The 131864-nt window shown below is 37.7% G+C and overlaps 10 protein-coding genes across 15 annotated transcripts; 5 read left to right on the top strand and 5 right to left on the bottom strand.

Annotated features, from left to right (window-relative positions):
• The first annotated feature begins 7659 nt into the window (after nt 1–7659).
• Nucleotides 7660–13936, top strand: LOC116260410 (probable protein phosphatase 2C 44). The gene is made up of 5 exons (XM_031638737.2): nt 7660–8036; nt 9210–9461; nt 9986–10262; nt 10410–10564; nt 13449–13936. Exons 1-5 carry the CDS (start codon nt 7977–7979, stop codon nt 13587–13589), a joined length of 885 nt encoding a protein of 294 aa, XP_031494597.1. The 5' UTR covers nt 7660–7976; the 3' UTR covers nt 13590–13936.
• A 6880-nt stretch (nt 13937–20816) lies between these two features.
• LOC116260061 (uncharacterized) lies at nt 20817–22760 on the bottom strand. Its single transcript, XM_031638138.2, has one exon. It carries the CDS (start codon nt 22357–22359, stop codon nt 20887–20889), a length of 1473 nt encoding a protein of 490 aa, XP_031493998.1. The 5' UTR covers nt 22360–22760; the 3' UTR covers nt 20817–20886.
• An 8834-nt stretch (nt 22761–31594) lies between these two features.
• On the bottom strand, nt 31595–37902 carry LOC116260463 (potassium channel AKT1-like). Of its 3 annotated transcripts, none has more exons than XM_031638829.2 (11): nt 37600–37902; nt 36554–36919; nt 35309–35366; nt 34894–35211; nt 34539–34784; nt 34352–34450; nt 34225–34257; nt 33764–33949; nt 33278–33472; nt 33066–33141; nt 31595–32868 (listed from the first exon to the last, which is right to left on the bottom strand). In XM_031638829.2, the coding sequence occupies exons 1-11, from the start codon at nt 37752–37754 to the stop codon at nt 31991–31993; spliced, it is 2610 nt and encodes an 869-aa protein (XP_031494689.1). In that variant the 5' UTR covers nt 37755–37902; the 3' UTR covers nt 31595–31990. The 3 variants fall into 3 exon arrangements, with proteins under 3 accessions (XP_031494689.1, XP_049935646.1, XP_049935647.1); XM_050079689.1 differs by lacking the exon at nt 37600–37902 and adding an exon at nt 37050–37156; XM_050079690.1 differs by lacking the exon at nt 37600–37902 and having other exon boundaries at nt 36574–36746.
• Nucleotides 37903–41546: 3644 nt separating this feature from the next.
• LOC126410387 (uncharacterized) lies at nt 41547–43750 on the bottom strand. Of its 3 annotated transcripts, none has more exons than XM_050079666.1 (2): nt 43286–43750; nt 41547–42324 (listed from the first exon to the last, which is right to left on the bottom strand). In XM_050079666.1, the coding sequence occupies exons 1-2, from the start codon at nt 43644–43646 to the stop codon at nt 41885–41887; spliced, it is 801 nt and encodes a 266-aa protein (XP_049935623.1). In that variant the 5' UTR covers nt 43647–43750; the 3' UTR covers nt 41547–41884. The 3 variants fall into 3 exon arrangements, with proteins under 3 accessions (XP_049935623.1, XP_049935622.1, XP_049935624.1); XM_050079665.1 differs by having other exon boundaries at nt 41547–42330; nt 43286–43747; XM_050079667.1 differs by lacking the exon at nt 43286–43750 and adding an exon at nt 42578–43273 and having other exon boundaries at nt 41547–42452.
• A 7349-nt stretch (nt 43751–51099) lies between these two features.
• Nucleotides 51100–70944, top strand: LOC116260075 (E3 ubiquitin-protein ligase KEG). 2 transcript variants are annotated; one of them, XM_031638159.2, is made up of 16 exons: nt 51100–52493; nt 58346–58714; nt 58791–59021; nt 60548–60673; nt 60823–61159; nt 61253–61410; nt 61905–62062; nt 62291–62412; nt 62574–62708; nt 65763–65887; nt 67079–67183; nt 67292–67525; nt 68162–68495; nt 68588–68776; nt 68912–69217; nt 69298–70944. In XM_031638159.2, exons 1-16 carry the CDS (start codon nt 51787–51789, stop codon nt 70537–70539), a joined length of 4878 nt encoding a protein of 1625 aa, XP_031494019.1. In that variant the 5' UTR covers nt 51100–51786; the 3' UTR covers nt 70540–70944. The 2 variants fall into 2 exon arrangements, with proteins under 2 accessions (XP_031494019.1, XP_031494017.1); XM_031638157.2 differs by having other exon boundaries at nt 62291–62424.
• Nucleotides 70945–71784: 840 nt separating this feature from the next.
• On the bottom strand, nt 71785–73229 carry LOC116260077 (ethylene-responsive transcription factor WIN1-like). Its single transcript, XM_031638161.2, has 2 exons — nt 73060–73229; nt 71785–72775 (listed from the first exon to the last, which is right to left on the bottom strand). The coding sequence occupies exons 1-2, from the start codon at nt 73137–73139 to the stop codon at nt 72091–72093; spliced, it is 765 nt and encodes a 254-aa protein (XP_031494021.1). The 5' UTR covers nt 73140–73229; the 3' UTR covers nt 71785–72090.
• A 4447-nt stretch (nt 73230–77676) lies between these two features.
• LOC116260078 (nuclear cap-binding protein subunit 2) lies at nt 77677–91853 on the bottom strand. Its single transcript, XM_031638162.2, has 9 exons — nt 91640–91853; nt 91060–91131; nt 90152–90375; nt 81345–81483; nt 81230–81263; nt 80400–80510; nt 79657–79710; nt 78442–78524; nt 77677–78044 (listed from the first exon to the last, which is right to left on the bottom strand). Exons 2-9 carry the CDS (start codon nt 91075–91077, stop codon nt 77976–77978), a joined length of 732 nt encoding a protein of 243 aa, XP_031494022.1. The 5' UTR covers nt 91078–91131; nt 91640–91853; the 3' UTR covers nt 77677–77975.
• Nucleotides 91854–95981: 4128 nt separating this feature from the next.
• LOC116260076 (protein RETICULATA-RELATED 4, chloroplastic-like) lies at nt 95982–101348 on the top strand. The gene is made up of 8 exons (XM_031638160.2): nt 95982–96730; nt 98423–98491; nt 98641–98772; nt 98894–98947; nt 99034–99078; nt 100343–100482; nt 100787–100912; nt 101002–101348. Exons 1-8 carry the CDS (start codon nt 96206–96208, stop codon nt 101048–101050), a joined length of 1140 nt encoding a protein of 379 aa, XP_031494020.1. The 5' UTR covers nt 95982–96205; the 3' UTR covers nt 101051–101348.
• Nucleotides 101349–102785: 1437 nt separating this feature from the next.
• On the top strand, nt 102786–111725 carry LOC116260144 (uncharacterized). The gene is made up of 10 exons (XM_050079410.1): nt 102786–102937; nt 104081–104211; nt 104568–104784; nt 105084–105161; nt 105409–105506; nt 106436–106607; nt 106804–106917; nt 108512–108871; nt 110856–110911; nt 111056–111725. Coding segments are annotated over exons 1-10 (1341 nt in total). The 5' UTR covers nt 102786–102936; the 3' UTR covers nt 111170–111725.
• A 4258-nt stretch (nt 111726–115983) lies between these two features.
• On the top strand, nt 115984–122851 carry LOC116261122 (uncharacterized). Its single transcript, XM_031639744.2, has 3 exons — nt 115984–116272; nt 120387–121366; nt 122164–122851. The coding sequence occupies exons 2-3, from the start codon at nt 120399–120401 to the stop codon at nt 122639–122641; spliced, it is 1446 nt and encodes a 481-aa protein (XP_031495604.1). The 5' UTR covers nt 115984–116272; nt 120387–120398; the 3' UTR covers nt 122642–122851.
• The last annotated feature ends 9013 nt before the right edge of the window (nt 122852–131864 follow it).

Here is a 131864-nt window from a genome sequence, read left to right as displayed (position 1 = left end):
TGTTTAAGTTGGAGAGGGACAATGGATGAAACATTTGTTTCTGTTCTTTTGTCTTCAAACGTTTGCACATTAGTGTGTGAATCCGGGCCTTCCCGTACATGTGAAAGAGGTGGAGTGGCTGAGTTGAATAATTGAGAGGCGTAAGCGTGTGGTGAAGTATTGCCATTGACTTTGACCAGGCCCCACCCTTTCCTCTTCCATTTATTCAATAAAATGATTGACGCTCTCTTCGAATTTTCTGGCTTTGAGTTGACAGACACAGAGCTCCTACCTACTAATGTTGACATCTGCTTCATTATTTCCAATAACAAAGATGGAAATTATACGTGGCTATTGGAAAGAGTGAGTTTTCCTTGTCTTCTTGTGGTTGACGGCCAGTCCGTGCCGTTTTCTCTTTCTCGGCAAATTCATTCATGGCACTTTACATACGTCTAGACTTAGCAAGTAAGTTTTCGTGATGTAGCTTGTTCATTCCTTTCTTGTTGTTTGGTTGATAGGAAATGCAATTCTCGTTGGCAGATTTGATCTCACTTTACCCTTTACTTAAGGTTGTGTTTGTCAGGCTCGAGAGCGATTCGAGATCAACCATAGATAAAAATCTGTACTTTTAACACTGTAGATCTCAATATTGAACCCCCAGCGTGGATCTCAAATCCAAACCATGTTGTAAAGGGCGTGGATTTGATGTCCGACCAAAACTGTGGACCGGGTCGGACCTCAAAACTGCGGACCTGACTCAGGTTCACATTAATCAGGTGCAAAAAAAAAAAAAAGGTTGGTTTAGAGCAATATAAAATGAATTTGACAATTTGACATCTAATTTAGGGGTGCAAAATAAGAAGAACTGCATTTCAAGCTTAAAGTGTTCATTTAGAAAAAGAAGGCATCATTATCTTGGTCAAAGCATAATAATCTACCTAAAATTCATGTGTTTTAAGTGCATCAAGCAAATACTTACGATAAAATGCTTCAAGTTCTTTATGTTTAAATGTTCTTGGCATTATGATTAGATAAAGAAAAACGAAGACACGAAAATGTCAAGGGTAGGGTCGTTTTTGGTTTAAAAATACGTAAATTATTATTGCACTGATTGATGTCACAGCGATTTCATAAATGCGGCACAACGAAATGTAATATAATCACACATACGAACAATGTACTTACGTTGCCACCAAAAGTGATCATTCTTTCATCACACATCATCTGCTAATCGCAAATTTTCTTGTAAAGCAAATTGTTCTCACACTTCATAAATCTCATTAAACTTTGGAGTACTAACTTTATATAAGTTTGGCTTTATTGCTTCTTTAGTTTGGTTTCTGGTCAGTAAGCAGCAAAAATAAATCGAAAGGAAAATAATTGTTTCATATGTTATTGACAAAAAAAAAAAAAACTGCTTATGACCTTGTATCATTAATAATAGAATCCTAAGAAGAGAGCTGGCATTTAGAGGAATGTGGCACAGCTGGTCCGATTAGTTAGCTGGTGAAAGTCTGATCCTTAACTGGATTTCTATGTGCACTACTTTTTTAAATTGCAAACAGTAGATACACAACATTCTAGTTGATGAATATATCACTCCCTATCAAACTTTCGAAGCAGCCGTAACCTTCAAGAAAAACAAGGAGAAAGAGAAATGAAGTTTGGCATCTTAGAGGTATATCTCTTCCTAAAAAGAGAGCTGGCAAAGTATTATTTCAAATGCTAATTTATTAGTACTAACTGGGGGTTGTAAGAATCAGGGGGCGATTGCTGAGCTGAGATTTAAAAATCTAAAGAGAAAAAAAAGAGGAAGAGGTTTCAAAAATTGTTTCAGATTGTTGGTTGTTGAATCGTGAAAGAGATTTCAGATTGAAATCTTGTAGATTTCAAGCAATTTGAAAAAAAAGGATGATGATGGTCAAAGATTGCTTTGCTTCCGTTTGGTCGACGAGTTGTTTTTGGTGCCTAAGGGAGATGACTGTCGTAAGCAGCAGCCGGTTACTTCTTCTTGTAAGCATTCTTGTTGTAAGCATCTGGCTTGTCCATTTGGGAGTTCTAACTGAGCTGGTTAGGTTTGAACGCCGCTTTCTGGATCCAACCAGTTACCCATGGGTCCGACGGGCCGGCCCGGTCAGATCTGAGTCGGGCTCGGTCGACCGCACCAGTTTAGGACTGACCATCAAGGGCGAAACTAGAAATTTTTCATGATGAGCGTCGAGTTAAAGTTTTTAAATTTTGATAAGATTGAAATATCATTTTATAAAAATTTTATTAAAAGTGAAAATTTCTAAAATTTACATGTATTTTTTTTTTTTTAAAAAAATGAGGTGCAGCCAGGGCCTATGTGGAGCCAGGACCCCTTGCTAACCACCAAAGCCAAAGCCTCAGGCCGGTTTGATTAATAAAGAATATAGTATGTAATACATACTAATTATAATAATAACATGGACATAAATAGAATAAATAAAGTTGTATACGTACAAGATCATGCCTAATACTGCCTAAAGTGCAAAATCCATTTTACGAGATTTGACCCATTTGCCCACATAATAGATCTGACCCGCCGCCCTACATTGTTCGACTTCTCATGATTTTCCATGAGTTTTTTCTTTTTCTGGAGCATGTATTTTGAAAAAAAAATATTTTCTATCAAATTTCATTCTTACTCTTTTTCTTTCTTATTTATAATACGCCACCTAGAGGGGTACAAATGTGATTAAATGATAAAAACTAATATTGAAGAAAATGGACTGCCTAATAAAAGCAGGAACAAGTACAATAAATACAAAATTTGATAGCTTTGCACTTCTCCAACTGATAAGTTTTAACACATTTAAACAAGAAGCAGTTTCTCTCACTAAGAAACTACCTTAGGTTTGCCTTGTGCAAACTCAAACTTCAATCTTGGAACAAGGCGACCATCAAATCTGGAAATCACTTTCAACGATTTCTAAACTCAGGTTCAAAGGTGAGATTAACTCTTAAGCCATTTGGTTTTAAGGTGAGTGGATCTTTTTTCCACCGCCCCAAAAAGAGGCCAATTCCCGTCGCCCCTCCCGCCCACCTTCAGGTACACAAAGCTTGCTTCAAGATCCTTTTGAATAACACGAAAAGACATAAATTCAAATTTAGAATGACATAAAACCACAAGCCAAGACCTTATTAAGCCATGGGAGGGGTTTGACAATATGAGTAAAAGTTATATGAATCTGTCGTAAAGATTGAGACATACTCAAAAATTGTTTTGTAGTTGAAACATCATGTCAACATCCTAAGAATTTGTCTCAAATATCAGAGTAAGTTTATGGAACACTAGAACTAGTCTTTCTTATTGAACATGCACCCAATTATTGGGGCAGATTCATAATACACTCACAGAGTGTTTCAATTGTCAAATAACGTCTTGTGAAATGATAAAAAAATGTTTTGTAAATCTACCTAAATCTTTGGACAGAGTGATGGAAAATAGTGTTTCATAAATATTGGGCCCTCAATCTTTGGGACAGATCATGAAACAATATGCTAGTACGTTAGGTAAGTTATGAATAAGGTTGGCCATCCAACCGGGCCGGGCTGGGCCAGCCCGAGCCTGACAAAAAAGGAAAAAACCGGGTTGGCCAACCCTTCCTGGTAGCCTGGGCCCAACTTGCTCGAGTCATTGGGTCGGGCTGACCCAATGTAGCCCAAAACAAGAAAAAAGGATTGGCCCTTGTAATAATTCTCAAGTCTTTATGACAAACGGTTATTGTCGGCCATTTGTGCCCCCCCTCCCCCAAAAAAAAAAAAGAAAAAAAAAAAGAAAAGAAAATTCTGGTTGCGCCCTTGAATTCATGCATTTAATATGATTGGCAACACAACAACGCTATCTAGCACAAGTATTGTTTCCCTTGGACCTTAGATGTTGATATTCTCTAGGGTTTTATTTTGTTTGGACGAACTTGTGTTCTAATGGCCATCTTTGATGAATAGGAGCATGTGTTGACTTAGTGTTTTGCTTTTTGGTTTTGATGTGCCCTTCAGTGGGTTCGTCAATGGACTTTTAATTACTAGATGTGTGTGAGAGAGAGAGACTGGGGGAAGAGAGAGGGATAAGACCGAGTTCACTTTAACTGGCACGTACAATTTCAAGGTCAACATTCTTCAATACCATCAAAATAACATTCTCTAATATTGAAATTGAGGACGTAACTATAACACGCCATCCAACCCAACTGATTGCGCTACCCAACCCAGAATCATATTGTTTCACCCTAATTGCCGCATCAACAAGTAGCTCAAGTTTGCTTTGGCCGCGTTGAACAAATTCTCAAAGGGTGTATGGCAATAAAAAAAGGAACATCGTATGTCCTGCACACGTTTTAAAACATTTGCCTTTTGTTCGGAAGCCAACACTATGATGCAACTATGGTGTCTTGTATTTAATAATCAATCAGTAGGTTGTGTTTAATAGAATATGATCTAAGAACATACTAAGTACATAATGTTTTTTATCATATGCTTTCTTAGGGGTCATTTGGTAACAGTAATAGTGTACCGAAGGACCCCTTAATGACATTATTTCTTTTGACAGAGAACAAACCTTAGTTACACATTCCCCCACCCGCCTGAGAGACGGCTTTCAGGCCTTTTCTTCTTTGAACTGATTCCTTTTCTTCTTTGAACTGACTAACAAAGAGGACTTGGAAGCTCTCATTTTTTTTATTGGCCGTATAAGGCATCGATGCCTTCTTTTCTAACCAGCTGGAGAGGGTTTCAAAGCCCTTATAATTTGCCAAAATCAGAAGGCCTCATTACCGTCCAATTTCTACAAAAAAAAAAAAAGATGGGTTTCAAAACTCCTTTCCTGATGCCCTTCCTTTAACCAAAAGAGAGAGAGAGAGGAAAATAATATTAACATAAGTCCAACAAAAAGTTAAACATGAAAAAAAGATTACATTAAAAAATCAGCTCTTAATTCTTATAAGAAGTTGAAGGTACCATCATTTCCCCATAGGTTACAGAAAATTAATTAGACATCATACAAAATGGAGGATGTCATGCGCTGAATTGAGACAACCTCATTCATATAAATAATATCGTTTCTGAAGTTCCAAATGGCACACCAAAATGTGAACAATCAAATTCTCCAAATGGTACTCCATTTCTTTTTGTTTCTCACTCTAAGTGGTTCATGGTTCCAAATTGTAGATATGTTTGTGACTTCAATGAGAGGCATAGACCAGGAAAAGAGATAGAAAGAGAGAGAGATGCTAGGAAAAGGAAGCATGTCTTTAGCATATGAAGAGGGACATCTCTATTTTGATTATCATGGGCACTATATTTCTAAGTTTTAAAGAATGAAACGTTACCTACATAGCTCAGGACCCAAAAGAAGGGGTAGACCCAAAAGAAGGGGTAATGGTATGGCCTTTTGGACTCTTTTCAGAGCAGTGGATTGTAATGCTCTTGCTCACTAGATTCATCTACGTTCAAGAGCCTTCCATGGACCCAAATGCAAAGATAGGAGAAATTTTAGATCCCCTCATATATTGGGTATCAAACCTTACATGAAGATTTTAAGCCAAACTTCTGAATCAAATTGACGGAACTAATAATTCCTATACAAACCCAAGCCACATAAAATATGGGCAAATAGCCATCTCTTAAGGCAAGGTTACGTTTCATCTATTGATGCTTAATTTGTTTTTATACATTAAGTCTAAGAAGGAAGTTGAATACATCTTACAACACATGTTTCAAGCTCTTGGTGTAATTATGTTCAATATTTGAATGTTGAATTTAAAATTAATATTTATGACCGCTTTATATTTTTTTTAAAAATAATGTTTTAGATTATGTATGTTAGCTCCATTCTAGTTGAAGCGGCCAGTGCAGGAACATTGGTAGCTCTCCTTTGATTCATACTATCAATTTCACCAGCATTTGATTGCATTGAAGAATACAATCACCTAAAAAACTAGTGTAAGAGAAATTTGGTGGATATTTAAGAATGGGTTGAGTGTGGAGGTGCATGTTCTTGGTTAGGGAGATGCTTGAATAGGGGAGAAAATTTCTACTAGGTAAATTTCAACTAACTTCTAGAGGGGTTTTCTCTGTTGAGTGCAGTAAAAAATAGGTGGAACTTTCATTTTTTGTTAGGAAAATTTTCACGTCATTCGTGAAAATCTGGTCATGTGTTCGATTTTTATGAATAGTACTATTTCTCTAAACTGCAAATGATCAATGCAGAATATTCTAGTTGACAGTTATCCTACTCTCCACCCAGGTTCCGAAGCAACTCTAGGCCTCGAAGGCAAAGAAAAAGTTGGAGGGTCTTCTCTCCCCCTCTTGTTGATTGCAGTACAAGTTGGTGAAACTTTCACCTTAAAGATGTGTTTCTTGTCTCCACTATTATCCAAATAGAGAATTGCTTCAAAAATAAAGACTAATTAATTTTCTCCCCAAAACAAAAGCAAATTGCTTGTGTTCTAGGGTTAAGTTGTTGTGTGAGATTTACCCAAGAAAAGAGAGTGGAGATCAACCAGTTAATTGGTCTACCAAAAGTAATCATTCTTCACATCAACTTCACTTCACTGCACACTCTCAAAATGCAGTGTTCATGGAAGATCACTATGAAGCAGTAGTCAAAGTCACACAAGTAGCCCAGTAAATGGAGAAGGAAAAAGCTTCTAACTGTCGAAACGAAGACAACCATGAAGGGTGATTTTGTTACAGAAGATTAGGTAAACAAATTTAGCTGTCACGATACAGTGTTAATAGAAGATCACAGTGAAGCGGCAGTCGCAGTCACAGAAATTACCCCGTAAATGGAGAAGATAAAGCTTGTGAACTGCAGAATCGCAGACAACCACGAAGGTTGATCTTGTAACAGGGGAAAATGTGAACGGATTTTAGCTGGCCCAAGTTCGACCCATTAGAATTCAGACACTTATTTTTGCCAACATATTTTACAGAAAATTTATTTTCAAAAAGCTTGCTTCCATGGTTCTGTTCCACCTAATTATTGACCGGCAACTTTGGCTAAAGCGTGACGAAATTTTGACGTGCTGGTGAGAAACTCAATATGTCATATTTTCGTGCCTTGCTTTCTGATTTCTTTCTAAAGTTAACATTATGCTCCCAACTACGAAAGGGGTGTTTGCTTTTTCTCAAGGGGAAGACAGATCTCTTCGAATGGTAACTAGATGTTCGTTATTTCAATGAATGGAAGGGTGGATTCTTTGAATCAGTTGACTGACCAGAACTATGTTCGCCCCAAAAGTCGAATATTTTGCAGAACGCAACGTTCCTTATGTGATTCAAAGATATGATAGTGTCTCAAAGAAACATTGGCAACAATGAGCTTCGAGGGGGGAGTCTGCATCTTCTTGCGGCAGAAGGAACTTTAATTTTTCATTTGGCAGTTATCTTTTCTGTGCTAACAGTCAAACGGAGCTTATTATTAAAATTGTTATACGCGTCGTGTCCTGAAAGAAAGCATTTTTTGGACTTGTGGAATCACTTATTAAGTCTTCTAATTGGAGTCAGCCATGTCTAGGAGCTTCTGCTGTGGAAAAATGGACGGAGAGAGATTATGATGATGGTACGTAAACCGAGAGCGACTTGGGTCCCACAAAGTCTTTTGTTATCAGAGTCAATACCGTGTCTAGCAGTTGTTCAGTAGAAGATGGGAAGTTAGAGAGAGAGAGAGAGAGAGAGAGGTGTGGACACCGCACGCACTAAGGAGGAGGAAGCTTCGTGGAAGCTGAGCAGGGCAGGAGAGAGAGGGAGGGAGGGAGACCCACACGGCCTTTGTGCCTTACTGACTCATCCAACAACAGCGCACGTACTGCCTTTCTTTCATTCTTCCCACTCGCAGTTCCCTCTGTGATTGAAGACACGGTATCTCCTTCGTTCCATAAGAAGAACTGAATTGTGCCTCATAAATCTGAGGGAATTTCGGCTTATCCGAGGGAATTCAGGATTTCTTGTTTGTTGTTCTTGGCGCTGCTACTATGGGGAGGCGATCTGGCGCTTCCCACTCGGAAGGAACACAAGTTTTGAAGACTATCAAGGTGAGGACCGAAGACAAGGAAATTGTTGTCCTTCGGTTGATCCACATATTCCTTGTGGGTGCTAGTCTTTCTAGCAGTATGTGATGACATGGGTTGTGGGTAGTCCCTCAAAGGTCCTTCTGTTCCTCTTTCTGGTGATTTTTTCTGTTTCCTGTAATTGATGTTCGGGTTATGTTGATGATCGTAAAACGGCGAGCCGATGGGTGCTTGACGTCTTTGGGGTGGTGTTGTTTCTTGGTTTTCTCTGGTGTGTTTTAGAGTCGGTTGGGAAATATCTTCCTGTTAAATTTTATTAGGTCCTCTGTTATGTTGGCTGTTGGTACTCTTGATGCTCGTAATTGGTGTGGGTCTACATAATGGAGTTCCTTGGTGTTGAGCTTCTCGCTGCTACCTTTTCCCCTTGTCCTATTACTCGTGCTTTGTAACTACAAGGTCCTGTCCCCTCTCCACTTTTTCTTTTTTGAACATGGTTTTGAATCCTTAACTAACTTTGTTATCATGTTATTTGAAGTCTTCGTCGGTTTCTGTCCAGAAAAACTTTAAACTGCTCTCTTAAGGTTCTGATTATTAGAGAACTTTTAATGATTCGAGTTAACCTTTCTTCCACCAAAATCTTTTAGTACAAACTCTTTTGCGAAATCGAATTATGAGATGTTTTGAGAAATACCTTATATTGGTGTTAAAATGGTTATGGAGTCTTAATTAAAAATGGTTATGGAGTCTTAATTACTATTTGGCTTTCTCAATTTCTCAATAAAAGCATATGATTTTTCTTTCAGGACTTCCACCTTTTAATGGAGTCAGGGTAATACATAATTTATTCTGATGCCATCATGGATTTGTTAATTTCTCTATAATCCCATATCATGTTTCATTATATCATATGAATTGGGACAGTTTGAGTTAATCTGTTCTTAAAATGTTTTCTTAATGAATGGCGTACGTTTGAATTAGTCTTGCTGGAAGAAAATAAGTGGAGTCGTGCGTCTTTAGTTGGTGGAGTTTTCATATGAATCATGAAAAGACGAGTTATATATAGTTAGTCTTAAATATTTTGTCAGGACAAATGTCCTGTTTATTGTTTGACTTTGATCACGCATGTATGGAGTTCTTTGATATTGCTCTAGACGCTGATGTATTTCCTTGTTTCATTTGCTTTCTGACCTTCTGAAGGCCCTAGCATGTTTTGGCTCGTCTTCATCTGATACTGGAAAAGGGCGAAGCAAGCGTTCAGTTAACAGAGTGACCCATGGCTTCCACCTGGTTGAAGGAAAAGCAGGACATGATATGGAGGATTATCATGTTGCGGAATACAGGATGCTAAACAGTCATGAGCTTGGGTTGTTTGCAATTTTTGATGGACATCTCGGAGATAGTGTTCCCAGCTATCTTCAGGCTCATTTGTTCAACAACATATTAAAAGAGGTACAAAGATTCTTCTTGCCACAGCATTAATAGCTTGAAATGTAGTATTCTTTTGTTCTTAGTTGTCTGAGTGGCAATTGATAGTGGTGACATCTAAGGCGTCTATCTTGTCTTTTCTCCCAACTTTCATCACTTTGCATTTGACAGTGGGATTTATTCTTTGTATGTCATTCCAAATTAACTCTAGTAAAATAAGAAAAAATAAAAAAAAAGAAGAAGAAGAAATGGAATGATCTTATCCTTTGCTTTTCTCCAGCATTCTTTGATGCATTTGCTGCAATATATAGAAATTGAGGATTGCTGTGGTTGTATTTCACTACTTTTTGCTGCTTTTGACAAGAATTAACATTATGACTTTTTAGGAATTCCATGTGTTGATGAATCTTTGTTCTTTGTTGATTTAACTGGGATCATAGTCATATTACCCTTGAATCTTATTTTTCTTTTTGTGAGTTTGTCAGCTAAGGGAATGTACTTTACTGGATTTTCTTGTTCTCAGTAGATCTTTTCTTCATATAATGCAGCCTAATTTCTGGAATGATCCTCTAGCATCTATCAAAAATGCTTATCATCAAACAAACAAGTACATCCTTGAAAATCCATCACATTTAGGTCCTGGTGGATCTACTGCAGTTACTGCAATTGTAATTGATGGAAAAGTGCTCATCGTGGCAAATATTGGTGATTCCAGAGCTGTTTTGTGTGATAAAGGCTCTGCTGTTCAGCTCTCAGTTGACCATGAGCCACATGTTGAGAGGAAAAGGATAGAAAATCAAGGTGGTTTTGTGACTGTTTTTCCAGGTATCCTTCTCTTTTGCTTCACTTGAATTTTTTTCAAACTTTGTGATTTTTCTAGGCACTGTTAATTTTCTAACATTTCTTTTTATGTTTTTTAGTTGGACGTTATATTTTTTCTCATGCTCCTCTGTTGTGGTTAAAAAAATTCAGGAGATGTTCCAAGGGTCAATGGCCAGCTTGCTGTTGCACGTGCTTTTGGTGATCAAAACCTTAAAGCACATCTAAGTTCAGAGCCTGATGTCAGACTAGTGCAAGTGAATTCGGGTATCGAGTTTGTTATATTAGCTAGTGATGGTTTGTGGAAGGTAAGCTCTTTATAAATCTGGAATGTTTGATTAGATTTTTTTGCTATGTAACTTAAATGTAATATCTATCTGCAAATCTCCATCTTTTCATTTTGGTATCTCTGCATGCATGAGAAATGGGTTCTTTAGGCACAGGAAGCACTGTCGTGCTTATCTTAATTCCTCATATGATTGTTACCTTTTTTGTCTAGCACTCAGTGGTGGAGCCTGAATTCTGAATTAGGGTGGCAGAGATACATAATAACATGAAAAAAAATGGCAGGATTGCAAACTGTTGAAGTCCAAGAGGAAGTAAAAACTTTTTCACTTGTTAATATATTTTTAAATGCTTTATTGGAAAATAAAAAAAATTGAGATGGTTTGCCTTGTTAAACTAAACTTTCTTTAAATGAGCTTTTAGAAAAACAAATTATGTTTTTCCTCTTTTTGATCTAAAAATTCTTGTAACTTTAATAAACGAATAATAAGATTGTTTAATTTTTCTTTTCAGGTCAACCATGCTTAGATCTATGTCACACAGACACAGCAAAAAGGCCCAGGTGTCCGTGTCGACACTCGGACACGCGGGTGCGGCTAGGACACGGCAGGGAAAAAAAATATTAATTTTAATGTTTTTTTTCATTTTATCAATTTTTTGTGATACATCCAATTATTTCCATCAACAATGCTTTCAAATACTGTGATAAATCAAACTTTTTGTAAGATTGAACTATTAATTTAATGTTTTTTTTATTTTTTTATTTTTTAAAATATAAAATTTGCCGTGTCCACGTATCCAAAAAAAATGAAAATTGCCGTGTCCGCACCCGTATCCCCGTACCCGTATCACACCCGCACCTGTGTGACATAGGCTTAGATCCATTTCAACTTGGTCTTCATGGCAAGGAAGAAAAATAATTCGCAAGCATACATTTAAGTCTTTGTCTCTTACTAAAGAAAAGCCATCTTATCAGGCAATTTAGGAAAGTGAAACCTAACACAAATTTTCAGTAAAAAATACGAGTACTTCGTGGAGAAATTATCTTGAGAAAAGGGAACATCTAATAATCTCCTTTCCAATTGAAAATCAAATGATGTCTTGCATGAATTGATGCTGATGTGGTCCCTTTCTTTCTCTTTTCAAGGACAAATAAAAGAGAAAGACGATTATGCAATAATTCATTTCATGCTTGTTTGAGTAATAACAGCGAGGCTGCATATTTTCCAGAATAGGGTTCATGTCGTTTTATGAAATTTGAAAGAAGTATTGGAAATTTGAGTAGTTGAAGCTTATACAGTGCCAAAAGAGGAGAGCCAGAGTTGAAAGGAGAGTTTCTCACTTACATCATTCGATGCTGTGCATTAGATTTCATCTTGTACCGCTCCTAAGTAATCAAAGAAAGAACTCATTTTTTTTTCCATTGCCTTTCTCATGTATTTTTAAGTGAGACTTTCATCCTGTATGGCTTCTAACTTCTAAGTGATAAAATAAAAAAAAACTTCTTTTTTTTTTTTTCTGTCACATATCACCTTGCATCTATAGGAAGAACTTTTTTTTTCTTGATTACTTTTCTTGTTTATTTTTTAGACCGAAGACTTTCATCTTGTATGGCTCCCAAGTGATAAAAGAAAGAAAAAAACTTCTCTTCTTTTTTCGATTACCTTTCATTGTGCATTTATAAGACAATGCCAGCTCAATTTCTGAAAAAGTATTGTCCTTAATTTTTTGAGGAATCTTTCATCAGTGGTTGTGAATGACTTGTGATGTTTTTGGACTTAGTTTTATAGGAACTAGTCAGAAATACAGAAACACGAAATGGGAAAAAATAAGGTGCCCACTGGAAAACTTAATTGGGCAGATCTCACTCCTAATAGCTTTTATGTTCTAGAATTTTAATTGAGTGTCAGCGGTTGCCTAGCTCGAGCTGAACATGGCTTTTCTGCTGTTATCTTGTCTGCAGTTTAATCCCCCTTCAGTTTTGATGTACCCTCTAATTCCCGTGTGACCTTTTCTGTATTTCTCATTTTAGTTCAGGCATTTGAGATTATTGATTTTGCTGTCCTGCATATTGGCAAGCAGTAGAAATATCTCCCCGCAGATCTCATATATTGCTGGAACTTCCAGTCTCAGAATTGGGTTTCATTATGCATAAAAAAATCGCAAGTTACCTGTTCAAAAGTAAAAATATTGCCTTTTATGTGTCTCTGTGCATCATTAATATGAAATTATTTGAGATAGGTCAAATGGGTTTGGTAGTCCCATCTCCTCCTCCGCCCCCAAGCACCCCCCCCCCCCCTCCCCCCTTCTCTTTGTTAATTACTAGCTTCATATCATCATTAGGACCAAAATTTAACTATCAATTTACAGTGTCTATTTTTTAATGCATGACTATTCTAAGCCCAGGCGTATATGCGTTTGGTTAAAAATTTTGATTGAGAGTCCACGGACTTAGCTGTCTGTAACTAGTTCCCTTTAATCTTTAGTTGGTTCTTGGAAAGTTGCTGCATTTGGCCGCTCTATCCTGTGCATTGTATGTGCTGCTTTGCCTTTCGAAACTTTCATGGCTGGTCCTTTTTGTGTGTTTTGGATTGAGAGAGGGGGGGGGGGAGAGAGAGAGAGAGAGAGAGAGAGAGCATTAGTTTTGATTCTTTGAATCTTTTGTTCAGTGGTAAAAGTAAAATTCGTAGAAGGCATGAGAAATATATTATGCTATACCCAAGCATGGGATAATTTGTGGAATTTCTATTTTTACTTCATTCTAAAGTATTTTTCTTGTTTTAATTGATGCATTGATGTCATAATTAATGCTTTGTAGGAAGTTTTCATGCCCATGTTTTAAATAGTTATATATCTACTACTACACAATAAACGTCTTTAGTTAAAGAGTTCCTTGTTTTAATTCAGGTTCTCCAGAACCAGGAAGCTGTTGATTTGGTCAGGCACATTAAAAATCCACAGACTGCAGCAAAGCGCTTGACTACTGAAGCTCTGAATAAAGCAAGCAATGATGACATCTCCTGCATCGTCATCCGTTTCGGACACTAAAATGCACCAGCTTTCAGTGTCCTACAGAATCGTTCTGAACGGAAGTCACCTCCTCCCTTCACTGGTCCACACGCTACACTTAATGGCAGTTGCAGTGGATTTTGTCGCATCAAAGTGTGCTGGCTTCCGATACTATGATCAGTAAATTGATCGGTGGTGCTGCAGTGGCACTCTGATTTTGTGCCGTGGATTGTGTAAAAGTATATATCTAAAGTTGTGACGTGTACATGATATGTATGATATTGCATTCTTTTTTCCTTTTAGATAGTATGGATGTTCATGTCTATTATTTCATGATTTGTTGAGAATCTTGGTTGCATCGGCTAGTAAACTATGACTTTTGTGTACCAGAGTTGCTCTCTTAGTTTACTGTACCTTTCAGAAAATACTTGCATTTTAGGACTTCTGCAAGAAAATGGCATCACCTTTGATGAGTTTCTGCTTCATCCAGCAGTGGCAAAACCAAAACATCTCTGAGCTCCCCATCAAAATTGCTTTCATTTGGAAAATAAAAATGATGGAGTGAGCGGAGGTAGGTTTATATATTGACTTGAGCCAGTCATATTCTCACAAAAACAGGCCTTTGTCAAGTAATCAATTGATTCATTTCTTCCACTTTCTGCAAAGCTCAGGACATATTGTCAAGGGACTAATAATGATTGCACTGAGGTCTAATGTTGGTAACTGTTCTTCAGAAAATGGTGCTTGCCATCTAATGGTTGTGGGACAACTGTTTATGAAAAGCTTGTTCACGTTTTTAGGCGAGCGTCATTTGCATTCTTGTCCTTCTTGGAACATGGGAACGAAGAGCCGTTTGGCTTTGGCTTAATGCTCGTAGTCTTGTTTTATACAACCGAGTCACAACAATCAGAATATATGAAACTTTTGACTTTTCTTTTAATCATCACTTGGGAGATGGTCTACTTGCTATAAATAAAAACTTGAGCTGATGAAAATTCTGACTACTGACAGCTGAACTGTTGCAAATGCAGAGTTCATAATTGAGAACCATCAGTAAATTAGTATTCCATTTTTTTAGGTAATATTACTGACTCTGACTTGATCAATCATGGATGTCAAGTTAAGAAAGATGAAGCACTGACCATCGAACGGACAAAGATCATGAGACTACCAAAACATATTATTCTATTAGATGTCCCTACACTATTTAAATGAAGACTCCCTTGACAGGAAGTCTCTGACTATGTCTTATGAAAAAGGTCGATCACCACTGTTAACTAAAACAGTCGAACTTTCACTTCGTTTGACCCCATAACATCATGCCAAGTTATGGACATAACTTATATATTCATTATTAATGTTGGAGAATTAATCATATACTTCACAGAAGTATCAGGATTTCAGGAGAAATGGATACCAACAATGAGCGTGTTATAATGAAGCTACATAGTCAATTCAAACAAACTAAAGAATGAGATGTTCAATGTGAAAAGAAACCCCTCTTTGAGGCATGGAAGGAAAGCATGTCTTGAGAATGTCATGACAAACGGAGCATGCCAGATAGAACATTTCTGTTGATTTTATTACTTAGTAATCTTTAGATACGTTCAGAATATAAGGAAGACTAAGTCTATCAGGTGTACCAAAACAAGTGCCTACAGCAAAACTTCACCGAATGTGCGGTTTTGCCAAAGGCATAATGAGTGTGTGTCAGCACAACTTGTGAACCAGGATTAATTTTTTATTTTTTTATAATTTTCAGGATTTATTAAATGTTTAAGTTTTTTTAATTTGCCAAGATTTTTCTGAAATTTACAACTTTGTCGTATTATACCCGATAAATTTCTTCCTGTATAATGCCCATACACGATACATGTGCCAATGCGTTGTCACAAAAAACACGTTTTATTTGAAAAAAAATGCGTATGAAATGTGAAAAAAAGTGTTTTTTTTAATGCAAAAAAACAAAAAATGCATATAAAACGCATATAATACCCGTATAATACGTTTTTTTCCTATTTCTTTATCTTTTTTTCGTTTTTTATTAATTTTTTTATAATTTTTAAGATTTATTAGATGTTTTAAATTTTTCCATTTACTGATTCGACCATCCCATAGAGAATTAGGTGTATGTCGGCACAGACCAAACAATTTTAAAGAAATGCATTGATGACAGCACTCAAGTGGGGGCATCGGGTCAGCTACCCAACAGCCTTTCCGATACCTGGCCTGGGTCAGTGGGCTTGGGCCACCAAGTAAGGGCTCGAGCTGGTCCAGCCCCAACTTTAGTCGGGCCACTTGAGTCCCTCCGACTCAATAATATATTATATAATCATATTTAACACACTTTTATATACTTTTTGTTTGTAAATATCATATTTATTTATTAAAAAATAATATTTTATTTATTTATTTTTTATTTAAAATCAGGTCAGGCTCGGGGAGCCCAGGTTATGGCCACGGGCTCCGGGTCAGCTTGATGCCCAGCCCTAAATGTAATCAGCTTATCTCCTACTCATCCTTCGTTAAGTGATGTTGTCAACGACGCATGGTCAGGGATAAGATATCTTACAAATACTTGAGAATATTTGGATGCAGAGCATTTGGGCATTTCCCCAAGACAGAGAGGCCCAAACTTGACAAGCAGGCAAGACAATGCATCTTGGGTATGCGGCACAGATGCATTTAGCTCTATGTTATGGAATCTTTAAAATCTGAAGCCATGTATGTCCAATGCTTTAGTGTTCTTTGAAGACCAGACCCGTATATATATATATATATATATATATATATATATATATATATATAATACATGCATTCAGGTAGATCTAACAACTCCTGAAAAGTATCGATTCATGTTGCCTACAAATAATTTAAGGATGCCCCCATTTGCAGGTGAAATGAAATGACTCCTCTCCGCCACAAACCACTTTGCATGAAGATTGCTAGAAAAGTTGCAGGTTGGAAAAGTCGGCTCCTGTCGTATGCAGGAAGGATTTAGTTGTTAAAGGCAGTGATTTCTCTTCATGGCAGACATTCTTGTAACAGTAGAAAATCTTGCTCAAGTTTTCAATGACTTGCATATCGATATTCTGAGGATGAGAAATTCTTGTGGGAAATGAATAGGAATGAAGAAATGGTTAACTACATCCAAGGTAAGTGTGTGTATTTGTGTGTGTGTGTGTGAGAGAGAGAGAGAGAGAACAAGTAAATTTTTCAAAAACAATGCATCTTCAAATATGAATCATCACAAGTAGCAGCAGCTCTTTCACGTTGCATGTGAATTCGGACCTTACGCTGCTTCTGTCAGGTGCAGATGAGTAAGGGGCTCCTTCATATTTAAAAAAAAAAAAAAAAAAAAAAAAAAGTTTATTGTTTAATATTTCAAAATTTTTTAATTTACCACCAGTAAATATTTTGAAAAATATTATTTTGCCTACTACAAACATAAACATTTTGAAAACAATATTCAACCTCCAAAAAAAAAAAAAATTCTAGCTCCACTCTCAAGTTTGGTTTCAACTTGGATCTAAATGTCGGAAATAAATAACAAATATTGATGAGATAGGGCCAACCCTGCAGGTCCGTGCGGTGGAACATCCCCCACACGGTACTGAGTCCCTCTAGATCCATAAAAACAATACCGGTACTTAGATTAGATCCATTATTAGTACTTGCTCTCCACTCAAAAGTAATTCAGACCAATGATAGTACTCTTTTCGGATGCAGATCCATAATGCTGGCTGTTGGATTTCACCAAAACGGGTCAACCAGATTCAAATTCATTTTCGGTATATTACATGCAAGCCTTACCACGTTACACATGAAATGATACTGGATCCAGAGCAGATCCCAACATGGATAATTCGCATAGTAGTACCCCATTTCAGATCTGGAAACCTCGGATCGGATCCAAACTCGACCTGCTGGCATTGATCAGCAAGGCGCAACCACCCTGATGAGAGCCATTCATGGTGGAGCTGTCCGGTGGGGGCCTCTGGGTCCCCTTGTTGGATCTGGGACGGTTCCCACGTACCACATGATTGGGAAGAAGCGGGTCTGAGGTCCAGATCTTGAAGTGGACCCATGGAGAGATCAGTTTTTGTGGGAGAACCTGTTGTCTGCTGCCACGTGTACAGTGGGCTTTGGGTTCCACAATGGGTGTCGGCAGACGGGGACGTGTCGCTCGTACCGTGTCGTGGGCCGTCGTGCATGGGAGGCATCGCCGGCCGTCGGTGCCACTGTCCTTTTCGCCCCTTGGATTATTGCATGTGTAGAACTTCTCCAATCTTTAGTCCTTTTTTCATTTCGGAACTTCAAGGTTGTTTCCAGTTGTGGGTGAAAAGCAGTACACTCGTCAATTAGAATGTTAGTGAACTTTCAGCTCAAAATAGGGTGAACAATGAGTAGAGCTCAACTTGTTAAAGCTCGACTCATGAACTAGTTCAAGCCTAGTCATTTGCTTAATGAGTCGAGCCCAAGTTCATGAGTCGACTCGTTTAAATAATCAAACTTGAGTTCGAGTTTAATGAACTTGAACGGTTAAAGCTTGGCTCGAAAATGATGTGTAGAGATTTTTTAAATATCCGATTCGTTTTTTTTCATTAAAAGACCGATATATTGGTGTTAATTAATTATGTAAGTTTTTAGGAAAGCTCATTCAAGTTTGTGGTGCCTTAATCGAGTCGAACTCGATTTATGGCAAAGTAATAATCTATACATTCAAACGAGTTTGTCGAGCATTAATCGAGTCAAGCCGAACTCGAGCTAACTTAACTCGGGCTCGACTTGGCTCATGTTCACCTCTACCTCAAACAATTATGCTACACCCCTCGAGCTATCATCGTCGTCATCTCGTCATAGTCGTCGTTAACATTGTCCTATGTCCAATAATGCATAAACGTCCATCTCAACAAATTTTTTTTATTAGAACGAAATATAAATCTGTTCGGTTTCTCTTTTTTTTTGTTATTTCAAGAGTGTTATGAGGATTAATTTAATGAAAAATTTTGGTTGTGGTTGGAGTCATGGACCCACCTGCTACGAATGAAAAGAACGTACTAACAAGTATTCGTATTTCTTCTTTTTTTTTTTACTGAAAAGAAAATATCTAATTACGGGTGAATTGTGGGTCTTGATTTTAGGAATAAACTGCCAAACATGAACTTAGTTTTCATCAATTAAATAAAAATGAGAGTCCCCTTTAGTTGACTCACCAACATATATGTACTCTCTTTTTTGGCTGAAATAAATGGTAATAAAAGAAAACTAGCATCCTTTTTATTATAATGAATTTGGAGGCAAAATATTATTAAAATCTAAATGACTTTTTCCTCTCTTTTTTCCTCCCTCAAATAGTAGAGTCTTTTGTCACGTTGATAGACGGTTAGTTTTTGTTTATGTCAACTCTATATACAAGTTGAAGCATAACATTGAAAAATTTTCATAAAAGACTAAAAACTAAGAAATAATAAGAAAAAGAGTGAACGTTTTTATTTATGGTACCACGAAGTACTCTTCTCCATCACTCCATCACTTTGAAGCATTGTCTCAAAAAATGTGTATGGTATTATACTCCGAGAAATTTCTCATATATAATCGGCAAAGTTGTATATCGAAGAATTTTTAAAAAATTTAAAACGTTTAGTAAATTTTGAAAATTATAAAAAATAAAAATTAATAAAAAACGAAAAAAAGGACAACAAAGGAGAAAATTATACGTGTTTTTTTTTTTGCTTTTAAAAAAACATGTTTTTTCACGTTTTATACAGAGCTGACTTGTTTTTTACGTTTTATATGCGTTTTTTTTAATAAAATAATGCTCACAAGGAGATGAACTTTTTAGGCATAGATTTTGAGGATACGAGAAAATAAGGAATCAATGAGGCTCAATGGGAGTGGATCACCATGACCATGGTATGGGACATGGTTCATACCATGTGGAATGTATGGAATGACCTGACACAATCATGGGCATCCTAGGGTGATGCAAACAACATGGTTGGCATGATGTGAAATGCGTAGCCATGGCGATGGTGATGGGGGGGATGATGGATGATGTGAAGGATGGACATGGCTGATCAATTCATTCACATCAATGAATGAACGCATTGAATGCCGCTTAGCTGTTGTTGATGGAGAAAGGGAGCCCACAAGTTAATGCGGCGTCAATGTGATCAGAATTTACAACTTTGGAATTAATGAGCAAAAAGAGGACCTACTTGTATTCTATTTTTTTTTTACTTTTAGAATTCCTCCTCCCTCCTTAACTCCGCTTCACGCTGCATTCGAGAATCTTGCTGCTTCCTAATTTCATACATTTCGAAATATTCGCTTCCCTTTCTACACCATTTTCATTTAATTCTGTCCAATAAAGAAAGGAAAAATATTCAACTTCTTTTTTTGTTTATTTTAAGGGGGGGGGGGGATTTATTTATATCAACTTGTCCATTTGTGCGTCATGAAACTTCATTGCACGGTTTATAATTATCAAATACATTAAACAAATTCCATCTAATAATGGAAGTTTTCAAGTCCCAATCATAGCGACATGCACCATTTAAAAACGTCCGTTTCTCTCTCTCACATGGAGAGATGCTCTTATCAAGAAGAAGAATGTGAGAAGGAATCCTCACTTCAGACATTTTTCTTTTTACATACCTATTTGGTAGTAAAGATAATCAACTTCACCTTTAAAAACTTTAACATGTGTATTTCTTATGAGATGAAAAGTCATTCAAGTTGCTTCAAGAGAACTAGCATAACAAGAAGTCAGCATAAATGACATATCATGAATTTGATTTTCATGGGAGCTACTATTATATTCAGACTTAGTAGGTTGAAAATGTTCAGCATCTTCAAGTTTAAAATGTTTAATGAGAATTTTAAGGGAATAATCTCTCTCTCTCTCTCTCTCTTGTGTGTGTGCACGTGGTTGGAATGAATGGTTGAATGCTGCACTGCAGTCTGCAGTGCAGTCCCCATACGGGGTAGCATGATTTTAACTGCCCCCACCCACCTTCCTCTTAACCGATGCTGCCGCTTCCCCTCCTCTACGCACTCTTTCACGCTCTTCTATGTCTTTATTCTCTCTCTCTCTCTACACACAAATCTTCTTTAGTTCTATCTTTTATCGTTTACTTCACTCCCCCTCTTCTACTTTTCATCTTTACAGTTAATAATCATATGAATCAACATGAAGCACAACAAAAGCAACTCTCTCTCTCCCTCTCTCTATATCTATCTGTTTATCTTTCAACTAAAAGCTTAGAAAAGAATGACAACTCCTCATTAAGAGCAAAAAACTTCGTATTTACATGATACAGCTAATGAAATGCTATGAATGTTGTGTATACGCGTATAAACAATCTCTATAAACAGTTGAATCGATGGGAGATGAACAGATCTCATTGTGAAGCAATCCTACTAAACTCTTGAATCCCATTCCTGAGCAATTGTCGTGACCATACAGTATGAAGCTCCTATGGGACGAAGCCGGTGAAGGGTTGAAGATGGAATGGTGATAGTAATAGCTCCGCGCATTCTCCAGCGTGATCGCCTTGCCGGAGCTCTGGCCGGTGACGGCCAGGTACGTCAGCAGCTCGCCGTCGTGGAAAGGTCTTCTGATTTTCCGACGGACGGCGACTCGCACTATTTCGATTGCCATTTCATTGATGAACCTCCTGGTTTCCACCATTGGTCCTAGAATGATGCCACTGTTCACCAATCTCTTCTCCTTGTCCAATTGATCCTTCTTGTACAAGCTCTCTGGCTTGGGTGGGTGCTCTGCTCCTCTGCATTTGTGTGGTGAATTTTCTTCCACAAATAACTTCAGACCGTCGCTGCCGCCTCTGGCACCGCCGTTTTTTCGCCAGATTCCGGCCATTAAGTCTCCCACTACCATAACTCTTTCCACATCAACGAGGGCGACGTGCTTGAATTGATGCCGCAGGCGGCCTAACAGCAATTGGTAGCACACCCACCTTCTCAATTGAATAGGAACGTCGTCGAGAAACCCCGAGAGTGAATTCTCGGGATTCAATTCGGAAACATCAAAGCCAACAATTGATCCGAGGGTCATACTTGTCCGTCCATCGCTGCTGTTGCTGAAATTTCTGTTGACATTAGCTCCCCAAATGGGCGGCTTCTTCTTGTCATGGGAGCCAATGAACAGACGCGAATCAAATCGACTGATTCCTTTTGTCGGCGATCTTTCAGTATTATTGTGCGAATCCATCAATCTAACAAAGTAACCATCTTCTTCGTGAATTATGCGAGCCAGAGCGGAGGACGAAGAAGAAGACGGGAGGATGAAGACAATGTCGGCTCTAGAAAGGACGCCAGAGCGAAAGAGGCCGCGGCAGAAGAACCTCAACATTTCTTCGTTTGTGTCTTCTCTGAAGTGAGCTACGACAAGGTCGCTCATGGCGAACGTCCCCCGCCGGAACACGGTGCCCAATCCGTGAAGAGCCAGCGACCGGTCGAAACGAGGCCTTCGGGGTTTCGCCGGCGGCTTGACGGCACGCCATTTTTTGTAAAGAGCGGTGGGGGGTGGGGCGTGATGGTGGTGGGGACGGCTCACGGAGTCCAAACTACAGAGAGTGAAGAGCACGAGGGTGAACGCAAGGATGAAGAGGCACACCCAGATGGTGGATTGGGCTTTCTTTAGGAGGCTGTGCTTCGACGCCTTGTCGTCCAATAAAAGCACCAGAAGCCAGAATCCGCTACCGGCGCCACCACCGCCGCCGCCTGCTGCATTGCCGCTGCCATCCTCTCTGCACTTGGCGGTAGTCTTGCAAGAGAGGACCATTGGTCTCCTCTTGTTCCTCTGTGCTTGTACCTGCAAATCTTGCAGCCTGCCTTTTCTTTTGGCTCAAGGGCTGCTTATTTTCGCCGTTCTTTGGGGGGTTTTGTAGGACAGAAGCATGGAAGGCTGATTGTGGGCGGTAAAGAAGGATGGTGTATCTTGGTAGTTGCAAAATTTACTAAAATAAAAGGCTTTCAGAGAGAGAGAGATTTATTTTCAGAGTGGAGACCAAAAAGAGAAGGGAGCAAAAGAAAGGGTCTGTTGGCAGTGATGAGATTTACAAATGTGGAACACTGCAGAGAGTTTGCAGAAGAGAGAGAGAGAGAGAGAGTCTTGCTCTACGTTGAGAGATGAGACCAAAAAGAAAGTGTCGGTGCTGAAACGAAACAAGCAGTGTTAACTGTTTTAAAGGGTTTGATGCTCAGTTGGGACGGCGGCCCCATATGAGAGCTCCTTTTCTTTGGCGAGTGCCACTGAAATATCAATTCATACAAGAAAAAACTTACAATTTTTCAAACCATATCTTAGAAATTTTTGTTTTAGGGTTCTTTAGTTTCATGATTCCAACACCCCATTTAACCAAATTCAGATAGATGGTACCAGCTCATCATTCATTCCACCGTCCAAAATCTTTCTCTGTTTTGTTACATAGAGCAAAGTCGGATCTTCTTAGAAATAAGGCCATGAGTTTGAGTAAAACAAGAAAGACTAATTGAGGAACTAATTGCAGACTTTGCAGTATGTATTTGGCTGATCACAGAGTAAAACGAGAGGTTGTTATGAATTTGTCCTAAAAATTTGAATGTCATAATCTTTGAGGAAGACTCATAAGGTAAACTGTAACAAGCAAACCCACTCTTATGTTCGGTCATTTGGTTCGAGCAGATCTCAATCCACTTCCTACCAGTTTCAGCTTTAACCTCAAAAAGACTACAAACAAAGACAACTATCTATATAATAACCTCCTTTATAAACCCTTGTAGATTCCTCGGAGTCTTTAATACGAAACTAAATTTTTTGGGTGTTATATATACAGTTTGAACTATAAACTTCTAATGACTGAATCTAAATATAAGAAATACTTAGCTAAGTAAAAACTTACAATCTTCCAAGTGTTTTGTGTCTGGTCTTGATTGGTTGGTTGGTACCATGATAGAAAGACCAACTTTAAATTTCTTTTCCCCTTTCTTGTTCTTGGGAAATTATTGTGGTCAAAAATTTGGGATTTGGATCACCAAGGTGAGGCCCCAAAATTCAGCAGGAAAAGAAGCATGAGCTTGGTGGAGTTTGAGGGAGTTGGTCCCAGCTTTGGACCTGGTGACTCACTAAAATCATGTTCAGACAAACAGTTGCTGTTTTTAATAGACTGGCATGTGAGTCAAGCTTTTCTTGACTGTAAGCGCTAGTGATATTGGGGAGCAATGGCTTTAAACCTTGACTTGGTCATTGTGAGCAAATTTAAAGATTAAATCACAAGGAGTTGGGGAACAGGCTGGGAAATTGAGCATTCTCTAGAAGCTTCTCTCTCTCTCTCTCTCTCCCCCTCTCTCTCTCTATCTATGGTTAATATTCAAAAAAATCTAGATTTTGGAAGCTCAAAACAAGGGCAAGTAGGTTTAGGCATTAATCAGAGCACATGGCTACAGTTTGTGAAACAGAAGTTTTCCTCTCTTGACAGTGAAAGTATAGGAGACAATGAACTTTTGTTCCACATCACTGTCCTTTTCTTATTTATGACAAGGGGCTCAGTAAACTAGTTTCCTTTGATGATAATCTTGATAGTAGTAAATTTTTGAGAGATTGGGACATCTCCAGTCATATGTTATTATATACTTAAAGAGACTTTATGTCAGAAATAATATATTCATCAACACCCAGATTAAAAGATTTACATATCAAATTTTACTTCCATAACATGGAGGAGTCATTGGGATCAGTGGCGGAGCCAAGATATTTTGGTTGAACGGCACTCGAGTCACCAGCACAGGTTTGACATCGGCATTCCGTGTAATTTTTAAGTCAACACAATGTCATTTTTTATTTTTCCGGTAAAACACTTGACGGGTGGCAGCCCACACCAGTTCTCATGTATCTCCGGTACCGAGTCGGATTAACTCGGAGCTTGAGTTATCCATAGGATCATAAATCTTATCCAATTCCAACATATGTACAAGCAATGTACAATACGCAAAGATCCAGTTAAATACCTAAACATCCAAAATCCCAAAGATTGTTCTTGTTTAGCAAATAATATACCATGATTAAAGTTGCTTCATATATATGTATTATGCATATAGGCACCATCAGTAACGCTGTGAGAAGGACGCGATACCTGACATCCCGTGTTTGCACCTCGTACAAGCTTCAAAAGGAAACGCGTACGAGTGGGGATGTTCCATATGCAGAGTAAGGCACACCAAACGCGATATAAGATTCAATGAAGCTTTATCACGGGAATGATGTTCTCATAAGTCGGATTTTATATAGATTCTTCATTTTTTTTTTTCTGAACATAGTGTCCTTTGATCGAGTGAGCCAAGATGGCATGGTGGAAGGCAGAGGAGGAGGAGATGCATAGGGGCTGGGGTGGGCTACTGCCCACACTGGAATATGAAAATTTTCATTGGCAGCACTCATAATTAGATACATGGGGGCTGGGCGGGCTACTGCCCACACTAGAACATGAAAATTTTCATTGGCAGCACTCATAATTATATTGTGATGACTCAAAAATTACATGAAATGACTATTACCAGTCGCGGACTTATAAATCACTTGCTGCTGAGATTCTTCTTCTTCGTTTTCACTGTGGAGCGTTGCGCATTGAGCTTCATTGGAGGGTCAAACTGAAGCAATCTGCGGTTCTGCAGCACTGTCTACTCGTGCATAATGAGCATTAAAAGCATGGAATCTTAGTCTTCCCAATTATTTGACTTAATTTCTACTTTCTTTCAAATTAAGTAAGCAGTGGGTTTATGCAAACTTTTTTGGCGCCATCAATGTCTCTACTCAACGATCCTGTAACGGTTTTACTGCCCTGAACTAATGCAATCTAAAAGAATTTAAGAATTCATGCAGATAACTAACTATTATCTATAAAGTTACTTAAAAAAATGTATTTTAACAATTAGTTTTAGTAAGTCCATTTTTATCTGTTATCCTAGTTTGGTTTTCACCGACTTTCTTTTATATATATATATTTATATTGGCTATCCACAGTTATCCAACCATTTAATTAGGACCGTTCATTTTATATAAATTAATGACTGAGAGAAAAATGTAAAGGAAAATGTGAAAATTATTACTTCATATAACAATATATATATATATATATATATATATATATATATATATATATATATATATAGAAGGAAAGAGAGAGAGAAAAAATAAATCATTTAGAATGTTGAATGACTAAAATTTTTAAATCTTTTGCTAAAACACACTTTTACATTGGCATTAGCCATATTTTACCCTTGTAAAGATGGTTTGAAGTGGCTTTAACAAAGATTTATGATTTTTTTAGTAACGAATTTTAAATTTTAATATGGCATTTTATAGCACTGTTTTCTCTTAACTTTTATATTTTTAATATTTTGAATTCCCGAAAAAAACAGGAACTGACCTCTCATCTAATACCCGAGTACACCGCGTATTTGCAAAATCGAGAACAAGCTGTTCGTCTATGTGTAAACCGTTGCTTAACTTCCCTGATTCCTCGCCCTCTTAGAAGGTTTTCCGTTGCTTCTGCATCCGTCTGTTTATCATGATAATCATGAATTAAAGAACAAAACTCTTTTTCTTTGGGATTTTACAATCCATTGTCCCGTAATAATTTCATCAATCACTCACCGGCCACAGTTCCGTTCTTTCTTAGTTGCTTATCTTATCTGACTCTGTTACTACCTGTAATCTCTTCATTCTCATCGCATTATAAGGCCGCCATAAACCTCCAAAATGCATGCATATAATATTCGCGATGGTGAGACGACTGCATCATTGCCGGTGCTGATGGCAGCCATTGATATCTGTTGAAATGGATATATATCCGTATATTTATGAGAAGAAAAAAAGAATTATATTAGTTGCAAGGTTGGAAATAAGTAGGGTCGAGATACACCCTTAAATTTACATGTTAGACTTGAGTAAACGTGGGTCCAGTTAAGGTTGGGCATTGGGTCAGCCACCGCTGTGTAGGGACCCAGGCGGGCCTGGGTGGACTTGATAAACCTGATTCGAACTCTATAATTGGTTTCTTAAATTTTTTATTATTTTATATATATATATAAAATATTTTAGTATAACTAATTATATTTATATATTATTTTATATTTAAAATTATATTTTTAAATTCAATCGAGCTAAACTGGAGCTCGGGTTTTTCGAGATTGGTTGAGCCCAAACTCTATTTTGAGATGTCAGGCCAACCCGATGCCTAAGCTTAAGTTTTATTATCTCAGCAGCTCCTTACTATGTTAAAGTCAATTGAAAATTTATTAACTAATGGTTAGATTTTTGTTTATTTTTTCAAGTCAAATTCGGATGATGCCGGAGCTCCGTCAATTTAGCCAGTGCGCCTCCGCCGGTAAAAGTTGAACACTTGGAGTGCTTTTTCCTTGGCCTATGCATCTAGCTGGCTTTACACTGTCTGAAGTATTTTTAAAAAGAAAAGAAAATACCAGTGAGGGCGCACCAACCTTGACTCGGACTTCCCCAATCAGCGCAGCCAGAATCCGGCGGTTCTTCCCCTAACCCAATTTGATCTTTAAATTTGACGTTTTGTGTTGCTTTGCCAATCCGGGTTGGCAGTGTGAAGTGTAGATCAAATGGGGTCCTCAATTTTGTATGGATTTAAATTCGGATCCCAACTGTATATCCGCTGATTTGCATAAATTTTTTGGATCATAGTTTTGGTATCAAATCCAAGTAACCAGATCCAGGTTTGAACGGACCGACCGACTGATTCTCTCTGCATCTTGGCCGCATTCAGCTTGGTTATGGTCTGATATTCTTGGAATCAAGCTGCCATTCTAGATCCTTTGCTAGAACCTGAGTCCAAATATTTTAAGAATGTCCCATTTGAAGCAAATCGATTATGCTCCTGCAAAAGTACTTATATGTTATTGTTATTGTCTCATGAATCTGTCTTAAAAATGTAGTAAATTCATAAAACATTTTTTAAAACGTATGATGAATCTAATCAATTTTTTGTGTTAAAGCGTTCAGGATAGTGTTACGGTTCCCCAAACAGTCCTTCAAGTGTTAGAAAAAGTCAAAGTTCTTCTATTTTCCTCTTCCCCTGAGTCGAAGGCTCCTTCCGAACCTAGGAAGGGAGTCATACACACATTAACGTGAGTGTTGTACATCCATCATTCATGGTCATAGTTCGAAAGAGTAGTACCTACAAGAATAAAACTGAGGATTGGACTTGTAATGGCCCCATAGTTGGACCAGCTTTCCCCTCGTGGCTACTTTCATGAAGCTGGCGAAAAAGCAATGGTTCACGTATGTACAAGGAGTTGTTGTTGACTTGTGCATAGTGGAATACTGTGTTACTTTTGATTGTGTGTATAAAGAGATGTAGATGGGTCAGATTTTGAAAGGATCTAGGTATTTACCAGGTCCAATCCAATGAAAGATCCAAAAAAGTTTGGTGGGCCCATCCAGTACAGTTGTCATGAAAGCGGTACCGCTTCGAATATGGAGTGGTATATATATATATATATATATATATATATATATATATTGGGGGTTGTGAGAAAGCAGATATAAATACCCATTGCTCGGAAAAGAGTCCTAAGGATTCCCACCCCACCTCCGGGATTTTGGTCTGCAAATCAACAAAACAAAGTAGTTTTTACAAACAAATATTACTTGATTTATGAATCAACAAAATAAATTAGTATATACAAATAATACATGGGCCTGTACAACTCTTGTATCAGTCAATGGATTAAAATATTTTGGGCCGGACGCCATGGGACGAGGGGGAAGATATTCTGAAAACAGCCGAAGTCCCGCCCTCTTCCTCCTTACTTTCAGGGCTCAAAGCTGCTTCGGGACCTAGGACCGGATGTCAAGACCTGACTTCTTAATCGAGGGGAGACGAGGAGCCCTTGATCCGTCAGACACATGCAGGACCACCCACATAGCCCTAGACCACATACCTCTTGTCCATCTCAGCTCTGCACCATTCAAAGTGGAAGACATTTTTTGGGGCACCCACATTGTGTGGCGATAGCAAGAGAGCCCCAATAAATATAAATGTTTGTTGAAAGGGAAAGGGGGGGGGGGGACTTGTTCTGGTCAGGACAAAAGCGTGCACATTTTCCGGTTCGACTTTACGGATTGAGGACAAAAGGACAGTCTCCGGGACAGCTGTGAGACAGCAACTTGATGGCCATGGAGGAGCGTCCTCTTCTACCTTTTGATGCTACATAAATAATGGCAAATTAACAGTTACATAGTCTTTCATTCTTGGCTTTGCTTTCTGTAAAGTTCTCAATATTTTATTGTTTTATCAAGAATGCCTTTTAAAAATCAGTGCATTTACTTCGATATGTGCCAAACCGAAGATAATTGACAGCGGCGTCCAGCACATCAAGGTCACAGCCCTTATGTCCAGGGCCAAATTAATTTTGTTCCCTTGCAGTTAATGACAAAATTATATATATATATATATAATTTTCGGATTTCTCTATTAAAGTTTGGATTGAGAAAATCCTTCAACCTCTCAAGGTACAGACACTTGTCTTATGCATTGCATAAGTAGTATGTTTAATTACACTTGTACCCACTGCAATGCATCGGGTGGCCGTAATCAGACAGAGCTCAAAAAGGACTTTAGCTTTTGTATATATGTACGAGGTAAAATCCTATAGCCATCTGGATCATTCTTTAATCGCAATCATCCGGTGCAATGCATTGTGCAGGTGTCATTAAACACACTATCCAATGCAAGGAATCGGCAATATGTTGTAAAACATCGTCGGATTTATCCACCAGAACCTGGCCAGATACACTTGTTCACCAAACATGCAAGGCGGTTTGGTAGCAGTAGAACATTGTTATTATCCCATAAATCTGCCTCTAATAAATGGAACAGCTTTACGAAACAATGTAATAAGTGTTTTGTGAATCTGCCTTATTTTTGTGACAGATTCATGAGACAGTAACAATATGTTTTTATTGTCAAACGGGCCATAAATGTTCAAAAGATTCCTTAAACCTCAAAAAAAATCACATTAGCAAGTGTGCTAAGGTTTAGCTCCGCAAGAAGATACCACTTATGACCAATCTTAGACCATCAATTATGTAGTTCTCATGTATTAATGATAGTATTGACTATTTTGCATTTTAATATTCAAATAACTATAGTTTTATAGAAGGTGCAGTGATAAAAACATTCAACGCAGTATGCTTCTGCTTTTATTATGATTCCTATATTTGACCTACTTAATATGCTGTTTCTTTTGTGTCGTATCTATATTTAAAAAGTTTTTTAATAGCTAGAGATAAGTTTAAAGAAGCATGTAGTCTACAAGTGGACACAAACTAGCTTACTCAAATTTTTAGTAGAGCAGGGATTCTTTCGTCCACCTACACGTCTTTTACTTTGTTTGTTAGGGAAAACAAATACAACCTGTCAGGACAGCTTCAAGACAGTCGCAGAGGCACACGCAGGCTTATGTAGGCAATTGCCCACACAAACCCATATAAGTATGCTGTTTTTCTATGTTAATATTTCATGACCATGAATTCAAAATATTAGTGCCCCTCTGCTAAAAAATTCCGGCTTCCCTGTTGCTTCAAGATAGCATAGACCTACGTAGGAATTTTGTTCTATGCATCTATTTGGATCATCTGCAGACGAAGTCTTTTTCTTGAAAAAGAAATATTGTAACTGAGTTTGAAAGCCAATTGCTTAGAAACTAAAAGTGCTAAGCTACAATTAAACTGGTAACTTGATATGGTTCCAAGAGTTGTCCAACATATGCAACTCTAACTAATAAAAAGGTTCGAAGTTTAAATTGTAGGTTCGTGAATGGCAATGAACATAGCATAAGAAATCTTGAGCCCATTGAAGTTATAAATTATGCAAACGTTAAAATATATCTCCTGCAGCATCAAATGAAAAAGCCGTTTACATCTGATCCTTTTTTCATACTGTTTTGTCTTTGTAACATGGAAGACGGGGTCAGGTATGAGATTATGATGGCAAATATTCACCCAAGGTACTGAGTACCTTGACCTTCTTCAACTTAAAACTTCCTCTGAAATTCCATCTAGTGAACTTCTTCTATTCAAGTACTACTAACTGAGAACATCGTTCATAAGCTTTAACAGCAACCGATCGATGCTCTAAAAATCAGAAACTACATCAATTTAGTTGGGTTGCCAATTTTGACGATTCAGCTGAATCAGCTGTACATCAGCAAAAAATACTGTTACATTTACTTTGAGAAAAAACACTAAAATATTTATAAACTAAAACAAAAATGTTTGAAAAATAATAGAACGAATACTATGTGACAGTACAGAATAATAGAGCATGATACCACCTTAATATGATCTGTATCTTCACTTGTTTTAGAGCATTGAACACTGCAACGCAAGCTGGTTCCCCAAGTCTATCATCCGTCAAGACTCAAGAGCTTACCTTCACAGCCAAGATAGAGGGTCCAGACAGCACAAGTTGGACCAAACCCGTCACTCTTGATGAACCTGTCTGAGTAACACCACCCGTCTGGACCAAGACTATAAGTTAAACATTGGTGAGAAATCAACTGAAGCCACTAATTGACCATTTTACAAGCTCAAGGAATGAATACACAATTTGGTGTAACATATTTTTTGCAATCACTTCTGAATGAACACACTAAGTTTAGCAACTAATGAATATAGCAAATACCACAAGTCATAATAACGGCACAATCTAACCCAGAACTACTATTTGTAAGTCTGTGCAAAGTGCATCCTTATATAGACAAATTGATTAATAAAGAGGACCTAACTGTGATATAATCATATAATAAATGAAACCGGTGAAACCATGGTTAAGTCAGATCCATAAAATGTGCTCCTTGCCACTGCGAGCCTCACACCTTCTACAAAACAAAATCTCGCCAATTCACTAACCTAATCTCTACGATCACAGAAAAAACATCGGATCAAAGACTTACGATGAAGCCATCAAACAACTAGCCAAATATTTTCACTTTATTCACAATTGTACCTATTGAAAATTAAAAAATTTTCTGGAATTTGCATATTTGATGCTTTCACTGGAAATGTACACCATTGAGAGGCCATTGAAGTTATAGTATTTAGCAATTTCCTTAAGCTGGAAATGTGGTGCATACAACATGTCCAACCTATAAAAGAGATTCAGAAGCCGCTAGCAACGGTGACAGCCTTTTTTTAATACAAAGACATCCGAATACACAACCAATCAACTATGATCACAGTAGCCCCTCTTCATGACTGAGGACATCCAACAACCAAGAGACCCAAGACCAACAGAGTGGTGAATTAACTCTGGAATCTACTTTGTCCAATATTCATGTCATCCTTTGAGCAGCCTGTTGAAGCAAACCTATCTCAACTGTGGCCTTCAAAGATTGGCAGATAAAAGTTACAACTCCCTTGTCCCTTCTTTAGAAACAGATGACTTTGCATCTTCGACTAGAAACAAACGATCTCCATCCCTTATTAAGCTTATGTCATCAATATCAGCTTTATCTTCAGTTAGGACCCGCATAGGCAAAAAACCAAACTTCTCGGCACCAATACAAAGTAGCTCTTCCATGGTACCAGGCAGCCGAATAAGCTTTCCGCCCTCTTGTCCCGTTTGGAGACTATGAATCGTCACCCTCTTAGAGATTACCTGGTCACCTATTTTGCCATTCGTCTGGTCTTCAAGAGACACCGGGCCCATTTGTTTACCAAAATCATGTGTCAAAGAGAGGATACCGAAGAGTGAGTTCCGGAATTTGTCTGGTTCCCGCCTATGCTGATCAACTGTTACTGAAGGACGGACAAAGAGTGGATTAGGCATACTGTTGACATTCTTCAGCGGTGGAGGAGCCAACTTTGGTGCCCATAAATGAGAATCAGAGCCTGTCTTTTTAAGACGGCACCCTCCTATGGAGTTGAACAGAGTTCTTATCTCTTCATGGCACTGCTGCTCTGCCAACGCAACTGGGGTCCAACCTTGTTGATCCAGCTTCTCAATATCAGCACCATGGTCTACAAGAAACTTGACAACATCAGCATTCCCTTCACAGACAGCAACATGAAGTGCAGTTGTCCCATCGCCCCTTGCAATTGTTACATCACCACCATAATGAACTATGTCCTTCAGCATCTGAATACTGCTGCGCTCGGCAGCAACACAAACGAAGTTGGCCATGTCCCCTGATTGAAGACTTGCACCGTTTTCACATAACAGCTTGCTCACTGCATCATGTCCTGAAACTATTGATTCCCATAATGGCACATTTCCTTCCAAATCTGTTTGCAAGAATAAAAATCTAAACTTCAGTAGCAGACCATGAAAAGGTACATCTAGCAGAAAAAAGTGATGATATATTACATTACTGATTGGATGAAAACAACCAGCAGCTAGAGGAAAGTCGTGCTAGTCCATATGAATATAACTTTGGAACTTTTGGCAGCAAAAATCAATAACTTGGACAATGATATTGTACCTTTGCTGTTAACGTCTGCACCGTGATCAATCAAAAGCTGAACAAATTTTCCATTTCCTTCAGCTGCTGCTATATGCTGATAATAGAAGGAAAGAAAAGAAAAAATATATATATTAGTAATAGACAATAAAAGTGCCAAGAGGTTAATTACGCTACTGATAAACACATTTGATCAACTGCTAATGTCCCACAGGATAAAGAAATTTACTAACCAGTGCTGTTTTCCCACTAATGTCAGGTTCATTTGGGTCTAAGCCACGCTGTAATAATTGTTTCAACAGTGAGACGTCTCCTCTTTGAGCAGCAAAACAAAGGTTAAGAGGCAAATTCAATTTTCCTCTCCTTAGCATATTCTCAGTCTCTGCTAAAACTCCTTGCATCACTGGATCATCACTTTCTTTCAAGTGCTGTCCAACAAAGAAATACGGAATCACCAACACAAAGGCATCTTGAATTCAAGACATGAAGTTTAGGTGCATAACAAGCAGGTATGCACAAATCCCATTTATTGAAGGAACCCGTTCCCTTTTAGAAATATCAACTCCTGAAACAGACCTAACACCAATCACTCCTCAACATGTAAAAGCTTTACCTAGTGTTTTGGGGAAAGGAACCACAAGGAGACTCCCAATTTTTAATGATAGAAAATTGTTACAGCAAATACCATGTCATAAATACAAAATTTTGATCTTACAGACCTGCAAAAAATTACGTAAGATTATTGTTCCATCTCCAGCATTAGACTGAACTATATTCAGGAACGTGGTACGATTCAACCGTAAAAGCTGGCAAAGTCTCCTTGTACGAACTGTGAATAATTGAGGCCTGTAACATAAAACTCCTATTTCTCCAATAACATCTCCAGCACATGCATTGCCAACAATCTGAAATCAGCTCATCCATCAATCATATCTGACCTATATGCTGTAAAGTAACAAAAATTTATGACAATTTCTTAAGGCAGAATGTGGATGATATAAATTGGGCAGTTTTTAAAGAATAAAAAATAAGCTTGAATCCTTTGAGAAGTCTACATGACTAGGACAAGCATTGAGCTGGGAGTTGGTAATGAAGTTGGCCGAGTATGCTAGGGTACATGTTTCATGGCAAGAAAGGCATACGGAAACCATAGAAGGCAGCAAAAAAGAACAACACTTACCTGCTCAGATCCATTCTTGTACATAATAAGATCCTGAAAGCTCAAGATAAATACGACAAAGATAAGACTAAAAGTTGTGGCACCTCATCAAGGACCAAGACTATATGGAGTAATTTCAGAGGTATACCACGGTGCCAGTCACCAGAATATAAAAGTCCGTGGGTGCTTCATTTTGCAAGATCACATCTTCCTTTGGTGGAAAATATTCAGCTTTCATTTCAGAGACCTTGAGCGAAAATTTTAGATAAGGCAGATATAGTGGTATATATCAATAGAACAAAGAATTTAGACAAAGGACTTACAAAGCTACTTACCAACTGAAAAATCAAATCAGTTGAAACCCCTCGAAACAGATAAACTTTGTCAACCAGAGCATAGAACAGATAGTGGGTAATGCTGGAATGGATGGCTTTCGGAAGAGACTCTAGAGTTTCTTGCTGTTGCAGTCCCTCTGAGTGAGTTCTGTACTTTAGACACAAATGTGCGAGCATTTGCTCTTGCAACCGAATAGGCAACTGATTTCGTATTGCAAAACTTGAAGCTGCTTGAATTGTATCTCTCTGCATTGCACAAAAGCACCAATACAAATGGAGAAATAAGGAGGGCAAAGCAATCACCTAAAAGAAATGAAGTGGAGAAAAGAATTTCACTTGTAGTGACAGAACTCACAAATTTCCTTGTACGGCTGGTACCATGGACTACCAAATTAGTCATGTTACCAATCAAATATGCAGTCAATCCAAGATTGAACAACATGTAAGTGATATCAAATATCATCTCTCTTTCATTTTCAGGATGCAGGTCACCGTATCCAACGGTAGTCAGTGTGGTAATTGACCAATACACTGATGTCACATAGCGGACCCACAAGCTTTCTGCTTTAAAATCTGGCCACGAAGCTCCAATCCATGTTTTTGCAGGGTCAGGGTACCTTGCTGCAAGGAGATAATAGAAACAGCCAGCACAATGAACTGCAAACAAAGTTACCTACATAGAGCAAATATGTGATGAGCTTAATCCAAAGAAAGGGGGAATGGAAAAAAGAAAGTCTTTACACAACAGGTAAGTACCCTAGAAAACTTACACAGATAAGCTTCAAGCAGCGGACCCAAAAGTAGCTGAATTTTCTGTCTTTCTCCAACCTGTCCATTGACAGATCCCATTACTAAAATGAAACAGAAATTTACTTTCAGATGTTTTTCAGCCATAAAACTAATTCCAGCACTGTAACCTTCACCTAGGGTAAGCTATATTTGTAATTGCCATTTAAATCGAACAAGAAAGTACAAATTAAAATCAATAAAAGAATAAAAATTCTGAAAGTTGCAGTTGCATGGCAACTTTTTCAAAATAAAAAGTTAACCCATTCCCTCGAAACTGCTTCCAGAACAAAAACCTTGTCTGAAAGTCGTTATATGAAAAATGAACATGAAATTTGTTTGCATCACTTCAGGAGACCCGTTCATGTATAAGGAAGAACATGTTTCTCAAGCTCCTTTCACATGATTTATACATAGCACCTATTTTTTCTGACACCAAAGAGGCGGTATGAGTTTTTTTTTTTCCTCTTTTTGGTTATATGCTCTCATGTGGCCTTTGAAATGGAGAAATTTCACGATATAATGTAATACCATAATTTTTTATTCCTTCTAAATATACTTTAAGTTAACTCCTAAATTCTAAATTCTTGATTTGGATTTCAACATCTCTTTATGATCTTTAAAAGTTTGTTCAGAATTAGACACACAATAACACACATTGGTGCGAAGAAAAACCTCTGTGATCGTCTTGCACTTGTAATCAATGCAGTACATATGTTAAGAAAATTTATCTGTTCTTATGATTGGTCATGGCTATGGTGCACAAAAAAGAATTGTGTAAATTCATAATATCTGTCGTCCATGATAAAATAATATCACTTTTGAATAGTGAATGTAAGATTTCTCATTTCCCTTTACTGATTCCAAGTTGCAAATCAAGAAGAATACGCATGGGTTAGATTTCACCTTTTAACTTCAGAGTTTTGAATGCCAAAAACCTCAGGACTTCAACTTTAATAATGTAAGAACCCCTCTATTTTTATCTCTTGGAATTTATTTGATAGAATAAATGCACATATAAGACATGACACAACACGCCACTTGCCAAAAGAGAATGGGTAACGCAGGTAAGGAACCGAAATGGATCATATTACCAACTAGCAATATCGTGAAGTTAAAAAGCACATAAAATTGTCAAGAGATAGTGTCTAGTGCAGAGTTGCTGTAGGTATACTATAAGGGTTTCAACTTTCAACCATGTTCAATCAAAGTATGAAGCTCTGAGTAACCTGGCAAATAGAGCACTAACTCTTCGAAGCCGCCACAGTCTAAGCATGTTGAAGAACCCATAAGATCGGAGGCTTCGTGGTGAGAGCAGTCGACCAAGTTCTAATGGTATAGTGGAGATGAAATCCAGAATAAACCAAGACAGCAAGTATTTCCGAGCAATCTTTTGATGATCGTCGATAAGCAAGTATGTATCCCTATCGATGTAAGCAACAAAGAAGGTCATGACGATATCGACTGCGAAGAAGGCATTGACAACATTATCAAACACCGCAAGGTGTCCCTTGGCTTCATTCAGGAATCCAAACTCAAATGGTGACACCCAAGCAGAGTAGACAACCAAAAGGATAAGAAAAATTTCCCAGGCTCTGCAAGAGAGGAAAAAACAGCGTCAAAATTCTCATAAATGTAGACAATAAAATTATGGGCGTCGAAAGCAAAATTATGATCCTCAACCCAAAAAACAAAAAAAGGAAAACAAGCATTATTTTCACATACAAATAAGCAGCAAAGAAAATAAACAGCAGGGTTACACGAGTTGGGAAACTCTTCAAGTAAACCTCAACCACCCCTCCTAAAATCAGAAACATAACGACAAAACCCAAAAAATTGGGTCCACTACAAAACGATCTTACGAGCAGGATCATCCATTAATGAGAGAAAAGACAAAGCACTTTCAAAGCAATTAACAAAGGAGCGTAGTAGCGACAAAAAGAAAGAACGCCAACACCTCAGAACATTAAAAGAAATCTCCGCAGAAATTGTAACGTTAATTTCTTCCCAAAAAAGACAATCAAAAAATTATGATAAAATAGAAAAGTCCAGCAACCACAACCATGAGTACACGAAAATAGTTGAAGAACAGAAGAGAAGAAAAATAATGAAGGAGAAGGGAAATGAAAACCTGTGCCTGACGCACCCCACTACTGCAAATAATCACAATAACGATAAGGGCATACAATTCCTTTGGTTCCAACGACAAAAGCGATTAACACTTGTATAAACATACCAAACCAAAGTGATGAAAGAATGAACAAAAGAAAAGAACCTGTAATGACGATCATATGGGGAGATGATGAAGTTCTTGAGCTTGACTCGGCGGTTGCTCCTCGCGCCAAGTGGAGGTAGGATGCCATGCGAAAGGCTGTAATAGCTGCCTTCTATCGAGCCCAACTGTTCACCCTCACACACCGGAACGTTCATCGTTCACCTCTCCCTCTCCGTCTCTCACAGAGGAGGAGGAGGAGGAAGAGGAGGCCAAACTCCTAAAAAAGGCTAACTTAAATCTCCTGAAAAAATTCTCGTCAGCACGAGTGGCATCGGGGTTAGGCCCCACTCTCCTCTCAAACTAACTAAAAAGAACATTTCACTCGTCTGACTGAGTTCAGAAGATTGAATATCAGACGGCATCAATATATATATATATATATATATAAGATTTCACTTAATTTGAATAATTTTATTTTGGTTTGTTAACATTTTAAAACTATAGTTCGACTTTTTTAATGAAAAATTTATGACTCTCTTATATATATTTCTATTTCTTATGTGATCATCGTTTTTTAGTCGATATGTTACCTTAGTCTGAGATTGCCGGTGATTTGAAATCATTGAGAATTTCAAATCTCCAAATTTTAAGGCAGACCCTCTTCGCCTCCAACTTCAAATATGAGGTTTTGGCCATAAATTGAGGATCTGAGATGTGCTTTTGTGTTTGTTTATATTATAGATCTAATATAAAAGAGGATCCAGCTGATCTAACAACCACTTTCATTTTCCATTTTAATTCCTCAAATTTTGGAGAGGTTAGATTTACATTGATTTATCCTTTCCAACCAAATATGTTATTTTTGATTTTCCTTTTGTTCTCCTTCATTTTTAACTAATATTCAAAAACATGATCGATTATCATTTAACGGCTCCTGCAGGCCTTTCTTACCAAAAAGGAGTTAATGTACAAAAAAAAAAATACAAAGGAAATATTGATCATGTGATTCACAGTTGTCATTTTACATAAACTATAGTCATAAATATTATTTACGGAACAACAAGGTTTTTGTCATATATAATATGACAAAGTTATTTAAACTCTTGGAAAATATTTAAAAAACCAGAAACGAAAAATCTTAAAATAAAATGAAAAAATGTGAAAAAATACAATTAAAAAGTGAAAAAAAAAAACACCAACTCATGTGAAAAATGGTGGTTTTTTTCTTTTTTTTGGGTTTTCTCGTTTTGTCACCTTTTTGAAAAAGACTGCCGTTCTGTAGTCTTATATGATGAACCTATCTTGCAACTATAAAAAGGGGTTTTTTTCGAAGAAAATGTGTTTTTATGAACTATGAAATAAACCAATTAATTCACTGAAGAAGTAACAATATATCTGATAGAGATGGGATGGCGACAGATCCGTTTTCCATAACGGCAAAGTACCTAACTATCAATCAATATTTTAAATGGCCTTCTATTTATGTTTGCTAAGAGATCGCTTGAGAGCCTGACGCAACTTATTCAATAAAAATATTATTTTAGATTAATTGTGTCATTTGAAAATAATAATTTTTAAGTCTTCAAAGTGTGAAGATACTTTAGAATAGCACATCTAAAACTTATCTTCTGTTAAAAATGTACGCACAGTTGTGAGGTCTAATTATTTAGAAAAGCAAACCTTCTTTCCTTTTTTTAGTGAGGCATTATTTATCATATACAAACTCAATGATGCAAAAGCTGGTTCCTGAATAGGCTTGGAAAAGCCACTAAATATTAAAAAGTGATTTTCTGAAAAAAATAAACAAAATTTAGATAAAGAGAAATAAAAATAAAAAATTGTCAGCTATTATGACGATAGTTAAAAGATGATCCTCTTGAACCAAATCAATTTAATTGCGCTGACAAAAGCATTCTCACCGCAGCAGTTTCTCTCTTTCCAACGGTCATATAGCATAGTTAGTGAGGCAGGATGCATGTTGCTTATTCAATTTTCATAGACATTGTTCTTGTATGTTGTTTTATCGTGCCTCTCTCTCTCTCTCTCTCTCTCTCTCTCTCTCTATATATATATATATATATATATATATATATATATATATATATATATATATATATGCCAATCAATGATTTAGTTTGTGCCCTTGCAAAAAGAAAATTTTAGCTCTGTAACTGTTTTAGGCAGATATCATTTTATTATGCACATTTTGTACATTTTGCTAAATTATTAAAGCATGGATGAGGGCCAAGATTGTGCTGTCAGCTTTTCTTTCACACCTGTTTAGAAAATATTGTTGCTAGTTGTTATGTGGCTTTGCACTAACGCTACATGAAAGCAATTGTAAAGTATACATATTATTGTATCATATGCTTCGGAAATCCATATTTGAAAGTTAGATACATGTTATTGTGCGTTAGTAGCCATATGTTTCTGAGAAAGATATTAAATGTCTTTTATAACGTGCATTCGGACTAATAAATGTCTTGTTGAATCTGCAAAGCAAAACATAGACTAAAGTTGTTGCATGAAGTGTCAAGTTTTCTTCTTTGGGGCTCGGGTGAGCAAGGGGTATGAAACTCACCGCCCGAAAAAGGCCCGAAGGCCCCCCATTCCCCCTGCCTTTGGGGTCCTGAGCTGCGTCAGTGTCTGCACCATTCAGCTTGGGTGCCGCGCTCTACTGCCTTAAGACACAAAAAAATAGCGTCTACGGGAATCGAACTAGAGACCTGCCTTAATACAGGCCCCTAGCTCGACCAGATTTAATCTTGGGTCTAAATCCATCCGATTGACATTTTCCTTTCCTTTTCCTAATATTTTCTTCTGATTTTAAATTACAGCAAGCACAGTTTGGGGAGACCTCTTGTTAAAGCATTCTTTCACGGGACAAAATCTCAGAAAGGTACTAAAAACTGCAAAATTAACAGCCAAAAAAAAAATTTCAGAAATATGGTTGACTTGTAAGTTTGTTGCAAAATTGAAAAGAAAAAGATCACTAGAAAGCTTTTTAAAACATAGGTTAGGTCAAAAAGGCAATACCTATGCTCAAGTTTGTCCAAAAAAAATTAGAAAAAATAACAACTAGCATATAATGATGTTATAAGACAGTATGTTGAACTTTCTACAATATCTTGAATTTTTGAGGGCTTTCCAGCTTTTTCATAAAAATTTAAAAATGGCATGCACGATTGTGATATTATCCATGTGTGCCAGATATTTGCTAACTGAAAGATAATATACAATTGACAAGTATCAAATCTTATTACATTCCCGCACTAAGTTGAACTAAATCCAGACCCACATCAGGTCCAATCACGTATAGATGAATCCAGATCCAAAATATATGTATCAACACTGTCCAGAAAAAACCTACTGAAACATCTCTTTGCACCTTAAAACATATCTGAATGAGGCCTTTCCTTGATCAAGCTGGGTAAGATTTGAAATGTAGATCCCAAGTTAAGCAATATCCAAGATAACAAAAGCAGAACTTAATTACTTGGCGTTTGTTTACCTCAGATCTTAGATCCGATGTAATTTGATATAAATGAAGATCTAAGGTCCGAGGACCTGAAGTCACAGCCACTCTCATCAGACCTCAAATTTAAGGTTTTAGCCACACACTACACTGAGGATCTCCAATCCTCATTTTTTTTGTAGATCTGAAATCTAGTGTTTTTTTTACTGTGTGCGCCTCATGTAAACGAGATTTCAAATCAACCTGAGATCTTAGGCTATCAAATGATCAGGAATTAACTACAAGGCATCTGATTATATCTAGCCCGTTTGCACTGTTGGTTGGAATTTTCCTGTTCTAAGAGTAACAGATAAATAATGATTCACTCTCATGTTCAGTTTAGATGTCAGAACATGCCGCTTCATATTCAGTTTAGATTGTCGCCTACTGAGTTATGTTACCTCTGTTGTAAGGACAAGAGAAAGCAGCTAAGACTTCCAATTTTTAAAGTCCTGATCTGCTATTTTTGCACCATTTTGGTCCCTTCTAGCTCCTCTAACAAGGAAATTTTGCAGCAGAAAATGGTTGTTTCCAACAAACTCAGACACTATTAGACAATGAAGCACAGAGTAGAAAAGAAAAGAGAGAAAAATTCTAAGAAATCATAACGCTGACAGGAGAATATAGCTCAGCAGAAACATCAATTGGACAAGAGGCAGCGATTCTTGCTTTTCTTTACCAACCGTGGCCGAGGCTTCATCGGCTTCAGAAAATGGTTGTTTCCAACAAAATCAGACACTATTGGACAATGAAGCACAGAGCAGAAAAGAAAAGAGAGAAAAATGCTAAGAAATCATAACGCTGACAGGAGAATATAGCTCAGCAGAAACATCAATTGGACAAGAGGCAGCTATTCTTGCTTTTCTTTACCAACCGTGGCCGAGGCTTCATCGGCTTCAAATTGCAAGCCTGGAAAGCAACCATTGCCCTGAGAACTGACAAAAGCTTTTGCTCAATCTCATCTCCATCGACCTCAAGCAATCTCAGAGATCGAGCTACAGCTTCCATTGTGCTCACGCAGCCTGAGAACGGCTCCTTCCTCAGTATCAAATCGGAGTCATAGATACTACTCCCTTCTAATCTGGCATCTACTGGAAGGGAGACCTGATGCGAGAATTTAGATAGAAATGGCAGGCTTCCTCTCACCATCTCCTTTGCATGTTTCCATGTTGCATCAAAGACTATCAGATAGAGAGGTTCATGGTGGATTTCATGACCAGCTGCCCTGGAGGAGAATTGGGCAGAGACCCAATCCCCCAAATCGCATGAATCTGCACCTGATGAAGGCAAGAGGTTAATAAAGCTTATCACAACCAGCAACCCATGTATGAATTTGTTCTCATGACGATGAAAAGGTAAAATTGAAGCTTCGTAATTCTCCCGGAATATGAACTGATACCTGCACAGAGGCAAATCGTAAGAAATCATAAGAACGGCAGAATTGAAGAAGACGATTATGAATGAATGAAGGCATTATTCAATTGTGTAAGAAATGAATGATACACAGAAGAACATTACTTTCACCTTTTCCAAACTGAGAGTTCATTTGTGAAGCAAGAAAAAGACTTGGCCGTTTGGGACGTCAGAATTTCAGAACTTGAGGCTAAAAGGAGCATGACTCGAGAAATCTAGAACAAAATCCACGACCCCCAAATTTAATCCAACTTCCCCCAAGGAAGCTAACTGATTGTTAAAAATCAAGAGGAAGCAAAATAATAGGCGGAAATCAAGTCGGTCCACTAAGAGCACAATGAGGAAATTTAAAGGACACCTGCCATGAGAGAGTTGCAAATAGGCCAATATTGGTTTGATGAAGAGAACAACGAGACTCTACGTTCATCATGAAACAAAATGAGAAATTAGGACCAGTATTGATCAACTAACAGCTTATTAAGAATCTGAACGAAACCCATCAAAGAAAAATGAAGAGATCAAAGACCAATAATGATCAATAAGAGCATAACCAGAAAACATGAACGAGCTTTCGCCATGAAAAAAATGAGAAATGAGGACAAATGTTAATTAATTAAAGCAACATGAGAGAACTTGAAACGAAATCCATCAAGAGAAAGCGGGGAACAAGAATATGAATCGATTGATCACGCAATGAATAATTTGAATGAAACAAGTTAAGCACTCAACATGAATGAGAAATGGGCCAAGGCCAACCGAGAGAGCATAACGAGGGAATGCAGATGAAGCCCAAACAGTCAAACAGGAAGAATGGCCCACCTGGGAAGAGAACGAGGGCGGGAGGCCTACCACCGCACGGAGAGCTGCAGAGGGAATCAAGGATCGGGGAGGATCCCGAAGAGAGACGACGGCCGACGATGACATGAGCGTTGCGGAGGCACCTGGTGAGGACGGGAACGGTGGAGAGCGGGTGTCGCGTCTCGAGAGGGTGCTGGAGTATGACGACGGTGGTGGTGGTGTTGATGGGCGCCGCCGGGAGGTGCCCGCAGAGACAGACTCTCGCCGGCCTCCCGCAACCGCCACACGTCTTTCGGCGCGTGTTCTTCCACTCTTCTTCCCCTTCCCCTCCTCCTCCTCTTCCTTGGTCTTCTTCTTCCTCCTGCTTCGCCCTCTCCTCCATGCCCTCTGGTTCAGAGGCAGCGCACAGACAGCAGTTACCTCATCGTCGCGAGGACACTGGAAGCGCGCAAGATTCGATTCGAACTCGCTTCCCCCTCATTTACGAATCAAAACAATTTTGTGATCGATTAAGAGTATTGTAAGTGTTGAATTAATTCGGATAAGAGTATTAAACCGCATATTGAATTTGAATCCGGTTAGTAATTAAATCTGCACTCTTTTGTAATTTCTGAATTTTTGTTATCATACCCCATGAATCCTTCTCATCCCATGAAATTTTACAAAACAAAATTTTTTGAGTATAAAGCTACTTACAAAACAAAAATCATTGAATGTGCCTCAATGATTAGGCAGAATTATAGAACATCTAACTCAACATTTTATGAATATGTCACAATTTTTGTGACACAGATTTTCTGACATGGTGTTCCGGTTTCCTATGATATTCACAATTACATATTGTTAATTTTCATGGAAAACTTGCATTCAAAAGGTATGGGCATTGGATATAAGATATTTACTTAAAACTAAATCCAACCCTAATCTAAATCGGGTTGAATATTTATGTTTATTCGAATGTGAATACAAGTGGTTCAATGAAAAATATTACAAATAAAGATATCTCCTACAATTTTTTTCATCTATTACTTTTCTTAAGACAATGAGTGGGAGGGAATCTCAACATCAACATCTAAATAGGAGGTAGCGGTCGCCCCTGGATCTCACTTCTCCTTACCTCCAGGGTCCAGAGCGGCACCATTGCCTAAATAAGACACGAAGTCATAGTGCCAATGGAAATTGAATTATCCGCATACCTTTTATGGTGCATTCATCAAACATTTATAAATGAAAAAAATGAATATACCTCTTTATGGTAATGGAAAGTTCTTCAATCCCTCTTCTTAGGGGCATATAAGTTTTCATTCAGAGACTGGGTAGATGTGGCATCATATCTCTAGAGAATATATAGCTAAATCAGCATAAAATCTACTCTAAAAGTATCCTTTCACTTTACATGCACTTTCAGATAGCTTGTTTCATTTTTACCCAGCACCATGTGTGGATGTTATTTTTTTATAACATTTTTGAATCTGATGTAAACAAAACTATTCATTTTTAAGATATGCCTAGCTTTTAAGATATACTCTACTTTCAAGTGCTATTGAAAATGAATGGTATCATATATTTAATTAAGCCCATGTAAATAAGGAACTTTATGCTAAAAAAACGAAGCGACAAGGTCTCCTTTGGTTGAGTGCTATGTCACATGGGTGCGGGTACGATACGTGTACGGGTACAACGATACAGGTACGGATAAGTCAATTTTGAAAATTTTGGATACGCGGATACGGTAAATTTTATATTCTCAAAATAACAAAAGAAAAAAAACATTAAATTAATGGTTCACTCTTATAAAAAAGTTTGTTTTATCACAAAAATGCTGAGTATTTGAAAGGGTTGTTCATGAAAATAATTGGATGCATCACAAAAAATAAAAAAAATATTAAATTAATAGTTTATTTCTTGCCGTGTCCGGTATCCGGATACGCGTGTCCGCGTTGCGGATATGGGTACATGGGCTAAACCCATGTATCCGTGTGACAAAGTTTGAGTGACTACTCAGGTTCTAGTTGTCCATAAAAAGGAACCCTAGGGAAAGTCCAACCATACTATTTGATGGTAAAATTAGGGAGCTCTATTAAACATATAAATTTTATTAAATTTAAAAATATAAATTTAATTTGAAAAATAAACTTTTTGCTGTTGGAAAAGGCTTAAAATGAAAAAAAAAACATTTAGTAGTTAGTTTAGAAAAAATCAATTATGGGTGTAATTTTTTTTTATCTAAGATTCGGATCAGGTCGAATGATGAACTTAGGTTTTATAGTTGCCTTTTAAGCTAATCTTCAGGGGAGAAAAGAGTCTCATGTTTGGCTCATTCTTAATATTTGACAATATTTCACATGCTTTTTCCCACGTCCTTTCTATAGTTAAAGTGCCTTTGCGTAGCTATATATTACTCAAGATTTTAAAGATTTTTTTGCCCTTCATCTATTATGTTCAAATGGGGTTATAAGTAGGGATGTCAATAGATCATATTCTAATAGGATATACCTTTAGCCGTGTTTGTTTTTTTGGATATTAACATATTTGGATTCAGATTCATAGTCCAATACAAACAAAGTAAGGTCATAGCTAAATCCAGATCTAAAATTCATTTATTTGAATCCAATCCAAATTGATTTTTACATTCATATATGACTCAGAATCCAAACTCGAATTTTGAATCTCCAAAATGTAAGAGCATCGGATATATGATATTCGTTGAAAACTAAACTAATATGAATTTGACTGAATATTTATATATATTTGAATTCGAATCCGTTCAGATGTCATTTAGTTAATTTGAATCCTGTCCAATTCCGTAGTCAGATATGTAAATGTTTTCCGTATTAAAACGGTTCGGTCAAATATCGGATCCAAGTCAATGTGAAACTAATTCCCTGTTCCCAAAGTAAAAAAGTGCCTGCATATAGAGTAGGAAAATTGTAGTGTTTGTACGTCGTCTTCTTTATGGAACGACCTTTCCATTTGTGCACACCAGAAAAATATTTTCCATGTGAGAAAATTCATACATGTTTTCCTTGTCATTTTTCGCATCTTTGACTCACTTTCCAACTCCATGTCCCGATAATTTTTAATGAAATTTGTACTCGGGAATATTTTCTTCCATGTGGGGCGGTGGGCATTCACTTCGCCTCCGTAGAATCTTCTCAACCTTATGTTGCAACATATTATATATCATGCATTAAAGATTTAGTCAACAAACAAACGCTACCTGTATTAGTTTGCCAATCTGTTAGACGTATCAGCCTATATACTCGTGCATCAGCACGCTTAGTTTATATATATATATATATATATATATTTTGAATGATGATTTTTACTTTTTTAGAATCAACCAAAAGAGCTCCATTTGATCTATTGTAATAAATTGTTAAAAAAAAAAAACAAGAACAAAAAAAGTGATGGTTGTTTTCATCATTTATTATTAGTTCAAATTTTTTTTTTTTCAACCATCCAATTGTTTTAGATGAACAACACTGGTTACATAACTGAGTAAGTCTGAATAACTAGAGTTATCATTTATTCACTTATATATATATATATATATATATATATATATATATATATATATATGATCCCGAGGGTGCGCTAGAATCATTAGCTAACTATGATTTTTACCTCTGAAACTGAATCATTTCCTTGTATATGAGAAAAGCTTTCAGATTAGAGAGAGAGAGAGCATCCAAGACTTTGTATGATTGTATCTATGCCAGTATGCTTAAGGGAACTACCAAACTTGGGTTGGAATTTACCAAGGAAATGAGTTCATATTTGATTTGGAAATGGGTCAGTCCTCCTCATTTTACCTCGATCCACATCCAAATTAAATAATTTTAACCCGAAACCACGTTTAGTTGAATTTAGTAGTGGAGGGTGAGGTTTGAAAGGGACCTCCACATTTCGAAATTTCGCTTTCTATCGTCCAACTCGTATCCTGTTGCATTTGATCTTTTCTTTTCAGTTTTTTATTTATAATTTTACACTTCATCCTTATATTTAGTGTATAGTGAAGCAAATTTATTGAACACTTGTTATTGTGTTTAATGAATTTCTATTGTTTTTTTTTGGTAGGTTCACCATAACAATATGTTATTGTTTCATGAATCTGTTTCAAAATATTAAAAATTTGAATTAGTTCATCAACAAAACAAAACAGAGTTCCTGGCAATCTTCATGTTTTCTTTTATTAATTTAAAAAAGAAAATTAAAAAAGGAAAAAATATTAGCTTAAACAACTAATAAAAAAAGGATCAAATTCTCATGGTTAAACTCCTTTCAAATATCATAAAAACGTGCGTTGTCATTTAAATCTGTCCTCAGCATTTCATTGGGAACCATAATTGTAACCCATGGGTAGTGGACGGTAATTAGTGAACCTGAGGAAGGGGCTTGTGTGAAAAGTAAAGAAAGAGGATCCCTGTGAGCAAAAAGTCAGAGGTGCAAGTGGGAAAAGATGTGTAAGCAAAGAAGCCAAATGGTGTGATGGGACTTTGAAATCATCCCTTTGTGGACTCTATGGGGGAGCCGAAAGTATTGATTCTTATTCCCTACTTATATTATTTGATTTGATCCCATTATTCTATTGTTAGACTTTGAATCCCCCAATCTCTCTCTCTTTCTCTCTCATTTATACTTAATACGTTGGTATATATATATATATATATATTACTAAAAGATAAAAAATTTGTCTAAAAAAAGTAGGTGCAATGATAGAAATAGTGATAGTTTATCATGCAACAACAGTTCATGGTTTTTTTAGCAGTGATTATAGTGCTTTTAACACAAGTTTTAAATTTTAATTATCCAATAATATCTGACATTGGCATATACAATGGCAGAGTTATGTGCGGGCCAAGTGTAGGCATTGGATCACATGACCCAAAAATTTTGTCATTTTTACATTGATGGTTTTTAATAATTTTTCTCATTTATATATTAGTGTCCCTTAAAAGTTTTATATTTTATATCTACTGCTCCTTAGCTAGAATTTTCTAGTTTTGCCCCTGCTCACTCGGGTCCAATGAGAGCACGGACCCAGATCCAGCTATTGAGGATGGATCAAAATTTGGTTCATTATAAACTTTAAAAATATGATAAGCAACCATGTTAGCACTTGCTTGGCATATTTAGATATGGTACATATTTTATGAAGCAATTAATAGTCCTTGGCGTCTTTGCCTATAAAGTCCGATCGGAACATTATTATTATTATTTCCCATTTCAAACATAATTCTGAAACATAAGTGGTTTTGAAGTGTCAAGAAACATTAGAAAATCGTGGAAGTCCATGCATTCCCACCATTTAGACAGTGTTTCTATTTTATTTGCCGGTCGGCTGAGGGGTTAGGTTATGCGTCAACCATGTTCCGTTTTATTAAATATTTTTTAAGTTATTTTATTTTTAAATTATATATATAATATTTTAATTATTTTTTAAAAATAAATATAGTAATATTTTTTCTGAAATCACAATTAAATCAGTGGCACCATGTACCGAATCGGTTTCCTAGACTAAGAGTGCAAGTGGTTTGTCTTGGGGTTAAATATCCAGGATTTGGTCCCCAGAGATAGATTCAACCTGGATTAGTCTAATTTGGACTATATATCAAGGTTTCTTGTTTGAATCCAAGATATTCAGAACCGAGTAACCCCCTGGTTAAGGCCTTAAAGGTTCGATCTTGAACCAATCAAACGTGAGAATCGGGTTTACGAAAGCCGTCAACTTCAAACTGAGTTCGGGTCCGGCTACGCTGGATCCGATATAAGTCCGACCTGCTAATGCTTGGATCCGATAATTGAGTTAAGCACCTGAATCCACCTAATTTCATAAAAAAATAAAAAAAAAATCAAAAATCGGCCAAACCAAGCCGACCCGACATCCAAAAATCGGGCTCGAGCTCGGCCCGACTCGAAAAATCCAAGTCTGAGTCCAGTCTAATTAAATTTTAAAATATATTTTTAACATAAAATAATATATAAATATAATTAATTATAATAAAATATTATATATATATTAATAAAAATAAATTATAATATAAATCCGACCCATGTGAGCCGACCCGATAACTTGGGCTGACCTGAGTCATTTTTTACCGAGCCCCGCCCGGGCCTCAGTCGGGTCAACTACCGGGTACCTTGCGGCTGCCCGACCGGCTGCCCAGACTTAAAAAAATACTTCAAATCACAATACAACGCCCAATATATTAGATCTACGATTCCAATTCTATATTCTTATTACCAATGCAATGCTCCAAATTTATGCCGGGTTTTTTGGCTGAAAATGTAAACCCGCAAAGGCTTGTCGGTCAGTGCGTGCGTGCACGTGCATAAGTGTGTGTGTGTTTTTGTAGTCCATAGGTTCCTCCGTCCAAAATTCGTAATGTCTAAGGGAACCAGTTATTGGAAGCAAAGACAAAATTTTATAAAACATCAAATCCAAATATTTCATAAGGGTAGTAAAACTACGTTCATGCATCTGCCTAATTTGGAGTGTATTTTCTCCACTTATAAATTTAGACATTTCGATATCATTTCTCAGGTGGATTCTGAAAAACGACTATTGCTAGATGTGCATACTGGAGGGAAGAGAAAAGAGGAAGAAAAAGAGAGAGAGAGAAATAGCTTTGAGGGAACTAACATAGTTGGTCGAGCTGATGTGTATTTTGATGGCCTGACATTGGCTCGGTTAATATGGAAGAGAAAGTGAGAGAGACATAGCGTCTCGAGGGGATTAGCATAGCTGGTCGAGCGGCTCGGTTCGTACTGTGCTCTCCATCTCAGTCAAAGCAACCTTTGACTTATTCTCTAGTATATATATATATATATATATAGAGAAAGAGAGAGAGAGAGAGAGATGGGGTTGGTGAGGTGGGTTTGGTTAAGGGCTTACCATCCTTATGGCCACCAAAACCCTAATTTAAGCTAATGTCAAAAGGGTCACTTCTAGCATTGTGTCCCCATGTATTATTTTATGCTCACAAGCTTTCAAGTGCCTTTTATATTCTGACTTAACAGGGACTCCTCCTTAGACCCAAAAATTTTATTTTGGGTACAATTTGGATTCAAATCTGTTGATAAAGTTGAGTAAACACTAAGACAATCTTGAGATTCATCCTTGAAATATTTTTTGGTTTTGCATTAGCGGCAGACGAAATATGCAGGTTAGCAGCAAAAACGCTCTTATTAAATGCATGTTTAGGTGACACCGGAAGCTGTTTGGCAATAGTAACAAGCCGCTATTCTTCCATCTACGAATTTGTATCACACAGTATTGTAGCATTTCATGAATCTGCACAAATTTTTGGAGTAGGTTCATGAGATAGTACTTGCTAGTTACTTGACGACAATAAAAATTTGTTATTGTTGTATGAATTCACCATAAAAATTGGTTAAGTTCGTAAAACACATTATGTTAACATGTCTTAATCTTGGAGATAAATTTATAAAACAATAAAAACCTATTACTATTATATGAATCAATCTCAATGATTTAAACTTGATTATAAATTTGCCTTAATACACATATTTTTACGTTTATACATGATAGTATCTAGCTGAAAAAAAAAACTTGATGCCTTAGTTCAATTAGTTGTACGAAGAACTAAATCTTTCAAAAAACCCTAATAACTCTGGTTCAATCAAAGCGAGGCCTAGAATGGGGTCCAGCGCTGCTGACCGCCCACACTTGGCCGAGTTCACGCATCCCTAGCGCCACCTCGAAGCACCACTATTTTGACTTGAAGAAGACTGTAGCCCTTCTTTCTCTCTCTAGAAAGACGATGCATCTTGGTTGCATACCAACATCACCATCATCAGGGAAAGACGATGACAGGCAAAAAACAAGGGCGAGAAAAAGAGAAAAGGCATCCCATTCTCTCTCTAAAGTTTGCAGGTGACGCCACTCCCCACCACCCTCCCAGGCACTTGTGAAGAACATCTTCAATAATTTAAAACACCAAACGGCGTAAACGAAGCCTCCCCTTTTCCGCTCCCCTTTCTCTCTCTCTCTAGAAAACCACCTCAAGCCATGCCCCCCCCCTTCCTGAAAAGCTCATTCCCCTTCTTTCTCTCTCTATAGGAGACTGTCATCTTGTTCGCTCATTCCCTCCGATCCGGTCCTTTCTCCTTTCTCAAGATACGCTATCCCGCCCAGTCACTTTCTCTCTCTAGAAAGCTCATACCCACTTGTAGAAAACCGTCTGGTACTCATCTCTGCACTTTCATTCACTAGAGATAGAGAGAGAGAGAGAGAGAGAGAGAGAGAGAGAGAGAGAGAGGCTTCTGTATGACGGGTGTAGGGTGGTGTATTCACAGGCATAGGTCTGTGATGGTATATAAGGACATATACGGATGTTGCGTACTCGAACAACCATGGATCCACTGCCTCTAACCACCTGGTCTTCTTGTACAAGCGTCATAAGGTGGGTAGTTTCTAGGGTTTCTGCCCAGGAGGAGTAGGTGGGTGTTCCGGGATTTGGCCTCTGGAAGGTAGTGGTTAGGGTTTTCGGGCAGGGATGGGGAAGATCCCGTGCTGCTCCGTCTGCCAGATGAACTACGACGATGGCGCGAGGGCTCCCATGCTTCTTCAGTGCGGTCATGGCTTCTGCAGAGATTGTCTCTCTCAGATGTTTGCTGCGGCGGCGGAGGACTCGCTCTCGTGCCCACGCTGCCGCCACCCCTCGCGGGTCGGCAACAGCGTCGATGCGTTGCGCAAGAACTTTGCCGTCCTGTCTCTGGTCCATCAGTCGGAGTTCGACTGCAGCGACGACGACGACGAGGAAGAGGAGGAGGAACAAGAGGAGAGGCGGCCGGGCAGGGAGTTCAGGGGCTCTCGGAATGCGTGTGGGCGGGGCGGCCACGCCACCTCGAGCTCAGGTTCGATAGATTTGGGGTCTCACAGCCTGAAAATGGTCAGACAACTTGCAGACGGGCGGCGGGCAGGGATGGATTTGTGGGCAGGGGTGCTGACCGGTCCGGGAGGGTGCCGGCACCGGGTGGCGGTGAAAAGGGTGAGGATCATGCAGGAAACCGACATTGTTTGGGTGCAAGGCCGGCTTGAGGCCCTTAGGAGGGCATCAATGTGGTGTAGGAACGTGTGCACTTTTCATGGCGCCATGAGGATCGAGGACCGGCTCTGTCTTGTGATGGACCGGTACGAAGGATCAGTGCAGTCCGCGATGCAAAACAACGAGGGGCGGCTTACACTTGAGCAGATTCTGAGGTATGCTTTTTCCTCACTTCCTCCTTCATCGGATTCTTAACGACTTAACTTTCTCTTCCAATTGAGAGTCCTGATGGATGCTGATATTATTGAAACCCACAGAACTCACACTGAGATGTTCTTATTCTGGAAACCTTCCTTTTGCAGAATGTGAATGATCCCATTTATTTGATGTCCATGTTGACGTGTTCTATTTGTTCATTTGCACTGTCCTGTTGAAATGTCAATATTGTTCTCCCTTTGGTTGTAGCATTTCGTGATACTGGAGCTTATATTTTTATAATATTAGGATATAGAGAGAAGTATCTGGGAGTATTTGTCATTATGTATACTTGTTCTTCTTCAGAAAAGGTTCTTATTTGGTGGTGTTTAGTATATCTACTTGAAGCATTTCTCATTAGCATCTTCTAACCTCTGCTTTAGATGGATCTTCAATGTACACTGGCAAGGTATGGCCCATCAAATGCTGTTCTCTGCTTTGACTAAGATTTGCTGCTTACCGTTTTTACTGTTTTGTGGTGTTGGGATCTATATGCTGTAGCTAGTTAAAATTTTTAAAGTATTTGGAGGAGGATCTTACTTGTGTATTATCTATTCTCTTAGAAAGTAGAACATGCCTAAGATATGGAATGTTGAAAAGTACAGACTAGGAGAAAGCTTGAGCGAAGGTTAACTTCTTGTTTAGATTGTTGTCTGAAGATGACTATGGGTTGTGGATGCATCCTGTCTCCTTGCTCAATGCAAACTTTAGATGCACTAACAGGTTATGATGGTGTTGAACAAACTTCCTGGTGTTGATAAGGAAAGCACCATCCAAGTTCTAATTCAAATAGATGCGTTTCTGTTTATCCTTCTGGTCTCTCCATCCTATTCTCTGGGGTCTCTGTAATGTTTGATCTTCCTGGTAGAAGCGGATGCTGTGTTTTTGTCCCAGTCAGTTTTATCATTCCTGTATTGGCAGACTCCTTTCTCAAACTCTACCGTTTCGCCATCAAGCCCTCTGACTAAGTGGTAGAAGAGCCTTGTAAACATGAGAAAGTTCATGAATATGCAGTCAAGGAAATTATGAAAGCTTTGCAGCTGAAAAGTGCCTTTTTTCATGGGAGGATTGACTTGATATGACATGCTTCACTTATGCTCACATGAACAAGTTTTGGTCGGAAATAAAATTCTGATTTTGGGTTTGTCTGTGCTTAGTGGTAACATTTCATCCCTCCCAGAGCTTCCCAGAGCTTTATGGTGGGGTATGCAGTGTGTTTTGTGAAACAACTTGCAATCACGGCCTTCTTTTGGTGTTCTATTGCCAAAGATGAAGATTAATGGATGGGACTGATGCACCTAATTTGTTCCCTCCTGTCAGGAAAATGATATTTTGGCCTGAGCGCAGGGGTTAATTCTAATTTTTGGTGCTCTTCAACCCAGCATTATAAAATCTCCCACTGAAGAAATAACTTGATAGCTGAGACTGTGGGCTTTCCTTGTTCTACATTTCTCCCATTGAGTTTTGAACGCTTGAACTTAGGCACACTTAACTGCTGGTGAAGTAGGCTGTGAGCCTGTGTGTTGCTCTGTCAGTCGGCATTCTTTTCCTGTTTTTTCTGTTGCACCTTCAAGGTGCGAGAGAACAAACAGAATTTCTTACTTCTGTATGCTTTCAATGGGAATATATAGTCCAGGCAACGATCTGTATTAAACCATTTCGTCCACCATTGAAGTTTGAAAGACACTGAATTTCCTTTAGCATTTCCATGATATGTATCTTATTCTTCAAAAAAGATGTTGAGAGTTTTTGTTTCAACATTTATAGCTTTGTTGAACTAGACAGTTGAATCGGCTGTTAACCACCTGTGTTGTCAAACCAGCAACTAGTTGTAGTAAAGTAATTGGCTTAGTTGCTGTTAGCCAACTAATCTCTGACCTATATGTATTATATTCATTCTGTGTATTTATTTAGTTTACTCCTCAAGTTTGAATGGCGATTAGAATGTCAGCAGTCCTTGGACAAGATCAAGAACTACGTGCTTAACCCTCGGATTTTCATCTATAACTATAAATAAATAAGGCTACTAAACAGTTAAATAACTATGTAACAAATGATGTATATACATATCTTTTGTTACATAGTTATTTAACTGTTTGACTATTTGAAATCAAAGCAAATTCCACAAAAAAAAAAGTATGAAAAATCTGAGCTAAAAAAAAAAATCGCCAAAATTAACCTGAACAAGAAAAAAAAAGCAGATCTTTCCAAATTAAGCAGATGAAAAATTTGAGGTTGGAGCCATAGGCTACTGAAACCTAAATAGCAATAAAACGTCAAATAGAGTTTGAACTTTGAACACAAATTGAATTTTAGATTGTTAGAGATCAAATGATGAAACAGAGATGAGAGAGGGATGTGAGGTATAAAAGGAAAAAAAATGATTCGTGTGGGAAATAGAATAGAAGGGTGGGGAAGGTCTCCCCTCCACTCTGGTTGCTCCGCTCTGGATGCTGAAGGTTAGGCAGTTTGGTGGCAGTGGCAGCATGATGTCTGAGTGGGCCATGTTTTTCTTGATAGTTGCCTTGATGGTGCAGTTGCTGCCTCAAATGGTCAAGTTGGGGGTCGATGGCTGCCTTGATGGTGTGGGGGCCATAGTTGATGACTTTGCCCACAAAGCTGAGGTGGGTATTTGGAAGGGAGAATGGGTATTTGACAATGATCTTGTTGCAGATTTATAAGGTACAGGTCATGTTTGGATTTGGTGCAGAATAAGCGAAGCTGAAAAGGATATAAATGACAAAGAAAAGGAGCCAGCTGAATTTTTAGAACAGATGAAAGCCATTTGCCACAGATAATCCGTATGTCGGCTCTCTTCTCCCAGCCATTGTTTCACTCCAGCTCTTCAGATTCATTAGCATCAAGCCTTTGATTCATTGGCTGTTGGGCTTCGGCAGCATGCTGATAGTGAGAGTGGTGGCAAACAGGATAAGATAACATAAGATAATATTTTTCTTTACAAATGGACGAGATCCCATCGAGACTGATTGGAGAGGGAGAGCAACTCGAAGAAGGTGGAGAGGAGGTGGAGAGGAGCAAACTTCAACAATCAGATGACCCAATTTCTTGGATAAAGAGAGAAAAACATCAGTATTTTCCTCTCTGTTGTATTTACCTCTCTATCTTCATGGGCATCTTTCTGAAAACATGGATAAGTGCTTCTGAAGTAACTTTTGTCTAAGGAATCAAATTTGCCCTCAAGTATAGCTACTGCTCTTTCTTGCGCACCTATACGTGTACATGCATGCATTTGTATGTGTTGCACTTGCACATTAAATGTTTAAAGCATGTAGCAATGTATACAACTTGAAGAATACACATAATACATGTAAAGGGATGCAAATATATCACACATATAACTTCTAGTTAAGCTAAGACAAGCATCTTGAATGAGTCATTTAGCCATGAATGAGCCAAGTTGGAAATTATAAGTGGATATTATCATTTGAGCCACAAGCTGCTTAATTCTTTTCTAAATAAGATAAAGATCCATGTGGAAAGTTTTGGCTTGTAATATGGTGAGAAACCATAAAAAAGCGAGCCTTCAAGAACAACTGTTCTAAATCATGCGTAGGTTGAAGAAACCACATAATTGTATCTTCTTTTTTCAAAAAAGCCTTCTGAACATAGACATGTTCAAAGCAACATGTCAACAATTTTTCATGCAAAATTTATGAATTTCCATTGTCAAACAAACATTGTGGTTCAAGATGGTTCTTGTGAAAACTAGAACTTGAAAATTCCCTGAATTGACATAGCCCAACCAACATTATACACCTTCTTTACTTTCAAACAAAGGAGAGAAGCTCCCTTCCTCCTCCCTCCAATAAGAAACACCATTTTTGGTTTTTTCTTTTGAGTTAATAGAGCAGAAGCATTGTACAATTTGGGAGCTTACACTATTAATAATATTCATTAAGTGGATAGGGCACAGGCACAAGATTGCTGGTGAGATGAAAGGGGAATAGAGAACACAATTCTGAATGGAGAAGCTAGATCCAATAAGAAGAAGAAGAAAATAATGCCTCACTTACTATGTAACATGGGTACTGCTCCTTACCAGTATCAATACGAAACTGGTATGGGCATGTCCTGGGGTACGACGTTGACAGGTACAGTCAACGTACCCAAGTACTTATTCCTTAATTTTTGGACTTGGTCAAAGTTGGCTGAGTCCAAAATTGTCCACATATTAGTGTTTATGTTTTTTTTTTCAAACTTTAACGAAAACCCAGCATTTGCGTTTCACCCACAGCGACTAGCGGTGTTCACTGCTCAGGGAACAATAAGGGCAACTCCGATGACCTCCGTCCATTGTTTTTTGGCATGTGACCGAGTACTCCACCGAACAACTTCTCCAGCGACGGCGACACCTTTGCTGTGGTATTTAGATGTCATCTGCTTTTCCATCACCTGATTTGCGTGTTTTTTTTCTCTGTCTAACGTTTACACTTCTTCCATCTCCGACAGCCTCACCTGTCGTCCGACAGCCTTTCCCATCGACCGGCGGCAAGTATTTTCATCCATGTCGATTTTTTTTTTTTTTTTAAATTTTTGCCACTTCCCCTTTCTTCGATTTGAACTGCTTTGTTTGTGGTTTACACACTGAAGATAAGCCATTGGCACCTGATTTATGCGTTTTTCTGGTCCGCTGGTGATAACCTGATTTGTGCGTTTTTCAGTCCGAATTGTTGGAGCTGCATCACATAAGTGCATGCTGTGCACTTATGTAGTATCCATAAATTTATTTTGGATCATGATTTGTGAGTATGTTATTTTGTTTGTTTGACTTCCAATATATATATATATATATATATATATATATATATATATATATATATATATATATATATTATATGTTGTGTGTGTGTGTTTGTATGGCCGTAACCCTGCTCCCAAGTTTTTTGGAAATGGCCATACTCGTACCTGCACTCGTACCCGTACCGGCATCCGTACCTATGTGACATAGCTCACTTACTCAAAGGTAAAAAGGTCAATGTAGGTAGCTGCTAGTAACATATCCAACACAACAAAAACAAAACGGCCATGAGTAAAAAGAAAGACTGAACAGATGAAGAAATAGGCAAAGAAGAACAGGAGAGGAGGAGAGTGGGGGGAGGACACAGTGGATTGACATTATAGTTGACCTGTAATTGTAAAGATGTAGTGACAGTTTTTGTAATTCTTTTTGCCCCCAGACATTCATTGGGACTGCACAAAAGTGAAGGGAGGGACTTTGTGTAAACAATTTTGATCCATAAATTTGACGGAACATAAAACCAGGTCCAATGACCTGCTGAATGAAATATTTTGTATATTTTGCTTTCCTGCTGGAAAAGCAGCATGGGACCAACAGTTAGGTGGAAGGGGTTGTCCTTGCCCATGCTAGTGCTGTTTGAGTGCCCTCTTCTGTCTCCTCAGGTTTTAAGTTGGTATTCTTTTTGGTTTAATCATCTGGAATATTTTTTTTCGGTTATTTACTGCTCAAAAAGTTTTTAAAATTGGATCCTAAACTCAGCCTTCAAAGAACTCTTAGTTCTTGGAAATGGAAATTCTATGAAATACAAACCCATTTATATGTTTGTGCATATTCATGGACATAACATATATGTCACGTTCATCTCATTGTTTCTTGATAGACCTTATGTACTCTTTTTCAGTGTCTTTTTCCTTCTTTTCATTTTAAGGTCATCATTTTTTGGGTTATTCAATTTTGCGTGTGACATTTGCTATTTATTTGTGCCCTGCTTTCAACATTCAGTTTTGTTTCTTAAATCACAGATTAATGTATTTTAAGTATCTGCTTTCTTAGGTATGGAGCTGATATTGCTCGTGGTGTTGCTGAACTCCATGCAGCTGGTGTTGTTTGCATGAATTTGAAGCCATCTAACCTTCTCTTAGATGCAAATGGGCGTGCAGTGGTCTCTGATTATGGGCTACTTGAGATTTTGAAGAGACCGGATTGCCGTAAAGCTCACTCCGCTCCAGAGGTTGATTCATCAAGGATGCACTCTTGTATGGACTGCACTATGCTATGTCCAAATTATACAGCCCCTGAAGCATGGGAACCAGGGAAGAAATCTTTAAATATTTTCTGGGATGATGCACTTGGCATGTCTGCAGAGTCGGATGCATGGAGCTTTGGATGTACCTTGGTCGAGATGTGCACAGGCTCTGCTCCGTAGGTGTTTTCTTTGAGGCTTTTGATTTTTATGTTATATTGATTTAGTAGCTAACTGAATAACATTTTGCTGTAGGTGGGCTGGTTTGAGTTCAGAAGAGATATACCGTGCAGTTGTCAAGGCTCGCAGGCTGCCTCCTCAATATGCAAGTGTAGTAGGTGTTGGAATACCTAGAGAACTTTGGAAGATGGTTGGGGAATGCTTACAGTTTAAAGCTTCAAAAAGGCCGACTTTTAATTCGATGTTGTCAACATTTCTTCATCACCTGCAAGAAATTCCTCGGAGCCCTCCAGCAAGCCCTGATAAGTAAGGCATTGAAAGCACCTCTATGAGTCTCATGGAGTTTTCGCATTTCATCTTTTCATGATTTTTTTTTTGGGCTTTGAACTCTCTCTCTCTCTTTTTTTTAGAACAACCTCAAATTCTTCTAAAGGAAGAAAAAACCTATGTCAAATCAGCCATGAGTTGCATGAAAATTTAATGATTTTTTAGCATAGCTACAAATATCATTCTTAGGAAAATATTGGTGAGGTTTTTCTTGGGTTTTTTTCGCGAAGCTATTTTTATCGGAAAATCTTGGCCAGAAAAAAATAAAAAAAAAACTTGAAGGCGTAAGCTTGCTGTTCGGTGCTCCTCTATTGAATAATTAAAAGTTTAAGCTTGGGAGGCAATTTAAAGCTTGATGGATTACCAGTCTTATAAAGTTATGAGTCTATCTGAGTAGAAAACAAAGTCATTTGTTGCTATGTCGGTATGTCCTAATCTCTAATCAAAGTATGCATTCCACATATCTGCAAAGTGCGGCAGGTGGGAGTAAAGTTAACCGACAACAAAAACAAAAAAGAACTGCAAAAAATAAAACCTACCGCTGGACGTAGGTCTTCTTCTTCTCACATCTCCAAGTTCTCCAACTCTCTCAAGAGCAGCGATGACCAAAGGCCCTAAACTCTATTGTGGGAGTAAAAAGGACTTAAATCCCCTACTCCTCTTTCCCTTTTCCATTTTTGCCATTAAAAAGAAAAAAAAGAGAGTTCAAAATTGCCCTTCAAAATTTTTTCTTTACGAAAATTACCACTTTTAAAAATGAATGGAACACGTGCACTTAAAGTTTTTAAAATTTTCAAAATATACCAACAATGCCCCTGTTTGAGTGCAGGTTTAGACAGCGACAAAAAACAGGATAAAAACGTGTTTTGATCGTGATAAAAATGCGATATTTATTGTTTGGAATATTTTGAAAATATCGTGATATTTTGCTGTTTTTCTTGTTTTTTATCGTAAATATCATGATATTTTTGAAAATATTACAATATTTGTGGCTATATTTTTAAGCTCCAAGTTCTTGAAGACTATTGGAAACCAAAGAAACTGAGGATATGATGTATTTGTGTCGCTATGTCCCTTCCCTTTATGCTTCATCTTCCAGAAGAAAACACATTTTCCACTGAGGTTGCATGGATAAATGGGAGTGGAGAGCAAGTTTCTGTTTGAATAGCCTGAGGCACAATGAGGCTCGAAACCCTGCTGAGGCTTCACTCACAAAGTCAATGCCACTGCCAATCAACCTATTCAACAAGGGTCATGCTGGCTGGCTCAGGTCTGTCTTTAGTTGGGTCAGCCAGCTGCTTGGCAACCGCTATTGAAACTCAACCTATGCCTGGTTTTGAGTCAGGCGGTGATCCAAAAGCATCCAGATATCTCTTGGAAGGACTCAGACATCAGTAACTGGCTGTGCAATTTCTAGCTTTATTTATGGATGGATAAGGATGTGGACATTATTTGGGCCATTTTGTTCTTATTTAGTTGCTGAGTAAGTGATTCTAATCTTTCAGTGATCTAGCCAAGGATTCGGGGATAAATTCCGTGGAGCCTTCCCCATCATCAGTTTTGGACTTTTTCCAGGATGACCAGACTAGCCTTCATCGTCTTGTATCCCAAGGTGATCTGGATGGTGTCAGGTAAGTCTGTATTTATAGGTTGGTGCTCAGAAGACCTTTTCTGGTCTTGACGATCTTCAGCTATAAATGGCTTCTCTTATTCATTTTTTTCCCCTTTTTTCTTTTGTTGGGGATGGGGTGGATGGTGTTTGTGGTGGTCTGGTCAACAGGGATCTTCTTGCAAGGGCTGCATCTGAAGACAACAAAAGTTCATTTGGTTCCCTTCTAGATGGACAAAATGGTGAAGGACAGACGGCTTTACACTTGGCATGTAGACGGGGTTGTGCAGAACTTGTTGAAGCCATTCTAGAATATAAAGAGGCAGATGTTGATGTACTAGATAGAGATGGTGATCCTCCAATTGTATTTGCATTGGCAGCTGGTTCTGTAGAATGTGTTCGAGCTCTCATCAGAAGATCCACTGATGTAAATGCAAGGCTGAAGAATGGCTTAGGTCCTTCAATTGCACATGTTTGTGCTTTTCATGGTCAGCCAGATTGTATGCGTGTAAGGTTCTAGTAGTTCAAGGCTTTGTGGTACTTATTTGTTTTAGATGTATGTTTTTATTTATTAAAGGACTTGATCTGATGATGATCACAGGAGTTACTTTTAGCTGGGGCAGATCCCAATGCCATTGATGATGAGGGTGAAACAGTGCTGCATAGAGCCATCGCAAAGAAATACACAGAATGTGCAATTATTATACTGGAACATGGGGGCTGTAGATCAATGGGAGTTTTGAATTCGAAGAATTTAACGTAAGGACTTTTCTTCATAAGATTATTTGACTGTGTGTGAAACTAATTTAGTCATCATTTTCTCTTCCTCCCTAACCAATGCAATTTGTCTTGATCATATCATTTATAGAAAATTCATGGTAATTGTGAATCATGCATGTAAAGGTGGCATGCCATGAACCTATCATCTAGATGAAGTAGTTTTCATTCCATGACTGTTATGATTTATGAACTTCACACATCTAGTTCACCTACTAAAAGCCTGTCGAGTCATTTTTTAGTGGTCGGTGCTATTCTAGCCCAGCATCTAAATAGTTTAGCTTAGTTTTTATTTTATACTATTTTCTTTTATTTCCCTCTATTTCATTCTAGTTTCTGTTGTGAAGGGAGGATCTTCTTCTCCAAGCCATGATATCCTTCACTTTCTGCTTCTGAACTTCTGAGTTAGAAAAGCTGTTTCTGTAGTGCATTTAGCCTATTATGGAGGTCAACCTGTGGCCATTCTGATGATGCAGGCCATTGCACATGTGTGTGGCAACATGGAATGTGTCTGTTGTGAGAAGATGGGTGGAGGTTGCATCTCCAGAAGAAATAGAAGCGGTGATTGAAGTTCCTAGCCCAGTTGGAACAGCATTATGTATGGCAGCTAGTCTAAAGAAAGATCATGAAAATGGTAATTTTTTTTCCTTTTCATGGAACCATAGTTAACTTTGTATATTATGTTATTGTTCTTTTTCTTTTTTTTCATTTACGTGAATAAAATATAATCTCATTTAACAGAAACTTGTTGATTTCGTTTGGTTGTGTTGATGGGGAATTGCAACGAGATGTGCACAAAATATAGAGCATATAAATCCATCTAAAGAAGTTAATATTTGTCAAATTCTTTGTGCCTCAACAGATTGCAGAGAGTTGGTCAAACTCTTGCTTGCTGCTGGTGCTGATCCAACAGCCCAAGAGATGCAGCATGGACGGACAGCCTTGCATATGGCAGCCATGGCTAATGATGATGAGATGGTCCAGGTAGTGCTACAGGCATGTTAGTTCCTGCCTGACTTACATTTTTTTGTCCAAACATGTTACTTTTAGATGAAGGAATTAATGCTAGGACATTGATATTGAATGATGTTCTATTTTCTCTTTGTTGTTTATGTGGTTCCTTCTTTTGCCTCTCGATTGATCAGATAATTCTGGATGCTGGAGTTGATGTAAACATTAGGGATGCTCACAATATGGTTCCCCTTCATGTTGCTTTGGCAAGAGGGTCGAGGTCCTGTGTTGGTTTGCTGTTATCCAATGGAGCAAATTGCAATTTGCAGGTATATTATTTCTTTTGGGAAGTTCTTTCTTTTATGTTTCTAATGAAATTATTTGGATTTGTTGTATGTTACTTGTTTCTTTAGAGCAACTGTGAAGCTAGGCCAGCTGTTGACATCTTTGCTAATAATGTGGCATTGTGGCTACTTACAGTGTAACATCAAAGAAGCTTAGGCATATCTATCACATTATCAGAGGCAAATTTAGATTCTGTTAATAATTCAGCTATGCGTTGATGGAGCTCTTGAACCAAATTTGTCAAAATTGGAAGTTGGACGGAGGTTATTCAAGACCCTAAAAGGATTAGATGCTATGTCACATAGGTACAGGTATGGCGATTTTAAAAATCTTGGTAAGTATAAATTCAAAAAAAAATTCATACTTATGATCTCGTAAAAAAACATAAATAAACTTTAAGTTGAAGACATAAATAGACCTTAAGTTAAAAAACATAAATACTATAGCAAAGTTAATTAAATAAACAAGCAAAGCAAATACAATAGGAAGATGTATTTATGTTACCTAATAGACAGAACTATGAGGGCATAACGATTAACACTTAACAACATAATGAGATTATGCAAAAATTAACAGCAACGGCATAAGCAAGAGGGCGAATCAGCAGGTTTTGAAGCATAACCTAAGCAAGAGGACAGGCAAACAAGCTTAACTTATATATGTATACATATAATTAATGATATTTACAGTTTTACACAAGCATAAGCTAAAAAACAGGGCAAATCGGCAGGTTTTGAAGAACGGCAGATGATTATGCAGAACGGGAGCAATGGCAGATGATTATGCAGTGGCAGATTATCCAACACAGCAGCAGCAGATCTTGAAGAAATGGTGGAGGGAAGATTTTGAAGAACAGCAACCCTTAAAAAATAGTCAAATGCAAAAATAGAAAAAAATTACTTATGCCACCAGTGAAGACTGCCACTGTCCATCATCGGCCGCTGCCAGCGGCCAGTGAAATTCCTCACTACTGCTGACCATGACGTTCTGCTTTGGAGCCGTGGTATGCTGAGGACGAAAAACAGGTTGGAAGAGGAAGACGTGTCAAAAAAGGAAGAGGCGTCCGGTAGTTTGAAGATTAATGAAAATGGTTTGGATTGGTTCTAACCCAGAACCGATCCAAATGTACCTTATCGTACCCACGTACCAGTTTTCCCGTACCGATGTACCGGTACAGGTACGTGACCCTCCCAGGCGTACCACTGTGACATAGATTAGTTGAGACTAGTCAGTCCGAGGCGGTTCAAGTTGGTTGACTAAAAGTAAATACATACAGACATGTACATAAGTACGGATAAATACTGATTAGGTTGACTAGTTGATTAGTCTGTCAACAACTAGGCTGTCTACTTAACTAGTCTGACTAACTACTCGCTGGTTTGACTGCATAGGCTACTTGAGAACTAATTCAGCTTGATTATTGGACTTGTCGGGTTTTTTATTCCAAAGCCTTGAACTATTATCGTGAGCACTTCAATTAGAATTCTAGTGTAATCTGGTTAACTTGCTCATTGAATAGACTGTGATGACTAAGAACTCAACAAATAATGTAAGATGTGGTGAGTTTCCTATGATTTTGTCTTAATGACTTTCAACTTGGCTATTGATTGGTCATATTCAATTCAATGTAAGCATTGTCTTCTTAATAAAATATACTATCTAGTATGTAGAATCAAAGTTGGTGAATGGAAATCATTAAGAAATGAAGTATTGGAGAGAAGATATGACACTCAACAAAAATTTCTGTAAATATGGGTGGCATGACTTCAATCAATCGACATGTTTGGAAAATGGTATCATCATAGTAATCAAAATGCAGTGGACCTAACTGATCTTTCGAAGGATCAACATGCCTTTTTTTCCTTTACAAATAGTAATATTAGTTATTCGAGTCGTGACATGTCTGACCATTTCATGAGTTAGGTCTTGCTTCCATAGTGCACCTTCAGCTCACTGGGCCTTGGAAGAGTTTCATTGCATAGTTGTTCTGAGGCTTTTCGACTTGTTACTAAAATTTTAAATGTGTGAAGAGGTGTGGATGTATTATATTCAAATATTTTAGGGATTGCTAGTGCCTGTCTTGCTCCTTCAACTGTTACTTGATACAGTAGATCTATGTCCTGAGCAAATTATTTCTTGATTGGATGGCAATTTGTTTTTTCAATTGAAGGGGTTTATGTAGTTCATGTCACAATGTTACCTCCTTGTTCTTTATAATAGAGGCATGTATGGCTAGTTCTTCTTGATTTGGGAACTGATTTGTACAGTTTTAATAATTACCTTTTATTATCTTTCTCCAAATGGAATAAAATCATAATTACTTGTTTTTCTTAAAGGTTAACACTTTTTGTTAGCATGAAGTGAACGTAGGAATTTAATGTGGATGTAGGAATGGAAGTCAAAAACTCTAGATTTCAGGAGAACAACTTACAGTTTAAAAGCAGAAAAAGTTGCCTTGTACCAACTTGTCAAGGTAGTTGTCAATTGTGTTATGGAGTGATACCATCTGAGTTTTTTGGTTGAGTAACGGACTTGTTGTTAGTCAAGTTTTCTCTAGATAAATGCCATATTGCCTGACCCAAATGCTAAAAATTATTAACATTGAAGGTTACAAGTTTGATTGTTTGAGATGGTCCATGCACCAATTTCGGAAGGGGAATCAGAAAAATCCATCTTAAGAATTTGCCAAGGACATTATTTGAGACGGTCATAATTTTTTTGCTGCCCTTCTCATAGGCTTGGACAAGTTTACCACCAAGTAACACTTTCCTTCTGGCTGTCTAAATTTTGCAACTTCCCACATTTTATTTCTCTGTATAGGTGTGTCCTTTCTGTGAGATATTTTCCTTTTCCTGCTATACCTGTTAGTCATTCAGCCAATCAAGTTTGCTGGCCTATTTACTGAAAGATCCTATTGAATGATTGTTTGCATTTGTTATTTCAGTTCTTTTGGTCTTCTGCTATACATGAGAATTTGTTTACAGCCCATTTCATATATATGCATTTTCCTCTAAGATGTTGTTATCCTCTATGGTTAGGATGATGAAGGTGATAATGCTTTTCATATAGCTGCTGATACAGCTAAAATGGTGCGTGAGAACCTCAAGTGGATTGTCATTATGCTTCGATATCCAGATGCTGCTATTGATGTCAGAAATCATAGGTGAAAGCCTTTCTTTAGAACTGTAACTTTAAATACTCTCAAAAAGAATGCTATCCCTCACAACAATTCCGACAACATGTATGTGAAGGTTTCACTTATTACTTTGTTCTAGTTGCAAATTCCTAAAGATATTTAACTATTTTATTTGCTTCCCTAATGAATCAGAAATTCAAGAAGCAACTTTTCAATTTTTTTTCTGTTGATGAATTTGCGGTCCTTTGATCCTATGTAGGATTTGGGTGGATTAGACTTTGCCTTTTCATACCAATTTTAAGAAGCAATGCCTAAATTGGGCACATAGAAGTACAGCTGAACTCTGTGTTCCTTTGGCAAATACTCAAAGAATATGGGTTAGCGTTTAGTAGTGTTTTTGCCTGAAAACTGTGGGGCATAATCCATTTGCAAGGGTGAGCCATGTGGCCACTGATTGGTTATCTTTATATTCCACAACCTAAGTCATACGGATGCTTTATTTTTGCTGCTGCACCCGCATCGACATGACTCGGGTGCGGGTGCGGCTTCGACTCGCACCCACAACTGGTCAAGAAAAGTCGGTTTTGGTCAGCCACACCCGACCATTTCTGTCCATTTTTGACATGCACCCGACTTGCGTTTGACTCAAGTCGGGTGCGGTCAACCCGTGTCGAGTCTATATGTGTCCTTTTCTTGTTTTTTGTCTTTTAATTATTTCATTATAAGTATTAAAAAGGTAGTTAGGGCTTCGACTGAAGTCAATTGACCGCCTGATCCCTTTGGAGTTCGGCCTTCCATGTGTGTGTGGAGAGACTTGATGGATGATGGTTTTCAATATGTGACATAGTCCACAACTGTGAGTCTGTAACCAGTAAATGGTGACATTTTGTAATTGGAATGCGGCGGTGGAAGGGCATCCTAACATCGAGTCCATTTATTATCATATGGTTCAGGGGATTTTGGAGAACATTCCGTTCAGAGGTAATAAATTTTGTCAAGTGAATATTTGCTTCTTGTTGTCAAGTGTTTTTAGTACGTCAGTCAAAATTTGTAAACTCAACTTCTTCAACCAGTCAAAAACATCATGCACCCTCTTACTTCAGGCGGCAGTTGTTTTATCTTTATTTCACAAGCATTGCCTGTTAACCTGTTTTTTTTTTTCTTTGACATATGCTCCTAATATGTTCAACCTATGTTCAATTCCTTGTTTATGAATAGTGGGAAGACTTTACGTGACTTTTTAGAGGCTCTTCCTCGTGAGTGGATTTCTGAAGATCTCATGGATGCTCTCATGAGCAAGGGGATTTATCTTTCCCCAACAATGTAAGTGGACACTGGACAGGAAAGCTTGATATTGTTATTAAGTTAAAATCTTTTAAATGTGTGTGTTCTTTTCTCCGTATTAACAATGGGTTTGTGTTGGATGATTAGCTTCGAAGTAGGGGATTGGGTGAAGTTCAAGAGAAGCATCAAGACACCCAGTTTTGGATGGCAAGGCACAAAACAAAAGAGTGTTGGATTTGTTCAGAATGTCCTTGATAAAGATGTTCTCATTGTGTCATTTTGTACTGGTGAAGCTCGTCTTCTGGCGAATGAGGTGGTGAAAGTGATTCCTTTGGACAGGGGCCAACATGTGCAACTGAAGCCAGATGTCAAGGAACCAAAGTAATGGAGCTATCTCATTGTTTGGACCATTTGAGGCCTGAATTTTACATCTTATTGTGCAAAAATGTCCATTAATTCAATGCGGCTATTTATTAATTTGTTTCTTGTTTCATGGTTGCTTTGTATAAGGTGTGATTCCTTGGCATCCAGGGCTTGACCACTGTTGTGTTATTTCAGCTACAAAACTGAGTGTATCCATTTCTTGTTGTAACACGTTCCTTAGGGTGTTTTGTCAGGGCAGTTCTACTAGGTTTAGTGGCAAGAGTCCCAACTCGTAGGAAGTACATGAACTCTATAAGTTTAAAGCATAGGAAAGGAAGTCTACCATAGGGAACATACTTGTTTGCTTCCAAATTTCCTTCAAATGGAGCAGATCTATTCTAAAATAATGCAATTAGATGGGAAAGTAAATTATGGTTGCATGTTATCACCTGATGTGAACCTTTTAAGAAAGTCATGTGATCCCCTCTCACTTTCAACTCTTCTTAGAAATGCTTTTCCTTTCTGTTGTTTATGCTACTATGCTCAGTCCTTTGTAGCATATTCATTCCAACTTCACCCTATTACGATTTGAATAATGGTTTTGAACTGGGTTAAGGCTGGTATGAATTTTAACTGTGATCTTTCTGCAATCAGGTTTGGTTGGCGTGGCCAATCTCGTGATAGCATTGGTACTGTACTATGTGTTGATGATGATGGGATTCTTCGTGTTGGGTTTCCTGGAGCATCGAGGGGATGGAAGGCCGATCCTGCAGAGATGGAAAGAGTGGAAGAATTCAAGGTTGGTGATTGGGTGAGGATACGTCCTTCTCTTACTACAGCCAAACATGGCCTAGGGCCTGTAACACCAGGAAGTATTGGGATTGTATACTGCATTAGGCCAGACAGCAGTTTGTTATTGGAGCTAAGCTATTTGCCAGGTCCTTGGCATTGTGAACCAGAAGAGGTTGAACCTGTTGAACCATTCAGGGTAAAGGCTGCTACTAACCATTAGTGTTGCTATTTAGTGCTGTTTTTCCATTGTTTTAAAATCACTAAGAAGTTTAATGTCAACTCTCATAGATTGGTGACCAAGTCTGTGTGAAGAGATCTGTAGCAGAGCCAAGATATGCCTGGGGAGGTGAGACACATCACAGTGTAGGCAGGATAAGTGAGATAGGAAGTGATGGATTGCTCATAATTGATATACCTGGTCGACCCATTCCATGGCAAGCTGATCCTTCTGACATGGAGAAGGTGGAAGATTTCAAGGTAAGTCCTGTCTCAATTTCATGAGTTATTTTCTCAGTTGAGGCAGTGTAAACCGTTGATTGGTTTCATCTTGGTTGTATCGTTTTCATATTTCTTTGGACATCTTATTTGGTTACACAAGCTTCTGATGAGCAGGTCGGCGATTGGGTGAGAGTGAAAGCTGCTGTTTCATCTCCAAAATATGGATGGGAAGATGTCACCAAAAACAGTATTGGCATAATTCATAGTCTAGAGGAGGATGGGGATATGAGTGTTGCATTTTGTTTCAGAAACAAGCCTTTTTGCTGCTCTGTGACAGATGTGGAGAAGGTAACACCCTTTGAATTGGGACAAGAGATCCATGTCATGCCATCCATCACACAACCAAAACTTGGATGGTCACAGGAGACTCCTGCCACAACAGGCAAGATTGTAAGGATTGACATGGACGGGACACTCAATGTGAGATTGGATTTTCCTTTCTCTGCACATCATTCAGTTTTGACTCCTGAACTGTTCTAAACACTGCTTCTTTTGTGCAGGTCAAGGTGGCTGGCAGAAGAAGCTTATGGAAAGTTGCTCCTGGCGATGCAGAGCGACTATCAGGATTTGAAGTTGGTGACTGGGTCAAATTAAGGTCTAGTATTGGAACAAGGCCTGGTTATGATTGGCACAGTGTCAGCAAAGAAAGTTATGCAGTGGTTCATAGTGTGCCTGATAGTGGTTATCTGGAGCTAGCTAGTTGTTTTAGGAAAGGAAGATGGATGACACACTACATGGATGTTGAAAAGGTTCCTTGCTTAAAAGTAGGACAGCATGTAAAATTTCGTTCTGGCATCTCAGAACCAAGATGGGGCTGGAGGGATGCGCGCCCTGACTCCAGGGGTATCATAGTTGGTGTTGGTGCCGATGGAGAAGTGAAGGTATTTTTCCCTGGTCTTGCAGGACCATGGAGAGCAGACCCAGCTGATCTCGAAAGGGTTGAGTTGTTTGAAGTTGGGGAATGGGTGAGGATAAAAGAGGACGTGTTGGAGCCTAAAAGTGGATGGAAGTCTCTAAGGCCAGGGAGTATTGGTATAGTGCAAGGAATAGCATATGAAACTGCCGATCTCACAAGTGTCAATGTGCATGTTGGGTTCTGCGGGGAGCAAGAAAGGTGGGTAGGGCTTCCCTGTGAGCTTGAAAGAGTAGATGCGCTCAAAATTGGCCAACGTGTGAGGGTGAAGCAGTGCATAAAGCAGCCGAGGTTTGGATGGTCTGGACGTAACTATTCTAGTGTTGAAACTGTATCTGCCATAGATGCAGATGGTAAGCTAAGAATCCATGCACCTGCAGGATCGAAAATGTGGATGCTTGACCCAGCAGAAGTTGAAGGGGTGGAGGAAGAGGAACTCTGCATCGGTGACTGGGTGAGGGTCAAGGCTTCCGTCAGCAGCCCCACGTACCACTGGGGTGAGGTGACTCATGAAAGCATCGGTGTAATTCACAGGATGGAAGATGATGGAGACATGTGGGTGGCATTCTGCTTCTTGGAGAGATTATGGATTTGCAAATCTTGGGAGACGGAGAAGGTGAGAGCATTTAAGGTGGGAGACAAGGTGAAAGTAAAAAGCAGTGTGGTAACACCAAGGTGGGGTTGGGGAATGGAAACGTACGCAAGCAGAGGAGAGATTGTGGGTGTGGATGCCAATGGGAAGCTTCACATAAAGTTCCAATGGAGGGAAGGCAGACTCTGGATGGGGGATCCAGCAGACATTGAACTTGACCAAGGCACTGGACCTTAGTGATAAGAAAGTGCCAATCGCTAGTCATCTTATTTCATGCATCCTCTACTTGCTGAGGAAAAGCAGATTATTTTATCATGCTTTTGAGCCTCTCAACCGTGTAGTTAACTTACGTCCCGGTCCTTTTGTCACTGACCCGAGTGTCTTTACGTGAGGCCTTTTCCTCGTGCATGACGAAGAGCATTTTAGATGGATTGCATGCTTTTGTACCATTAGATAGGGTTTAGAGTCATTTATTGTGTATGTAATATTCTATTTATTTGCTCTCTCTCTCTCTCTCTCTCTCTCTCTCTCTTTCTCTCTCTCACATATGTAACATCATATTTCTATGTACAAATTGGGGTTTGGTTTATTGATGAACAGACACGAACAATCCAATGGAAATATGCCATCTTTTTTCTTTTCTGTGAACTGCGTTTTAACCACGCTCAAAGAAGCACCATTATTCATTTCTAATTGTGTTTATCTTGCTTGTGTATTTTGCAAGGTTTGTGTCCATTACTATGTCTATTGAAAGTCTTCTTTAAAGTCATGAGTGCAAGCCAATTTTTTATGTATGATGGGAGTGCTAGATCAGGTCCATATATATCTCGGTTTGTCCAGGACGGGCAAGTCAAGGATCTTAGGTTAGTGGTTCTTAATGCTGGAGTCACGAGACTTATTTTCCCGCTTGTTATTCCAACGGTTGCATTTTATGTCGAACTATATATGCACAAGGAATACGTGGTCTGCAATATTACCTCTGCCCCAGTTTTCACAAGTCTGATCACGGTGCAGATTACTCTGTATGCACCAAGTGTTAAATATATAATCTGATCGAGCCGCGTGAATGGTACCTCCATAGTTGACAAGTCACCTGTATAGCTTTCGCAATTATTAAAGCTCAAAAGCTCAGGTCAGGCTTGCTCTCCACGAAGAAAGTCTCGGTAGTGCATCTGCACGTGCAGTTCACTTGTTTAATGGGGTCTCTGTGAGAAGGGAGTGCTTCTCAGTTCTCTAGTTGAGATGATAAAAAGTTAAATGTTTCATAGTATACCATTATTTGCTTGCTAGGAAACAGCTTTTGGTTTCTAAGCGAGCTTTTGATAGAAAAAAATTTCTACAGCCCCTGTCAAGTCGGGAAGCCAAAAACTTCCCTAAAGCCTAAGCTCTTACAGAAGCGGGAATGCACGAGGGAGAAAAAGGATTACATCATGAAAGTGGAAGATAGCGTCCTTAGTCAATCTGCAACTAGTAAGAGAAAGATTGCAGTAAAATAAGATTATCAAATTTATGGGAGCAGTAGCCACATCATACAGTATAGGAGAAGCTCTTTATCTAGGAAGCGGGGGCCTATTAACATTACCAGGCAGATTCACTGTGACCCTAGAATATCATTAAATTTATGTTAACACGGATTATATGACATCTTACACAGACATGTATGGGAGTAAACGGTTCTACGGCCTAAAGTGGAGGGCCCATTAAATTTCTGCAGGTAGCGATTTTGAAATTCTGGAACACCACACAGACAAGGCAAGTGGGTTTGAATGAAAGAAACAGGCAAACCGATCAAGGCACACCATTGGGCCCAACCTCAGCTACCTGAGACTCAGATGAGCCCAGCTGATTCTTCAAATCCAGAGGGAATTCTTCACTCATGTACTTTTCCAACTCACGTGGGTTCAATGGGTTCTCTAAATTCAGAGGGAATTTTTCATTCATGTGCTCCTTCAACTCAAGTGGGTCTATTGGGTTCTCGAAGTTCATAGTGAACTCTTCACTCATGAGCTCCTCCACCATCTGCAATGCTATTGATTCTTCATCCTCCCACCCCTTATTTGTTCCTTTTTGTGATGATGACGATGATGTTGACGACGATGGTGTTGGCAGTGTGCTGGTCTGCAATGTCCCTAGTTCCACTCTCATAACCCAGTTCGATTCTGAGCTGCTGCCAGCGCCCTTGCTCCAGAGACCAATGTTCAGGGCATCTGGGTCGAGCCGGAGGCATGTGAGCGATGGTGATGCTTGTCGGCCATACCTGGCGAGCTTTGAAGCAAGGCTGCTGGTGTTGCAGAGACGATCTTTAGTAAATGGCAGTGCATACTTGCTGCCAGGATCATCTTTTGTCTTCTGACTGTTGTTGACAGGGAAGTTGGTCTTAGCGTTTGGTCCATTGATTAGCAATGCAGCTTCGTCGTAAGCCTTAGCAGCTTTTTCAGCACTTTCGAACGTCCCAAGCCATAGTCTCCTCTTCCTACGCCATTAACAAGCAGTTGTCAAGAAAGAAAAGAAGACGAAAACGGCATTACAAATTCCTTCTTGAACGCGTGATACTTTTCATCAACTCGAGTCACATCTCCAACTCTGAAACTGTTAGTACCATGATCTCTTATTCTTACATGCAGCATGATTTTGCAACACAAACATATCATTAATCAGCCCACAAGAAGAAACAGAAGGTTATCTTTCAATGTACATATGGCTGATCAGCAACCTGCAGAAAGTCTCACAATGAAGAGAAATTCAAGTAGAACTTACAGAAGCGGATGGCGAATCTCGGAAACCCAAGATCCCCAGTGCCTTTGCCTGACACCTCTTAGCTTGTTCCGCCGCACCATGGCACAGTACACAAAGGAAGAAAAACCTTAGAACAGTACACCACCTAAAATATTTGCAGACTAAAACACTGCACCAGAAAAATACTGGAAGAGAATAAATAAGTGCAGTTTTGTCGGCGAGATACTGCAGGAATATAGAATTGAGTGACCCCAGATACCGGAAAACGGTAAAAAACGAGCAGTTAATATTATCAACCTCTGGGATAAATACCTGAAAGAAGAGTAAATGTTCAAGAACCAGGTCAGAAGGTGCTATGTGGATATGGCAATTGTTTGTTGTTGAATGAATCGCAAACTGAATCTTATGCAGTAACAAAGTTGGTAAAGTCTCATGACATGATTCATTGTCATTTCTACTTGTGATAATAAGACTGTGAATTATGTGAGAAATTATGCAGCATTTGAATGTGGAAAAAAGGAAAACACAAAGAGATGAGACATGACAAATACCTACCACTGTGTGGCCTTCTTAATTGGTGCATGCTGGTCCCCTTGTTGAAGCACACAGTTCAAGTTCAATGGAACAGAGAAGTTTTATGGGATTGGCCTGCTCTTCATGCATCCCAGTTGTCATCACAGTTGCCATCATAAACACCACGAAGCAGATGATTTAATAAGGCACATCAACTTTTTATTCCTAGCACAGGCCATAATTCCACTGCTATTATCGGCCCAATTTTTGGGAGGAGTAGTTGGTTCTATTCGATGTGATGTTGGGAGCTTTCCCTAACAAGGTTCTTGGACAGGCTCCATTCATCCCGATCTTCATCCCCATTTCTTTCACTGTTGTCATAGTAAAAGGAGGAAAAAAAAAAAACAGTCTTTTCCACAGAACCAGGTCACATACATTATGATATGTTAAAAGTTTCTTACCTTTTTTAGAGGAGATCATTTGAAAATCAAGTGTTTTATCCATAGGATATATGGATAAAAACATTCCGATTTAAGGAAAAAAGGAACTTCTCTTCGTATATTCATATCGTGTTTGAAGTAAAATTTGGAGGTAGTTATTTTTCATAATATCACGATTTTCTGGGCATTTCAGTAGTTCTTTAGTTACTCCTAGAAAGTATGATATTATAAGATTAGAAAAGGGCCCATATATTGATATATTGACTATGTTTAATGCAAGTCCTTCTGGTTAAATAGGACTCCACAAATCTCGTGTGTACAGTGTGTTTAATGAAGAATCATGCTCGAACTTTTGGAATCAATCTATGTGCAGTTTCCGCAGCAATTACAGGAAATCAAAAGAGCAACCTTTTCCAAATGAAAGACTGTTTGTTAATTTGCCGACAAATTATAATTGAAAGATCAATTCTTATCAAAATCGGTCATATTAAGTCCCTCTGTAAGCTTCAATATGATCATACCAGATGACAACAATGAATAAATTAGAGTATGTAGCGTTTCCTTTTCGTTTTTCCCTTCTTCTTCACAAAATAAATTAAGTATAATTAAAATGGTAGTAAAACTCTTTGAATATACCTATGACCTCAAAGCGTCAATATCTATGAAGACGTTTGATTCAAAATCTGAGTCCGGCTTGGTAAGGACAGCCTGTCTTATACAGTTTCTTCTCATTAAAGGGTGAGTCAATATTTCAAAGTCGTTCAACTCATTTTTCATAAACCGTACAGATGATCTTTTCAGGTCCTAAATCAGTGGCAGACTTGGTGTGGGTAGTTGCCCGCATTGACCCACATAATTTGTTCTATCTACATATTGTTTCCTCCACATAATTTAGTTTGTTACATATTGGTGCCCTTAAATTCTAAGATTTCTTATATTAGTGCCCCTCACCCACAAATTTCTGGCTCTGCTACTATCTTAAATAGTTGGAAAAAATACAAAATCATGTTTCTCAGCTAACTGGATTAGGTTTATAAGCTGAAAAAGGATGGAATCCTTGCATAATATGATGCGTAGATTGGAAAGAAAATAAAGAAGAATATGTTGATGTCGATTTCTTAGTTTCTAAAAATGGGGAGTCTGAACGCAGGGGTAGTAAATGTTTTTCTAATAACAAAGATCATGAGTTCCAAATGAAACCAGTTTGATAGTTGTAGGGCAGAGTATTAAGAGAAAGCTCAGACAATAGAATGACAAGGATGGGACTCACCACCTGTTCACCACATACATGACTTCAACACTTTCTTATTAAGAGAACTAAAATGCATTAATGGTGCAAAGAAGATGGGACTAACATAGCCAACTTCTGGCAGGAACTACCCTGCAATATGATCCATAAAGCAATGATACTTTACAGAAAACCATTATGATGAGGTTATCTGATAAAAGTAAATTGTCCTTCACCCTTGCATAAGGTTAGTCAGAGTTATCTTGATTCACATATTCTGTCAATTTTTCAGAAAATGTCCAAAATCTCCATTATCCAATCCATTTTGGAGATGGAAGTGATCAAACCTCTGAGAATGGCGATGTGCCTTTTAAGTTGGTCCCACCATTTGCATATGGCATAGATCAATGGGATTACTTGATGTTTTGGATGTCAGGATCACTTTAAGCGTGTGATCTCACAGTTTAACAGGCAGGATACTTGGATTCCCTTGTTAAGATTGTCCCTGTGGTGCTTCATTTATAATTGCATTATCAAAAGCCCAGCCAGACATGTCTTTAATTTGTGGGGTCACTGAATTGTGCTGGCAATGCCAGGTTTGGAGGGACTATGTGAGGAAAGCTTTCTATTTCTTTTCTCCAAGATCAATATCTGCTTTACTGCAATTAACTCAGAAGTGTCTAGAAGCAGGCTAGCATCAAATTCATGTTTCTCATAATTATGCGCGTGTATTTCTTAGGAAAATCTTGCAATGAGTTGGCATTTGTAGCTGTTCACACCCATGATAATTTCCTGCCCAATTGCAGTTGCTCAATGAATGCGCTTGTGTGCGTGCACAACTACACACACGACACAGAGGCATGTTCATGAGCAAGGTTGTGATTCTCTCTCTCTCCCACACACACCCAAAAGAAAATGGAAATGAAGGAAAAAAAACATGTTCAATTGTTGCTCTTTGGTTTAGAAGATCTCAGTAATCCCTTAGCCAACTGCAGTTTACATACAAAAAGGCTACAAACCTAATTCCATGGTTGATCTTTTTATGGTGCTTCTGTTTTACGGGGTTAGATGTCAAGCATGAAGGTATTGAAACTTTTCAGCCGTATACAACGTAAAGGTGAAAATGAACAGAGACAAGTTCTTCATAGAAAAATATTGAACTAGAATATCTGTATCTTGTTGTGGTTAATTGGACTGACAGAGGAAGATCCTGCCAATGAACCATTAAAGTCGAACTGATTAATATGCGCAAAAGGTAGATGGAATAACTCTCTGTTCCCCTTTTACTTGGCTACAGTGTAACCAAAAGTCCGTTGAAATGGTCATACCATGATGTACTGAGACAATAACACCGGGAATGCTAACGTTGATCATTATTTAGCTCTTTTTTTTTTTTAATGTTAACTTGGAGCAAGCCCGCTTCCCCATAAAACCCCCAAGACCATACCTTTATACCCCCAAGATTCTCGCTTGCTTTCGAGGTCTGGAGTTCTGGATGGATCTATAGTACATCCTTCAAATTTATTGTCGCACTTACCACCATTTGCAGCCCAAAGAAGTAATACACTGAAGTGTGACAACGATCATGAGATTCGAACATCGAACCCCTTGAATGTAAATCGCTTTCCCGCCTAATTGCACTATGGCCCTTGAAGCAATCATTACTCAACTTACCATTAAGCCGTTCAACGAGCGAAATGCATTTATTTTGTGACGGTATATTTCAAACTTTTGCAAAAGGGGCTGAAGGATGTGATGCTTTCTGTTTTCTGTGGTAGATCATGCACATGCACGAATTAATGAACATTTATTTCTTTTCTTTTATATGTGCTTTTTCTTTCTTTATTTATTTTTTCAAATTATGCTGAACATTAACATGCAGCATTAAGTCGGTAGATCCTGGAAGTTGCTCTGCCACAGATTAACGCATAGCTTTGATTTTACAGTAAGGGCTGTCATCGCCTTCAAGCCTGTCATTCTCATGTCAGATCTTTCACGCATCTTTTGTTGAAAAATCATAAATTGTGACAATGCAGTTTAGTCTGACCCTCCATTCAATCTCGATCAATCAGTCATTCCACGGGTGGTGGCTCAAGGCTGTAGAGCAAGTTTCAAATGTAGGACATGTACCACAGCTTGAGTAAGGCTTGCCATTATCCTTTTTGTAGTGATGCATTACAGGTTGATTCACAACCAACAACATTTGAAAAGCCTAATATATTTAACGGGAGCGAGAAAAATAGATTCCACTCTATTCTGGGACAATAGATTCATGAACTGCGCATTATGGTTGGAGTGCTCTAGGTATAAAAAGATAATGACTCGAGACTTCCTCTCTTCAACAGCACTGGATGTATATCTAACACAGATGCCATGGTATCTCTCACTTGGATTTCCCACTCCACGGTCATCAATCATCTCCAATGATTTGTCAAAGGAAGAAAAGAAGATATGGACTAAAATTAAAACTCCGAGCTTTATCCACCTTTAGATTAAACACAAAAAAATTGGCCTTTATCGTCCCCGTCATATTCCATTTAACAGGAAGAATCAAGAAGGCACCGCCAATACAGCAGCAACACAACCAACATGCTAAAGATTTTGTTTCAGCAAACAGTTTCAGAGAGTGAGGAGCAGAATGTAAGAGCTGAATAAGCTTTCACTAGAGGTATTGTCATCCTGCGAACATATTGTTGCATTGCTTTACAACAATTTGGTCTAATAAAGCATTTTTTTTCTGGCAGACGCAGAAAAATCTACCGCCTTCCATGGTCATCATCATCTTCATCAGAGTCGCCACTTTCACGGAAACGTGGATTTTTCTCCTGCATAATTTGAGAAGAGGTCCCCGTTAGAAATGGTACAAACAAGAGAGAACTAAGCGAAACCTTAAAAAATATTCCCCATAATACTAGTCCTGCGCTTGTCCAGAGAAGCCTAAAACTGCAGCCTTTATTTATCGTGGAATGTATTTGTCGCAATGGAAAAGCCGGATGGCATTCTCACTAACACCTTAAATGAATGCTGATCGTTTATGTTGCATGGGTTCCAAATTGCTTGTCCATGAAACAAGAGTCTCCACTCAACCCATTCAGTTCAACGAGTCAAATTTTCTATTGGAGATGAAGCAGCTCCTTTGTAATACATGTAAATCCTGATAGGCCACCAACTCTTTACCCTAGGTTGAATTAAGATATCAACATTTCAGACAATGGCACATACCGGTCTTGGTTCCTGATCTGAATTTCTCCTCGACATTTCTGAAGCTGGTCTATCATCTTCTCTGTGCCTCTTGCGGCCATAGTCTGATAAGAAAAATAACAAATAGCAGATTATGAGCAGACAATCAGAAGGATGGATGAAGTAAACATGATTGCAGATCCAACACCAGTGAATGATCATGATGGACATTATGATGCCATCAAGGAGGGTAAATTTACTTATAAAATATCATTTCATTGATGAGTTAACATGGTGTATGAATGTGACTCTTACATGTTGCCTGGAAACAAAAGCCTTGCTATTCGTTTGATTTGCTTTTTGACATATTTGCCATTTTCATTGGAGAATAGAGGACAGATTCTCCAGAAAAGCAAAAGTTCACAGATTTATCAGTCATGATGACAAGCGGGTCTTCTTTTTCATAAGCAATGTTCAGATATTTTGAGTCAGAACTCTAACTAGGAATGGAATTGTCTTAAGGCCTGTAAGGAACCACATTTTCGATAGATGTGACACCTACAAGGCAAGAACGTGATTGCTTGGTGAATGATGATATACCATATATTTATTACTTCCTTGCTCTTAGGTGAGACAAAGATGGAAATACCTTATGCTCCCAGCGACCCAATCAGGTAGCACTAAGGCCTAAAAGGCTTAAACCAGATTGATGGATTGCATTAGGGTTTAAAAGAAGGCAGCCTCTCAAGGAACAACAAGCTCAGGATTAATGTCACAGCTGTTGATGTGTTTTAAGCTCCCTTAGATGGAGCAGACTTGACATGTGAATGAGAGCAATAGCAGGGTCAACTAGCCCGCTAACTCCAACAAAAAAAATGTCATGGGCGTTCTGACTGGTATAGTAGCTAATTCTACAAGGAATCAACATAATAGTGGAGACTTGGGCAGTTTCAATAGACCGCACGCAAGGTCTAAGTACTGAAAGTTCCTGAGTAACAAATACCAAGTTCAGTTGGCAAAATGGGACACAGTAGGCTCCCTCCATACATTTGGTAATACTTGCATCACAAGAAATGAAACAAATAAAAAGGAAATCCTAATCTATCAACAAATTTGATGCTAGTGATGCTAAAAACTTTTAAGGCATTTGGTTACAGGTAAAGTACAGCAACAAAAATGTTTTATACATCAACCAAGAAAATATCATATTAAGAATATGACAGCATAAACAAAAGAACCATCCATCAAATGCTATACCTCTACCATGTCGATAAGAACTCCCATGACCTTGACCTCCACCTTGCCTACCATCTGGGACATAAACAGTGCTTCGTTAGTGGAAATCCAAAAAGACACATGCAGACATCCAAATTTATGCATCCATTGCCTCTGTCACACACACCCACACACAGAGAGAGAGAGAAAGAGAGAAAGAGAGAGAGAGAGAAGAGAGAATTGCTAAACTATATCCATACTGCTAACAAAAGAGTAACAACGGTATTAAGTATTAACCAATAAAAATACTATATTTTCAAAAGATATATTTACAAAAATATATAAAAGCTTTCTCCTTAGGTTGGAATTAAAATTTGAATTCGTTCCAAAATTTATTTCACCTAGAAGGTATACCCTAACACTCCCATTGCAGAACTATACTAAATTATCTTTTCTTTTCTCTCCTTCTCTCCTACATAACAACATCATGACTTCAATAAAAAGTAAATAATCGTCTTCACCATGATGGAAAGAGAATTAAGAAACTAGGAATTTGGGAAAGTAATCTCACTGAGCATCCAATTTTTAAATAGAAGTAAAATATCATTTATGTTGAGCAAAGTAAGAACATATATTGGAAACTAAAAATTACCCAGCATGTAAAGAAATTAGAACTTTTAGGATGAAGCAGTTTATAGCATGTAAAGAAATTAGAACTTAAAATCCTGCAACACATATTCTAATTTATAGCATGGACAGACAATCAAAGTGCTTAAAGCACTTACATGGTGCAGAAAGAACAGGTTGGAAGGCCCCTAAAGATCCTACGCCATAATCCACCAGCTGCCTTTGTGCTTCCAACTCCCTCTGGACTAATTTACCGTATCCTCCTCTGCGTTATGCTCGTTAAGGAAGCATTTCCTCACAAACTTAACTGCTATTTTGAAAATTAAGTTCATTGTAGCAGCACTTACTTCCAAAAGGAAAAAGCCAAGCCAATTTAAAAAATCTCCTGTCTGAGAGCAGAGCAGTAGTTATAGCAACTCGCATTTTCAGTAATTTTTACAAACAAAGATTGCCATGTAAGATAATGCAGCCAGACATTCACAACTGAAGGTTTACAAACAAACATGTCGAGGAACAATATTGAAGAACTTAACATCCATGTCCATCTAAACTACAAGATTTAATTCTAAAGGAAAAGCTTATCTTGATGAGGATGATGGTGAAAAACACACCAAATTAGACTAACAACCATAAGTTGATAGGAAACCTCAAAAAGATAAATGTCGACATAACAACTGATAAAAGAAAAGCTACACTACCAATCACCAGCCACTAGCATGGAAAGCACGCTCAAACAAAATCCATCTCCACCCATGAAAACAGGTACAACAGCTTGAAACTCTGAGTAACAATAGCATGCATCATTTTCTTTTAATTTTCATGATACACATTTGACTGCCTAGTAGAACAAAGGCACTGTTTAGAAACATGTGAAAAACTAGATAATTTGGACACAAATGCAATGCACAGTTACACATCAAATCAAAGCCAAAACAATCATGTGGCATGGACAAATATGCAAGTAAAATTAACTATCTGGAAAGGATATCTGGATCATAATCAGTACGATATTCATCTCGAACCTGTTTGAAAAAGATCAGAAGCATAAGAGACTGTTAATCAAATTCCTAATTCCACATTAAACAAGAAGCAGCACATACAACCTGACCACCACTTCGTCCACGGCCCCATTGCCTTCCCTCCTGGAAACCCCAGTCAAAATCAACACGTATGGGGCGGTCATCAAGGATTGTTCCACTTATATATTTGACAGCATCTTCAGCATCCTCTCTAGAGTAAAATCTGATAATATTGGCAAACCAATATCAGTTACAGAATACCAATACTAAAGATGGAGGTTCATCAATTAAACTTCAATCTGATAACTAATAAGTGTCCATTCCCTTAATGAAGATTTCAACAACAAAAGGGGGTGTAGACAGAGTTGCAAAATATTAGGATTGAAAGGCAATGAATAGTTAAAAATATAATATGAAATACTTTACTATGGAGATCAATGTTTATAAACTTGTCCCTTGACTCTCTCACTCATAAGATTAGACTACCCTTCTATTGGGTCAACCCAGTGGCTGGACTTGGGGCCATCATTAACTCAGTCAGACTCATCCTAATCTTGTTGGACTTGGCCTAGTCGCAAGTTGTAGATAACTAACAGTTTATGGCAACCATTTCCAGCTGAAATAGTTCCTGACCAACTAGAAAACTTGCTCAAAGAAATTAGCTGTTGACCTTTTTGCTTTTCTTTTTTTAATATTTACAATTTATTTTAATTTTTGGTTTCACAGTAGCCGTAAACATGGCTCTCTCTCTTAAAGATTGTACGATTTGGATCGGGTCAACCAGACCCAACCCATCTTCTCCACACGCCCAATCATAATGGGCGGTGGCATACTTGTATTTTTTAACATTGTTTTGTGTACTTTATTGTATACCAAATCAGTATATAATGACATCAAGAGGCAGACGTTAGGGTTGTTGCTCTCTTTCTTCTCTCTCTCTCTCTCTCTTGTATGTGCAGCACATTCCTCTTCTTCTCCTCTTGCATCTAACTTCATCCGGTGGTTTGGCATTAGATATCAAAATCTTACATGGTATCAGAGCGGGTTTTGCCATTGAGAATGTTCGGTAAGAATCTATAATTTCTACCCTAATCTTTTGTTTTTTGCCTTAATCCTCAAATATCTGCCCTAACCCTAATTTTTGCCATCTGCCTTAATCCTCAAATATCTGCCCTAACCCTAATTTTTGCCATCTGCCTTAATCCCAAATTTCTGCCCTAATACCTGGCGTCTGCCCTAATCTCTGTCGTGGGCCTTAATCTCCAACTTTCTACCCTAATCCCCAAATTTCAACCCCAACTTTTTGCCCCAATTCCCAAATTTCTGCCTTAATCTCTGTCGTGGGCCTTAATCTCCAACTTCCTGATTGCTGCAAGTATGGATCGCAATCGAAATTCCAACATCTAGTCGTCCAATTTCCTCTCTCAACTCATCTCACAAAAGCTAAACCATACCAACTACTTGACATGGAAACGTCAAATAGTCCCGTTCATCAAGAGTCATCGTCTCTATGGACATCTCAATGGCACTATACCTGCGCCACCTGAGTAGGTCATGCGAGAGGTGAAGAATGTTGCAGGGCAAGTTCAAGAAACCGTTGCAGAAGTCAATCCCGAATATGAGACGTGGATGGCACATGATCAATCTCTTGTTGCCTATATTACCTCTACACTATCAGAGGAAGTTTTGGCGGGCATTGATGATGATCTTTCAGCACTTGAGTTGTGGAATGTTCTCGCTACCACATATTCTCAAGTATCAAAAGCTAGATTTCCACAACTCAAGAGGCAATTTCAGGATATCAAACGCGGAACACGTTCAATCTTGGAGTACATACATGAAATCAGAAATATCAGCGACCAACTTGCAATCATATGGCACCCAGTCAGCGACAAGGACAAGGTACAACAGGCTTTGAGTGGATTGGGGTCTGAATTTGACGTTTTATGCACTGCTTTAGAAGTATTGCCTGTTCTTCCATCTTTTGAAGATATGAAAGCGAAATTGATTCAACATGAAGTGAGTCGTGTACAGCGACAAGAATTAGTGCATTCTAGCAGTCACAATGTATTGGTCACTGGAGCCCATGCTTTGCATGGTAGTCGTCCAAGAGTTTCGAACTCGCAGGCGGGGATGGGGAAATGTACTCTTCCTACACCTAACACAAATGCACAAACAAATGTACCACGAAGAATACATACTTGTTTCTATTGCAATAAGAAAGGACATGTGAAGTCAAAATGTTGGCATAATCCTCAAAACAAGGAAAAACAGGTCAGGCGTGACAATAAGCCAGCAGGGTCGACTGCATCGAACACGCTTGCAGCGTCAAACATTTCTCCTGATGTGCAGCAAATTTTAATGACAGCTCTGTCTAAAGTCAATCTCAAGCAAAATGAGGATGGGCAATGGTATGTGGATTCTGGTGCTACAACCCATGTGATTGGTGATGCAGGTAAGCTTTTTAGTGTTCTCCCTTATTTAACTAAGGGCCCGTTGATGAGCGGGTGAAATTTAACGCGGTAAATTTACCATGGTAAATTTTTCTGAAAAAATTTACAGGATGAAATTTCTCCCTCTTCCAATCTCAGGCCCTGTTTGATGGGCTGGTGAAATGTAACGCGGTAAATTTAACCCTGTTTGATGCACATGAAAAATTTAATGTGGTAAATTTAACCCTGTTTGATGCACAAGAAGAATTTAACGTGGTAAATATTGTTTTTTTTTTGTCTTCTCCTCTCCAAATCTGACTAGGGAAGAAATTGGATGATGATCTTCCAAAACAACAAAATGTTTAGGGTGTATTCCCTACCATCCAGAAAACAATAAGAACAAAATGTTGAGGGTGAATTCCCTATTATCCAGAAAACAACAAGAACAAAATGTTCAGCACGTATTCCCTACCATCCAGAAAACAACAAGACACACAAGGTACCAACAACACATTTATGTTTACAACAAGAACAAAATGTTCACATGAGAATGCATGGTAGCTCAAATCCTAAAATAAACAAGTCAAGAAAACCTACAACCTAAAATTAAAACCATTAATTTAGCAACATAAAATTAAGTGAAGCATGAAAAGGTACACAAAACTGTCAAAACATGATAGTTGAGAAATTTCTGAGTGCCCTGAAAAGGTATCTAACTAATGCTTGGACATGTTTTGATCCTGTAGAAAGATAGTCCAATTTACTCGATCTGATGAAGTCCAGTGCATTGTCTAAGAGTCCAGCTCTACTCAAGAGGTCAACCACGCAGCCATAGTGCTTGACATCAGGCATAATTTTGTGTTCTTTTTTCATGCAAGCAAAGTATTTCAGACCCTCATTCACTAGACCAGCATGGCTGTAGGCACCAAGGAGTGCCAAAAAAGTGACTGCATCCGGCTCAGAATGAGTCTCGCTTGGGCATTTCATCAAAGGCTTGACGAGCATACTCTATCCTCCCACATTTCACATACAAATCAACAAGAGAATTGCCAACAAAGACATCAAATTTGATGCTCAATTTCTCCAAAACCGAGTGCAAACATCGTGCCTGGTCCAACACACCCAGCTGAGCACAACAGCCCATGACGCAAACCAATGTCGCTGAATTTGACTTCATACAATCATCCATCAAAAAGTTGAACGCCAATAACCCCTCTTCCCAACAATCATTAGCAGTGCGTAGCATGTGATCAGGCTAGTCCAAGAAGCCACATCTCTCTGCAGCATATTATCGAACACTTTCGTTGCTTCCCCTAGAAAACCTAACTGCCCATACATGTGCATGGTCCCAGTCAGAACATACAGATCCAACGCATACCCAAGTTCCAAAACATGACAATGGAGTGATTTCCCTAGCACCAGACCATTCCTAGCTAGAGATCCACAAGCGTTGAAGAGAAACGGGTATGTGTATTTATCAGGCAACATGCCATCACGAAGCATTCTGATCACTGGTTGTCCACTGGAAACAAACCCCCTGATCATCGTGCTCCATGGTAAAAAAAGACAGAGAGCGAGAGAGGAGTAAGGAGCAACTGGCGGTGGAATTCTTCATGGTTCCTTGGTAAAAAAAAAAAAGAAATCAGAGAAAAAACATCATGGGCCAGTAACAGAGGGCAGCAAATCTAGTTTTTCTCATGAAGATTTCATGTTTATGCAGAAAAAACATCAAGCCGGCAAACAGGGACGCAGAGACAAGGCAGCAAATGAAACGCCCAAAACGCTCTCTTCCCTGTCGGTGAGAAGCCACAGAAGAACTTAGGGCAGGAGAGAAAAGGAGAAAGGGAAGGCATCAGAGAGAGAAAGGGAGAAAGCATACCAGCGGAGAGCAGAGAGGCGACGGCGCAGCGGAGAGGCGAGTTCGTTCTACTGTGGTACTGTGGTAAGATGGTGAGAAGGCAGGAGGGAGCAAGAGCTGCAGAGGGCCAAAAATGGGGTGAAACAGCGCCCCCGAAACATGAACTCGAGCCGGTGAAATTTCACCCGCTCCCTTTTGGGTTAAACGGGTGAAAATTCATCCCATTTGATGGGTTTTTAATGGGGCGGGTGAAATTTCACCCGCCCGTACAGATTTACCCCTCCCCAGGCCATTTCACCAGCCCATCAAACAGGCCCTAAAGGTTCAGTTGTTACATGAGATGGTTCCCATCACAAAATACCGCACATTGAAAATGCACATATATCCAAGGCTCATTCCTCCATACCTTTAAAGAATGTTCTTGTTGTTCCAAATGTCAAGAAAAATATCATTTCTGTGTCAAAGCTTATCGATGATACTCATTCGTTTGGGAGTAGATATTATGTTGTTTTCATTGACTCTTATTCTCGTTACACTTGGATTCACTTCATAAAAAATAAATCAGAGGTTTTCCGCTTGCTCACCCAATTCCATGCCTTAGTCCAAAACAAATACTCCAGTAATATCGTGCATTTCCAATGTGATGGTGGTGGTGAATTCACTTCAAATGAATTCACTGAGTTTTACTAAATCATGGGATCACTAGACAGATTTCCTATCCACACACACCAGAATGACATTGCTGAAAGAAAGCATAGACATATAGTTGAAAGTGCACTAAGTATGATGCATGATACAGATGTGCCCATGAATTTATGGATTGAAGCTTTTCATACTGTTGTTCATGTCATTGATCGACTGCCATTATCTCTACTTGAGGGAAAATCTCCTTTCTTTGTTCTACATCAAAAACAACCAAATTATGATGAACTACGTGTTTTTGGATGCATTTGTTATGTTCATGTTGATGTTTCTCTGAGAAATAAATTCCAAGATCGAGCTGTCATGTGTAGATTTGTGGGTTATGCAGAAAATTATAAACGCTATCGGTGCTACAATCCGAAGACTGGACGTGTGCATATTTCACGACATATTTTTGATGAGTTCAGGTTGAAAGATTTAAAGAAGACACAGACAACATCTAGTGCAAGAAATGATGAAAAAGATATATGGCTGAATGCTGAAATATTAGGCCAAGGAGCTAACACACACCACACACAAGGTGAGAGGATTATTGATGAGTTTGAGACAGCCACAGCCACTGAGATGGAAGACACATCTTCATCTACTCAGTCCAACAGCATGACTTCACCTAATCGTTTTTCAAGAGTAGTGTATACTCGACGATTAGTTCCAACAACTGCTCCAGAAACTGCCACTACTTGTCCACATAGATCAGAACGTGTGCACCCCATTGATAGATGGGTAAGTTATGATCATTTCTCTTTGGATTTTCAGTTTTTCATGACAGAATTGAGCAAAAAGGTGGAGCCAAAATGCTATGAGCATGCGTGCAAAAGCAAATATTGGGTTGAAGCCATGAATGAAGAAATGGCTGCCAAACAAGATTGTTCCTCGTCTGGATTGTAAGAATGTAGTGGGCTCAAAATGGGTTTACAAACTCAAGTATAAACCCAATGGAATTGATAGATATAAGGCTAGACTTGTGGCTAGAGGTTTCATTCAGCAGTACGGGAAAGATTATGATGAGACTTTCAGTTCAGTCATCAAGATGGGAACAATCCGGGTTATCACATCTCTTGCAGTCTCATATGGATGGACTTTGTATCAGTTGGAAGTTAAAAATGCTTTTCTCCATGACTTTCTTAAAGAAGAGGTATACATGGAACAACCCCCAAGTTATGCTACAAATGATCCTGCCACAAAAATCACTGTATGGGCTTAAGCAAGCATCTCGTTCATGGTTTGATAGATCTTCCCTTCATATACAGCAGGCTGGTTTTCACAAAAGTTCACTTGATCACTCCTTATTCATATATCATTCAGGTGAAGTTACCATTTGGCTGCTCATATATGTGGATGACATAGTTCTTACTGGAAATTCTTCATCTCATATATCTCATGTAAAAGAGCTATTGAAACAAGAATTCAAGATGAAAGACCTTGGTGAATTACGGTATTTCTTGGGCGTAGAGCTTGATAGAAACGACGACACATTAACTCTTACACAACATAAATATACTCTTGATATTTTGGACAGAGCAGATATGACAAATTGCAAGCCTATAAATACACCTAGTGTTCTCAACACCAAATTGAATGCCTCTGATGGGAGTGATGCATACTCAAATCCTAGTTTCTATCGAAGTATAGTTGGCATGTTGCAATATCTCACTTTTACACGCCCAGACATAATCTATGCAGTGAATCAAGTATCTCAATTTATGCACGCACCCACAGAAGGGCATATGGATACTACCAAACGCATTTTGCGTTACCTTAAGGCCACTCTTGGGGATGGACTTGTCTACACAAGGCAATCATCTGTTTTACATGGACACAACATTTTCACCTATACTGATGCAGATTGGGCAGGTGATCCAAACAATAGACGATCAATTTCCGGTTATTGTCTGTTTCTTGATTCCAATCTTATTTGTTGGAGTAGCAAGAAACAACGTGCAGTTGCCAGATCTAGCACTGAGGCAGAATACAAGGCAATGGCTGCAGGCACAGCTGAAGCTTCATGGTTACGTCATCTGCTTGGGAAACTCTCCCTTCCCATTGCTCAATCGTCTCTATATTGTGACAATCAAAGTGCAATCAAGATTGCTTTCAATCCTGTTCTACATAATCAGACTAAGCATATAGAGATCGATCAACATTTCATACGTCAAAAGGTAGACGAAGATGAAATTGCTCCCATTTATATAGTCACGTCTCAACAAGTAGCTGATCTTTTTACTAAATGGCTTACATGCTCAATCGTCTCTATATTGTGACAATCAAAGTGCAATCAAGATTGCTTTCAATCCTGTTCTACATAATCAGACTAAGCATATAGAGATCGATCAACATTTCATACGTCAAAAGGTAGACGAAGATGAAATTGCTCCCATTTATATAGTCACGTCTCAACAAGTAGCTGATCTTTTTACTAAATGGCTTACATGACATCATTTCTGAGAATTGAAGAACAAGTTGTGCATGATCAAACCTCATGCACAACTTGAGGGGGGCTGTTAAAGATTGTACGATTTGGATCGGGTCAACCAGATCCGACCCATCTTCTCCACACGCCCAATCCTAATGGGCTTTGGCATACTTGTATTTTTTAACATTGTCTTGTGTATTTTATTGTATACCAAATCAATATATAATGATATCAAGAGGCAGACGTTAGGGTTGTTGCTCTCTTTCTTCTCTCTCTCTCTCTCTCTTGTACGTGCAGCCCATTCCTCTTCTTCTCCTCTTGCATCTAACTTCATCCGGTGGTTTGGCATTAGATAGCAAAATCTTACACTCTCTATCTCTCTTTTATTGGCAGTATGTAGATAATGTCACGAAAAATCAAGAGTTTTACCTTTTCTGGTGAGACTCACTCACTTCTTTGTTTTCCTCGTTTGGTTTCTTATCAGTTGTTTTGCTTGTTATTCTTCACTTTTTTTGGTGTTCATTGAGTTAATTGTGGACTTTTCTGCTGGTTCATTTTAATAGGCTGCTATTTTGGTTTTTTCATTCATTTCCCAATTATTTTCAGTTTGTCGCTTTCTTTTGCTACTAGTGGACTTACTTCTCAAGTGCATTATCAATCAGCCAATTCTATACATTTTTTATGTTTAAACATCATTTTGTACATAATTCTCTTTCAGAATCAGCAGCTAACAAACCATGCTGATTCGCAGAGTCACAAGTTAGTAGTGAATGAGTCGACTACCGACTCACCAGGTTTCCAAAGTTGTTCAGGACAGACTATGTACAAAGGAAAAACTTTATTCTGAATGGACTATGTAACAAAGCAAAAGCTACCTTTTGAGGCTCAGTTAGCATAAACCTGTAATTACCTAGCCTGAAGAGAAGAAACTTAAGTAGCAATTTTGCTGGTAAGGAAGCACATTTTATTTCTCATAATTTACAAAAACGTGAAAAAAACGTTTTCAAAAGCTCAGTCCCAAGAAACACAAGAAAAAAATAAAGAAAAGAAGGAAAACATGAGTTATCTTCCAATAGATCATTTTCTTGAAATAGCATGGCAGAATGTTAGGAGGAAAGAAATGTATTTGAAGTTTGAACCATCAAAATAGCATCAGAATCTTAGCATGGTTATCTTCAATTAGAAATATTTTTGAAATTTGTGCCAGGTGTTCATATTGTATCAAAAAATTTTCACAGACTTGCACATATAGGTTTTAGAATATGTATCATATTATGAGGATCGTGCTCTATGCAGCACCCCACAAGTAAGCCACTCCTAATGAGAATTACCTAAGGAACTTCAACATTGCAGTTCCACAAAGTACTCTGAATGGCTTTAGTAAGAGCTTCAAAAAGACACAGGGTCAATTACTGGTCACCAAAATGGTGATACTACAGGAGCTCCCAAATGTAAATTATAAGAAAGTACCTTAATCTGTACTTACATGACAAAGCAAAAGCCACAAGGTGTTTTAGTATTTTTATCCAAGCCCATAATGATCTTTTTTATCTCTCCAGCACGAGAAAAAAGCTCATAAACTTGTTCTTCAGTGGTGTAAAATGACATGTTCCCAATGTAAATAGTGGTTGATGTTTGAAGTGCAATATCAAATTCTTCTTGTGTACCAGGAAACCTTCGATCCCGATATGCTGAAAGCTTGCCAGGGTCCTACAGGAAAAGGAAAACCATATGTTACTAAACCAAACAAAATGGTGGTCTGCAAGATGAACATTTTAAATTGATAAATTGTTTGAGACAAAGAAGAAAATAAGTAGACACTAAAGAGATTACAAGAAACACACCCATTAAATGGGCGCAGGTCAAAAATGCCTTTTTTCATTAACAAACAAGATAAAAACACTTCAACCCAATGAAGCACACTAAGAAATACAGCGTAGCACTTCCAAGATATCTAGATAAAGAACTCTAAATGAACTCAATCTGCCCAACCAATACGGACATGACTTTAAGATAGTACATCAAAAAAGGCAAGCCTAATTAGATAGTTAGACCAACTACAGACATATTGTCAAGGCATCAAACGAAAGAGTTAGTACAACCGGATCTCCCCAAGCTATGCCGACTACATTTCGTGCTACATTTATTTTTGAAAAAATGAAAAGAAGAATAAAAAAAAGAGATAAAATGATGAGAGACCGAAATCCTAAGACAAGGTGCAAGGCAATAGACCATCTAAATGAACCCAATTCCAGCTTTCACAGTGAATTACAGCTAAAACTCGAACTAAAAATTCAATATATCTAAATGAACCCAATTCCAGCTTTCACAATTAACGTTGCAGCTTTGACTCAAAGAAATTAAATAACAAACGAGAAAAATTCAAGAAGTTACCTTAAACAATGAAGCCATCGGCGTCTCTATACAATCACCATCCACATAAAAACGCCCCAAAAAAATTCCTCTCTAGCAATCACAAAAGCCACTTCATGTCAATGCCACAAAAAATATTGTACTATCATGCTCACATGCTACATGTAAAAGATACCAAGGTAGTCCACGAGATCTCTTCCCGCGCCTGGCCAACGGAGAAGTTTGAGCTACCCAAATCGAAGGGCGTGCATCTATTCCAAGCTAAAGGTACTGGAAACCTAGGTTCCACAGCCGAAGCTTTTTCGGCGGACGGTGCAAGAGTCGACGGGTTGCTACTTTCTGGTGACAGAAAACCGAGAATTTTTCCCGGACATATCCATTACAAAGAAAGAGAACATCGGGTTCCTGACAGAGTCTGAGGATATCCCACTTACCCAAAAAAGATTGGGATAAGCTTGGGCACTGGGTGGTAGCCCTCTAAGAGGACTATCATAAGTAGGTGCGCACCGAAACACAACGGCTTCCGTTGCAGGCAAAGAAAAGAAGATATGTGCATTTACACACACACACACACACACAGAGATAGAGAGAGAGAGAGTACCAAAGTGGGAATGAAGAATTAGGGCTCAGAATGCCTTGAACAGAAATGCTATCGCCCTCTATTTTCCAGTGAAGAAGCAAGGACTCGTGGAGAAGACAGTAGGAACGCACACAGACGCAGATGGAAGGAAGTCGTAGCCGGGGGGAGAGAGACAGGGAGGGAGGGAGCGAGCGAGCGAGAGCTGGAGTTCGGCCCTGGGGTTTTTGAGGGGGTTTAAAAATCGGCCCCTCTCCGTCGCTACATATTATATTTTATTTTATTATATATATATATATATATATATATATATATATATATATGTATATATATATATATTACTTTTCTTGGAGATCTCATCAGAAAGTTCAGTAATAAAGTAATGAGTAAAGTAATTGTATTGTTTTCAAGGTAACAGATGGTTGTTTGAGAATTGGTAAAAGGACTTACTTGAACTTCTTTGGATTATGAGTGCCCATGTGTTACATGTCCATTTGTTGACTGTTGTTCTATAAATTTCTCAACAAGAAAATAAAATGTAGCGATGGAGAAGGCCGGTGCATCAAAATATATATATATATATATATATATATATATATATATATATATATATATATATATATATATATATATATATATATATATATATATATATGCGTGTGTGTGAAACAGTTGGTAAGGGCTTGTGGTCGATTATCGTCAAGCCAATTCGAGCTCAACTCATTAATCAACAATTCGAGCCAGGATTTAAATTTATATTGGAAATGTTAAACGAGTTGAGTTTGAGTCGTAAGAATTGAATTCATTTAAACTTGGCTCGACTACATAAAAATGATTTAACGGGTTAAGATGTTGACATAAACGAGTTAAGCGAATCGAGTTCGAGCCTATTTATGAAGCTGCTTAAATTTATTGAATCGAATCAGCGTTACCCTTCTCATCCGTTGCACTGTTGGACCAGCTCATCATCACCCCCTTGGCAGTTGTTTGATACTTTATTGAAAAAGTTGAGGACTTATTAGTTGTCAAGTACCAATTTGTTACAGGCTTACTTGTTGAGAGTCCTTTTGTAATTGTTTCTCTTTTATTTCTGCAGGTTTTTCATGAGCCAACACAACGTGAAGAAGACGGTGGACTTTGCAAAATAACATTGTTGAGATCTCATTTTGGATCCAAGGGGAAAGCAGCAAATGGTTGGGCCACTTGGCTGATAGGCGGCCTCAGGTTCAAACAGGGGCGGAGGGAAAGGGGAGCCGTAAGGGCTTGGCCAAACTTTAAAATTTATATGTAAATTTAAAAAATTTTAGTTTAATATGTATATATATATATATAAATATAATTTAAAGAAATTTATTTCAGTCCCTGTTAAAATTTTGAAACTATAGTTTGACCCCTACGACAAAATAAAGTCCTGGCTTCGCCCGTAGGTTCAAATATTAACAGTGCCAGCCCTTCATGTATAGTTGGATTTCTATGGTGCTATTTTTGTACTGCAAATACTTTCATGGGCACCTGGATTTTTTTAGTGGTTGACTGCAATCTTTGCGAGATTTGAGACAAAATAATGCAAAAAAGGTAAGTCTACAAAATTTTGAAGGCTTTCCCTTTAGGTGGCAGGAATGTATAAAAATGTTGGGATTGAGTCAAATGCAGCTGCTTTTTCTGAATTCGACTTTAGAGTATGTATGATTAGGTTTAAATTCAAGACTTTTTTTTTTTCAAACCAAGCTGTTATATGGTTGGCATTTATGGAGAGTTGAAATGAGCCGACTGTTAGATCGTCCCCATGGTTAAAAATTTTTAGTAGATTTTAATTATTTAACCACATGACAACATTATGCAGCCAACTAATTTCAATTTCTCATACGTGCAAATATGCATTTGGATGTTTAGTGCATTTATTTTAAATCATGTGTTTTCTAATTCTCATCGATTTGAAGCATATCTGGATTGCAAGCAGTAGCAGACATCACTTTCGAATTGAAGAAAATAATCTTAAGTTCACTTAGATCACAAAGTAGTCTTATATTTTGGAGGAAGAGGAGAGGGGCTTCAGCCTTTTCAGGGTATCATTATTTCATTTTAACTTGTATCTCTTTTCATTCTTATCCAGGTGTACCTGATTCAAAATGGGGTCAATAATAGGCCGAGTTTGCAAAATATAGTACATAAAACATAGTACAATTATCTTTTTCTTTAGATAGTTGCTGTTTACCGTTGATTTGCAGGACTCATGAGCACTAATGCAACCAAAAATTTTGGCTGATGGAGGCACTAGTTAAACAACCATTAAACAACCAAATATATGAAATTATTAACATAAAATAAGTAAAGTTTGTGAGGCTGGTGTGGGCAACTGCCCACACTAGCCACCATGTGGCTCCACCACTATTCATGAGTTGCCAACCCATCGTAGTAATGTTTTAAGAATTGGCATCACAGCATTATCAAGTTGCTCATCGACAGTGGCGGAGCCAGTACAGTCCAACCTCTGGATCCGGGTAGGGCCAAATTGAATTTAAATATAAAAAATACATAGAGTGATTAAAAAATAATATTTTTTTCAATGTAAAAGTTTTTTTTTTCATTGATCAGGGTGGAGCCATGGCCTAGGCGGCCCCCCCTCCCTCCGCCCTTGCTCATCGATGCCTATCCTGTTGCTTTCAGTGCAACTCTGCTGGAGAGAGGGTCCCTTCCTTTTTTATTAACAAAAAGTAATGGAACAGAAGAACTTTAGCAGCTAAAACATTAGGAACAAAAACAGATCCTGAAGTGCAATAGCTATCGAGTAAAAAATAGTTACATTATGTAACAATTGAAAGACAACAAGATTAGCATTTAGCACTGTCGTTGGATAGTCTTTAGCATGAGTGGAGCCAAGGTAGGGCCTGCACGGACCCTGGCCCCACCTCGGCTTTTTTTTTCTCTTAAATTTATACATGTAAATTTTAAAAAATTTCACTTGTTTTATATAAAATTTTTTTAAAAAATATATTTCGGCCCTAGTCAAACTTTAAAATTTTTATTTCAGTGTAACTCCTAAAAAATTTCTGGCTCCACCCCTGGTGTTTAGCATATTGCAATGCCAATATGGTGGCCCCAAAACCATGACAATGTCTTCGCTTGCATGTCTAGACAAAAATAACAAATCCAGGCAATGTACATTGAATTGAATATTCTCCTGACAAGGACTCAATTCTCCAGAAAAATTCCTTCTATAGACTTGAGAATAAAAGCAGTCTTTTGACGACCATCAACATTGTAACAGAGTGCTTGAATTATCAAAACATCAATTCTAGGGTTCTAGCTTGAGACCCCAAGTCAGCCAAATATTAATATAAGTTTTATGCAACCCATTTAGTATTTAAGATAATGTCCTTAAGGTCACGCCATACAAGCAAGCTAATATTAACGGCAGGGTGTAAAATATTTCCATGCAGAAAAGATCATTTCTAAATTTTCATAAATTATATATGGCAGCTGGGAAAATCATTTTCCAAGCCCTCAGAAGCCATTTATAGTTAAATCTTCTTATGCACCACCATTTCCAAAAGCTTTCCACAGTCCCTGCCTAGGCTATGTGTGGGCAATTGTCTACACAGGCACAGGAAACACTTTTTTATTTTTATATTGATATTTCTAAGCAATTTTTATCATTTACATATTTGTGTCTTTTAAAGTTTTAAATGTTACAACTTTTAAAACCAGAAAGGGCCCTACTCATTCAAATATGGATGCGGCCTTGTGTCGGCTTCTTAAAAAGCGTTGTATGCACATGTATATATCTATTATTAAAAACATGCCCATAGAGAAGGTTGGCACAATGGTCAGTCCAAGAGCTCATGCTAGAGTCTATGTTTTGAACTTCTACAGCATCAAGCCACAAGCATGTGTGATGCAAAAAAAAAAATACTGATGATATACAAGTTAAAGTATAGTTGAAAAAGTTCACTGAAATCTACAACGGTAAGATAGGTAGGAGAATCTGGAATGGTAGGAATGGTAAGATAAAGTAGGAAAAGAAAGGGGAATCTTAAGCTTACTCAGGTGGTAGGATGAGCAGGAGGAAGGGATGGGACTAATGTTTCTCTCACCCGAAAAAGAAAGTCATGCCGGTAAAAATGTGTTAACTGTCAACAACTTCGGCATCTTCTCTTTCTCACAGTCGACCCCTCCTTTTGGTTTTCACAGTAACTGTCTCCTTCTTCCGAGATGACTGAAAAGGATTGATTCTCTCCCTCTCTAAAAAGGACAAAGAAGGTATCTCCAAGTTATTTGGACCAGAATGCCTTGTCTTTCCACGTACCGTACGAGAAATTTTCACCAACCACAACTCGCGCTTTCACCTTCCTCCCAATTTCCAGGTGGACCAACCCGCCACCACCCACCTTCAGAAATCCTGTATGTACCTTCACATTCATCAAAGGCTACTACTGACCAAAGCAGATCAACAATCCGCACTCCCCAACACTGCCTCTTCCTTCCTCCTCCTTCCGTTTCCCTGAAGAAGGAGGAGGAGGAAGAAGAAGAAGATAAAAAAAAGAAAGAAAGAAAGAAAAGCCAACCTACCTCGCCTCCCAACTCCCTTTCATGGCGACCAATCTCGCCTCTATCCATCTTGTTTTTACAAACATACCGCCCACCCAGTCCTCCCATTCTTCTCCCTCTGCATTCTTCACCCCTCTCCGCTCCTCCCCTCGCAGACCCCAATGCGTCCTTAGATCAAGTCGATGCACCAAATTCGCCGTAGCCTTCGCGGGAGGCGGTGGGGGCACTGTCTCTGGTGGTGGTGGATATGGTGGTCAGGGGGGTGGCGGTGAAGGCGGCCATGGTGGTAGTGGTGGTGGCGATGGTGCGAACGAGAAAAACAGGGAGGAGGCTCTGCTGGCGTTAGGAACGCTGGGAAGATCTCTCGAGAGCCTTCCCTCCGATTTGGCAGCGGCGATCCAGGAGGGGAGGATCCCCGGCGAGATCGTCTACCGGTTTTCCGAGCTCGAGCGCTCGGCGGTATTGCGGTGGCTGCTCCAGTTCGGCGGCTTCAAGGAAAGGCTTTTGGCCGACGATCTCTTCCTTGCGAAGGTTGCCATGGAATGCGGCGTCGGAATCTTCACTAAGGTGATGAATTGAGCTCTACATCTTCTTGGTGCTTCATTCATCTTATCTATTGGTGGATAATGATTCATTGTGATTCTGTCTGTCTTTTTTGCTGTTCGTACTTTAAGTGCGTAGAAATAGAACCTTGAATTTACTTTTTAGGTGTTTGGTATTATCCCCTGTGCTTTCTCCTCTCAAGAATTTTCCTTGTCATCAGTGTATGCGAAATTTTGCTTTATCTGGAGATGCTTGAGTTGTGCTTTTTAGTGTTGGAGTGATCTTTTGTTCCATTTAAGACTGGGATGTGGATTCGAAGAGATTTTGGTCTCCTAGATCTTCTGAACTGCCCATGAACGTTTTCTCTGTTTTTCTCTATTTATTTCATCTCAAAAAATAGTACCCGGATGAGTTGTTTCCTTGTTGAGAAGTGCCGTTTCTATGGCTGTTGGTGAAGACCAAATATCTATGGCTTTTCTTTTACACATCTTGGGAAAAGAAATTTCATGTTTTAGTTTCTTTGAAATATATCATGGCAAGTTCTGCAGAAAGGTGGTAGTTTGCCTTTTGATGCCCAACCTTAATGAAGGCGTATTCTTTCCCTTCAGTATCTTGCTGCACTACATTTCACCATATGCTAGCTGGATTGCGGATGTGAACATATCAGAATGAAAGTTTTCCTGTTAAGTCCAGGTTCTAGCAGCTTGCCATGAAGAAGTTGAATTTCACTGAGTGTGTAAATTAGAAAAAAGCCTGTCGGGTGTATTCCCACAAGGCTTCTCGTTATCCCACAAACCGCCTTCACCAACCGCTGATCTTTAGTGATCCTTATACTCTTTTATTTTCATTACTACTTGTACTGTTTTTACTATTATTGTTTCTGTCGTCATTGTTGTTGTTATTTTAATGATAAGATGAACTGGTACATATTCAGATTGTTGAAGTTGGTGGTTTGACATTGTCGATTAGTTTTTTTTCATTATTTTAACATGCACAAGAGTTTCTTCTGCATCTGGATGAGTTTACTTAAGGGCATCAGATGCAGCATGTGTATCTGAATAACTAAGGGAACTACACGAAGGAATAATTTTGCATGTGTAGAGGCTGTGACAGCAGAGGGACTGTGAGATTTTAGCTGCAACCCATTTTAGGCATCTGACTTGTGTGTAACAATGTATTTTTTTTCTTCTTAACGGACCTTCTCAAATATCAAGCAGTTGACTTTCATCAGCACTGCCGACTGGTCACCACCTTGAGATTATGAGGGAGAATTTAGTTATCAATGCGAAATGGTTTGGTGGCTCCTCTTTGCTGGAGATATGTCATAAGAAATTGTCCCCATGTTTTGAAATGATTTACTTTTTTATTGGTTGACAATTTCAGCATTCTGTAGTACAATAACCATTAGCCATGTTATTGGCCATGTGCTTTCTGCTGAGAGCTTGAGATGCAATAATTTTTTAAGCAAACCAGTTTTCTAGAATCCAATTTCATGGTCTTCATAGTTCTATAGTACATAAGTAGCCTATGCTTATGATGGACTACTGTTGCACATCTTATTGTTTCAATGTATTGTACTTGCTTTGTGCACATTATACATATTATGTTTCGGATTTGACACAAGTTGTTGCAAAAAGTTGTTGTATTGACGAACTGATATTCTTTATTTAGTTAATATGGTTTTCTTTGTTTAACCTTTTAGTAATTATCTTGCAGACTGCTGCAGAGTATGAACGTCGCAGGGAAAAGTTTGTCAAGGAGCTTGATTTTGTCTTAGCAGATGTGGTATGGTTTACATGCATGACTGTTCTAAAATTCCATCTACTTATGTGATAATAGTCTTGCATATTCATGATTTGATGAGATTATTTCGTGAAGTGCTATTTTTTTTTTCCTGTTATAAACACTAACATGCTTCTGTTTTCATTTTTCAGGTAATGGCAATTATCGCAGATTTTATGCTTGTCTGGCTACCAGCACCAACTGTTTCTCTGAAGCCACCTCTAGCACTTAGTGCTGGGCCTATTGCAAAGTTTTTCCATACCTGCCCTGATAATGCTTTTCAGGTGAGTGGACAGTTGAGCCCTCTCCCAACGGCACTTCTGCTTCCTTATAGTTGCGTGGGAGACAGCATTGAATGCGTATGATGATTGACAATATGAGTTGGCTGGTGAAATTTGGTTTCAGGTTGCTTTGGCTGGAACATCATACTCATTCTTGCAGAGAGTGGGAGCAATATTGGTAATCTTGCAGAAGCAATTTTTTAGTTACTAAGATCCATCCTTTTGTTTTTATTTCAAACTAACATTTATGCTTCTATTTTGCAGCGTAATGGCTTAAAACTTTTTGCTGTCGGGACAAGTGCATCCTTGGTATGTAATCCTTTTTATAATATGAACAAGTATTTAGATGACTAAACAAACCTTCTATATTATCTTATGGCCAGATTAATGGATTTCTGTGAAGTAGACAAATTTGTGTACCGCTTGCACTAGAACAGTAGCATACTAGCATGTATGATAAGGGAACCAACTTCTTTTGTTCCATAAAATGGTCCATCTCTAAATTACATTTAGACCTATAATGCCTCTTCTATGCCAATATGAGTCCAATGATTCATCACAAATAGTGGTGTTTTTTCTTTATTTTTCTTGGGTTTTGCAGGTTTACATAGCTCATACTGGTCAGGCGGCCTCTCCCATAATAATGAATCAGCTTTACAAGTCTAATCTTTTTATATTTGAGAACATAAAAACATGCAAATATTAGAAAAATTATTTCCAATCATGTCTTTCTATTTTGAGGCCTAGCATTCAGCTCAGAATAGCCAGGTTCAGGCTTAATTTTTAATCACAGTACTGCCATGTTTGAGGCAAGAAATTGGTGATGTGTTCAACATGCCAAGTCATCATACTTATCGTGCAAAATGTTGCTTAACCGAGGACTAAGTCAGCTCATGCCTAATATTATTAAACCCCAAAAGTTTTTCTTTGCAAGCCAGATCTGAGGTAGACTTCTTCGTTTATGACATATTTGGCTGGACCATGCACATCAGATATTTGCCATCCCAACTGTCTAGCTTGTGCCTTTGCGATCATGCGAGTGCAACTTTTTCATACCTTGTGTATGTTCCAGGAAATATTAAACACAAGCTGACAATATGAGTTTTCTGTGTGTTAGTGCAACCTTTCTTCTTCTTTGACAACCATCTTCTGTTATTTAAGCGATGCTCCTAGCTTTATCCTTATGCTAAATATGCTACTGATTGCTCTTTTGAAACTTTGTTCCTATGTAAACAGATCAGGTACTTGGTTTCCTTATTATTTTGTATCGTTACTATTTATGTCTCTTCTCATGACTTTGATCCTCGATATTCTTAATTTATCTTTCATCTTTCAACATATGTGTGCTGCCTGAGGGGTGTATACTTCTAGTATCTCTTAAATAGGCCGGAGAATTTATGTCCACTATATCCTAGATTTTATTTTATGTACCTGACTGAAGTTCTTTTAGGCGGTGCATATTCTTGTTTGTTCTTTCATGCTTTGTGATGTTCTAATGAACTGAAGCTTCCATTATTTAGAAACTGTAGATCAACGCGGTTCTACTCTGATTGCTCCTTATTACTCTTTTCAGATCGGAACAGGTGTTACAAATGGTTTAATCAATGCCAGGAAGGCATTTGACAAAAATTTTGCTGGTGAAGCAGAGGATGTACCAATAATATCAACTAGCGTAGCCTATGGTGTCTATATGGCAGTTTCTAGCAATTTGCGGTACTAATTGTGTCGTGATCTATTGCATGTTTTTGCTCTCATATTTCCTCCATCATGTTTGTGTTAATGATTATGCAACCTTTCTGCTTATTGTTCTCTGTCAAAAAGATTATTCTTTTGCTTTATTGCAACTGAAGTAACAGAGCTAACATCCTTCTATTTTGACACCAATTTAGCAGCCTTGTATGTTTAGCAATTGGAAACGATTTCTCTGCACCAGCTGTCAAAAACAATATCTCTCTAGTCTGTCCTTGCAATATCTTTTACATCTACTTATTGAGTCCATACCTTGCATATCCAACAGGTACCAGATATTGGCTGGTGTTATTGAGCAGCGGATTTTGGAACCTTTGCTTCACGAACAGAAGCTTATCCTGAGTGCATTATGTTTTGCTGTTCGAACAGGAAACACATTCCTGGGATCATTGATGTGAGACATATCATGAACTTCCTGAGAATTCTTACCAACAAGTTGGTTGAACTTTTGAAACTTACACGAAATTTGTTATGATTTAACAGGTGGGTAGATTATGCTCGGTGGATTGGTATTCAGAAAATCAGAGAATAGTGGCTTGCCTGAATTTGAAGGCGAGTGAAGATGATATCTTATAGTAGGCTCACTGCTTCAGTTCTGAGCCCAGCCATGTTTTTCACAAGGGCTAGTGTTATATTGCCCGGAAGATTTTCCAGCGTGCAGAGAAGATGCATGTATTGCACATGCTCTGGTGCTTTCACCTCTAATTCCACAGTCAATAAAGGGACTCATTGGAGTTTGCATTCTTTTTTTTTTATATATATAAACATTGCTTAGGACTTGTTCGTTGTGCAACACATTTCTTTCAAAATTGAGCTAATGCTCTTGATTATGCGTCTCTCTCTCTCTCTCTCACACACACACACATCTCTAAAAGCATCAGTAAAGATTAGTTGTTCTCTTAAAGTGTGTCTGAATTGTGTGAAAGTGGTCTAAGATATATTTAAACTCTCTTAAGTGCATCTAAATCTGGGCCAACGGATTAGGATACGTTAAGAGGATTTGAATTTGATTCGGGTCTCCCCATGTAATGCTTTTTATGGTGATAATCAAAACTATGGTCGTACTTCTGTTTACATTACTTACTTAAAACTCTCACAACCAAGCCATTGTTTAGATTAATTTATGTCATTATGGTTGGACCTGGGACACCTAGATGCATTAATTCACAATGGATCCGGAACATCCAAAAGGTCAAAACATGCCAAATGGACCCGTCCTTTCGATGTTCCTTGAAATAGGGTGAGCGGCAGATCTACTTTTTCAGATCGATACTGCGGTGAAGGTTTTGAATGGGGTGAAAGAACCATGAGCCGTTTAGGCTTGGGCATTGCGGGAAAAGTTACTCGAACTTGACTCGTTTAACAATTTGATCTTTAACTCGAACTTGACTCGTTTAACAATTTGATCTGCCCGAGCTTAACTCTTTTAATAAATGAGTCGAGCTTGAGTGGAGTTTATATGGGACGGTTCAAGTCGAGCGACGCTTGTTCGGCCTAGTTGTTACTTGTTAGGCGTGGATTCATGGGCCTCAATCAGATCCAAGCATTTCGGATCATGGATGGATCAGTTTTTATGAAGCTAGTTTGAATGTGGATCTACCTCTAGGTTGGTGGTGCTGGATCTGAATCCAAATCCAACTGTAACTGCTAGACAGGAAAACCGTATCACTATGCTATATAAGATCAGAACCTTTGTCGGTTATACTGGTTAAGTGGTATTACCTGGTAAAAATCCAAATCTAAACCAGACCAGAGAATGCGCATCGTTGAATTGGTTTAGCACTGGACCTGCTGAATCCAGTGGATCCAATCCGAATTCATCCGAAGAGGGCAACTCTTGTTTCCCGCCAAACTGTTCTTCTCCCTCTCCTTGACCGACAGCAAGTTTCTGCTGTCCTTCATTTTTGTAGCAAGTGTATAATGAGTTGATTTTCCTTTCCCATGGAGACCTTATGTTGGGACAATTCGTTTATGCTTCTCCTTGTTCTCTAGTTTTCATGGTGTATCGATAGCGATGGTTTCTTAGAACTTTTCAGGTTAGTTCTTATAGTTTTCGGTGATTTTTCGCTTTGATTATGTAATCTTGGTAGGCTAGTGCAATGGTTACTTGTTCATTTTATTTTAGGTAAGTGTAGAGATTTCACCTGTTCGTAGTACAGAGTTATTTGCCGCATATGCTGTTCTATGCGTATGGGAATGTATTTGTGTCTGTTATATTTGGAGCGCCCATTTGAACATCTGGTTATTACATATGTTTACAGTATCTGTCCAGTGTTACAATGTGTTCATGCTGAATTGAGCAGCGACGTCGATATTCAGACCTATTATTTAGAAACGCAATGTAGTTCACTTCCAGTCAAATCGGGCCTCCGCGAATCGTCAGGAAATTTGGAAAAACTGTTGGTACTCCGATATGACAGTAAGTCAGTTGAACAATCTCTTTGGGACAGATGAGTTGAATTATTTCTTCCGAGTGCGATGGTTATTTCTAATCCTTGGATCGGAGATCTGATCTGGTGAGGAAAACTTTTGAAGATGCGGAGGGGTGGACCATCCCTAGTTTGGCGCTCCAGAGGAGGATGATATGCAGTCTTATTTACACTTTCAGATAACAAAAATTTAGACACATACCTATAACTTAGTATGTGAAACTATATTAATCCATTATGTAGGACGTGCATAAATCCTAAACGTTCTTCTTTAGTACCACGTAAATGCAGGTCCAGAAGACCTTGTGGATACTAGAGAAAAACGAAACCTGAGGGAAGAGAAAAGTATATTCTTATCAGTTGTTCCATTGACCTGCAAGAGGGAAATTCTTTAATTATATATTGTACATTACTCGCTTGTCGCCATTTCTTTGAACCATAAAATCCTATTTGCAACCTTCCAAGCTATTCTCACTGACTTGTAAAGCCTTTTCTTTGGCCTTATTTTCAACAACGTGCACTAGTGCTTCTCAGAATGTGACGGGCCTGATTCCTTTTTCAAGTATTAATTGTGTCAGAAAATATTACTTTGGAGAGATATACTAGCAACAAAAGAGTAGCATGTTTGTGGACTATTATTAGATCACTGCAATGTTCTTGATTTTCTGATATCCTTCCTTGGCATCTTATATTGCTGTAATGCATGTTCCTTACCATTTTTTATTTCTGACAAGTTATTTTACAGCATCAGAGTTTATGATCAGGACACAGGAGCTAATCATTTAGATTTGGTTCTGTCTGATTTGATTTATTTATTTGATTGCTTATTTGTTTCCATCTGTTGTATCAAATTTGAACCTTTTGTCTTATTACGGAATCCAAAATCCAAATAGTTAGGAGAACTTATTTATAGGAAGCATGTAGTTTTGGGAGACGTTAGAAGCTGATTAATCAAAACCCTGAATTTATTTTGCCTTCCGATGTGCTTCCTTTCCTTTCTATTCAATCTGCTTTCCTGTTCTTCGTCTGATTTGCAGTATGCAGTGAGGATTAGAGCTAACCCTCTAACTGTGAAACAATTTTTCAATGGGAAAAAAGTTTGTATATCTTCTGAAAATTAAGGTGTTATAAAGTGCATGGAAGCTTGGAGTTTGAGGCAATGCAAGGTGTAAAAAAATGGACTGTGACCTACACAAAGCATTTGAGGCAGAAAAGAAAAGTCTATCAGGATGGAGTCTTAGAGCTTTCCAACTCAAATCAAAAGGTAAGATGGTCAAAGCCTTACTTGTATTTAGGAGAAGTGTCAGGATGCACGTGGCGACAAACATGGACTGTTATATAGCCCAGTCATGCTTTTATTTAAATAGTGCTAGGATTTTTCTTGTCCTTGTTAAAAATAACTACATAAGGTAGTGATTTAAAGAGATGACACTTAATATGTGTGGTATAGAGTCTATAGACTACTATAGAGGATGATAAGGGCTTTTGTAATCATGTTTGAGGAACCACACTAGACAAACAAAGTTAGATTTACATCATTACATGATAAGTGGATTTTTTTCTTTCATATACTTGCATCTTTGGGACCATATTTCTGACAATTTTCTTGTGTACATTCAGATTCTGCTCTATGATGATTGTGGAAAGCTCCTGGATAGCAGGTTTCTGAGGAAAGATGAGATAGTCCAATGTGGAGGTTCATTGGAGTTTGAAACTCATCTTGTTGATGTCGGTGATCCTGATAGTAGCGAAAAAAGGGCAAATCCAGATGCACAAAATGACGAAGAGAAACTTGCACAAAGAATTACATTCAAAGGGCAGACCATCAGTACTCTTGGTAAAGATTTCTTTTATCTGAATTGGATCCATCATGATAGTAGATAACCCTTTTTTTTCTAAAAGTTTGACTTTATGAGCCCATTTTGCTGTTGACAGTTGTCCATCATTTGGTTTAAATTATGATAGGTCATAGGTTCCTAGTAGTCACATGGTCTCCAAAACTTGAACCTAGTTTTGCTTTTAAGATCAGCTTGTGCAATTCTGCTTAGTTGGTATAGTAGTGTGCAGTTTTTTGCCATTATTATCTTCCTTTTTTTTGGTGAACAATTTGTTGATACTGTCCTAAGCTCTTGTCAGGCAGCAGCAAAAACATTGTGCAACACAAAGTTGGAAACCTGAGAAACATTGCAAGTGGGACTCAGGATACTGTAACAGGTATGCTGATGAATAGGTCTTGGTCTGATTACATTTAATTTGCTTCTCCATCTTTGTTAATAACCATTACACTATATGATACATGTTGTCTTAGGAAAGGAGGCTACAAGCTAGTTTATATTTGTTTATGAATAAACTAGTTAATTGTGCATTTAAAAAAGGCATTTGGGGGACGTGGATTAAATCTGAGGTTTTATTAAAACTGTGCATGACATTTTTATTTGCCATCTTCTTTTGCATTTTGCAGAGTGGCATGTTTTATACACCAAACAGAAATCTCAAAAGGCCAAGAAGTTTCATGATGGCATCCTACGTCTTATAACTTCTGGTCATCAGAGAAGAAAGGTCAGCCTCCTTTCACTTGTTTTAGGGGATTGGCTCTGGGGCTTGGGAGACTCCTACCAGTTTATGCCAAGAGATGTGCCCCAGATATTGTAATATATATGCCTTCGACCCGAAGGTCTTAAGTCCAAGACCCTAACAAGGCCGGCGGAGCTCTACCATGCCATGTGTAATTTTTACAACATTAGAAATGGTTGTGGACTGTAGGTGATGTGGCTCTTTTTTTTCCCCCCAAATTTGTTGGTTCATATTTTTGGATGGTCAGGGAAAACTGCCTCGGCCATTAGATCCATTGGCATAAAATCATATGTCTTCCTTGTTCACCAGGAAGTACCCCAAAACAGCTCAACAGACTTACGATCTTAAGAAAGAAGCTAAGAACATGACCTTTATTCTGTTGAACATAAAAGTAGAAAATGCATATACACAAAAGAAAATGAAACAGTGTGCAAAGCACTTCCAGGACCAAAAAGTGCACTAGACAGCTGAGGTGTTGACATTAGCTGATGGTTAGAATTAAACAACCAAAAATGTGAAAAAAGAGCAAGACAAATATGAAGTGTTAAGAAGAATATATATATATGTGTGTTCCTGTTTTCATGCATGCATGTGTTTGTCTACATTCACTTTGTGTGTGTGTGTGTGTGTGTGTATGTTCACTCTATGTGAGCGACAAACATAGTCACACATCTGCAGGTCTCAAACTCATGGTTTCTCATCAATTTTGTGACTTTCATGAGTTATTCCCACTGATGTGCATGGTCAAGCATTCACAGAAAATGCTTATACTTCCTTTTTCTTATTAAAAGTTGGTGTTAAGTGTATCAATTTGGGTGACTGGTTGGAGAGGACTATGATGCTTTTTCAGATCCTACTATTGGATTCACATGGTTCCTAAGAAGTTTACTTGTTGACTTCCATGAGGTTCTCAGGTTATTCTATTAAGTGAAGATGGGATGGTCCTAGACAGTATGCACCTTAAGCTTTCTGATGACTTAAATACAGGGAGTTCTTTTGAATTGGCAAATTATCTGGTAGAGATTGGGAAGCTGCAAAATTGTCATGAGTCTGCTGCTTCACTCGTTTATCACTCCAAAACTTCAGGTTCTTGTAATTCTCTATGTTTTAAGAGGAGTTCCTTTGCTATGGCTTTCTTTCTTGAACATCAAACGTATGCTTTGACGTTCTTTTCTTAGTAAGACCTAGTCATGGAAATTTTATGCAAGACACCACTGAAGACCACATGCACATGCAAAACACAGAACAATGCACTCAAATGAATCATTGTTGGGGTCTGCAGAACAGGAATGCAATGATTCTTCGAAGAAAACTGTGTTTCCATCTTTTAGTAGCCAAGATAAAGAGAAGGTTTCTACTAATATGGACACTGCAACTGCCAAACCGCTGCGCAATGGTTCGTATATCTGCCATTTTTTTCTTTCTTGCTAAATTTTTTACTGTTGATGCTTCATACTTTTTACTCATGCCCAGATGGCTTGTCTTGTTTCAGCTTTAGAGTCGTATTAGCACCTTGCTTGTTCTTATCTGGAAGATGGTTGTTCAAATATAGCAATGGATCACTTGATGTGCCTGAAATATTTGTCCATGAGTGAATGTGTCCACAAAGTTATAGTGGGCCATGGGTTATGTGAAATTATAACTGGAATTTCAAAGTTACTCTGGTGGTGTCAATATGGTTCTTATTATTCAAATAGGTGCTGATGTGTATAAAATGAGTACACATATAGTTCCAGTGGGTACATACATGCTACATGCTTTCTTATCCTTCAGTTGCTACAGTCAACGTCTGAACCTGGACCTGGTTGTCATGATTATGGCTTCTTCCTTCTCAAATGGATCTTTTAAAATGCAGATGTTTGTTATAAATGTAAAGTTCCTGTTCACTTGTCTGATATGACATATTAGTCAACAACCTGACAGATGTGATTTATTTTATACTTGAACAAGAAACTGAGACATATACTAAAAATGAAAATACATAAGAAGTTTATGTGGTGCTCTTAAATCTTGACCATCATGAACATCTAATTGTATGCTTGAAATGTATCATGGCTCAAATAGAAAGTCATTTGAAAAGGTAATAACTCATAACACGTGGAAGTCTGTTGCTAAATAAGCAGATTTGACTATGTTAGAAGTTCTGTTCCTATCCATGGGAATCTCAATCCCTCTAACATAAGAATCCTGATTTTGTAACATGGGGTTCTGTTTCCCCTGCAAGGGAAACCAAATCTCATGTTTGGAAAACTTGATCTGGAAGTTGAGAAAGGCTGACAATCTTGGTTCTTGTTTGAAAACATCAGCTTCCTGAGTCATCATGATTCTTATGAGCAGAAATAGTAATTTCTCTCAGGCATGTTAGTTAACCTTTAAGAAATTCCAACTTTTACAATTTCACATATCATTTTGTGAACAAGAGCTCCAGAGCTCCACAATCCACATACCTGGGAATCTGCTCAACAAGTTGCACATGGTCAACGCTTGATTTGTTAACATATCTAGCATAATCGAGTAAGATTTACCTTAGCATTCACTTTCCCTACACTACATCATGAGAGAGAGAGAGCGAGAGTGAGAGAGAGATTCATGAATGAATCTCCTTTCTAACCCTTTCTTCTCTATTTGTAAATCCCCCAAATTTTCTAAATGGCCACTTCCTTCTTTCCATTCTCATTCCACTTCCTGATTTTTTATTTCCGTTCTGAAAACTATGGGAAAGCATATGAATTCAGAATAAATGACCAAGGACATAAAATCGGGTGAAGGTTAATTATGCTATTCCAATTTTAAGGTAGGGCATCTGTCTCAGTTGTTGAGTGGTTGTTATGTCGACACAAAGGGCATATGCCAACTGCCAAGTGAAGTGTTTGTGAGAGTTTTTCACTATGTCAAATGATAATATTGTTCTTTTACAAATAAAAATCTCTTTTCAGCTTTGTTGTTGTGCTTCTTTTTTTCTTTACTGTTTTATAAGTCGATATTTATAGCATGTCAGATATTGTTTGATCTTAAAAAGCCAACTACTTCAAAAGTTCCTGGTGACAATTGCCGACGAATACCCATGGGGCAAAGCCTCCATGAAGGGGCACCAAAACTGGCTCAATCTGAGGCTACTGGAGAGGCAGAAGGTGCAATGTCACAAAATAAGATGAACCCAGACGATAGTAGACAAGATTATAAATGTCAAAATTCTATTCATACTGCTTCATCAAGTGATCAGCTGTCATTAGTAACAGATGCTACAAATAGCCTAACAGCTGGTTTTTCTGATCTGGTTGAGCGTGACCTGAAGATCAGGGAGAGGTTTCTGTCAGATGATTCAGCTTCTATGGTCCATATATATCCAGGTAGGGAGTTGACTTTCTTTAGTTAATTTTGTAGCATTTATTTATGAAATACTAGTCTGTATTTATATGCATTGAACCTTCTCTGAAAATTTAACGAAGCTACCCTAAATGTACTATGTAACGGTTGTTTCCATAAAGTTAACAACGGTTAGCAAATGCATGACACTGGTGTGCCTTCACTTTGAGAAATGGTGTTCATATACCGAGTGGAAACGAGTAGGTGCCAATCGGTAAGAAGTACAATGTAAAATTGTAAATTATGGATATAAAGATCTAATATATGCTTTCATAAGATACGTCATCATTATATTACTCCAATAGTCATGATATTTCGAAATGAATGACATGCTGAGAGTGATTGTTTCAACAAACTTGAAGTGCTTGCCTATACATATATTTCTCCAGCCAAGTACATTGCTATGTTGCTTCTGCCGTCGACAACCAAGAAATTAGTAAATTTCAGTGAATTATCTTTGAGACACATATCTGGAAAAACATGACAAATAATTGATTAACTTAGAAAATTAAATGAATATGTTTCAATATATGACCAACATTGGTTTGCATAAGGGTGAGATATTACGTGATTTGGTGGATTTAAAGGCATATTGATAGTTTTTTGGCATCCAATCATGTGAATTATTGAAAAGCTAACTAAAAAGATTGTGTCAAATGAAAAGCATTACCATGCATTCCGTCTCATTAGGAAAATTTTCGCAAAAACAAATGTCCTTGAATAGCTTATGCGGCTGCTTCATCTATTATGGTTGGAGTTGGAACAAAATTTTATCGTTTTTTGAAGCTTGTGGCTGTGTGTGTTTTGTCTAATTGATGGTTGAGATTTCATGGATTATAGTGAATCAGAATAGGTCTGCTCAAGTTGCCAAGCATGCTGAACATAAACTCCTTTCTACTGTTGGCTTCATTCTTCATGTAAAATTTTGTTCAACTAAATTCATTGTGTCTAGTACAAGTAATGTCAGTATCTTGATATTTAGGGAAATGGTAGGTGCGTTGATCCAGCAGTCAAGTTTTAATTTTTTAAATTAATGCTGCATGATATTGTGGTTTCTAAATTCAGGAATATATTTTTTAATGGATGTGCTAAACTTCAGATTAGTGTTTTAAAAATTCTTGAGTCAGCTCGTTGACTCATTGATTCAGATCCACTCGGCCTCCTAGGACTTGTTTATGATTGAAAATCAATGTGATTCAGCCATGACTTGGCTTCGCTCGTCCATGGCTTGGCCAAAACCTGGTTTGGCTCCTCCAAAACTCGTTTGACATGGTGCAATCGGGTAATAAACTTTGTATTTTGTAATCAACAAGGTGATTGATTCCTAACTACTTAATTACTTAATTTCTAATGTGAATCTTCTAACTTATTCAAACATAAGAATTTAGAATTATTTTTCATTTATTAAAATTGCATATTGCATATTTCATTTATTCAAACATACATACATGTTGAGTCTGTTGACTATTGCTTAGTTGTAAATGTTGAATATATTGGATTTTTTACTGCTTATTTTTTGTTGAATTGTTTTTCATTGATATATTCATTTTTGCTACTCAGTTTTGTCGAAGTATGCAACTATGGAATACCAACAGCAGCTTAATTGTCTGATTTCTTGCTATCATTTGAGTAAATATAATGTAGTTTTTACTTTAGTTGATATTAGGTTATTTCTAAGTTATACATGTAATCAAATAATGTTACAACTTTTTTTTATGTGTAAATGACAAGTTATACATTGTTGTCCTTTCAAAAGCAATAGGTAACAAAACTCAGTTCGAGCCACCAAGTTGACCCATCGAGTTGTGACTCGTGAGACAAGAACGGATGAGTCAAGTTCTAAGTCACTGGGTTTTAAAACATTGCTTAAAAAATGACACACATTTTTATATTTCTCGGTCCAAGCAGATCATACTATCAGTTTTACATCACATTCCTTCAGTCATACACATATATTTTTTTATGTAGGATCTTCTAATTGCAGGCACTTTGTTACAAATGAAGGAGATATCAATGTTTGCCAGGTAATCCTTCCTGGGAGTGATATAAGAACTTCTATTTCCTATGGTTATTACTCTTTAGTTTGTCAGATGTATCCCTTTTGTTACTGAAATTCAATTATGCCTTGCATTTCTTAGCTGGTTCAGTATGTGATATTTTCTTTGCAGCTTGATGGGGCAAACAATGGAGAGGCAGAAACCCAACATGGCAGGAAATGTTTTATGAGTTCTTTCACTGCCCATGGTTTGCCAATTCCACAACACATTCTGATACAACGGTGAACTTTGAGGAATGTAAAAGGTTTGCTGAGAGCACTGATGCTATGGAATGTCCAAGTTTTGACCTTGGAATTTAAATTTGCGAATTGCAATGAAAAACATGTTTCTCAAAACATTGATCTGAACCTCAAAGGTGTGGACAGTGAAACCATTGAAATTCTGCTTTTTGTGCAGAGCTTTGTGGGGTGAATTAGCATTATCATCACGCCCTTGTTAAATGACGGACTGTAAAAGCTAGAGACATTAGTGTTGGATTACTTCATTTACATTTACAGGTAGCGAAATGGAAGTCAGAATATTTCAAATTTAATATTCATTCACTTCAAAACAAAGTACTTTGCGTCTCCTGCAACAGAATTTCTGTCCACCTTCCTAAGGGGTTGGGCTTAAGACCTGCAGGTTGAAGGAGCTGAAGATTTCAATGCCTGGGTTCCATTTCTTGGGTTGGAACTTGTAGTGTTATACATCGACACAAGGTTAAGAAGAAGAAGTTCATGGACCAAATAGATGTTGGAATCTGGCAATTTAATATTCCTGCCCATTTAATCCTTTTTGGTTTCTGCTCATAAGTTTAATTCAATTTCAAAATTCTGCATGATAGATGCATTTGGATATCCTGAGCAAGATTTGTGAGAAGAAGAAAGCCTGTGGCGACATTGTATGTATTGTGAAGTATGAAAAAGATTTTAAGTTTGATGCTGAACTTTGGGAGGTCTGGTTGTATGATGCATTCATCAACTGTGGCATGCCATTTTTCTTGGTTTTCTGGTTTTGCAGTTCATAGCCGACTGCAAGGTAAGTGACAGATCCACCCTTTGCGGAATTGTAAATTGACAAATCCATCCTCGCATTCTTGGCCAACCAGTGATTGAAGATGTAAGTTCATCTCTCATTGCTCTGCATTCATGTTGCCATTGGTTATAGGATTTGAACTGTGACTGCTATGTCTACCCCACTATGCCCCGACCTCTTTAGCTTGGAAAGAAGGGAAAAAAAAAAAAAAATCTTCGCAGCGTTAGACGGTGACCAAACTTGGTTTCGCGTTAATGCAAAGAGGCAAGCAGTGGCATTATTAATTGGGAGGCGACCATGAGAATGAACGTCATGACCTGTGAGGAAAGCTTATTTGGAGAAGTTGACGAGGACCAACTCTTGGCTCCACTTTCATTTGGCAACGGAGCAGAATAAAATACCAAAGTAGTATCGATTCACCTTTGAACTAATTCAGATTAAGGGAACCCAAAGGAGCCTTCTCGATGCACATCAAAATGTTCGAACCTAAGTCTGATATGGAAATAGATATGCACAAAGATAATTCTATGTAACCAGACAACTGGACTTTTTCAACATCATTTTCTTTTTATCAAATTATATTTGATCTTTGAGAAGAAATTTGTTTACAAACATAAAATAAGAAAGGAAAAAGAATAATAAGATTCTCATACTAAATATTTGGTGAGGATTCCTGAAAAACATATTTGGTGAGGGTCGATCTTATCTGCAGACTGCACCAAATATTTTCACAATACCCACCTTCATGCTAGTATATTTTACAGTTTGCTGCTGGAATAAAGCATAAAGAAGGTGGTTAAGAACTTAAGTTAAACCTCTTTTTTTTCTTTTCTTAACTTGAGCTCTTCTGATGTCAATAGAGATGGGTTTGGATTGTTTTAAGGATCCATTTTGCACCAATGATTGAACTTACCGCAAGTTGTTTGATGGCCATTGTAAGAATGTTGCACGGCTGTAGTGGATGCTTTCCGGTATTTCGCTGGCTCATCGTTTTTGTCGCGTCACTTTCATTTCTCAACTATTGGTGGCGAGATGGGTTTGTATTGTTTCCAGGATCAATTTGCTCCAATGATTGAACGTATTGCAAGTTGTTTGGTAGGCATGTTAAGGATGTTGGGCAGCTGTAGTGGATCCTTTACAGTATTGAGTTGGCTCATCCTTTCATCCTAAAGAGAGAGGGGGTGGGAGGAGGGAGAGAGAGAGAGAAAGAGAGTAGTGGCTGGAAAGGGATATTTATAAAATGTTCCACTTAATGAATCAGTATATATATATATTTTTAATGTTTAATGGGAAACATCCTTCGCATAAAAACCCTAAAGTCATACATTGTGTTTTTAAGGTTCTGAATTTTTTTTGTGTGACTAATGGGAACCTACAGTACATCCTTCAATTCCGATGCAATAGTTGCCACTGTTTGTAGCATAGAGGAATAACACACTAAAGTGCAACAACGGCCATAAGGTTTGAACCATGAACACCTTGAGCATTAGCTACCTTGCCACCTGGTTGCACTATACATTTTGAGGCAAATGAATCTATATACATAAAAATATGCTTAAATTATTATTATTATTATTATTATTATTATTATACTTCACCATTTGTTAGATGTAGCTTAGGCAATTAGCTTTGCATATTTTGAGATGTAAACCTTTTTGATGTAAACTAATATTGAGGTTTGACATAACAGACAGAAAAGAAGTTGGTATTCCTCTCAAATCTCTGAGAGTAATTCTTTGTTATAAAAAGAGGGTCACTAATGTTAATTTTTGGTGTTATAAAAAGAGGGTCACTAATGTGCAAGTTTAACGCACAATAAGAACGACATTCTAAAACACCAAAAGTAAACCTTAAGGTATATCTTAAAAAGGATAAAAGGTTGAGTGAAAGCTTTATCTTTTCTCTGAATCGCAACGAACTTTTGTCATACACCTAAAAAGTGTAGAAATAAACTTTAAACATATATTAAATTTATGATTAAAAGTTGGTTTGCAAATGATTTTTTTTTTTATAATGTTTTTACTTGAATAAGTTCCAGCCCTAGGGTGAACGGGATTTTTTCTAAGATCAAAGATGAAAAAGCCTCTTTGAAACTTGAGCGAACTTACTATTACATTCATCACATTTACCATTGTTTACAATACCCATCAAGGTACGACAGCGACTACTGACATTCAAAACCCAACCCCTTTTTCGTCACGGTACACCGCATGTTCATGTTTTGATGTGACGGAAATTGTAATTTATTTCACCTTCAAGGATGAGGTGCCAAACAGAAACACGTATGCAGTTCGCCGTCCCACATTTTAACACGTATAAAGCTGCTGCTTGGACATCATGTTTGTCTTTTTTTTTTTTTCTCTTCTTTGCTGAATTTCTTCAGTAATAAATAAGAAAATAAATAAATAAATAAATATTTAAATAATATATTATGAGACATTCTTGATCTATTTGTTCGAATCATATGGTAGAAGATTTTTGCTGATTAAAATTTTTATTTCAGAAATTATGTTTCTTCGACTTTTTAGTTTCAGTGATTAATTTTCATTCATTGATGCAGTGAGTTCATGACTCCAACGACCGGCCTCGCCAGCTCCAAAGCTCTTGCTGGTAGATCTTTGGCGGTTTCCAACAAAGTTTGGTTCATCGATTCAATGCAAAAGTATGACGGTGACATCGAATGACATGTAAAGTCAGAAACGAATAAGCCCTCATACAAAGGAAGGGTTTTTCCCTTTTAAGAGATTTTTGCAAAATACTTCAACTATTTTATTTTTTCAAAAAAATATTGCATTCTTTTTTTGTTTTTTTTTCTTCAAAATAATTAAATATTTTTACATATATTTGTAGCATTGAGCTAATTTTCTGGGTCTATCATTGAATTAGCTAATTGGCTTCAAGGCTTTTATTTGACTTTCAATCGTCTCTAAGATACAAGTCTGAAGCTCAACTCAGATCCGAGGGAATCTGAAATCAATTCTGCATGAATTCCTGTGTTTAACTGGTTAAAAAAAATTCAAAAAAAGCATCAAACAACTAATATATTAAAAGACCATTCAGTTTTTTCCCCTGCTAGCTGGATTCATGCATTGCTTTCTTTGTCTTTTTAATGGCTGTTGATGACTATGGAAAAGTTATATGCCATTTTCACTTTGCTTTCTAATTTATGTGAAATTAAACGGAATAAATGATTGAGATAGGATCAATGATTTGGTTGAGGTCGCTTCTCAATTCATTCATTCAGTGCTTTATCTTATACCATTTTGATCATTTAGAATCATGAGAACGCCACATCTTTTAATTGAAGCGCAAAATTAAAAAAAATACAATTTACATATTGACTCTTGTAATTGTTATATATATATATATATATATATAAATTGTTGACCTAAGCTACTTATACATTGAGATTGAAAAGGTAGTTTTGAGTCTCGTTCACGAGTTTCATGTTACAAACTCCCTGGGTTCAGACCAAGCTTTGGAAGAATTGGAATATATGATTATGATGTGACATAAGGTCTGGAATAGAATTCAGGTTATTCAAAAAAGAAAAATAATTGACCAAGTCAATTTAGATTAAGAACTAGAATAAAATTCAGGTTTCATGAAAAAGGAAAAATAATTGTCCAGAGTCAATTCAGATCAAGATCTTCCCATCGCTTGTAGGGTAGAGGGATACATTTTAATGCATATTAGTTTTTTTTTTAAAATTAAATTAAATAAGTAGACGCATTTGTGCCATATTGACGGAATCAACGGCTAGTAGGCACATACAATTTTTTTTTACAAAGTTTAATTATTTATTATTTTCTCAAATAAGCAATTGCATTCCAAAGGATCCAAACAAAAATGAAAAGGGCAACCATATTAGTTCCCAAGGAAGTAGGAAAATAAAGTCCTCTCTCTCTCTCTCTCTCTCTCTCTCTCTCTCTCTAAAACGGTGACATAAGAACAAAGAGAAGGAAACAATGAATTTATGGATTAAATGGATTGACAGTTTAACGCTGACAGACGATCAAGTGAGAGAAAAAAAATGGAATCTAAGGATTAAATAGATTGATGGTATAGAGGTAGATATTTTTATAATTCGTTTGTCCCGTCTTCAAATTATTTCCTTTTTTGATTAAAGGAGGAAAAACCAAGTCGTCCGTCTCTTCCTCTCTCGTTGCTTCTTCCGTCTGGGGAAGCACAGATTTTGCCTTCGACTCCTGATTCTGAAAGTATCTTGTGGCTCTGTTACCAAAAGCTCAGGAATTTGTCAACCTCTCTCTCTCTCTGCACCAAGAAACTGAGGCTCGACAACAACCATTGAGGGTGAGTGTTTGGGAACGTCAGATCCGTCAAAATTTACTTCAATCGCTCCCATTTTTTTTTTGCTTGCACCGGTTACCGTCTTCTTGTGGACGGAGATCCCTCTTTCGGTTTTGGATTTTCTTTTATTATTTGCAGTATGTTCTTGTGTTTGTGCTCAAGAGCATGACTTCTACTAATAAATGGCCTTTCTGTGGTGCTTTTGCTTTGATCTGGTGGATGGGTGCCCACAGATGGGCAAAATTTGATTTTGAAAAACAAAATCTTGGCTTATGCTTGATACCGTGATTGCTATTTTGTTTTCTATGTCTTGGGAGGGGAACAATAGCGGTGAACTGGAGCAAGTAAATTTTAGAGAACAAATCAAAGAAAGTAAAAACGAAGATGTGGGTTATGTCTGAAGCTAAAACTAACGATAATTCTTGTTGATTGGATGGAGATCTGGCGTTTTATTGGATGAGATGAATGCAAAGGGAGAAGAAAGTCATCATTAGTTGTCAATTCCACAAAGCACATTGGAACGGAATTGTTCCCTATCAAGTCTCACTTTCTTTCCCGGCTTTTGTTGAAGGGAAATGAAGCAATTATAACTGGTTATAATTTTCACATATGTTGAATGAATTGTGTTTTGCGAAAGGCAGATCTGATGATGGCATCCGTGAGAATGATGGATAGTTAGTAGAGACTGGTATGGGATGTTTTGTTTGTCTCTTTAATCCATATTTCTAACAAAAACAAACATGATCCTCAGTTCCACTAGCTGTTAAAACGTTTTGAATCTTCTGTTTGAGAGGAACGGGGCATTATGGGAAAAAAACCTATCAAGAACAATATGTTCATTTAGTTTATGCAGAAGAAACAAATAATGCATCAAATGTTTGGTATTCTGTTCTTTGTATGACCACAATCGAGAAACGGAAAGAAAAAAAGGATAACATGTTTGATATATGGAAAATAAATGTTAACTGTACTTAGAATACAAACTATCATGATCTTGCAGAGATTATATGGGTGTTATTACTAAATCTAGTGCGAAAAATTGTTAAAAAATAAATTCAAATGTTCACTGGAATTTACTGCATTCCAAGTCTGGACTCCCAGGGGTATGAGTGATTTATGCTGTGAGTTCTGTAATTGAGGGGCTATGATGGCCAAGATATCTTGGTATTCTAGCTGTTAGGCCTTCAGGTTTTGTATCCTCCACATCAGGAGGACTCTTGCTAGTTCGCATCCATACACTAGGGATTTGTGATATAATTGCTGTATTGTCGAGGACCGAGGTATCCACTTGTAATCCAGTGCTTGTTGCTTTATTTGATTTCCTAGTGTTGGTTGAAAGAAAACGAGTGTTTCTTGTGTTGTATCATAGCTTACCGGAGATTCGCATTGCATTCAAGCGACCAAACAAGTGCCAGTATCTGGACTCAGCAGGGTTGTTTGATTATATTGGATGGATATCACATGGAGAAAAAAGAATAGTTAAGCAAGTCCAAATTCAAAAAATGCCATTAACAGTCAAGAAATACTTATAACTCCAGTTCTAATGAACGTCAGTTTGGGTCTTTGAAATCATATTTCATGTCACTTATCAAGCAATGGAACTACTAGAGAAAAGGGTGATTTGAGGCCAAAACTATAAGGAGGATAATACTAATGGTGAAAGAGTAAGCTACTCAAGTACTAAGAAAAACTTATCTCAAACTCTCACTGTTTCTGAATTTTCAAATTTGAATATTTTGCAAACACCTAACCTGCTGGTTCCATAAAGCTAAGCTATCAACATGGCAACTTAGTTCTGGTAATGAAGAAATTCAGGGCGAGATCAATGATGCCAGAGCCACACTTATGATCTATCTCAAAGTGCAGTTATGGACTTGAAATACTAATGGTGCTTAAAATGAGCCAAAAGAATGAGGACGCTTAAAGATCCAAGAGTAACACATTGCATCTGTTCTGATACATTGTAATATAAACTTTTAAAAAGCATTGCTGAATCACTGCATCCAAGAAAAAGCGGTGGTTTTAATTAATTATACTATTGGAGTTTGAAAACCAGCTGCAAATAATGAGAGTCTACTTCATGTCGCATCTGTTGTCAAAGGCATGATTCCTGCAAGTTTGGTTGATTGCATAGACTGGCTTTTCCTAGTTTACTTGCTTCTTGAAAATGTTGATGTTTGCTAGTCAGTTTTTTTAAGAATGAAGATTTTTTTTCTCCTTCTGTCATCTGAAGTGGTTTTCTTTTCCACCTTCTTCTTCTTTATTTATGCAATGTTTTGCCTCATTCTTTTTGATGTTGTATGTGATTTTGCATTTGAAGTATAAATTTTGTATATGTTTATGTATGTATGTGATGCTTATAGTTCATATTCAATTGTACTTTGGATATATTGTAATTTGTATGTTGTTTTAGGTTTTTTAACTGCTTTGCATATGAATATGATGTATTATTCTTTCTAATAAATTTTCTTATTTATTAGAATTATTATTGGAGGCAGTTTTAAGACGAACAACATTAAGATGGAAGCTGTGATTACTCTGAGAAGTTTATTCCTTTTCTCTATAACTTGTATGTTTGGTTTAGACTTTTAGGTTTTAAAAAGTGCAACAAGAGATTTATCAGTTGTTTTTAAGGAAATAAGAGAATTTTACGTGCTCTATGTCATTGCCAATTGTTGAGTTTTAGGGGACTGCTTCATGTGCCCCCACTTAGGCTTTAGGCTCAATCTACTACCTAAGCTGCCGCTACTACTTTTGATAGCATGCAGTCATAGCTCTATCAAACAAGTTCTAGAAGTCTATCCAGCATTGGACTCCCATAACTCAGGATATGGATGATATGCCACCTTATTTGCTAAGTCACATGGATATGGCAGATTGGTTCCCGTACTTTTGTTGGCACTGCAACACGAGTCAGGAACACATCATGGTATGCTTTAGATTATAGGTCTTGGTCAGACTGATCCAAAACACTTTGTTGGCACTGCAACACGAGTCAGGAACACATCATGGTATGCTTTAGATTATAGGTCTTGGTCAGACTGATCCAAAACACTTCAGTTTTTTTTTTTTTAACAAAATGAACGAATTTTTGTGGGCTACACATTAAATCCTTTTTCCTTTGAAATGAAATGCTTGAATTATATATATATATATATATATATATATATATATATATATATTAATCTCACCGTATCCTGGTAGTCACGTTTTCTAAAATTGCTGTACCTGTACTGGAACCGATAGCAATGCCTATGTAACTTAGCTTATTTTCTATCCCATGTGAGAATCCATGCAATTTATGTTTTTGAGGTCTTACCGTGGAGAATTTGCCTACCCTCCGGTTCTGGGCAGTCTTTTTACTTGTGGAGTCTGTCTAAAAAGTTGTTGGTATAAAATATAAATGTTTCTTAGTATAGATAAACATGGATGGTACCAGAAAAATATTTTGGCTGAATTTTTCACAATTTGGCTGCATATACATGTCTGAGATTGTTGAGACCTAGGAATCTGCTGTGTTTTTATCCAAATCCAATGGAAACCTTTATGTGCATAGGGGTTTTCTCAATTAATTGTTTGGAAGTTTGAACCTCTGTTCAAACTTGGCCACTTTTTGGGATCATATGATACAAGAGTTGGCACTATGAAGCTGGACATGTAAGTCTTATCCTTGCAGTAAATTTTCAAGAAAATTGCAAACAACAGCCTAAGGTTTGACCAGTCTTTTTCACAGGAAATGTGTCTATTTCAAGAGAGATACTGCTCTGATCAATTTTGGATATGATAATGAGATTGATCACCACATGTAGAGGAGAGGGTATTCAAAGCTGTAGCTCTGGATAGACTTACATATGTGGGGGAGAGGATATATTGTTAGGAAAATTACTGTAAGACCAGAACAGATATGACAATGATGGAATAATTTCTCGATGCTTATTGTTAGCCAACTCTGAATATCTTTGCGCCTTTATTATTACAGTAGATTGCCTTTGTATATATTCTTTCGTCTTTGTCATTCTTTAGACTGCCCTTGTATATATATTGTTTCTTCTTTGGTATTATTTAGACTTGGGTCTGTTGTATTTCTACTTGTGTTTGATATTCACATGAAATGCAGAATGTAGGTGTGATGGCAGCAGCTGAAGCAAGGGCTGCTTGGCAACGTACTGCAAACCGTTGCTTTGTCCAGGAAGATGCCAAGAGAGCTCCTAAGCTAGCCTGCTGTCAGTCATCATCTTCAAAATTGCAACCTGACCAATGTCAGGGGGATGCAGGGAATGGGGTAGACCAAACTGGTGGTCACTTTGTACCACTCAATTGGAACCCTGCCAATTTTAGCCTCTCACCAGACACGAAGTGGTGGCTTCAGTTGCAACCCAATTTTGGGAACCAAAAGGAAATCATCTTTGAACAGCTGAAAGCCTTGGAGGCTGAGCTTGACAGTATGGCATCTGGAGATGTGAAGGCGTCTTCTGTATTTAATGAAGAAGCAACTTTCACCAGTAAGGAAGGTCGTGTTGATTCTGATAACATCATCAGTCCTGATGTGGACATGTGTGGCAGGTTTTCAACCGCATGTTTCAAGCATGCACCCGAGCCAAGAACACAAGAACTTAAGGCAGCAAATGTGGTTCAATCAGTTAAGCATGAAACATTTGGTAACGATCATCTTAAGGCAGAATTAGCTGAGAAAATGTTGATGGATCGAAAGCAGTTTGACCAGTTGATAATGGACCAAGCACAAAAGGGCTCCGGTGATATTTCAATGCCTTGGTTGAATGAAAAAGCAGGCCCGTGGTGGCGGATTACCGATAAGGATGAATTGGCATCACTGGTTGCACAAAGCTCATCCCGACGTATAGAAAACTGTGATCTTCCACGACCTCAAAATGCCTATTCAAGGAAAAATGTGGACACTCTTGAGGGTCTGTACGACGAGGATCTGAATCCACCATTATTTGGTGATAAACTCTCTGCAGCTTTATTGAATCCTGTAGGATATTCTCAGCCAAGATGTTCTTCTGGAAAGGCGGCCATGTCTGAGCAGCCATCTTCTGAAGAAGAGACTTCATCCCATTGTTCACAGAAATTTTTCAGGTAATGAAGTAGTTGCTTTTGTTTATAATTCTAGAACCAGAAGTGTTTCTGCTTTCTGATACTAAAGTCAAACGCACTAGCATTATCATTCTGCTTATACTTTTGATGCTGAAATTCAATCTTCCAACGTTTCCTGATGTATTTCATGTCTATAGTTGACTGAGAAAGGGCATATAAAGTGGTCAAAATCTGGTGTAAAAAACAGGTGCTATAATGATACAACGTTAAGCACTCAGTAAGTGGTAGGCCTGATGTTTTGATTGTTTCATAGTCTAAGATATCTTTATCCAGTACCATTGGTTTGTTGACTGCATCAAGAGCTGTTTTGGCAAGGTGGCAAGCAGTTCTGAGTTGATCACTTAATCTACATTCTATTAATATCACTATGAAGTTTGAACTACCAATTTCTTACAGAACAAACTTTCAATACCAAACTTTTGATTCCAATATAGATAGTTGAGTTCTATCATGTGCGTTGTTTCATTTGTCTTGATAACCCTTGAAAGCAAACTGGCCAAAAAAGCCGAGACAAGTTTACCAACTATAGCATTAGGTGAGGTGTAACTTGGTATTCTTTACGTAGTTCCTTTTTTTAAAAAAAAAAAAAAATTGGCATCAGCGCACATTTTTAATGCTATGATTTTCTGGTGGTATATTTGATTTCCTTTACTGTCTAGCTTGCACGTACTTGTTAAAAGTCTGGCACTAAGCCCATATCAACTTGGCCTTCATTTCACATCTATTTTTGAGATGTTTGTGCTTTTGACATGTAACCCAGTTTCTGACCCGTGCTGCAGCTCCAGTGGCAGCAACAGGGAATCATGTGGGAGCAGATGCAGCTATGATATGGATGCAAGCAAGGTGCAGCTATTAGAAGCCCTTTGCCATTCCCAAACACGTGCAAGGGAGGCAGAAAATGCAGCTCAACGAGCACATTCAGAAAAAGAACATATTATAAAGCTTTTCTTCAAGCAAGCAGCACATCTCTTTGCGTATAAGCAATGGTTCAGGCTCTTGCAACTCGAGAATATTTACCTTCAGCTCAAATGCAAGGACAATGTTGTCGTGCCATGGGAACAGCTGTCTGTGCTCTTCCCTTGGTTGTCAGCACTAGGCGAACAGCATAGGGGTTTAGGGAACAAGAAGAGGAAGCGGGAAAGCATTCAGAAGCATGATTTTGGTAAGTTTGCCTTTGCAGTTGCGGTCGGGTTGAGTCTGGCTGGTGCTGGGCTGTTCCTGGGCTGGACCTTGGGATGGTTGCTGCCCACTTTCTAGATTCAACTCCAATGTTCTGATTTATGCGACCTCCAGTGCGTCGCTGTCAAGATTGTGCATGTCTATAGCTTTCCTGTGTATGTATTTGTAAGACTTTTCCATGTTATGTACAGGATTTAATCTTATGGTATGGAATTCTGTATATTCTAGATCTATACCCATGTGACTACGTAAGTGTATATAAAAAAATGTGCTGATAGGGTTTCCTTTGCTCTCCTTCCATCATATTGTGGTTTCAATGCTGAATATTACTGTCTGCGATAATCGTATACTTTTAAAATGTATCACTATATTAATTATCAGAGATTCTTTGGTGTTTTTTTTTTGCACAGAAGATTGGTTTGTTTTTTGTCATGCATGTTGCTCACATTTTATCAGAACACAGGAGCTATGTTGTTGGGTGTTCAAACTTGAGAATGGTCATGTACCAGGTATGTTTTATATTTATGAACTGCATCACGCAGGTGCAGGATGGAGGTGCAGCAAGGGGGCATGCATGTGTGTGTGTATAATAATAATAATAATAATAATAATAATAATAATAATAATAATAATAATATAGATTATAGAAGTCCCCAAATAACATTCTATGAATGATTCAATTAAAGAGAAAACTAATTGTTAGTTGCTGCACTGAAGCCGCGTGCACACCCACACTGAGCCATGTCGACTCGGCTGTGATGATTGTTTTGTTGGTCTGTGGGACTTAGTTTGCTATAAAATGTCTTGATGGTGGCAAATGAAGCTATACTTCGTGCAATGTGGAAACACAAGCCTGTAAACCTCCAGGACAAAATTCTTTGCAATCTGTAGGCATTGTTGGGTACTGCAGTAATAAATCTTGGTGGTTTGGTTGCCTCAGTCCATATCCCCGAATCTTTTTGTTTGCAGTCACCTGTATGTATGTGATACGCTTGTGAATTGCGTATTTACATGCTTGCTGCTGTTCTCCTTGTGTGGTAAAAGTGGTTCGTGACTACCTCTGCCCTTTTAACATGTTTTGCAATCGACTCACTGTGCTTGAGAGGAAATTGAGATCAGGCTGCTTGGTCATCCATAGTTACACGCTCAGGGATCGAACTCTGATCCCAATCGGGCTTCCCCAGTAATAGTACGCCGACCAGAAAAATGCGTAGTTCCGGTGGCATTGACGTTCACAAAATGGAACACTTCGTGGCTGATCTTCACTTGCATGGGAGAAGCAATTCTGATGGGTTTTTACTGCCGAAGCGGGGGACATCCATTCATTTCGAAGCTTCGACCAAGCAGAGATTGTTTGCAGGATGACTTCTTTATTGTTGCATCGTTTCTTTACGTACAAGCTTGGGCTGAGCAGATTCATATCAGAAGTGGAGGTAAGGATGAAAATTCTTCAAACAAGAAACATAAAAAATCATTACACTTTGGGTCATAATCGGATTTATGTATAAGTACATAAGGCTGAAATTCTCTTGCAATGCAGATTTTCATCCAATCATGACGGCCCGAACACACTGCCAAATGCATGAGAGGTCAAAGGATCTATCTCTCTCTCTCTCTCTCTCTCACACACACACACACACACACACTATTTCAAAAATTATAGCTAGATTTTGTACTGTTGCAATCAGGCTTTACACATAAATTCAATTTGTTTTAATATTTGATATAGATTATATTTTAGAACATAATTTTCATGTTTGAAAATTGATTATTGTGGGTGGTTGGTTTCTGAAGATAGTAAAATGTTGTTATTCACATCAGCATTGTGTGATCGAAAATCTTCTTACTAAAAAAAATATATAGAAGACTAAGTCTGCAAGGTTAAACGAATAAAAACATAAAATCTGCAAGATTAAACGAATAAAAACATATTATTTGTCAAGTAAGTCCAGGTGCTCCAGGGAGCGCTATATAATATATATTTATTTTGGCTGTTCAAAAGTTGGTCGTAGTTGTTATGTCCAACATTTAAAAAAAAATTTATTTTTAAAAAAGTTCAATAATATCTATAAACTTAAGGTGTCTGAGGAAGCAAATGACTAGTTCAAAATTGACTATATTGACTAGCTTAAAACTGTTAAGTCTAAAGCCTTAAGATCTAATTTGTTCATGCAAAAATTCTGAAAGTGGTTTTTCTATTGCTGTAATTTTGAACATGTAGTTCAAAATTCTCGATCATAAAATATCGAGTTTTTCTTAGTTTTGGATCATTAAGGTTGCATTTGTTTCACAGCAAATCATGGATTCATTGTGATCTGCGATCCCTAAGATTTCATATTTGTGGATTTAAGATCAGACCTTCCTCCCATCTGGCCTTCATTTCATTGTGTTTAACATATAGCATGTATTTCAAATCCATACCATTAAACTGCGGATCTCTGAGAATACGTCCTTTTATGCAGCTTCAAATCTTAGATCTGATGCTATCAAACACAATTTAAGATTAACAATCACATATCAGACGCTATTAAACACATAAAAAGGGAGTATTATTTTTTAGGCCTCCCTTTTGCTTATAAAATTTGAGAAGGAGAACACACTTTTATATAAAGGGTATTTCAGTCATTCATAAAAGAAACATTTTATCTCTCTTGTTTTGCTTTTACAAGAGGGCTCTCTTTTTTAAATACAAAGACATTTCAGTCATTTCAAAATTGTTTTTCGTAGAAAAAAAAAATAGTCTGTTGCTTTTAAAATACTCAAATGCCAGGTCCAAAACACATTTCCTGAAATGCAATTTCATTTGCACAACGCATCTTTCCCAATAACCTTAGAAGTGAGAGGATTAGGTGATGCATAGACCCCAACAAGGGACCATGTGTTATCAATTAAAAATTATTAAAATACCCCTAATAGTTAAATAGATGATGGTCGCCTTAAAATTATTGTTAAGTGTCTTCTTATAGAAGGTGGGAACATGTCTTCCCCGTGTTTGCAAGGACTACGGTCCACTATCCGAGAGTGTTTGCAGGATTAATTTAACAAGTATATTGGCAACTATGTGCTACACCCTAATACAAAATGAGTAAAAGATTAGCGCTCATGAGAATCGAAATGACAGGGAGCCTTTTATGTGCCCGCCAGCCTGTTTTACCTTTCTTTGTATAAATAGTTTGAAAGCGATTTATTTTTTTATAAAACAAGTGGAAGTAAGTAAGTTACAGGCCTGGGCATCGGGCCGGGCCACCGCCGGCCTGGCCTGGCCCGGGAAAAACCTGGCCCGGGCCCGATAGGCTGGCCCGGGTCAGCCCGGCCTGATTCGGCCCATTTAGGATTAAAAATTATTTTTAATTTTTTTATTTTAATAATATATATTTATTATTAACAAATATATTTTATATTTAAAAAATTATTTCATAATTAAAAATTATTTTTTATTTTTAAACGGCCCGGCCCGATACCCACCCTTCGTAAGTTATGGTCCATAACAAGGAACCATGTTTTTGGGGTGAAAGTGACTAAAATGTTCTTCTTTATTAAATGGAGGATCTCCTCTTATAAAGGCAAAGCGAAATCCAAATAAAATAGTTATAATAAAATTACCAAAATACCCTCCAAGTAGGAACATGTCTTCCTATGCAACAACTTTTCTTTCTTTATTTTTGTTTTTTTTTTTCTTTTGTTTTTTTACCCATCACCCCCTTTGCCCTGCTTTTTGCAAAACCTGGATGAAAAACAGGGTTCTTGCAACACTTGATGTTGCCTTTTTAAAGCAGGTTGTTTGTTATGACATTCCATTGCAATGGTGGAATGCACAAACACATATTGTCATGTGGTTTGTGCATTCCACCCATGTGTAAAATGTCATAACATTTGACTCACCCACAGCCTAAGGGTGGGCAACGGGCTGGGTTTGAGCTGGGTTATTTGTCACTTGTGCCCACTCGATTAAAAAAATTGCCAGGCAGGGCTGGCTTGAGTCGGGTATTGGGGGCCCGACTCGGCCTGATATATATATAATACTCATCTCTCAACATTTTTTTTTTGTTCTCTCTCTCTTTATATATATATATATATATATATATATATATATATATATATATATATATATATATATATATGCTGTGAAAATTGCAGGTGGATTTTGTACTTTTGCAACCAGGCTTTACATATAAATTTCAATTTGTTTAAAGATTTGATATAGATGATATTCCAGAACCTACTTAATTTCAACTTTGAAAATTGTTTATTGTGGTTGGTTTGTTTCTGAAGATATTAAAGTGCTGTTATTTACATCAGCATTATATGATCGAAAGCCTTTTTACTTAAAAAAACAAATATAGAAGACTATGTCTATAAGATTTAAATGAAAAAAAAAAAACATATTGTTCCTCAAGTATAGGACATTTCAATAATTGAGAAGCAAAGTAATTTTAATGTCCATCACTTAAGGGAAATAAAAAATTCCATAATTGCCCTTAAAGAAAGAGTGTTCCTTTCCCAACCATGATGGGCATTTGGGTAATTTTAGGACCTAACACCAAGTGGTGAATGTGAAACTTTTACAGTCAGTTTATCTCTCTACTTTTTATTTTTCAGGTCAAGCAAGCTTGCTTCACCTGCATGCATGCATGTTAGACTCTTCACATAGTTTTGTATGATGGGCATTTCAGTCTTTTTACAAAAGAAGCAATTTTTTTTTTTTTTTTTTCAGTTTTGCTTTCACAAGAGGGGTCTGTTTTTTAAGTACAAGGGCATTTCCGTCATTTAAACATTATTTCAATAAAAATATAATTGTTGCTTTTAAAATAGGCAAATGTAGGTCCAAAACAAATTTCATGAGATGCTATTTAATTTAGGCAACACATCTTCCACACTAACAACTTAGTAGGTGAGAAGATTAGTAGATGGAGCCGGTGGCGGAGCTACCTGCTACACTACCTCACAAAATTTACTTTATTTACATATAAAAATTTCATTAATTTCCAGTTTTTTTTATATGAATACCCCTTAAAATTTGAAATTTAAATTTAAATTGTCTTACAGGCTCACAACAAAAAATTTCTAGCTTCGCCACTGGGTTGAGGGAGATATATGTTATAGACTCTGGCAAAGAATGAGCTAGAAATAATCAAAATACCCAGATAATTAAATAGAAAACCCTTCCATCTTAAACTTTACCGAAATGCCCTTCTAATAAAATGCGAGAATATGTCTTCCCATGTCAATAGTACTGGCTTGAAAAAGAGTTCCACAGCTCAAACCTATATTGGTGCTTGATCTAAAGATTAACACAGTGTCAACTTGGAATCGCATCCCCCACCATTCGCCACTTTTCCACTTTCGTAAGCACTTTGAACGATTTGTCCGACCTTAGTAAGTGACCTTCAAAGCCAGAGGGAAAGCGGGGGCAGAGAGGCAGAGTGATAACGGAAACGAAAAATTGTAATTGTATGCCATTAATGCTGAGTTCATACCATTTTGTCCTATCTTATATTTACTCATCATTTTTCATAAGCACACTCGCTTCACTTCAATTATGATGAGTTTCATAAGCAACAAAATATTTAATGACAATTAGTTGCTTTGGGCATTAAAGTGCTTGTATTATTAGGGTAGTAATTACATAAAATGCATAGTTATGGCTACAAGCATAATGGAGTCATATTGTTTTGAAAGAAATGGGTAGGAAGACCAGCCCAGTGAGTTATTACACATCTTTATCTTCCAAAACAAAGGTAAGTATATAGATCTCTATGTTGAGATGAGCTTTATAGCGAAATCAATTGTGGATGCGGATTCCTAAACTTTTCCCACAACTTATTATTTTACACAGTCTTGAAGCATCCCTAAACCCTGGAGCACGAAAAAATGAGGCAGTTTGAACTTTGTCATTTTATTGCCTTAATTATTTTTTTGATAAAAGAAGTTTATTTATTGGCTTGTATCGATAACATCTTAATCTAAGGTCAGTAGCGGAGCCACATGTCGGCAGTTCGACCACCGGGTTTTTTTATTTTTTTATTGATATATTCAAATTTTTGCTCATTTATATATAGTGGTCCCTCGAAAGATATGAGTGTTATTCAACTTAAGATCTACATATTTTAACTTTTCAAAATTTCATATCCTTAATTTTCAAATAAGATTCAAATTCCATTTGTTAATTGAAAAACGAGGAGATTTTAAATTCACCTTTTGCATAAAATCGGACCCTTGCGCACCTAATCAATTATTTTAGTTGGTGTTTGCAAAAAAACGAGGACCAAAGGCACTGAAGAAGCCAAAGGGTTTAAGATAGCGACGGATCCACGATCGCCGTCCATCTCAAAGATGGGCGGCTCGCGATGGAAGTGGTTGGGTTAGGTTGGGGTTACTGGGGCCGACACTAAAGCACACGGAAGTGGATGATCCTACATGGTCCACGTAGGCACGTGATCCGCTAGAAATCTTTGTCAAAGGCCCCACAGATTTTTTTTTTTCCTTTTTTTAAAATTTTTGAAAGATAAATAGACAAGAGAAAATGAAACCACCACAATAATAAATGAGCACATATCACTTTTAAGAAGTTAAGACTTCACAACTGACATCATGTCCAATAATGTATAAGATTTTCAATGTATAAGATTTTCAATAATGTATAAGATTTGTTAGTTTTATCTTCCTCTTTTTCTTCTCTGTGCGTGGTAGAGGTCACCGAGAGGTTGGGACAACGGTTTCGGGTAGGAGCTGATAGGCAGTCAGTCTTTATTTTGAGCGTTAAGAGCGTCGCTTTCAAAAGGAGGTTACTGATGATGCACAAATTAAATTGCAGGGAGGGCGACACTTCAATACACCAAAACCAAGTATTGTACCTTAAATAAGTGGTTGGTTGGGAACTTTGTCTCCCTGTATGTAATCATGATAATATCCATTAATGATAGAGTCATATAATGGAACCAAGAATTATTAGCTCATTTTGTCATTTTTTCCCATTTTTTAATTATAGAGTCATATTGGGGACATCTTGTTCCCAAATTTTGTTATATATTTCCATTTTATCGGCATCTTTTCCCATTTTTAGAAATAGTAAATGGTGAATGATAATTTCCATAATAATAAAATTGTCCAAGTGAACGAATAAAATAAGTCTTTATGCACGAGAAAAATGCATGGGTGGGTAGACGTCGATGACTTAGATTGTGAGTTTATTTATGTAGCGTGTGATCAACGTCCGTGGAGAGCATCTCCCTTGCCTAAGCAAGATAAATTTGTGTGTTTTTTTAGTTACATATAATTTTAAAGTAAAAGGTTTATGTGTGTTTTTATTAAAAAAAACAATTATGTGAAAAAAAAGGGTTTGAAAGTAGCTATGGAAATTGAGAATAGTAACAAATGGTTTCGTGAATTAAACATTTATAACTCTCTAAAAATTTAATTTCGTACTTAAAATTGTGAGAGATCTTTAAGGGTTTATAAATGAGACTGTTAAGTTTAATTTTTTTAGGGTTGAAATTGAAAGTTCATTGTCACAAAAAACATGTATGGGTATTATAAGGCAAGAAAAACGACAGGTATAACATGGCAAAATTGTATATATTGGAAATAAAGCAGGAAAATCTTGGTAAAATTTTAAAAAATTTAAAAATTTTAATAAATAATAATAATTACAAAAAAATAAAAATCATAAAAATATGAAAAAACACAAAAAAACATGTATAATACGCGTACAATATGCATTTTATATTTGTTTTTCATTTTTTGATGTTTTTTTTAAAGATGGGAATAAAACGGGTATTATACAACTGACTGTGTTTTGCAGTATTATACACATCTTGTTTTAAGAAGACGCGTTTTTTGTGAAATTGAATTGAAACTGTTAGGAAACATGTTGAAATCTGTTGAACTAGAGGCCTCATCTCGAAAGTGGGTTGAATCGTTACAAATATAATGGTCTATAGATCTGTTCTGCCTGCTGCTAACCAACCTTCAACTTATATGATATAAAACTGATAAAAGGATTTATTTTAAATTTCTAAAATAATTTAAATAAAAAAATAAGGCAATAGATTCTGATTCACGGTCTCGGTTGCGGTATTAGAAATGGAATCGATAGATAAGGAAAACTAAATCCTATTAATATTCAGATAAACATCGTTCTTACTGGTTGGTCGGTTTGTCTCTACAATGCTTTCCATCATAACATAAAATATAGAGAATAAGGACAGCGAGTAAGGAACTGATAACGAGGATACAAGATATTCTATTATAAATAAAACCACAAAAGTACTATATATATATATATATATATATATATATATAGAGAGAGAGAGAGAGAGAGAGAGAGAGAACGCTTAGCCATCTACTACTGCCGTTCATTTGAATCAGATTGATGACAAACATATTACGCATCATCTCTTGATCGTTCATCATGTTAGATCATACATACTTTTTTGTTTCGATTAAATGACTATATGACTTTAATATATATATATATATATATATATATATATATATATATATATATATATATATATATATATATATATATATATATATATATATATATATATATATATATATATATATATATATATATATATATATACAACGTGACAGAAACTACACCCAATCAAAAGTGTTTTTTTTGGAAATCTAACTTTATAGATTTAAATTTAAAGAGTGATTTGATAAAGAACATGCATTAAGCTGGTAATTTTTTACTTTAATAATATTTTTTAATAATAAACAACTCCTATGATATCAAAATGATAATAATAGAAAAATCAAACTTCTTACAAAAAATAACTTGAACTAACATATGATTTGTACTAAATTAATGTTTATGAAGATAACAATATATTCATTGTAGGGGTAACAGACAAAAGCAAAATTCATTAAAATTAATTATTAAAGTAATTTTTCTATGATTTGGCTTTATAAATATCATTTTTTAAGAGTGATTCCATGAGAAACATATAATACATTAGTAATTTTTTTTTTAATGATGTTTTTAATAATCCAAACATGAACACTCTTACAACATCAAAATTTTTGATAGTAGAAATGATCATTTTTTTAAAAAAAGAACTTGAACTTAATCATTATATAAAATTAGTGTTTATAAATAGATTAAAATATTTACATCTTGTAAAATAATTTTTAACATAAACTTAATAGATGTGGTTTTTTGACTTTCTAAGTGGTCTGGTATTTGTCAATTACTTTCGCATTAAAGAGAGAGAGAGAGAGAAATGGATGAAAAAGAAAACCGTTCAGCTCTCCCGACGGAAGAAACAAAATCAGCCCGAAAACAGTTAAT

The sequence above is a fragment of the Nymphaea colorata genome, chromosome 9 (assembly GCF_008831285.2).
Source record: "Nymphaea colorata isolate Beijing-Zhang1983 chromosome 9, ASM883128v2, whole genome shotgun sequence".
Taxonomy (NCBI): Eukaryota; Viridiplantae; Streptophyta; class Magnoliopsida; order Nymphaeales; family Nymphaeaceae; genus Nymphaea; species Nymphaea colorata.
The sequence above is the reverse complement of the archived record's forward strand: the minus strand, read 5'-3'. Positions and strand labels throughout refer to the sequence as shown.

What these genes read in the sequence shown, in the direction of transcription:
- LOC126410387 (XM_050079665.1), bottom strand. Translation starts at nt 43,646, where the DNA reads ATGGAGGAGAGGGCGAAGCAGGAGGAAGAAGAAGACCAAGGAAGAGGA. An exon ending in CGCCCTCGTTCTCTTCCCAG is followed by an intron (nt 42,331 to 43,285) that starts GTGGGCCATTCT and finishes TGCCTTCATCAG; the next exon opens with GTGCAGATTCATGCGATTTG.
- LOC116260061 (XM_031638138.2), bottom strand. Translation starts at nt 22,359, where the DNA reads ATGGTCCTCTCTTGCAAGACTACCGCCAAGTGCAGAGAGGATGGCAGC.
- LOC116260075 (XM_031638157.2), top strand. Translation starts at nt 51,787, where the DNA reads ATGGGGAAGATCCCGTGCTGCTCCGTCTGCCAGATGAACTACGACGAT. An exon ending in ATTGATGTCAGAAATCATAG is followed by an intron (nt 65,888 to 67,078) that starts GTGAAAGCCTTT and finishes GTTTATGAATAG; the next exon opens with TGGGAAGACTTTACGTGACT. An exon ending in AACCTGTTGAACCATTCAGG is followed by an intron (nt 68,496 to 68,587) that starts GTAAAGGCTGCT and finishes CAACTCTCATAG; the next exon opens with ATTGGTGACCAAGTCTGTGT.
- LOC116260144 (XM_050079410.1), top strand. An exon ending in GACTCAGGATACTGTAACAG is followed by an intron (nt 105,162 to 105,408) that starts GTATGCTGATGA and finishes TGCATTTTGCAG; the next exon opens with AGTGGCATGTTTTATACACC. An exon ending in TTATCACTCCAAAACTTCAG is followed by an intron (nt 106,608 to 106,803) that starts GTTCTTGTAATT and finishes TGGGGTCTGCAG; the next exon opens with AACAGGAATGCAATGATTCT.
- LOC116260076 (XM_031638160.2), top strand. Translation starts at nt 96,206, where the DNA reads ATGGCGACCAATCTCGCCTCTATCCATCTTGTTTTTACAAACATACCG. An exon ending in GCGTCGGAATCTTCACTAAG is followed by an intron (nt 96,731 to 98,422) that starts GTGATGAATTGA and finishes ATTATCTTGCAG; the next exon opens with ACTGCTGCAGAGTATGAACG. An exon ending in ATTTTGTCTTAGCAGATGTG is followed by an intron (nt 98,492 to 98,640) that starts GTATGGTTTACA and finishes TTCATTTTTCAG; the next exon opens with GTAATGGCAATTATCGCAGA.
- LOC116260078 (XM_031638162.2), bottom strand. An exon ending in TGTGGCTTTTGCTTTGTCAT is followed by an intron (nt 81,484 to 90,151) that starts GTAAGTACAGAT and finishes CAATATTATCAG; the next exon opens with ATTTTACTCTAGAGAGGATG. An exon ending in TCGTACTGATTATGATCCAG is followed by an intron (nt 80,511 to 81,229) that starts ATATCCTTTCCA and finishes AACGAGCATAAC; the next exon opens with GCAGAGGAGGATACGGTAAA.
- LOC116260077 (XM_031638161.2), bottom strand. Translation starts at nt 73,139, where the DNA reads ATGGTGCGGCGGAACAAGCTAAGAGGTGTCAGGCAAAGGCACTGGGGA. An exon ending in GAGATTCGCCATCCGCTTCT is followed by an intron (nt 72,776 to 73,059) that starts GTAAGTTCTACT and finishes TTAATGGCGTAG; the next exon opens with GAAGAGGAGACTATGGCTTG.
- LOC116260410 (XM_031638737.2), top strand. Translation starts at nt 7,977, where the DNA reads ATGGGGAGGCGATCTGGCGCTTCCCACTCGGAAGGAACACAAGTTTTG. An exon ending in AAGTTTTGAAGACTATCAAG is followed by an intron (nt 8,037 to 9,209) that starts GTGAGGACCGAA and finishes GACCTTCTGAAG; the next exon opens with GCCCTAGCATGTTTTGGCTC. An exon ending in TCAACAACATATTAAAAGAG is followed by an intron (nt 9,462 to 9,985) that starts GTACAAAGATTC and finishes CATATAATGCAG; the next exon opens with CCTAATTTCTGGAATGATCC.
- LOC116260463 (XM_031638829.2), bottom strand. Translation starts at nt 37,754, where the DNA reads ATGAACGTTCCGGTGTGTGAGGGTGAACAGTTGGGCTCGATAGAAGGC. An exon ending in TCTTACGTAATTTTTTGCAG is followed by an intron (nt 33,473 to 33,763) that starts GTCTGTAAGATC and finishes TTTGTTGGACAG; the next exon opens with CACTTGAAAGAAAGTGATGA. An exon ending in TTAGTGGGAAAACAGCACTG is followed by an intron (nt 33,142 to 33,277) that starts GTTAGTAAATTT and finishes TTCTATTATCAG; the next exon opens with CATATAGCAGCAGCTGAAGG.
- LOC116261122 (XM_031639744.2), top strand. Translation starts at nt 120,399, where the DNA reads ATGGCAGCAGCTGAAGCAAGGGCTGCTTGGCAACGTACTGCAAACCGT. An exon ending in TGTTCACAGAAATTTTTCAG is followed by an intron (nt 121,367 to 122,163) that starts GTAATGAAGTAG and finishes CCCGTGCTGCAG; the next exon opens with CTCCAGTGGCAGCAACAGGG.